Source organism: Gobio gobio (assembly GCF_949357685.1).
Source record: "Gobio gobio genome assembly, chromosome: 9".
NCBI lineage: Eukaryota > Metazoa > Chordata > Actinopteri > Cypriniformes > Gobionidae > Gobio > Gobio gobio.
Genome location: NC_137115.1, coordinates 21103963 through 21248141, shown reverse-complemented (window position 1 = coordinate 21248141; position 144179 = coordinate 21103963). Strand labels below are relative to the sequence as shown.

Here is a 144179-nt window from a genome sequence, read left to right as displayed (position 1 = left end):
ATGTTTTTATGTATGAATGAGAGAGTGATATTGAAAATGTCTAAAATAAAACTGACCGCGGAGGATTTAAGAAAACGTCACTTGTCAGCAAAAATTACGGCACAGGACAGAGCTAAAGAATTTGCGAATGACTTTTATGAGGATGGGGGCGGGGTGATGTTTTGTAAAGCCTGTCAACATTCTGTGGACTACCTGAGGCGACAGACAACACTGGAGCATCTCATATCAGCTCGCCACAAGAACAGAAAGGGGAGTGCTCTTGTTAAGTTTTACAAACTACAAGTTACCTTGTGTTGAAAAATTATTTAAAGTTTTATTATCCAATATACAACCTAAATTCATCATGATAAGAACATGGCTGGGTGGTGTATGATATGTGTTTTTCACATAGCCTAGGCAACCACAATACCGGCGCATAGCTGAAATAATAATAAATAATGTCTTTAGCTAACGTTAAATTAACTAGTGTCTGTGAATATTAAAGACAGCTATTAATGTCTGCATGTCTCTGTGAATGAGTGCCGCAGGTTCGTGTACTACACATACTCAAGTACGCGTGACGCTTGTGTTTCTCCAGCATTTCATCGTCAGATACACTCAGAAACCCGTCAAAATAAAAGTTTGGTTTGACGTAAAGAAATTATTAGAGAAATATACTACTAACGTACATTTTAATGTACTTCTCAAAGTAATAATAATAAATTGTTATTATAGGTTAATCATAATAACAATATATGTATTATACATTTTTAAGGAATATCAAACAACAAACAATTCCACATTATTTTATTTAACCAGTTAACCTCTGTTGTTTTGATTGCAAACCTTTTGATAATAAATTTGTATTCATGCTATGTTTTTATAATCCATGTATTTCTGGCACAAAAATAAGACAATATAAATGCTTTGTCATTGAAAAAAACAAAAAAAACAAAAGCAATATACCATGAAAACAACAGTTACTTAAGAAGTATCGTGATGCAATTTTTTTGTCATCATACCAGCCAGCACTAAAATATTAAAACTGTAGACTCCTCCTAATTTCCAATGGATGAATTGAATAAAATCTGCAGTCATCTGTACTTAAATGAATTTTACAGAGACCTGTATTAATTAGCCTCTTTAAGGACTTTTGGAGAACTGTTATTTAGGGAAAAGTATAATAGAATGTGATTGTATAATAATGGAGACTATGAGCTCAGTTAAAGTTTTGTTTTATTTAATGTGTCTAATGAACCAATTACCCCCCCCCCCCCAGCTTCATTCAGAACACAGACATTGGCCTCCTGTATGACTAAGACTCCATCTACAGCTGAAAGAAAGGAGTTCATTTATGATTTTATAAAGACCTTCATTGAAGCTGACATCCTTCCGGAAAAAACTTCAAAATTTTCCTCATTTTTACGGAAGTACTGCAAACAGGGAGGGTCAATTCCAGCTCCATCTCACCTACACTCTGATTACCTTCCATGTATGTAACGGCTTGTGGCCGTTGTGTCCTTGCTATTCCCTTTCGAAAGGGAACTCTCGCTGCGTCTAGCTGACGCTATGGGGAACGCCCTCGGCGTGACTGGTGTCTGAAGCTACTATCGAATCACGGCAAAGTCTTTGACCGACGTCAGCCCATGACGTCATCAACGTGCGACCCGGAAGTATAAAAGGGCGCCGTGCCAACACATACACATCTTTCTCGTCTTCAGGGACTGTCTGTTTGAACTGCTATACGAGTTAAGGTAAAACAAATTCAATTATTAATACACACGAGTGTGTATTTACTGCCTGGGATCAAGAGCATGCACAGTCAAGTTCATTTGAAGTTGTTTGTGTGTGAGTGTGAGCGGTTTTCAATCTGAGATCGCTCCACTCTAGTCTGGCTTTTTTCCTGAGGGAAGAAAGTTTGGCATCTGGGACTGGATGATGCTGTCCCGCTCAAGCTGAGGCTGAGCGTTGGCATACATCATGGGTTCTCAGATGCAGCTCGCCGATCGTCGCGACGATCTGGCGGTTAACGAGACTAAACAGCAAGTGCTCTTAGGGATGGCTGGTGAGAGTGGTATGAATCCTCTCAGCCACCCTGACCGTGTATGCTGAGCTGATGAATGTTATGGAACGTACTGCAGGCAGGCTGCGGCTGCCATGTTGGCGCGTTAGAGGAGAGATCGCTCGTGGTAGATTGCACGATCGTTTTCTCCTTGGCCATAAACCATCAGCTCAGATGAGCCTTCCATTCCTTCTTGATCTTCTTACAGAGATCGAGAGGGCATGGAAGAATCCATATTCGACCCAATATTCATCAGCATCAGCGTTTAACTTCGCTGATGTCGAGGGGATAGGGGAATATGGATATGTGTTGAGGCTACCGACTGGCGAGGAAAGTTTGTGGACTTTTCTCGCGTTTCGTGGGCATCAACACTGAGAGCTCAAACTGTGCTTTAATGGCAGGGGCATACACGGCAGCGGGTCAGGCTGGTGCTGCTTTTCACACCATGGCGGTGTTTCAGGCGTACCAGGCGGACCTGCTGGAGGATCTCGACCAGGGGGCCGGGCTGTCCCCTGAGGCGGTTGCTGAGCTGCGCCGCACCACAGATCTTGCTCTCCGGGCCACCAAGCAGACTGCTGCTGCCATCGGCCGCTCTATGGCGGCTATGGTGGTCACGGAGAGGCATCTGTGGCTGAGCCTGGCTGATATCGGGGAGAAAGAGAAAGGCTTTCTCCTCGATTCGCCGGTTTCGCCGACTGAACTTTTCGGCACCTCCGTTGAGGCGGGGGTTGGAAAGTTCAGGGAGGCGAAGGCGCGTTCAGCGGCATTTAAGACATGCATACCGCTGAGATCCGCGCCCCCACCCAGGCAGGCGGGACCTGGTCCTTCACGGTCTGAGGACCTTAGGCAGGACCAGAGGGCTAGCGTCTCCTCTCGTGCCCCCCCCTCCGTGGAGGAGCAGGGCACAGAGGAGACGGGATTCCCGGGGGGAAAAAGGATCTGAGGGAGGTGATCCAGGACCAACGCTCTCGGCGTTGGTGATGGATCACTTCCCTTGAGGGCGGTTACATCCTAGCCCTCTCCTTTTTCCTTTTTAATGTCTTTTAATGATTTTTTACCCAGGCACTTCTTACATCAGGCCTGAGGCGCTTTGTAAGATTGTGGTCACTCGAACAAGGTAGTAGGCCCCATCAGGCCTCCCTAATGTGTTCCTGGGACCCAGTCATTTGAAACAGTTAGCACGTATTGCAAACAGGTAGTAGGCCTCTCCAGGCCTCCCTGAAGGCTGCTTATCAGGTAGTAGGCCTTAATAGGCCTCCCTTGAGGGCGAGTTCCTTAATCAGGATGCTCGAAAAGCCTGCGTAGCTTGACTGTCGAGTCCCAGATGGTGGTCACTCGAACGAGGTAGTAGGCCCTATCAGGCCTCCCTGAGGTGTTCCTGGGACCCAGTCATTTAGCACGTATTGCAATCAGGTAGTAGGCCTCTCCAGGCCTCCCTAAAGGCTGGTTATCAGGTAGTAGGCCTTAAATAGGCCTCCCTTGAGGACGGGTTCCTTAAACAGGATGCCCGACTAGCCTGCGTAGCTTGACTGTCAAGTAGTAGGCCTCCATAGGCCTCCTTGAGAAAACAAGGGTAACCTCAGCAGGCGGTATTGCTGTCAGGTAGTAGGCCTCACTAAGGCTTCCCTTAGGACGGAGTCCCGAGCCTGGATGCTTGGGTTTCCAGCATGGCTTGCGGTTAGGTAGTGGGCCTCTATAGGCCTCCCTGGAATACCCGCTATCAAGTAGTAGGCCCACAGGGCCTCCTTGAAGTTGAAGTTCCTGAGCTAGGCACTTTGATTACCAGTTCTCTGTGAGAAATTGTGGTAGTTGGGCCTACAGCTGGAGGTTACTCGCCAGGCAGGCTCAGCTGCTCCCCTCAATGAGGGTCGTCTATGAGTGCTCAGCCGCCTGAGCCTGGTCAGACGGTCGTAGGCCTCTCATGAGGCCTCCCTGTTAGATCAGTCATTAAGGCCCTTTCGGCCTCCCTACTGCTTTGAAACACAAGCACCTGGTAGATCCTTGATTTGAGCAGGCAGACTCCCCTCGATAGCAAGGGTTGAAAAGCACTACGCTGAGTGTTGCTCTCTTGGATAACCCGTCTCTGAGTTCCGGGCTAAGTAAGACTGCCTGTGTTTCAGTCCCTTAGCTTGGACGCCCCTTGGGCACCATCCAGAGGCTCTGTTTGAACAGACAGGGTTGGCTAAACCGAAGTGTCCATAACACTTAGGGCACCAGGTCAGGCCTCCCTGGTGGCACTCGGGAGAACATTTCCCGAGTAGTGACTGGCTGGGGTTCCTTCGTGTCCCCTAGCCACATTCCCTTGAAGGGACCCCTTCTTTGGAAGTAGTGGTCCCGGGCCTTCGAGCTGTCTAGATGGAACTCCACGCAGTGCGTTAGGGTTCCGTTTAGTTGTATAGCTTGGGCTATGACCGTAGGGAGTGCTGTCACTGTCAGCCCAGGACCTGAGGGGGAATCGCTCAGGTTTTTCTATGAATTACTTGAGTTGACAGTTGTCACTGCCAATGGGCAGACACTCCCCTCAGCATGGCGGCGTTGGTATATCGTTCCCCATAGCGTCAGCTAGACGCAGCGAGAGTTCCCTTTCGAAAGGGAACGTCTAAGGTTACGTATGTAACCTCTGTTCCCTGAGAACAGGGAACGAGCGCTGCGTCGCGTTGCCATGCTTCAGGGCCTATCTGCCATACAGTCCCTTCAGACGAGAAGATGTGTATGTGTTGGCACGGCGCCCTTTTATACTTCCGGGTCGCACGTTGATGACGTCATGGGCTGACGTCGGTCAAAGACTTTGCCGTGATTCGATAGTAGCTTCAGACACCAGTCACGCCGAGGGCGTTCCCCATAGCGTCAGCTAGACGCAGCGCTCGTTCCCTGTTCTCAGGGAACAGAGGTTACATACGTAACCTTAGACGTTCTCCTCCAGCCAGTGGGCAAGCCACCTGTTGCAGCAGATCAATTTTTTTTGGATCGGGTTAATTTCAGCACCGTATTGCAGGCTGTCGTCTCCTGTATTAACTCCAACAACATTGATTTCAATGATGTATGGGCTTTTGTCACAGTTTCTGCAAGTTATATGAAAAAAGCATACAACACAATTCTCTATGGTCTCTTCCCCAATGCCAAACATGTCACCTGTCTTGCACATCTGCTGAATTTAGTTTTAGAAGTGTTTCCAGACACATTTGAAGAACTGAACCGGATGTGTGGTTTGGTAAAGCGTGTTTTCTGCCAGTCACCCCAGCGTTGTCTTGAATTGATGGCCTTCATGATGCAGCAGGGTCTTTCTCCTCTCATGCCAGTGTTTGCTGTCCAGACAAGATGGGGTTCCTGGATAAAAGCAGTGCAATATCTGGCAGAAAACATTGATACCTTGCACGGCTTCATCCCAACGCTGCCACTGTCCTCTAAAGCTGTGCGGGTTCTCAGAGCTCTGTTAGAGGAGAATGGAAAACTCCTGAAAATGCAGGCCACTTTCATCGCTGAGCACAGTTTGGATATACTTGCCACCCTCACCAAACTTGAAGAAACCTCCAGACCCGTGGCTGCCACCCTCTTCAGTCAGCTAGAGGACCTCAGCATGCTATTTGAGTATGGGCGCACCGCAGAGGCTGAGGACTGGCGTCCCCACACCAGAGAGCAGCTGAAGGAGTTAGGCGAAGATGAGTGGTACACTTGTTCAGAGTTTTTTAAAGAAGCAATGGCACAATGTTCTACCAAGCTACAGGCTGTGATGGAGAGACATACTTGCACTGAACTATTTAAAGCCCTCCCAATCTTTGATCCAGCTAAGGTATCTGGTTTAAAACCTGATGTAGAATTATGTCCAAGTTGTCCCTGCTTTGAGCAAGGTATCTGCAGAGGAGTGGCATCGCTACGTCTGTATGGACAAGAGTGATACAGGTGAGGTTAGTGCAGTGGAGTGGTGGGCTGCAAGGGAAGATCGAATGCCAACACTCGCCCCACTGGCTGCACTGTACCTGCATCTGCCCACTACTTCAGTGGATGTGGAGAGACTTTTTTCCCACTATTCTGCACTACTAACACAACACAGATGCAGCCTAACAGAGGACAATATTAAAATGATGCTGATTGCCAAATTCAAAATAAGCTCCAAACCTTGGAGCTTATTTTGGAGCACACACAGTCAGTGGATTTTATGATGTCAAATAACTACTAATTGTAAATTACTATTTTATTTTTTAAAAACTTCTTATGTATTTATTGAACTGTTCTGTAATTGATCGTCACACCAGTATTTATTTAAGTAGTTCTTAAAAGTAGTTAATTTAATTATTTACTCATGGTATGTGTTCATTTTGTTCTATTGTTGAATATATGCAGTTGTTTATTTAATGATTGTGTACAGTAAAATTGATAATATTTTCTGTCTTTTAGTGGATTTACTCTAGCTTTGTTTAAAAAAACAGGTTGTTCTATTTTTATTTGTATTGTAAACCTTAAATAAATGTTAAGAAGTTAGCATTTTATATTTTATTTGTAATGTTTTCTGTTCCAACATTCTTAGATCTTTTTAACACATTCCGCATAATTCCGCAGATTTTTACAAAAATTCAGCGCAGAAATTACAAAAAAGGACAGCAGATTCCGTGTGGCCCTGGTCATGACTCACAAATCAAAACGGCACATCACTTCACAGACAATAGTGAATTACTAACTAGTTAGGCTAGAATTTACACCACTAATTTGACGTGATTGTTTCATATGAGCAGTTTGATGTATCGATATGAATATGATGACGCAACAAATAAGGCCTTGATCAGTGACTGAGGAGCATCGCTCAGTCACCATTACAAACACTGTTGTGAGATTTCTTCATCACGCAGGTTCATTCACGCTGTTAATCTGAGATTTCTTTGCCAGGAAAAGACTTAATGATGTTTTATAAACAAAGTTCGGGAGAAGCACGTTCAGATAATTGACACAGGTGGAGAGCACTCAGCCAATCAACAATAGAGGTATATATACACGCAGCAGTCCTACCTCCGTTTGTTGACAGTTCTCAGCAAGGACGGCATTTCCAGCAGCTGGTCCCGGCCGCCCACTCACGCTGTCTGCATGGCTGCACACGCCGCTCGAGGCAATTGTACAGTAAAGAGTCTTTACTTATAAATCTATAAGCTACCTTAAAAACCCCTTTCAGCCGCTTCCATCAGCATTCACAGTAAAATAATTTTTGCTTTTTCCGAGATTTAATTGTCTTTGCCACGATCCACAATCGATTCTGTCTTCTAGTGTTGAAGAATTCTCTTTCCATAAAAATTACTTTGCAAATGATTAAGGATTTCAGAAAAAGGCTTTATTCACACCAACCACACAACAAAGCCTGGGGGTTCTTGCAAGGACCACCCCACTCTTTGGACTTTCTGTTACATATATACCACAGTTGTTTTCCTATTATGGTAACAAGCTTTAAGCACCTGGCTCACATTTCACTGTATTCCAAGTTCTTTTTCTGGAGGACACAAATCCTATGCTTGTCATTTTAAAGGACTTTCTCAAAGTCAATGCACATGCACAGCACACAGTTAAACATAATAGTGTCTTTGAATTAGCCTTAAATTGCTAATTTCTAAATAAATAAAATCTTCTACATTCCCCCCTCTGGGGCTTGTCCAAGTCCCACCTTCACTAACCTTTTCCCAGATGTGTAGTTTCAGAATCTAGCTTTTTCAGTTATGCTACCTAATGACTTAAAATAAGTCACTCAGTTTCACTACCAATGACTAGATTATGCAACCACACTCCGGAGGAATATTAGAACCAAACATCTCCTTCCCGATTTTGCTTTGTTTTCTTTTTATGGAATGGAGTAAAAGATTCTAATTTCCCTAATTCCTATGTCTTATCATAAATACATTGTTATAAGCGTGAGCATGCAATTTGTTCAGCCTTGCCTGTGGTTGTCACAGCTATGTAGAATATTCAAACATCAAACCATACATTATATTATTAAAAGTTCTCTTTATATCATAGTCATCTTCTTCAACCCAGACACTTTGCGCATCGTAGAGGGTCACCCTTTGGGGAGGGGTTAGGCTAGCACATACACCCAGGGTCTGGCTCATCATTCATCTTCTTCGTCCTCATTGGAGGTACTTGAATCAACTTCCAATGCTTGCAATATCCAGTTTGTTTTATCAGGCAAGTCCTTATTATCCATTAAGTTGTCATTGTCCTGATGTTTTAGCACTTCCATATGCTTAACCGTGGTTTGGACAACTAATGATCTTGCTATAGGAATTACACAACAGAATAATATTCCTCCTATTAATAATGCTATTCCTACGAATATTCCTATTTTAGTGAACCATGCTCCCATTGCCCCAAACTTGAAATCTAACCAGTCAAACATTCGGCCTTCACTTCCAGCATTTGCCTTAACTTCTATTCTTAAATTTTTTATTTTCAACATAGCTTCACTAAATTTCCCTCCTGGCGCAGTATTATTTGGTATAAAAGTACAACACTGATCTCCAAACATAATACATACACCTCCTTTGTCTGCTAGCAACCAATCCAGGGCTTGCCTATTTTGCCATGTCATTCTACTTGTTTCTTTTAGTTGTTCTCCTAGTGCGGCTAATGCATCATCAGTGTAATTGATAAATCTTTGCTGATTATAGTAAATAAAATTAATCCATTCTGTGTTTTTGTTTTGTGTAATCCATATAAAAATGGATTCAAATCCTGATTTTACTTCATCTCTTGCTTTGTATTCCTGAGGTATCCCTCTAGGTTGACTAATTGAATCTATGTGTATATTAGGGTCTGGTGCATAAGCTCTTTTGGTTCTATTTGTGTTTTGTATTATATTTTGTTCTGGATCCCACTCTATTAAAGTAATTTCTTGAATTAATCTTACTCTAGCGCATACTCCTGTCCAGTTTAGTGGCAAAGAAGCTAGAAGTGTTTTTCTCCCACAAGCCCAAAAGAAATCTGCTACTACCATTGTCTGATCTTCATATACTTCTATTGACGGTAGTGCTATAGTTTGCGTTTTACAGTCTTTTTCATCTGGATAAATTTTTTCCCCATTTCTTATTCCTAGTGCTTGTGGTTCTGGGGCTCTTACAGGTACTTTTGTGTCCCAACCCTTTTCTCTATCTAAGTCCCAAATAGTAGCACATTTTCCTTTAAACTTTCCCAAATTATGAGCTCCTTTTGGTTTGTTAAAACACTCATATTCTTGATTATAATCTATACTGTACCATTTAGGTACTTCTATTTTTCCTTCTCCAGTTTAATGTTTGCATTTACGTCCCAATATCTACACCAATCTCCCCAATGTGGTCTACTAAATTTATCTTGAAGTTTAGAATTTCCCATAAAACCTAAACATTCTGCTGAGCAGTAAGGTCTAAAAAAGTCATCTGTGTGGCAAAAGTGACTTTTAAATTCAGCACATTTTACGTAATCATGCGTATTTGGAACAACTATTACCTTATTTAAGGGTGATTTAGAACACATTAAGCAATTTCTCAAACCTGTTTCTTTTGCTGTAAATGATGCCCATTTATACCAATAATTATTTTGCGCTGTTTCCCATAGCTCATCTTCTTCGCTATTTTTCTCAATTTCCTCATCCGTCGCATCTCTACGTTGTTTTATTTTTTGTACTTCAATCAATTTTTGTTCGTCAGGTGTCATTGTTGGGCTATTATTAGGACTAACAGGACTAACCGAGGTCTTTAAAGTCAATTGTAAGGAAGTCTGGGTGCTCTTCACAACAGTTTGATCCTGGACGGAGGATTGGGTGCTGATGCTTATGGCTTGAGCTGGTAGTGTCAGATGCAGCAGATATGCAATCATCATCAGACACATCATTGGACTCCGTCTGTTGATTTTCTCTGGTTTCAACATTTTGCACCCTTTCATCCGTTTCTGGACTTGCTTCCTCGCTTTCTTTTTGCTGCCTTTCTCTGGGAACTCTTGTGCAGTGGTTCAAATGATACCAGGTGGTACTTCCTTCCACTTGGAGTGCAGTTGGAGTAGCTGTCACCACCTTATGAGGTCCCCTGCTTTCTTTTTTCCTGCAAATATATAGCTTTATGTATTGCAGTTAGTTTCCTCATATAAGATCTTAATTCCATTTGCAATTGTTCTAACGGGGGTCCCTTGTAGGGACCTCTGCAATATGGTACAGGCATGGGTCGACCCGTAAGCATTTCATGCGGTGTTAAATGCGTGATTCTGTTAGTTTGCATGCGACAACTCATCAGTGCAAGTGGTAGTGCATCAATCCAGTTTAATTTAGTACTTTCACATATTTTGCTAATTTTGGCCTTGAGTATTAAATTAAATCGTTCGACTTGGCCTTGACTTTGAGGCCTATAGATGCAACCAAGTCTTTGTTTTATTCTAAGCTGCTGCAATACTTGTTTTACAGTTTTTTGAATAAACGCTGACCCTTTATCTGAACTTATTTCTGATGGTATTCCAAATCTAGGAATTACCTCTCTTGTTAGAAATTTGATTACTGTTCCTGACCCCTCATCTGCAGATGGTACTGCTTCCACCCATCTACTAAATCGATCAACTATCACAAGCATATATCGTTTTCCTTGTATTCGCTTTATCATGTCCACATAATCCATTACAAGATGCTTGAAAGGTCCTTCCGGCACTGGTATGTGGCCAATTGGTGTCGCTGTTCCCTTTCTAACATTGTATTTGGCACATATTTCACATGTGGACAGAAAATTGTCTACCATCGCATATAAATATGGCGACCAATACCCTTGTTGTTTAATTTTCCTTATCACTTCCCCCCTCGCGCAGTGATCAAATCCATGCGCATCTGAAATTAGAATGTTTAAAAGTGCTGTTGGTGCAACAATCTGTCCTTCATGTGAACGCCAAATATCTTTTTCATCTTTTTGGGCCCCCCTCTGATGCCACATAGAATGTTCATAAGGGCCTGCTTGCTGCTGTATTCGAACAATATCTTCCAGTTGTGGTTGTGGTTCTATCAAAACTACTGGAGTAATTATCGCCACTAAACACCCTGAAGCTTTTTTAGCCTCCAAATCTGCTGCATTGTTACCTTTAATTACAAAGTCATTTCCTTTTTTGTGAGCTTGACATTTGATGACTGCTAACCTTTTTGGGAGCATCATAGCAGTTATTAATTGACATATTTGCTCAGAATGCTGGATGGGAGATCCATCAGACTTTTTGAAGCCTCTCTGTTTCCAAACTGCTCCAAATAAATGACACACCCCATGAGCATATGCTGAATCTGTAAAAATGTTTGCGACTTGTCCCTTTGCAAGTTGACATGCATCTGTAAGGGCTTTTAATTCTGCTAATTGAGCAGAACAAGGTTGTGCACAATGTTGAGATACTACAGGCACAAACTCTTCTATGTTTTTTCGTATTACTGAATATCCTGTATGATTTCCCAAGTGATCTTTAAAACTAGATCCATCTACAAAGTAAATGACTTCTGCTTCAGAGATCGGTGTTGATTCAAGATCTGGTCGTAATCTTGTGAATGCCAGTGAATTGGCCACACACTCATGTGGCTCTCCTTCGTAATCCAAAGGAATCAATTCAGCTGGATTCACTGTATTGCATCGTTTAATAGTAACATCTGGGTACGTAAGCAATGATGAATATGCTAAAATGCGAGCTTGTGTTAAAACAAATTTTCCTTGCTCTATTAGTTCAACAATTTTATGATGTGCATATATAGTTACTGGGTACCCCATAGTTATTGTAGAGGCTTTCTCATATGCATAGTATACTGCTGCAAGGCCCTGCTGATAGCATGGCGGGTAGCCCTGTGCTACACTGTCTAGCCTAGTGCTATAATAAGCTATAGGCTGCTTTTTCCTGCCACTGCAAGTCTCTTGCATCAGCACAGCTGATGCATAGCCGTCAGTTCTATTTGCCACATATAACTCAAATGTTTTAGTGTAGTCAGGATTTCCAATCACAGGTTCTTTTTGCAATTCCTTTTTAATAGATTCAAACGCTACCAAAGCATCTGTATTCCATTCTAATGAATTTCCTAAGTTTTGTAATCCTGCCTCTTTCATGATTTCTCTTAATGGAGCTGTTTTTATTGCATAGTCTTCTATCCAATCAGCATTGAAACCAGTCATTCCTAGAAAAGTCATCATTTGTTTTACTGTTTTTGGCAATGGTACTTTACTTATGCCCTCTAATTGTTCTGGAGCAATGGCCCTTGTACCATATGAAATTATCCTTCCTAAGTATTCAACCTGTGGTTGGCAATATTGTAGTTTACTTTTAGATACCTTATGACCTCCCTGGGCTAATTTTGTTAGGACTTTAATAGAATCTTTGTGACACTGTTCTCGAGTTGTTGAACAAATCATCAAATCATCTACATATTGTATCAAAGTACTGTCTATCATTAGGTCTTCTAAATCAGCCTTGAGAACCTGATTGAATATATGTGGTGAATGTTTAAATCCTTGCGGCATTCGAGTATAAGTATATTGTTTATTTGCATATGTGAATGCAAATAAGTACCTACTTTCTTCTTCTACAGGAATGCTGAAAAAGGCATTACATAAATCTATCACCGTGAAATATTTAGCATCTGGGGGGATATTTGTCAATAATGTGTGCGGGTTTGGAACATCAGCTGGCCAATCTTCTGCTATCTCATTAATTGCTCGTAAATCATGCACAAGGCGCCATTTTGTTTTATTTGCTTTTATTACAGGCAAAATTGGAGTGTTACAGTAACTGTTTGTTTCTATTAATACTCCTACTTTTTCTAATCCTTCAATTGTGGTTTTTATGCCTGCTTCTGCTTCTTTTTTTAATGGGTATTGTGATTTTCTTGGAAGTCTTACACCTGGCTTAAGTTGTATTCTTATTGGGCTGGCTGATTTGACCAATCCTACATCTGTGTCATGTTGCGACCATAAATCAATTGGCACTTGTTGCTCCATTTCCTTAAATAGCTCACTCTCAACAGACTCTGTTGATTTTGATTTTGCTATCATTTGTTTTTGTACTTTTTGATTTATAACTATTTCTTGAGGAATCCCCATTAATTTTGTTTCACACAAAACTTTTATGAAATTTTTGTCAACAGAGTGAAAAATTAATGGATTTATTGTTGAATTCCACTGGCATTGTTCAGCTTTTTTCATCATTGGCCCTAAGTCTTTGGCTTCCCAATTCTTTCCTGTATATAAAGATACATGCGGAACAGAATTTGGTACATTAAACCAACTTTTTGTAAATTCATTTTCAGTTATATTCATTGCTGCTCCCTGTTTACCTATTATGATGTATTTTGAGGTAATCTCAATTTTTTGACTGTCCGTTTCTTTTTGCCATTTCTTTTCTATTTTTTCATCTCTCCCATCGTCATATATCATAGTACAGTGAAATCCTGACTTTGGTAACTGCGCTTCAGAAATCTGCGCTTCAATAAACTTTCCCCATTTATTAATGATTTGTCTTACATCATTTTCTATTTGTCCTATCCAGTATACATTTGCTTTTGGCTCAGAAATCATCATTTGAGTTTTTATTCCTTGTAAGTCTATATACACTCCTTCTGGAGAACACCAAATTTGAAGTCCTAATTTGCATAATGCATCTCTTCCTAACAAATTTACAGGAGTTTGATTTGATACAAGAACTGGTAAGGTCACACTTTTATTTTTAGTCTGTAAGCAAACTGGAGCTGTCATAGGAATTAACTGTTTTTGTCCCGAGAATCCTATTGTCTTTGCAAATTTTCCAGACAAGGGGAGATGTGAGGCATAATTCGAATTAAGACAAGTTAGTACGGCCCCCGTATCAATTAACATGGGCGTGTCTTTACCCTCTATTTTTACTTTTAACATTGGATCTTGATCAGCATTAGTTGTTAAAATTGGAAGCTGAATTTCCCCTATAGGATTCTCTGGGCACCCCTAATATCCCTGATTGGGACCTCCCCATGGATTTACTGGGCCTCTACATGGACTTTGATAGGGCTGTTGCCACCTCCCCCACCTTCCACCCCTGAGTGACTGTTGCCATGAATTGTTTGGGCACCTGGTTTTGTTATGTCCAGGCTGTCCACACCCCCAGCACAGAGAAAGAGTGTCTTTTCCTCTTTGTCCTCCTTCTATTGGATTTCTTTTCCATCCTGCTGGCCCTTGTTGCTGAGCATAGACATTGACCATGGGTGCAGGAACCTGTTGTAAATTTGGAGGAATTGCTGCAGATGGAGGAAGTTGCATAGTCAGTGGGTTATTTACAGAGGTATTCACAGAAGCATTTGCAGGAGTCATGACAGCCATCTGCTCTGACTCTTCTCTTTTTAGTGTAGCTTGAGTTTTTTTCTTATGGCTGTTTATTAAATGTTCAATCTGCAACTGAGTCAACTTTCTTTGAAGCTCTTTTTCTTGATTTTGCAGTTTTTGTTCATTTTTTCTGTATTGTTCTACAGCATGAGTCACATGATCACAGAACTCCTTGTGCGTTTTGGAGTTTAAACCGACCACATCTTCCAGTTTGCTTTTTACTGCTTGTGGCATAGCATCGACCACAGCATTTCTAAACAATGTAGCCATCAATGGGTCTCCTTCTGGATTCCCCTCAGTCTCTTGCTTCCATTTTTTTAATTGTCTCTGCACATATATGATTGGACTTTCAGTGTCCCCCAGCTGTTCCCCTTTTAGCGATTTAGGATCTACCCGAGTAGGATACTCATTTCGCAAAGCCTGCCATATTGCTGGACGATATGCATCAAACACAGTCCCATCCACATAGCAAGAGTTCACAGCTCTGTCTAGGTCAGCAGCTTGAAGAATTTCTTCCATTTTTGATCCACCTAGAATTTTCGCCAGAAGTGCTTTAATGTCCCCCACAGATAACAACTTCCCCATTGTTTCTTCCTCAAACACTCTAATCCACTTTCCAGCCCCCTCATGAATGTCAGGTAGGGACGTGACAAGGCCCATTAAGTCTTGTGACTTCCAAGGTACGTAAGAAACTTGAGCCCCCCGAATTAAAATAGGTAATTGTTTTGTCAGGGTTCTTAACTTCCCTGTCTCTCTCCCCTGTGACCACCTTTCCGCATTTTCCTCTTCTATATTTAAACTATCTAATAGTCTCTTTCTATCACTCGCCCTCCTCTCTGTACGTTTTATCAATTCTTCTGTTTCTTTGATACTTTTATCTAAGTCTTCGATTTGTGTTTCTGTTTCAACTTCTTTTCTTTCTGCCTGTTTATCCGCATACTTAGTTTTTAGCTGCTCTAATGCTTCTCGTGCTTGTTCATAACAATCTAACGGTACATTTTTCTCAAATGTTTTACTTTTCTCCTTTTGTCTCACATCTTGTCTTGTTTGTTTTTCGTTTTCTAACTCCACCTGTCCTTCCATTTGCATTTCACCTATGACCTCGACCAACCCTTTTAGAACTGGGAACTGCCCTTCTGGAGTTACATTTGACAGAGTGTTAGAAAACATGTGTTCTTTATTTTTTGTTTCCTTGTCTACTTCTTTTAAAATCTTCCTTGCCTGTCTTATGTTTCTTAATAATTCTTCTCCTTCTTTTCTGAACAATGCCAGCACTGCTTTTTCCTTTTCTCTTTTAATTTCTCTCTTCTTTTTCTTTAAACTGTTCTTGATTTTGTAATTTTTTATCAAGGTTTCCATTTCTTCGCATAATGTTACATCAAATGTCCCTTCTTTTGGCCATTTGGTTATCATATTCTGAGTTCTTTTTTGCCATTTATTTGACATCTCATCTATTAATTCTTTACACAGTGGGTATTTTGAGCCTAACATTTCCACCGGAGTGGCCATAATTGTCCTTTAATCAATAACTATTTTAATAAACAATTTCTAGACCTGATTCACTTCTTTAACTTACTTTACTTTACTTTCTTTAACTTTAACTTGTTTTCAAATATAATTTTCAAATTAATCACTTATTTATTTCTTTTATTTTATTTACCTTTGCCTTTTTACTTTCATCATATACAATATCTGCTAATCAACAGCTACTTTTTAATTTTCCAATTTTTAATTTTACTATTTAACTTTACTTTACATTAATAAAATTATTCACCAATTGTCATATGGCTTCTTTATTTTATTCTAATTCTGCAACACCACTCTTCCTAACTGAATGTCTCTCGGGCTCATTCAGACATTCTTTTATCTCTTTCTCAAATGAAATGTGTACCTCCAACACAGAATGCTGGAAGACACCCTCACAAGAGGAAAAGCTTATTTTTAACCACTGACACTCAAACTTGCACACACATACACACACACTATTCTTAGCCACAGGCAGTCCAGCAAACACACTCTATTCTATACTTTTAAGAAAATAATTATTGTTTTACTCTTAATTTTTTCCTTATTTATTTAACTTAATCAAATCGATACACTTCCTCAACACGATTTGTATTTCTTATTTTTTAATTTAATCAAATCAATGCACTAATTCTTATTGTCAAGTCTATTGATACACTTCCTCAACTCAATAACTTACAATTAAAACTCTTTTTGTCCAATTTATCAATACACTTCCTCAACATGATAAACCACAATTAAAACCTTATCAATACACTTCCCCAACATGATAAAGCACAATTAAAACCTTTTTATCAAGTTTTATCAATACACTTCCTCAACATGATAAAACACAATTAAAACCTTATCAATACACTTCCCCAACATGATAAAGCTCAATTAAAACCTTTTTTTCAAATTTATCGATACACTTCCTCAACACGATAAAACACAATTAAAACCTTATCGATACACTTCCTCAACACGATAAAGCACAATTAAAACCTTTTTATCAAGTTTTATCAATACACTTCCTCAACATGATAAAACACAATTGAAACTTTATCAATACACTTCCCCAACATGATAAAGCTCAATTAAAACCTTTTTTTCAAATTTATCGATACACTTCCTCAACACGATAAAACACAATTAAAACCTTATCGATACACTTCCTCAACACGATAAAACACAATTAAAACCTTATCGATACACTTCCTCAACACGATAAAGCACAATTAAAACCTTTTTATCAAGTTTTATCAATACACTTCCTCAACATGATAAAACACAATTGAAACTTTATCAATACACTTCCCCAACATGATAAAGCTCAATTAAACCTTTTTTTCAAATTTATCGATACACTTCCTCAACACGATAAAACACAATTAAAACCTTATCGATACACTTCCTCAACACGATAAAGCACAATTAAAACCTTTTTATCAAGTTTTATCAATACACTTCCTCAACATGATAAAACACAATTGAAACTTTATCAATACACTTCCCCAACATGATAAAGCTCAATTAAAACCTTTTTTTCAAATTTATCGATACACTTCCTCAACACGATAAAACACAATTAAAACCTTATCGATACACTTCCTCAACACGATAAAGCACAATTAAAACCTTTTATCAAGTTTTATCAATACACTTCCTCAACATGATAAAACACAATTGAAACTTTATCAATACACTTCCCCAACATGATAAAGCTCAATTAAACCTTTTTTTCAAATTTATCGATACACTTCCTCAACACGATAAAACACAATTAAAACCTTATCGATACACTTCCTCAACACGATAAAGCACAATTAAAACCTTTTATCAAGTTTTATCAATACACTTCCTCAACATGATAAAACACAATTGAAACTTTATCAATACACTTCCTCAACATGATAAAGCTCAATTAAAACCTTTTTAAAACTATCTGGCTTGACAAGAATACACATAACCTAATTTACGCTTCTACATATTTCCTTATCCCCAAGGCCTTTTTGTTAGAAATTCTACAGCATGCATTTATTCTGAAATCAAAAATCCTTTTCAGTTCTTTAAATTTGGAGAAGCTGTCTCACCACAACAGGTACATTTCTGGCGAATGACACAAACTTTAAGCAAAAACTGCTTACCGTGGCCACTTGTTTGTGCTGATTCGTCCAGGAACACCCTGCCGCGGTTCTTTATCAGCTCCTGAGCCAGTCCCATCTGGGGTGCCAAATATGTTGAAGAATTCTCTTTCCATAAAAATTACTTTGCAAATGATTAAGGATTTCAGAAAAAGGCTTTATTCACACCAACCACACAACAAAGCCTGGGGGTTCTTGCAAGGACCACCCCACTCTTTGGACTTTCTGTTACATATATACCACAGTTGTTTTCCTATTATGGTAACAAGCTTTAAGCACCTGGCTCACATTTCACTGTATTCCAAGTTCTTTTTCTGGAGGACACAAATCCTATGCTTGTCATTTTAAAGGACTTTCTCAAAGTCAATGCACATGCACAGCACACAGTTAAACATAATAGTGTCTTTGAATTAGCCTTAAATTGCTAATTTCTAAATAAATAAAATCTTCTACACTAGCAATTCTAATCGATTCACAAACTTCAATAATCGATGTTCTAAAGGATATTAATAACGTGTGTTTCGAAACCATGACGACAGACTCAGTGGCGAGAGCAGTGCTCGGACAGTGTAAAGAGTGCACACCGCACAGACTTGCAAGTTGCAACAGAGAACTACAACAGTTCCTGTCTTAAGATAATATATTGTTACCGGCAGACATCAAGCTTTTCTTGCGATCATGCTGTCTCTATGTGTCTACATAGTCTACTACTACAGACATGTGCACACATGAGAAGTGTTTCATTATGGACGCACGCGGTTGCCGTGATGATAAACGATAAATACACTTGCTGGTAAAGCGAGTGAACGCATTGTGAGAACAAATCACTAAAATGATGGCTGCAACAGCGCATATTACGCCAAACAATCAGCCACTAGTTGAAACCAGCTGATAATCATCTGCCTTTACTTGACGTTCACATAAGCTCGATCACATGGCTCGACACAGTGCGACCATACTTGCTTTTGTGACTATAAATAGATGTGCAAACCGATTTTGGAACACCCGTTTTCTTGAATGTAACATCAATACCTTACAGTATATATATTGTATAACAAGTAGGCTATATCAATGATCATTGTAAGCAACCGTATATTTTGGGGATGAAAAAACATATCATGAGACTGCAAAACTTCAAAGGCTATGATTTCATTAAATAAATGTGAGCTCTAATGCTTCAAAATCTGAATGTGGTGCTGATGTGCATTCTATGGGCTTGCAAACAATGCTTCAAAATGCATCAGCTCAGAGCAGATTCGAAGTCAATGAATAGTGCACATTCATGCCAAGCAAATTCTTATGAACATGACAACGTTTTCTTTACGGTGAATATATCGTTATATGTTGTATACAGTTGTAAGGCTGTATATATGTGATCTCCTCATATGAATTGAATGAGCATCATGAAATAAGTCATAGCAATTTCAAAATAGAGTCCTATTTGGTTGCTCAATGTGTTTCTTTCTTATTTATTTATTTATATATTTTTATTTGTCCGTCTAACCTTTTCTCCACCACAGCAGTGATGTTCCCTCTGGTCCCACATGAGATCAGTTTCTCTGGCTAATTTTCTCCACTGCCACAGCAGTGCTTTTCCTCCTGCTTCCACATGTGCTCAGGTTCCCTGGCTCATTTCTACACTGCCAAAGCAGTGCTTTTCCTCCTGCTTCCACAGGAGCTCAGGTTCCCTGGCTCATTTCTACACTGCCAAAGCAGTGCTTTTCCTTCTGCTTCCACATGAGCTCAGGTTCTCTGGCTCATTTCTACACAGCCAAAGCAGTGCTTTTCCTCCTGCTTCCACATGAGCTCAGGTTCTTTGGCTCATTTCTACACTGCCAAAGCAGTGCTTTTCCTCTTGCTTCCACATGAGCTCAGGTTCTCTGGCTCATTTCTACACTGTCAAAGCAGTTCTTCTCCTCCTGCTTTCACAGGAGCTCAGGTTCTCTGGCTCATTTCTACACTGCCAAAGCAGCGCTTTTCCTTCTGCTTCCACAGGAGCTCAGGTTCTCTGGCTCATTTCTACACTGCCAAAGCAGTGCTTTTCCTCCTGCTTCCACATGAGCTCAGGTTCTCTGGCTCATTTCTACACTGCCAAAGCAGTGCTTCTCCTCCTGCTTTCACAGGAGTTCAGGTTCTCTGGGTCATTTCTACACTGCCAAATCAGTGCTTTTCCTTCTGCTTCCACATGAGCTCAGGTTCTCTGGCTCATTTCTACACTGCCAAAGCAGTGCTTTTCCTCCTGCTTCCACATGAGCTCACGTTCTCTGGCTCTTTTCTACACTGCCAAAGCAGTGTTTTTCCTTCTGCTTCCACAGGAGCTCAGGTTCTCTGGCTCCTTTCTACACTGCCAAAGCAGTGCTTTTCCCTCTGCTCCCACAGGAGCTCAGTTTCTCTGGCTAGTTTTCTCCACTGCAACAGCAGCGCTTTTCCTTCTGCTCCCACAGGAGCTCAGTTTCTCTGGCTTATTTTCTCCACCTCCACAGCAGTGCTGTTCCTTCTGCTCCCACAGGAGCTCAGTTTCTCTGGCTAATTTTCTCCATCTCCACAGCAGTGCTGTTCCTTCTGCTCCCACAGGAGCTCAGTATTTCTGGCTAATTTTCATACACGAAAAAAGTGTCTAAGTGTAAAATACTTTTTAAGGCCTCTCCCAACAGCAGATCCAAGCTCTCGGGAGATGGTCCTCAGAAGCTTTCTCAAAGCTATATCAGGACCAACTGGTACCACATCATCAAGCCCTCCAAACCCTCCGATTACCCCCCCCCCCCCAATCTACCGGGAGGTTTTGTCTCAGTCCAGCGAGCATTTATCTCCCAGTGGACGCAGTAAGAAATCTCACGGTCAAGCACTCATGCTTCTCTTTTCTGTTTTCAGCCTTTTAACAAGACGTGGAAAGTTTCCATGCAGTGAGTCAGCGGGAAGTATCCACGCAGTGAGTCTGCGGAAAGTTTCCACGCAGTGAGTCAGCGGATAGTTTCCACACAGTGAGTCAGCAGGAAGTTTCCACGCAGTGAGTCAGCGGAAAGTTTCCACGCAGAGAGTCAGCGGAAAGTTTCCACGCAGAGAGTCAGCGGAAAGTTTCTACACAGAGAGTCAGCGGAAAGTTTCCACGCAGAGAGTCAGCGGAAAGTTTCTACGCAGAGAGTCAGCGGAAGTTTCCACGCAGCGAGAAAGTGGAAAGTTCCACACAGTGAGAAAGTGGATAGTTTTTTACGCAGTGAGACGTGGATAGTTTTCCACGCAGAGAGAAAGCGGATAGTTTTTCACGCAGTGAGAAGTGGATAGTTTTTCACGCAGTGAGAAAGCGGATAGTTTACCACGCAGTGAGAAGTGGATAGTTTTCCACGCAGTGAGAAAGCGGATCGTTTTTTCACACAGTGAGAAAGCGGATAGTTTTTACGCAGTGAGAAAGTGGAGAGTGTCTATGCAGTGAGAACGCGGTACATTTCCACACAAGAGAAAGCGGTAAGTTTCCACGCAGCGAGGAAGTGGAAAGTTTCCACGCAACGAGGAAGTGAATAGTGTCTATGCAGTGGGAACGCGGTACATTTCCACACAAAGAGAAAGCGGTAAGTTTCCACACAGTAAGGAAGCGGATAAAACCCTCTAGATTGATAGGTTCCACTAGTGGAAAGTTTCCACTTAGTAAGGAAGTGGACCGATTCATTGCAGCAAGAAAGCGGATAGTTCTTCACGCAGTGAGAAGTGAATAGTTTTCCATGCAGTGAGAGAGTGGAGAGTCTTTTCCACTGTCGTGGCAAAATTTCTACTATCGCTGCATTACTGAATAAGAGACAAAACCTTGCCCAATTGTCTTTATAAAGATTTAATTTCTTGCAAGAAATGAGTCACAGTCATACAGCCATCTTCAATGTCTGCAGAGTGCCCCAACTAGACATAACAGCACTCAGCTTTTTATCAGTTTCCCAAACAAAGTCACTCCTCCTGTAAATTTCCACACATGACAAGAAAAGCAGCACTTGCTCAAATCCAAAGTGTGCTGTTGATTTTAACTCTGATCCCCACGTTTAGGCCACCCTGACCCCTGAGTGTAGAACGTGTTCTCTATATTCTGTATATGACCTTTTAACCTGTAAGCTGGTTCTGTATGAATATATGCAAATCAATAAACATTTCATGCGCAATGTTTAATGTATAGCTATGATTAAATTTTTCCATAACACCACGCAGCAAGAAAGTGGAAAGTTTCCATGCAGCAAGGAAGTGGAAAGTTTCCAAGCAGCGAGAAAGCGGTAAATTTCCACGCAACGAGAAAGCGGTAAGTTTCCACGCAGCGAGGAAGTGAATAGTGTCTATGCCGTGGGAACGCAGTACATTTCCACACAAGAGAAAGCGGTAAGTTTACACGCAGCGAGGAAGTGGAAAGTTTCCACGCAACGAGAAAGCGAAAAGTTTCCACGCAGCGAGGAAGTGAATAGTGTCTATGCAGTGGGAACGCGGTACATTTCCACACAAAGACAAAGCGGTAAGTTTCCACGCAGCGAGGAAGTGGAAAGTTTCCATGCAGCGAGGAAGCGGAACGTTCCGAGCAACAAGAAAAGCAGATAGTTCCAAGCAGTAAATCATTGGATAGTCATCCACGCAGTAAGACAGTGGATAGTCGCCCACGCAGTAAGACAGTGGATAGTCGTCCACACCGCAAGATAGTGGATAGTTGCCCACGCAGTAAGATGGCGGATAGTTGCCCACGCAGTAAGATAGTGGATAGTTGTCCAAGCAGTAAGATGGTGGATAGTTGTCCACGCAGTAAGATACTGGATAGTTGTCCACGCAGTAAGATACTGGATAGTAGCACACACAGTAAGATGGTGGATAGTCTCAAGCGAATAAGTTTCGACACAGCGAGAAAGTCGAAGATTCCAGCAAAGAAGTGGATCGTTTTCACACAGCAAGAAATAAAAGTTGTTAAACACAAAGAAAACGGATAGTTGTTCCCACAGCAAGAAAGCGGTTTAAAAAACTTATGCAGCGAGAAGTGGACAGTTTTCCACACAGTAAGGAAGCGGATAAAGCCCTCTAGATTGATAGGTTCCACAAGTGGAAAGTTTCCACTTTGTAAGGAAGTGGACCGATTCATTGCAGCAAGAAAGGGGAAAGTTCATAATTCTCATAATGAAAGTCTCATAATTCTATGAGAAGGATAATTTTTATGGCTACAGAAAAATAATTCTTCCTTAGCATTTACAGTGCTTAGAGCATGTAGCAAAATCAATCATTTAAGTGACAATTTGTTTGCAGCAGGCAGTCAGAATCAGAGATGTATTGTGTGCACAAATTTTATTAACTAAATCACAAAAAAAATGAATCTAACACAAACACACACACACACACACACACGAGTCACACATACCGTGGTCAAATGGAAATAGACAGATTGAAAACAGCAAAATAGAAGTGAAGAATGAGGTTATGAAAAGAGTCCAGTGCTTAGATAAACCATCAGTTTCTTACAGCAAACTCCTTTGTTACTAAAGGAGCTCACAGCTTTACTAACCACACAGCGATTTATATAGTACGTTACTTGCATTGTGCCTTCGCAGGGAATGAAAGCGTCCAGATATACAGTCGCGGGAGAAAGTCCTGATAGTTCGGTCCGATGCTGCTGCGAACGATTTCTTCTGTGTTGTCAGATGAAGATATGAAGAATTTGCACGGTTAGTTTGACTTCGTCATGGTCGAGGAATCTGCACATGGCTTGATGTGCGTGTGGGCCCACTATGCTTAGTGGCCTGCCGGGCGAAAGCCCACAAGCGCCGCATGTCCGTGAGGGAGAAGAGAGAGAGTGAGAGATCTGTGTCTCTCTCTTTTAAAGGTTTGGAGGAGGAAGTTGTCATTGATGGGTCGTTTGACCAATGGGAAAGGTCGAATCTCCAAGCGGGAAGATTCCTCTGTTGGAGACTTTATAGTTCTTTGTTTCAACTATTAAAGATTCTTGTAACACCACTATATATTGCACAGGTATCTACAGTATATATCATATACACAATCATTCAGATTTTTAAATTACAACTTCGTAGGCACCAAACACGGTATAGGTGAGGTTACATTAAATGTTAACATCAAATCCTCATATGAGAATGATTTGTGAAGGATCATGTGACACTGAAGACTGGAGTAATGATGATAAATTCAGCTTTGATCACAGGAATAAATTACACTTTACTATATATACTCACATAGAGAACAGCTGATTTACACTGGAGTAATATTTCACAATATTAGTTTTTACTGTATTTTTTATCAAATAAATGCAGCCTTGGTGAGCATAAGATACTTTTTTTTTTAAAAACAAGAAGTTGATTTCTTTCAAACATTTAACATAGCTTTTATTTTGGTGGAAACATGCAAGTCAAGTCAAGTCAAGTCAAGTCAAGTCAAGTCAAGTCAACTCAACTGGGAGTGAGGATGTGATAAAGTGAGGTATGTAACTTTCAATTTCAAGTTTTTTTTTTCAAGATAACTTTATTCACTGTTTTGTCTCACACATGTCAGATGGAAGGTGACCATTCCATAGTGACTAATGTTTGTTAGTCTTCGTATTTTTGTGCCTGTAAATAAGAAAAGGTGAATGAAAATTAGACAAATAGTGATTTGTTTGTTAAAAGGTAACTTCAGTGATTTAGTATTAGGCTTTGTATCAGTAGAAACCCGGTAGTATATTCAAATTATGGTACTTTCCCCCCTCATATCCCCCTGAGACGAGAGAATTATGCATTTTATTTCTGGAAAAATTCCTCCGATGACGCAAATATCCTCATTTTGCGTCATCTGAGGATTTTTTGGCCAGAGCCTAGAGACTACAGCCCCTAGATGGAGCTGTTCCGCATGTTATCAACCCGCCCATAGGGGAGAGACCTCACGCACAGAATGTTAGACACAGACGGCCGCACGGACAATCATAATAACGGAGCGCGGTGCAGAGTAAAGTCAAGTCAAGTTTATTTATATAGCGCTTTTAACAATGCAGATTGTTTCAAAGCAGCGTTACAGTGTTAAACAGGAAAATAATGCAGCATAATTTTATTCAGCTGTCTAGCCATTCTGGAGAAAACGGTTATGTCATCAGTTAATTTCAATTATCATACAGTGACAGTGTGGGCTTTAGATCAATAATTAGATAAGTTATTTAGTTTATATGGTTAATTTAGTTTAATAATTAGATTTATTTGGATATTTAGTTGAAAAATTTAGTGTCCCCAACTGAGCACGCCAAGCCAGAGGCAACAGTGGCAAGGAAACCAAAGTGAGTGTTTCAACTTTTCAATGAATTCCTGTGATAGTTTAGGTTCCATATGCGATCTGAAAATGTGCCAGACTGGCGCTTACCTCAGCGCTGCTCAGCTCTTCGTGAGGAATGAAATCTGACACTGCTGCGTTTGTCCCGTGACTTTCGTTCGGCTCACTCACACTTTATTGAAAAGACACATTCAGTTTTTATTTGTAGTCTTTATTCTCTAACTTCAGCGTTTTTGCTTTTTCTTGCTGCTTGCCTAGCCGCTGCTAAGACTTCCTTACAACACACTTGTCTGTTGTTTGCTCCTCCCTCCACACTCGTGGAGAATGCGGGCAAGGCAGAGCTTAGAGCTGGGTACCCGCTGATGACGTCATCTCGTCTCGCTCACGGAAATTCTGGGAAAGCCGGACTGTGACAGAGAAACAACGGGGAGACAGCCTCCCAACCACCAAGGGGTAAGTGATGGTTCTTTTATTATCATTTACCCAATGGTTGGTTGAGTCTGTCAACTAAAATCATGCCTTTCTGTCCCTGTTCCGGCGAGGTATACATGATCTGCCCACCACAACCGCATGGGGCCTGGTTGAGGAAGTAGCACTCCCGTGTGGGCGTCAGCCATATGACGGGGATAACGCTTAGCTGAGGGGACATTGTCTGTCATTTGCATCTCCCGTCACACTAGTGGACAATGCGGGAAAGGTGTTGGGCGTTTTCTTGGAAGAGCCACTGTGTGTGTTTTCTTGTGTGAATTAATGTAGTGGTTAAATATTATCTTTCGACAGCAAAACATATCCAAGTTGTCATCTCAGTCTTGTGGTCATTGTGATACAATGACAATTCTTTTAATTCATTCTTTTTATTCTAAAGTGTAGTGTAGCACCGCAGGCGGATTTGGGGAGGGAAATGGGTGTAATGGCAAACATAAGAACTGATTTAGAGAGCTCTCTAATTTAATTCTTACAGTAAGAATGCTATTGCAGAGATAACTCATTTAGTATTTCATTAGCTCACCAAACGCAAAAATTTGATGAAGAAAAACTGTTCCTAGCAAGCGTATAGTGCTGACTTGTTACCCGGATGAACCTGTGTTATCGGTTTTTACCGGTTGTTATCGGGGAATAACATACCACTGGATGTTGAATGGATGGTGAATTGTGTGTAATAAGCATAGTTATTACTACATATAACATAAAGTACAAGAATATTGTAAAATAAAGTGTTGGCAAAAAAAAACCTACAAACCATTTGATATTTAACATTTGATCATTTTATTAAGATAAAATGTGTTTTCCCTTTCTCGCTAATTTGGAGCAGAAACAAGGGCAGCAGGGCCAGGACCAAGACTCTGTCCAGCGACACTGCTTTAGAGTGTCTTAAAGCCGAGTTCTTCCACAGGAATACCAAATGCCCGCAGCTTTGCTTCAGAAGTCTTCAGCAGATCATTATAGGCCTGTGGATAGAAATAGACAACTACACTTAAAACTACATATATTTTTAAACTAACATGCTATTTTTAAACTAGGTAGTTTCTCTATGTCACATAATCAACATCTAGTCAAGTCAAGTCAACTTTATTAATATAGCGCTTTTAACAATGCAGATTGTTTCAAAGCAGCTTTACAGTGTTAAACAGGAAAATAATGCAACAGAATTTTATTTGGCCGTATAGCCATTCCGGAGAAAACGGTTATGTCATCAGTTCATTTCAATTATCATACAGTGACAGTGTTGGCTTTAGATCAGTAATTTAGTTTACATGGTTAATTTAGTTTAATAATTAGATTTATTTGGATATTTAGTTGAAAAATTTAGTGTCCCCAACTGAGCAAGCCAAGCCAGAGGCAACAGTGGCAAGGAAACCAAAACCCCATCAGGTGACCTAATGGAGAAAAATAAACCTTGGGAGAAACCAGGCTCAGTCGGGGTGCCAGTTCTCCTCTGGCCAATTAACAAGCGGCGTATGATTATTAATCTGGCAACTTTACAGGTCAGAGGTCATAATAGTATTGGGACAGGGTCAACATGTTGTTGATTTTGATGATTTAATGAGTTTAGCCAATTCTTCTTCTCCTATAGCAGTGAATGAGTGTAATTTTTCCTCAGTGACACTACAATGCTCTGTCTGATGTGATACTGTAGTAGACGGCTGCATGGTTAAAATTTTCTTCCTAATATTATCAATCTTGCATGTAAAGAAGTTCATAAAGTCATTACTGCTGTGCTGTTTACAAACATCAGAAGTTGAAGCTTTATTTTTGGTTAATTTAGCTACTGTATCGAATAATACCTAGGGTTGTGTTTGTTTTCTTCCAAGAGAGTTCAGAACAAAGAAACTCATACAGGTTTAGAACCACTTGAGGGTGAATAAATGATGACAGAATTTTCATTTTTGGGTGAACTATCCCTTTAAGCGCAGGGGAGCAACTGTCTCTAAAGTACTGGAAAAGAGTCAATAGTTTCTGTTGCAACATTGAGTTCTTCTAAGCTATCTGGGATGCTGAGGAGATGATACTGATGAGGAAGATTATTTAAAAAGCAATCTTTAGTGTTCTTTAGCCAGTTTGTCGGCAGTGATTGTCCTGCCATTTTTTAAGTGAGGGGGCGACTTTGCAACCTTAGCTAAATTAAGTATACATGATACTAGGAAATGATCTGAGATGTCATCGCTCTGCTGCAGAATTTCAACGGTATCAACATTTATTCCATGTGACAATATTAGGTCTAAAGTATGATTATGGCGATGAGTGTGTCCTAACACGTGTTGCCTAACTCCAATAGAGTTTAGAATGTCTTTAAATGCTAATCCCAATGCGTCTTTTTCGTTGTCTACATGGATATTAAAATAACCAACAATTAGTACTTTATCTACGGCCAGAACTAACTCTGATAGAAAATCAGCAAATTCTTTGATAAAGTCTGTATTGTGCCCTGGTGGCCTGTATACGGTAGCTAACACAAATGTTAAACTGATTTTATCATGTACACTACATAACGTTACATAAAGCACCAAAACTTCGAAGGAATTATATTTGAAACTAGACTTCTGAGTAATACTGAAGATATTATTATAAATTACAGCAACCCCTCCCCCTTTACCTTTCAGACGCGGCTCGTGTTTATAACAATAATCTTGGGGGGTGGACTCATTTAAAGTAATGTAGTCGTCAGGTTTTAGCCAGGTTTCTGTCAAACACAGCACATCTAGATTATAATCTTTAATGATATCATTAACAATAAGCGCTTTTGGGGAAAGGGATCGAATATTCAGCAACCCGAGCTTTATCAATCTGTATTATATCTGTTGTTTATTTGTTGGACATCAATTAATTAAATTTGTATTGTTGAATGGTTTTGATGTTTTTTTTTGTATTTACTAATTCGGGGAACAGACACAGTCTCTATATGATAATATCTAGGTGAAAGAGTCTCTATGTGCTGGGATTTATCTGACTCTGGTGACGTGAGACAGCTAACAGACGGTCGGTTTAGCCAGTTTGTCTGCTTCCTGACCTGGGCCCTAGTGAGTCAAGGTTTAGCTCTAAGACTATGTGCCAAATTACTAGAGAGAAGAGCGGAACCACCCCAGGAAGGATGGATGCCATCCTTCTTCAACAGGTCAGGTCTGCCCCAAAAACTTTTCCAATTGTCTATGAACCCTATGTTATTTCGCGGACACCACTTAGACAACCAGCCATTGAATGATGATAGTCTGCTAACTATCTCATCACTCCTTTTTACAGGGAGTGGTCCAGAACAATAAACAGCCTCTGACATCGTACTAGCGAGTTCACACACCTCTTTAATGTTAATTTTGGTGATCTCCGACTGGCGAAGTCGAACATCATTAGTGCCGACGTGAATAATAATCTTAGAGAATTTACGATTAACTTTAGCCAGAACTTTTAAATTTGCTTTGATTACAGTGCTTTGATTAGTCAGATTACAGTGAAGATTAATCTTTAATTTCAACCATGGTTCCCTGAGATGAAGGAATGAGATGTTGCGTCAGAGGTGATGCTGTGGGGAAACACCTTTTCTCCTAGAAATACTGAAGCCTGATTTGAGTAACACCATAGCACTGCAATGGCAAATGGACTTCAAGTACGCAAATTAAGGAACAAAATCACTATAAGCCAATATATAATAAGCTGAAACTGAACAACATTTTCTCAGAATCTTTCGACTAAAAAAGCAACTCATGAAAAACCCTGAGCATAAATAACCTGGCATGATCAGGTTCTCACTATTTTGAACATTAGGTCATTAATGTCACACCCCCCCCCCCCGGTATGATCACTAGATCGCCGTTCATTTTCCGCAACTGAGTTTTGACGGGCTCCGTCATGTGTCCACGGAATGCATCTAAAAAGAGCATATTTCTCTTCTTATGAAGCGCCTGCTCCACACTACTTTGAGCCAGTCCACTACCAGGTCAGTGTCCATCCAGCCCTTTTCCTGGGCACGTACGATAATGCCAGCTGGCATCGTCTCCTTTGGCATAGTCTTACGTTTCAAAATCACATATGGGGGGAGTTTGGACCCGTCAGCGAGACACACCAACATTACAGTGATTCAGTTTTTTTCCATTTACAGTAGATCGCACAATAACTGATTTGTCCCTTTTCTTGGCAACAGTGACAGATGTTGGCACGTCAAAAAACACTGGTGTTTAGTCAGCATTCACTATCTGATTCAGGGGGTATGAGTGAGTTTTCCTCAGTTTAAGCACATATCGCTGAAAAAATAGCAACTTCTCCTCAAAGTCTGAGACACCACCCAGTGCTAGCTTTGAATTCATTTGTCGGTATGTTCAGCTCCTTGGCTATCTCCAGAGCCCTCAGCCGAATGATTTCTCTTGTGATTGGCATCACATCCCAACGTTTTTCTATCACATTTTCATAGATTCTATCATCAAGTTCTGCAAACTTGTCACTTTGAGGTCCATGGAAAGCTTTCCTTTGGCTGTTGGTATTTTTTAGTCTTTCTTTTTGTGCTCGCCACCTCCGAACGTTGCATTCTGTGACTCTGTGACAGCTTTGCAATTATTAGATGATTCTGCCTCATTCACGACCATAAGTTTAAAGTTGGTGTCATAACTGTTTCGAACGTGTTGGTTTATTTGACCAACTTTTGAAGCTCTTTTCTCAAGATGATCTCTTGACTTCTCCATGGCGGCACTTTACTGTTTATTTAATTCATAACACTGTCACTAATTATGAAACCTACCGTGTTGGCGCCCTCTACTGTTACCCCCTGCTTTCTCCCTTTCCCCCCGTGATTTTGTCTATATCACAAATATAAGACGATCAAACATTTTTCAGCCTATTTTTAGGACACAAACCTTGTCTTATATTCGGGTACATACAGTAATTATTATCTAAGAGCAGCATCTTTAAAATGCGCTATATTTTCAAGCATTTGAACGGTCACGTTGTGCATGCAAAATTTGTGCATGCAATTTGTGCATGCAAATTTGTGCATGCAAAATTAACATCAGATTGACGTTGGGTTCTGACGTCAACCCGATTTTCATTTTCAACCAAATTGCAACGTCCGTCCAATGTTGGATGTTGACGTCAATCTGACGTTGGGTTCTGACGTCAACCCAATTTTCATTTTCAACGAAAATGCAACGTCCGTCCAACGTTGGATGTTGACGTCTATCTGACGTTGGGTTCTGACGTCAATCTAACGTTGGGTTCTGACGTCAACCCGATTTTCATTTTCAACTAAAATGCAACGTCCGTCCAACGTTGGATGTTGACGTCTATCTGACGTTGGGTTCTAAAGTCAATCTGACGTTGGGTTCTGACGTCAACCCGATTTTCATTTTCAACCAAAATGCAACGTCCGTCCAACGTTGGATGTTGACGTCTGTCTGACGTTGGGTTCTGATGTCAACCCGATTTTCATTTTCAACCAAAATGCAATGTCCGTCCAACGTTGGATGTTGACGTCAATCTGACGTTGGGCTCAGACGTCAATCTGACGTTGGGTTCTGACGTCAACCCGATTTTCATTTTCAACAAAAATGCAACGTCCGTCCAACGTTGGATGTTGACGTCTATCTGACGTTGGGTTCTGACGTCAATCTAACGTTGGGTTCTGACGTCAACCCGATTTTCATTTTCAACCAAAATGCAACGTCCGTCCAACGTTGGATGTTGACGTCTGTCTGACGTTGGGTTCTGATGTCAACCCGATTTTCATTTTCAACCAAAATGCAATGTCCGTCCAACGTTGGATGTTGACGTCAATCTGACGTTGGGCTCTGACGTCAATCTGACGTTGGGTTCTGACGTCAACCCGATTTTCATTTTCAACCAAAATGCAACGTCCGTCCAACGTTGGATGTTGACGTCTATCTGACGTTGGGTTCTGACGTCAACCCGATTTTCATTTTCAACCAAAATGCAACGTCCGTCCAACGTTGGATGTTGACGTCAATCTGACGTAGGGTTCTGACGTCAACCTGATTTTCATTTTCAACCAAAATGCAACGTCCGTCCAACGTTGGATGTTGACGTCAATCTGACGTTGGATTTTGACGTCAACCCGATTTTCATTTTCAACCAAATTGCAACGTCCGTCCAACGTTGGATGTTGACGTCAATCTGACGTTGGGTTCTGTTGTCAATCTGATGTAGGGTTCTGACGTAAACCTGATTTTCATTTTCAACCAAAATGCAACGTCCGTTCAACGTTGGATGTTGACGTCAATCTGACATTGGGTTCTAAACTCAACACCAGATTGACATCAACCTCCAACGTTGGACAGACGTTGCATTCCATTCATATTGAAACTGGCCATTATCTCATTTGTCATCAGCCTGTGGATATAAAAAGAAAAGGATTTAAATGTCCAAATAATTAATAATACGTAACACATTATGAACCGGTTGTCATAGTTTTTGTCAGGTTCGTCATATCTAATGCAGATGTCACACTGGTTCTACTCTGGTACTAAATGGAAGGTCATGGGCTCACCCAGATTGCCAGGTTTGTATCTTCTGGCAACAAAAGTGATAACATGCAATTCCAAAATCTAAAACCTAAAAATCTCTAAACATTTACTTAGGTCTGTTGTGAATATGTACACAAAAAGGCGAAGAAACAACAAACAACTGACTGAGCAATTATTAGATGGAACCAAAAGCAATGGTCGTTGCTGCTTCTTCTTCTTCTTCGCCTGTTTTAATCAAGAGATGCTGTATTCGTTCAGGAGATGTGTAATAGTGCCCCCTACCGTATAACATGGAAAGTGGAAAATATCGTAGAGATAACAACAAAAGACAGAAAAAAAATCTATTATTAGGGTTAATCTATATTTATATGCAGTGATATATAATTTAATGCAGACTATGCAGTAATATTTTACATTTGATTACTATTTGTTTACCTGAAAATCTAGTTTAGACCTATATTAGCCTACATCATTTGTATGTTTGTTCTGCTGTATTGATTTGTGCTGTTGCTCGTAATTTGATTATTTGTTCTTATTTTATTACTGATTGTCTACAACAATATTTAAAATATATATTAGTTAGGCTAGTAGTTTTTGGAGTCATAACCTTATTTATTAAGGTTACATGGATCAAAAACAACAAAAACAATACTGGGCTTATTTTATTTTATTTATTACTTTTTTTTGTGGTGGGGCCAGTGAAAATTTTGGCAGGGCAAGTAGAAAAAAATCCTTACAAAAAAAATGAGTCCTTATAAAAAATTTCTTTTTTAAAACAACGGACACGTGAGCTCCATGTAGAACGGAAAAGGTAACAATACTAAACAGACAAAATTAGGTTTTTTTTTCTTCTTAAAAACAACAAAATCCAGAGAAACAACTCAAGCAAAGCCTCCTTGGTTGTGTTGTAAATAGTTGTGTGATTAATAAATGCAGTTTTATATTTATTTACCAAATGTGCACTCTTGTCATTTCAGCTCACTGTAGAAATGCACCAATACAAACATCCGCCTACTGCGTGCCGCGTCTGACAACACCACGTATCCGTAACTAGTAGTTTCGGGAGTTCTACTCCACTACAAATGTGTTAAAACCAACAAAATATCAGCGTCTAATGATGTTAGAGTTTCCTGTTTCATGTTAGAGTTTCACAACCTAAAACTAATAAAATGTAAATACGTCAATATGATGTTGGCTTGAGACGTTGGCTCAACGTTAGATTTTGGTTAGTTAATACCACAACCAAAAACCAACAAAGGATCAAAGTCTAATGATGACGTCAATATGATGTTGGCTTGAGACGTTAGCTCAACATTAGATTTTGGTTAATTAATACCACAACCTAAAACCAACAAAGGATCGACGTCTTATGATGTTAGAATCTGACGTCAATATGATGTTGGCTTGAGACGTTGGCTCAACGTTATGGTTAGTTAATACCACAACCTAAAACCAACAAAGGATCAACGTCTAATGATGTTAGAATCTGACGTCAATATGATTTTGGCTTGAGACGTTGGCTCAACGTTAGATTTTGGTTAGTTAATACCACAACCAAAAACTAACAAAGGTTCAACGTCTAATGATGTTAGAATCTGACGTCAATATGATGTTAGCTTGAGACGTTGGCTCAACGTTAGATTTTGGTTAGTTAATACCACAACCTAAAACCAACAAAGGATCGACGTCTAATGATGTTAGAATCTGACGTCAATATAATGTTGGGTTGAGACGTTGGCTCAACGTTAGATTTTGGTTAGTTAATACCACAACCTAAAACCAACAAAGAATCAACGTCTAATGATGTTAGAATCTGACGTCAATATGATGTTGGCTTGAGACGTTGGCTCGATGTTGGATTTTGGTTACTTTACAACACAACCCAAAAACAACTAAATATCAACATCAGCTGACGTTGGTATTGGACGTCAAATTAACGTTGGCATTAGACGTGGAATTTTGGTCACCTGACGTCGCAACCAAATATCAACGTCTTATGATGTTGTGTGCCTGCTGGGCGCGTTTTGTTTGGTCACGCCACAAGGTGGCCTCAAAGCTTCAGCATTGCCACTCTTGAGCTCGATTGCTATGTCTGAGGTAAAACACTCCCCCTCATATGGACAAAGAAATGTATAAATAAATAAATGTGAAAATAAATAAATGTAGAAACAAATTAATATGGAAATAAAATGTAGACATAAATACAAATATACATAAAAGTGGAAATAAATAAATGTATAAATAAATAAATGTGGAAAAAAATACAACTATACATTAATAAGGAAATAAAAGTATAAATGCTCATTTCTTTTTGCTTTTTCACATTTCTTTGTATAGTTATTTATGTACAGTGCCCTCCACAATTATTGGCACCCCTGTTTAAGATGTGGCCGTGGACTTCTAAAAATTCTCCTTTTTTTTAAAACAACATAGAACACAAATGCAGAAAAAAAGAAAAATCCAACCTTTCATTTAAGTACATTACTTTAGAGGTAAAAAAAAAAAAAAATTCACACATTTAGAAAAAAACAAACAAACTTGAAATCATGTGTCCCACAATTATTGGCACCCCTAACAATTCCTCTGAAAAATGTAATGGATTTTTAAAAAATATATATTTTTCTGTAGTTGCTAAAGTTGGTCAGGGTATCTAGGAACTTCTAATTAATAATTCATGACTTCCTGTTTCCCTGGGGTATAAATATGACATGACACAGAGTCCTAATTCTCTTACCCATTTGTCAACATGGCAAAGACAAGAGAACACACCATTCAAGTAAGGCAGATGTGTGTCGACCTTCATAAGTCAGGCAATGGCTACAAGAAAATAGCCACTCGCCTTAACTTGCCCGTATCTACAGTCAGAGGAATCATTAAGAAGTTTAAAACAACTGGAACAGTCACAAACAAGGCTGGAAGAGGTCCCAAGTTTATCTTGCCACAACGCACAGTGAGGAGGATGGTAAGAGAAGAAAAAAAAAATCCTAAGCTCACTGTCACAGAATTGCGCCAAAGAGTGGCATCTTGGGGTCACAAAGTCTCCAAAACAACCATCAGACACACTCTACATGCCAACAAGCTGTTTGGGAGGCTGAGGCATGCAAGGAAAAAGCCTTTTCTCACTAACACTCACAAACGTAAACGTCTGGAGTTTGCTAAGCGGTACTGGGACTTCAACTGGGATCGTGTGCTTTGGTCAGATGAGACTAAGATTGAGCTTTTTGGCAACAAACACTCTAAGTGGGTCTGGCGTAAAACAAAAGATGATTTGGCACCTCATGCCCACCGTGAAGTGTGGTGGAGGATCTGTGATGCTGTGGGCCTGTTTCTCTTCCAAAGGCCCTGGGAACCTTGTTAGGGTGCATGGCATTATGAACGCTTTGAACTACCAGGACATTTTAAATAAAAACCTGATGGCCTCTGCCAGAAAGCTGAAGATGGGTCGTCATTGGGTCTTTCAGCAGGATAATGATCCAAAACATGTGGCAAAATCTACACAAAAATGGTTCAGCAGTCACAAACTCAAGGCCCTCCCATGGCCATCTCAGTCCCCAGACTTCAACCCAATCGAAAACCTGTGGGGCGAGTCCATAAGTGCATAAGAGAGGACCCAGGACACTGGATGATCTAGAAAGATTGTGCAAAGGAGAATGGTCAAAGATCCCTCTCTCTTTGTTCTCCAATCTTGTGAAATGTTATAGGAGGAGATTAAGTGCTGTCTTGTTGGCAAAAGGGGGTTGTACAAAGTATTAACATCAGGGGTGCCAATAATTGTGGGACACATGATTTCAAGGTTTTTTTGTTTCTAAATGTGTGAATTTTTTTTTTTTACCACTAAAGTAATGTACTTAAACGAATGGTTGGATTTTTCTCTTTTTTTTGCATTTGGGTTCTATGTTGTTTAAAAAAAAAGGAGAATTTTTAGAAGTCCACGGTCACATCTTAAACAGGGGTGCCAATAATTGTGGAGGGCACTGTATATATTTGTTTATTATTATGTCAGCTTTGGAATTCCATAGCTTTACAGTGATAACAGGAAAATTATGCATTTCGGCTGTTCAGTGTTGTGACCAAGGAACTCTAAAAAGGTTAAGACATGATTTCTGTCCGCCATTGTATACCCGACAAAGTGACTTATGTTTACACCATGTGGACTTTATATTTATAGCAAGTTTAATAGGTGTATACATGCATTGAGTTTGTACGTGAATATGTTTGTGTTTCATAATTGCTTATGCATTCTCAGACTTTATATGTATGTTTTATGTGTATATGCATGAGCTTAGTTTATGTGTATGTGAATGTTTATAAGTGTATGCATGTTTTATGTAATGTGTTTCTTTTTGTTTGATCATTCGATAGTATACATGTATGTAATTTACATTTGTATATGCAAGTGCTTCATTTATGTGTATAAGTAAAGTTTGATTTAAACTATACAGCGCTTTATACAGGAACAGTTTCTCACCTTGCAAACTCGTGCCACTTCATACTGTAAGTCTGTGATGGTATGGTTTTTGGACTCCAAAACTTCCTAAACAGAAATAAAAGTCACAACTCTAGAGACACATTAACAAACATTTCTGTAACCCTGATTTATTTATTACGACTTCAGTAATATACAACTGGCATTGTGGAAGTCCTTTGCTTTTCCTTAAATATAACTATATACTTGGGCTGCCACCGACTAAAGATTTTTCAAGTCAAGTTAAATGATAAGTCGATCATTTAAGAGAATATTCACCGTCACACGTATATAATAGTAATTTAATTACTTGGAACAGGTGAATCCCCAGACAATGATGTGTTTGACATTTCTTTTGATCAAAGATCCATATTCTGTATTCACAAATTCAAATGAGCTGTCTGATGTTTAGAAGGACATATCTAGCACTTTTGAACCTTGAATCCAACTTTCATTGCTCCATATTTGCAACGTAGACTACAGCACATCTCCCACTTTGAAGGAATGATCCTTTTCTCTGTTTGTTTTATCTGCATTTGTTTGATCTGTTGTATAATTTTTTACTTATATGTCTGATGGATGTTTTTGACTTATGTGCTCTGTTCTTATAACAGGTCCATGCTTGGTAACTTTGCTTGGTACCGCCATTCTTGAGAAATGTGTCAAACGCTGGACTGACAAACTGTCTGCCATGGTCAGTTACAACTTCCACAGTCATTTGGATTCTTGGCCTTGCACTTTTAGTCTCTTTACCTTCTGAGTAGATGAATTCCTCTGAATCATCCGAATCTGACTCGTGTACAGTTCTTACGAGTTTCTCTTTAAATCCTGGCTTGTCTCTCTTTTTATCCATATTCTGATCTGCACCTTTTTTTCTACACGTCCTTGCAAAGTGTCAGATTTTCTTACAATACAGGCATCTTGCTGTCTTTGCTCTGCATTCATTAGAATTCATTGACATTTCTTATCTTTGTCCGCACGCGATTCATCTGTTAACTCTGTTCTTTTGCATGCGTTCACTGTGTGCGAGTGTGCTACTTAGTGAAATGTACTTGACAAGTCTTTCAAATTGCTTGACTTCTACGACAGCATCTTTGACTCTACTTGTGCTGCCTCAAAGATTATTATAAAATAATTATCCAAAATTAATCCTTCCTCTTGCAACAATTTGTCATGCAGTCGTTTGTCTATGCTCTTTTCTACCAGTTGATCTCTCAGCATATCTGACTCCATGCAAACTTGCATGATTTGGCTAACTCTCTCAATGAATTCACAAACATTAACTGTCTCGTCCAATGATTGAGCGCTCTGAGTGAAGTATGCATCCAAGTCATCCACAGCTTGTTCATATGTATTTTTCTCACCGGTGTTAACTGTGCAGAGGCCATGGTGACTTTTTTTCTTTCGTTTTAATCTGTCCTTATTCAGTCTAGCGAGAGTACAGATTTCCCCTTCTGATCCTCGTCGCCATTGTTGTGATGTCATCCAAGAAGAACGTCATTTTAAAGTAGCTTTATTGAACTTAGCTCTGCATGTCAATCACTCATGTTCCCTTTCGTTCAGTCACTCTGAGTAACGTCAGTGACTGACGAATGGGGGTTTCGCTTAGAAGCCAATCATCTTCGAGATCTTAGAAAACGGCCAATGGCAGTGCCAATGCCATGGGCATGCGGAATTTGCATGCGTAACTCCGCCCCACCGCTTGGGTATATAAGGAAGTACGCTGGCAACATTGCATTATGTTTCTGCTTCGGAGCCAAGAAATACTCTTCACTCCTACAGGCCTGATAACTGAGTCTTCGTCTGCCTTCGAGACGAGCAGCTTTCCAGTGGCGTTGGTGTAACGGCGCGTTCCAGTGAACACATACTGCCTGCCTGCTGATCTGCGAAGTGGTCTGCTAGTCAGCTGGTGTGTGCTTCCCTGGGCGCTTCAAGGCTTTCCTCTCACAAAAGAGCTTGCACGTGGCACGTCCTTTTCAGGATGTCTCGTCCGTGCACTTCTGGGTGCGGCCGGTCGTTGTTGCCTTCTGATGGGCACAAACACTGCTTGGTATGCTTGGGCTTTCAGCATGCCCAGGCTGGGTTTGTGGATGTGTCATGTTCCCACTGCGGGAACATGACCATCGCAATGCTGCGATCGAGACTCGAGGATCTTCGTAAAGAAGTGAGAGTCCCCTCTGCCACACCCCAATCTACCGTCTCCACAAGAGGCGGTACTTTGGCTGGTGGCCAGGGTGATCTGAGGGTGACGGTGTGGAACAAAGCCCTGATGCTCGCGTCTCGTGCCACACCCCCCCTTGCGCACCGCAACCCGCGAGTGCTCAGACTGAAATCGCAGGCCCGGCTCCGGCCCCCTGTGTATTTCGTTTGGCGCTCCAGAAGACGACGCAATGGTGGGCTCGAGTCCTCTGAGGATGATGACTCGGCTGTGCTGCTGCCCTCGGGTGTGCCAGCATTGCCCGAGTCAGACCCGGAGCTGACAGCCATGCTGTCTCGGGCAGGCGCGAGCCTTGGGCTAGAGTGGAACCATCCGCCCTGTCCCGAGCGTTCGCGGCTGGAAGATTGGTTTTTGGGAGCGCCGCGGGATTCTCCTCAGGTGAGCTTTCCGGAAGCCCTGAGCTGCCCCAGCACTGTCTATGCTGACACCAGTAGGTCTGCCTTCTAACGAGCCCAGACCCTCGTGTCAGGCCAGGTGCCTCCGTGTGCATGGTTCCCCCCTGGCGACCACCACACGTGTATTTCCACCGTAAGCCTCCTTGAGCAGGTGTCTTCCCCTTGGCAAGCCTTGCCACCCTGGGGTTAAAAATCCACCTTCGGCTGGTACCCCAGAGCTCTCCATATGCAACCCTTAGCGGGTCATATGTGTATTCCTAAGTCCTCCCTACGGGTAGGCATCTTGGTGCATATTTTTCACCTGGAATATGCTTCCCAGTGTACCTTAGTATTCCTGTGATAAGTGGGAGTCCTTCGTCCGTACTAGTCTTACGACAGGGCACTCGCACTTACACAGGGCACTGGAAGACAGCCGAGTGGGGTGATTACATTGGGACCCCCATTCGTCAGTCACTGAAGCTACTCGGAGTGATACGTAGAATGGTTGCACTTGGCAATCAACTGGCGCTACCCGTAGCTATTTTTCTGACAGACTGCTCTGTCTCAATCGAGATGTGTTATGGGCTGCCCTCGTCAGTCTCCACGACAGGGGCTGAATCTGAAATCGCCCCCTAAAACCTCAATCACTATTCCCTAAGTTATCCACTACAGTTCATTTGAGGAGTGAATGAAAACGTGTGAGTGAATTCGGACAGCTGTTGTGTGTACATCAGCTGTACTCTCATTATTGCGGTGCAATGTGGGATTGAATGAGTGCACTCAATAACGTCCACTATGGTCTGGACACCACTACAAATGGCTGTCCCCTCAAACAATGTCCTATTTGAGGGTATGTTTCGGATTCAACCAGGGAGAGTGCTGGCCTGCCGAATCGGAGCCAGGTGACAAACTAGGCAAGTCAACTTCATGTATAACATTACAGCTGATTGAGCGTGTGTGCGCGCACAGTATGTGGATGTGGTTGTGTGTGTGTGAGCGCGCGCCGATATATTGGTGTGTCTGTGTGTGTTTGTGTGAGAGAGAGTTTGTGTGCACGTGTGTTTTAAATGCAACTACAAAGCAATTGATGGGTTTTGTTTAACTCTGAAACATTTTTCGAGGTGTGTTGTGGTAAAAATAGCTACGGGTAGCGCCAGTTGATTGCCGAGTGCAACCATTCTACGTCATCAACCTAGAACGCAAACAAAATGGCGCTGCCCATTGTCCAAATTCATAATGGATTTTTTAAATAACGAAGATCTTTCATGGGTTTTCTACTACATATTTCAGTAAGAGACATCAATTATGTTATATTAAGCCATACAAGTCTTAACACCATGGGATCCCTTTAAAATATAAATTAAGTACTCAAGCATATAACACCGGGAAATGTAATGATTATGAATATGTCGGAAAGAATAAGCAAGGAGAATTAAGGCCAACTCACACTGCACAGACAAAAGCCAACAAACAAGTTGGCTGTTGGATTTAGAATTGTATAAAAAAATAAATGTTATGTTCACACTGCCCCAACAAACACAAACTCGAGCACTCACGGAAAAACACAATATATTCCCCATTCATTTTAACCAATAAAAATAAGATTGCAGCTTTCAGACACAACTTTCTTCTCATATATAGTTTGTTATATAGTTCTTCTCATTTGACGGCGTTTCTATGGCGTTAAATGTCGAGAGCACGTCATGGCAACGGGTTTCCAGGTCAGATTACGTCAGAGTTGGTTGTCGTTTGTTGGAATATTATACCACACTGCTCAGACCCAACTGTTCCACGACCCAACAAACAGCGATTGAACATGTTCAGTCAGGTGAAAACGAACTCCGACCAATGGCAACAGATGCCGAAAGGGGTAACACACTGGATCCAACAAACTCCGACAGACTTATTTGGCGTGTTTGTTGGCGTTTGTCTGTGTGATGTGAATTGGCCTTTACTGAACATTTGAATAATTAATTGGTAAACTAGTGTCTTCTGGGTGTCTTCTGTCTGTCAGGGTCAGCTCCAAAGATGAAGTTGACGATGCTGACTCGCCATCTCCGCAGTATAGTGGACACGCCAATAGAGAAAAATGTACGTTTCAGGCCTGGTTCTCTCTTATCCTTCACCGGTGTCGCTCGTCCATATATGTCTCAGTGCTCCCTCATGAGAGGACTCGAGACCGGTGTGACAACAGCTTCACTATACATGTATTTGCAGCATTTTTTGGAAAACAGTACAGCATAGTGTGCATTGATTATTATGTCAACCATATTTACAGTATAATTTTATTATGGAGAGTGATGGAAATGAAACATTGTTAACATTCATGTTTTTCTTGTATTTAGCCCTCAGGTATTCCTTACTAATCACACATACTCATTGGTGGTCAAATGTGACCACACACCTTAACTATTGTTCAATTAAATAAATGTTCTATGTTTTAGTTTAATAATATTTATTGAATATTTTGATGATATCTTTTGGTACTGATTATAATTATGGTCCATTAATGACCACTTAAAATATATATTTTTTTATTATTTATATTACAATTAGTGTAGTAATTATGGTTAAAATAGAGAATTCCAATGCAAAGAGGCAAATTAGAGTAATTTTGTGGCTGGAAAATTAATTTTCATTTGTAAAGCAATTACCCACTAGATTAGATTAGATTAGATTCAACTTTATTGTCATTACACAAGTACAAGTACAAGGCAACGAAATGCAGTTTAGGTCTAACCAGAAGTGCAATAGCAGCAAGTGCAGGATATACAATGGTTGCATAAGTGCAGGACATAAAAATGTTCTGAATATATATAAATATGTATAAGTAGAGAGATGGTTATTACTATAAGTAGAACTGAATTTACAGATGAATATATACAGTGAATAAATATACAGATGGCTATTACTATAAACAGAATTTACAGGTGAATATGTACTAGAATATAATATACAGATGGCTATTACTATAAACAGAATTTACAGGTGAATATGTACTATGAATATAATATACAGATGGCTATTACTATAAACAGAATTTACAGGTGACTATGTACTATGAATAAATATACAGACGGTTATTACTTGAACAGAATTTTACAGTTAGAGGTATACAATAATATGTTAGGCTAATATGAGGAATATAGCAGTGGATTAAGTTAGTACAATAAATTATGGACAGAGCTATCCGAAAGAAAGTGTAAAAGTGCAGTGGAAAGTGGTTGCATATTCCAGTTAGAAGTACGGTGCAAAATGCAAATGTAAACATTGTTACTGTAAATACAGTCGGCAGTGCAAATGAGCATAATCCAGTTACGGTATGGTGGTGCAGAATGCATAAGTAAACAGTTGTTACTGTAATAAACAGTCGGTAGTGCAAATAACAAAGTGAATGTAGGTGTGAGGTAGGAGAGTTCGCAGTTTATGAGGGAAGTGGATCAACGGGGGTTTGAGTTCAGTAAAGAGACAGCTCTGGGGAAAAAACTGTTCTTTAGTCTGCTGGTCCTGGTCCGGTGGATCCTGAAACGCCTGCCGGAGGGCAGGAGAGAAAACAGTCTGTGGGCTGGGTGAGAGGAGTCCTTGAGGATGCTGCGAGCTCGATGCAGGCAGCGTTTCCTCTGGATGTGTTCGATGGCAGGCAGTGGAGTTCCTGTGATGCGCTGGGCAGTTTTCACCACCCGCTGCAGTGCCTTGCGCTCCGCAACAGAGCAGCTCCCATACCACACTGCCACACAGTTGGTCAGGATGCTTTCTATTGCGCAGCGGTAGAAGTTCACCAGGATAGCCGAGGAGAGCTGATTCTTCCTCAGTGTCCTCAGGAAGAAGAGGCGCTGGTGAGCCTTCTTGACCAGGCTGGAGGTGTTGGTCGTCCACGACATGTCCGCCGAGATGTGGGTCCCCAGGAACTTGAAACTGGAGACACGCTCAACAGCCATTCCATTGATGTGGATGGTGTCGTGTGTGCCTCTTGACTCCTTCCTGAAGTCCACGATGAGCTCCTTCGTTTTGGTGGTGTTGAGGAGCAGGTTATTATCAGCGCACCATGTGGCCAGGTGCTGGATCTCCTCCCTGTAGGCAGTCTCATCGTTGTTGCTGATGAGACCAATCACCGTAGTGTCGTCCGCAAACTTGACGATGGAATTAGTTCCATACACAGGCTTGCAGTCGGAGGTGAAGAGGGAGTAGAGAAACGGACTTAGCACACAGCCCTGTGGTACACCAGTGTTAAGAGTGATGGATGTGGAGCAGGTGGATCCTGATCGAACATTCTGGGGTCTGTCAGTTAGGAAGTCCAAAATCCAGTTGCACATTGAAGTGTTGATGCCCAGGTCTCCAAGTTTGGCAATTAACTTGGATGGGATGACAGTGTTGAATGCTGAGCTGAAGTCAACAAACAGCATGCGTGCATACGTGTTCTTATGGTCCAGATGGGTGAGCACAGAGTGCAGTGCCATGGAAACGGCATCCTCTGTGCTCCTATTGCTGCGGTAGGCAAACTGGTGTGAGTCCAATGTGGATGGTATAGAGTCTTTTAGGTGTTCCAGGACCAGCCGCTCAAAGCACTTCATAATGATGGGTGTGAGTGCTACAGGGCGGTAGTCATTAGGGCACCTTGGGCTGGAGTGTTTCGGCACTGGCACAATGGAAGTGCGTTTAAAGCATGATGGTACAGCTGCTTGGGCGAGAGACAGGTTGAAAATGTCTGTAAAAACCCCAGCGAGCTGCTCCGCACATGCCCTGAGCACACGTCCAGGGATGTTGTCTGGTCCAGCAGCCTTGTGCGCGCTGATCCGGCTCAGTGCCTTGCAGACATCTGTTGAGGAAAGTGTAATTGGTGGGTGGTCAGCTGAGGGTTTGAGCTTGGTGGCAGTTTCTCTGTTGTCTCTTTCAAAACGAGCATAAAAGTAATTTAGCTCATTCAGGAAGTTGACATCAGTGGCTGCGGGGGTGGAGTGGGGGGGTTTGTAGTCACTGATGGCCTGGATGCCCTGCCACATGCGTCGAGGGTCAGAGTTGGAAAAGTGACCCTCAATCTTAAGCTTGTAGCAGTGCTTGGCCTTTTTGATGCCCCTCTTCAGGTTTGCCCTGGATGCGCTGTAGGCTTGTGCATCTCCTGATCTGAAGGCAGTGTTGCGTGACTTCAACAGGAGTCGTACTTCCCTGTTCATCCAAGGCTTCTGATTTGGGTATGTGGTGATCTGTTTCTGGGTTGTAACACTGTCGATGGTGGTATTGATATGATCCAATACTGAGGAGGTGTAGGAGTCAATGTCCGTGTGAGCGCCACTGGTGGCTTGAGAAGCAAACATACTCCAGTCTGTGTTTAGAAACCTTTCCTGGAGTGCCTGGTGCCTGTGCCACTAGGTGCCTGTATGGCTCTTTAATGAATATACATGTAGGCCTATCTAGTCTAGTTGCTCAAAAAAGTATTGCAGATCATAACTGCTTACTTATTTGTAGGTTTTGCATTTGAATACATATTTAGACATGATCAAACACTAGATTTCTTTAAATGTGAAATTTTTAAATGTTAACTTACATCCTAATATTTTTAATGATACTTATACTGTATAAGCACACACAAGTGAATGTTAATGAATGCAAGCAAATATAATTTAACCCAAGCAAAGTTTAAAATAGTGCTAAAAAGGCAAACTTATTTTTCCTGATATGTACAGTAGGCTATATACATATGAATTGATACTGAATCAAGTGCGTGTGCTTGAGTGTGTGTGTGTGTGTGTGTGAGAGAGAGAGAGATAGAGAATGTGTGTGTGTGTGTCTGAGAGAGAGTGAGTGAGTGAATCTATGAGAGAGAAAAGAGAGATTGTTCTCCACATCACACGCTTCTGACACAGAGGGCCCTATCTTGCACCCAGCGCAATTGACTTTGTACACCGACACATGTGTCATTCCTATTTTGCACCCGCGCAAAGCGCGCTTTTCCCTCCACAGAAGCACGTCGCTAAACTAGTGAATGAACTTGCGCTACCTGGGCGGTTCAGCGCAAAAAAGGAGGCGTGTTCCGGCGCAAACAATCCCTGGTGCTATTTTGCTGTTCCATTAAACAATTGCGCCACTGACCAGAAAAAACCTAGTCTAAAGTCAGTGGCGCGTTGCGCGTTGTTCATTATGCTATTTTAAGGGCGCATGCTTGACCATAATGTATAGCGTGCACAACGCGCATACACTTTGCTCATGTAATCTACACAGATGCAACAGTTATTTTTGCAAATCATAAATTGTTACACAAAAAAATATTAACACATGAGATGACGGAAATCATTGTGGTGTGCCACGAAGATGTGGAAAAAATAGGCATAAATCTAGCTTACAAATTATTCAGGCTTGTAGTCTAATAATTAAGGAGACCTGTTTGCCCAATAGTGGCAACTTCTGGCAAGACATATATGTATATAAGGACATCTAACAAATTGGTTTGTCCGTCAAGAACCAGGAAAAAAAAACGGTGAGGGTGGACGCAGCGATGTCCTCTGCTGGCGTCAGGTCCTGAGTAGAGGCAGATCCACCTCCCGTTACACGGCGTGCCGGATTGATGCTGGCAAGCTTGGACTTTCCGCGTCTTCTGATGTCATTGTAGCATTTGCGGCACTGGTGCGACGTCCTGGGGATGCCAGCTGATGAAACAATTGTGGCTATTTCCTCCCACGCCTGTTTAACCGACGCTATTTTGGGTGGGTTTCTCCCATCCCCATACAACACAACTTCTCTGTCTTTCACTGCTCTTACAAGAACATCAGTCTCCTCGGCTGTGAACCGCTCCTGGCGTGCGCCTGGTAAATACGCCATAATAATAGCAATCCATAATGGAACTTGCGCACCTGCTTTTACAGGGAATGTTGGATGACGCTCTGATTGGTTTATTCACGTTACACCCAAACCACACCTATGAATAATGAAGCTACTTCAGACCAACCCATTTTAGATTTGCGCCGGGCGCAAGAGCCATTTATCCCACCGGGAAAATAGCAACAGCGCCGAGACCCGCCCACAAAGTTACTTGCGCTTCCCGCTTTGACACTTGCGTTTCAGATCGTTAAAATAGGGCCCAGAGAGTCCTACTTGTTGATGTCTTCTTTTTGTTAAAGTTATCCTCACCTAGCGCCACTTCACAGTTAGCTGCTGCTGCTTTAGCGACATGTTCAACTTGTTGTTCCTGTCTGTATCCCCAACAACAGTAGCCGTAAAAGTTTGTCATCTTAGGCAGCGTTGCCAAATACTTTTAGCTTTTTTCTTTTATTTGAGCCGCTTGCGTTTTGACTCGTCTTGCTTCGTCTCTGTTTATGTACATCCCAGTCCTCCTGTCACTGTGTGTTTATCTTTCGCGCGGCCCACCGTTAAGGACAAGTCCATTTCATTGTGAAAGTAGGGGGTGTATATGTGTAGGGACAGATAACCATGAACTGGACATTTTAACTACTACTTCAATGTTTCAACGTATTTCTAAAGAATATTAATACAATTTACCCTGCTTTTGAAACATTCATGATGATTAGCCTTTTATTTTTTTTATTTTTTTAGGTTGGTTGGGGGCACCCCCCTACTACGACCGCTGGTAGGGGGCCCCGAGCAGCCGCTAAGTTCAGGTTGGAGTGAGATTTTCGATATCAATTTCGATCTTGATTCAGTATCAATTCATATGTACACTCACCTAAAGGATTATTAGGAACACCTGTTCAATTTCTCATAAATGCAATTATCTAATCAACCAATCACATGGCAGTTGCTTCAATGCATTTAGGGGTGTGGTCCTGGTCAAGACAATCTCCTGAACTCCAAACTGAATGTCAGAATGGAAAAGAAAGGTGATTTAAGCAATTTTGAGTGTGGCATGGTTGTTGGTGCCAGACGGGCCGGTATGAGTATTTCACAATCTGCTCAGTTACTGGGATTTTCACGCACAACCATTTCTAGGGTTTACAAAGAATGGTGTGAAAAGGGAAAAACATCCAGTATGCGGCAGTCCTGTGGGCGAGGTCAGAGGAGAATGGGCCGACTGATTCAAGCTGATAGAAGAGCAACTTTGACGGAAATAAACACTCGTTACAACCGAGGTATGCAGCAAAGCATTTGTGAAGCCCCAACACGCACAACCTTGAGGCGGATGGGCTACAACAGCAGAAGACCCCACCGGGTACCACTCATCTCCACTACAAATAGGAAAAAGAGGCTACAATTTGCACGAGCTCACCAAAATTGGACAGTTGAAGACTGGAAAAATGTTGCCTGGTCTGATGAGTCTCGATTTCTGTTGAGACATTCAGATGGTAGAGTCAGAATTTGGCGTAAACAGAATGAGAACATGGATCCATCATGCCTTGTTACCACTGTGCAGGCTGGTGGTGGTGGTGTAATGGTGTGGGGGATGTTTTCTTAGCACACTTTAGGCCCCTTAGTGCCAATTGGGCATCGTTTAAATGCCACGGCCTACCTGAGCATTGTTTCTGACCATGTCCATCCCTTTCTGACCACCATGTACCCATCCTCTGATGGCTCCTTCCAGCAGGATAATGCACCATGTCACAGAGCTCGAATAATTTCAAATTGGACATGAACATGACAATGAGTTCACTGTACTAAAATGGCCCCCACAGTCACCAGATCTCAACCCAATAGAGCATCTTTGGGATGTGGTGGAACGGGAGCTTCGTGCCCTGGATGTGCATCCCACAAATCTCCATCAACTGCAAGATGCTATCCTATCAATATGGGCCAACATTTCTAAAGAATGCTTTCAGCACCTTGTTGAATCAATGCCACGTAGAATTAAGGCAGTTCTGAAGGCGAAAGGGGGTCAAACACAGTATTAGTATGGTGTTCCTAATAATCCTTTAGGTGAGTGTATATAGCCTACTGTACATATAAGGAAAAATAAGTTTGCCTTAGCACTATTTTAAACGTTTCTTGGGTTAAATTATATGTGCTCGCATTCATTAATATTCACTTGAGTGTGCTTATAAACAGGGGCGTAGCACAAAATCCCGGGCCCTATGCATAGGCAATCCTGATGGGCCCCCATGTTCCATGTTAAAATATATTCCAGACTTTTCAAGGGCCCTCTCTGCCCTTGGGGCCCTGGTAATCAGTACTGGTTTTACCCCCAGTCCGATGCTCCTGATAATTAAAAATATTAGGATGTAAGTTATTAACGTTTTAAAATTTCATATTTGAAGAAAACTAGTGTTTGATCATATCTAAATATTTATTATAATGCAAAACTGCAATACTTTTTTGAGCAACTATTAGATACATGTATATTGATTAAAGAGCCATAAAGGCACCTACTGGGTAATGACATTACAAATGAAAATTATTATTTTTCTAGCCACAAAATGACTCTAATTTGCCTCTTTGAATTGGAATTCTCTATTTTAACCTTAATTACTACACAAATTGTAATATAAATAAGAAAAATATTAGAAGAAAAATATTTTAAGTGGTCATTAATTGACAATAATTATTGCACAAATAGTATTTAGTACCAAAAGATCTCCTCAAAATATTCAATAAATATCATTGAACTAAAATATAGAACATTTACTTAATTGAAAAATAGTTAAGGTGTATGGTCACATTGGACCATCAAGGAGTATAAGTGTGACCAATTAGTAAGGAATACCTGAGGGATAAATGTAAGAAAAATATTAACATTAATGTTAACAATGTTGCATCTCCATCACTCTCATTATAAAATGATCCTGTAAATATGGTTGATGTAATAATCAATACACACTATGCTGTACTGTTTACCAAAACTTGCTGCAAATACCTGTATAGTGAAGCTGTTGTGTATCCGCTTAAGCCATCCAAATGTATTGACACAGCGCTAGAAGTATTGAGCGCTCCATGAACCACGTGACCGCGTGCGCCGCCGGGAGATGAGAGCAATTAGATTAGATTAATATATTTGTAAGGGTACAATGCAATTTCATAAAAACACATGAACAAACATGAGTAAAAAAGCCAGAATTAGCCAAAAGGCTATTTTTCATCTGTAGTCCCCTGGCCAAGATGTTAAAAGAGCTAAAATATGACACTAATATACATAATTAGTAACAACACAAAACAAATCTAAAAAACATTACTGGCAAATGACAAATACACAAAACACACAGCTAAAACAACCATGAAAAAACACAGGACATTCAGCCTATAAAAACAAAAACAAAACAAATTGTTTTTACAAAGACACAACAGGTTCAAGTCTTAGTGTTGACAGCTATATGTGTCAATAAGCCATTTTTTAAACAGTTTAGTAAAAGCCTCATAAGTGCCGCAACTCTGGCTTTAACTGTTATGGCACATTAGCGCCAAAACGCTATTTATTGTTTGAATTTCGCATTAAAACAAAAAAAAAAATGTAAAAGCTTAGACTTTGTTTAATATCAAAAGCAGGTTTGGCAATTTGGCGTGAGATTAAGTTGAGCAGAGTGAGACCGTGAGACAGAGCCTGAAAGCTTGTGTCTCACGCCAAATGCGTGAGTTGGCAACCCTGCTCTATGTTAAGACCGCCACTGCTCAGAACTTGCTGTCTCGAAAGAGAGCCGCATCTGCTCATGTGATCGCAGTGGCCGTCCTGAGGAGAGCTCAAACGTGGGCTGCTAAAAAATGTGTCAATGAGAGCTACGGACGGAGCGCGAGCGCAATCCAGTGAAGGCGGTAAAGGGTATAGCGCGTGTGGCGTGTCTGTGAAGGAGAGCTGTGAGGGTGCAGATGAGCGTCTCCAATAATTCACGCATGTAGTAGCTATAAACTAATGTTTATTTTAAAGCACTGAATCGCGATTAAATCGATTCTTAGCATTTTAAATAGATTATCAACCGAAATCAACAATTCACGATTCAAAAATACATGTTTGAAGAACGATGCATATGCACCGTCAGGATTTGTAATCGATGCATCGAGAAAACAAGTGAATCGTTACACCCCTAATGTTTTAACATTTAGTAAATGACAATACTTACACATTAATTTTATTCCCACGGAAACGCACGAGATACGTCATTGCCGGCACAGCGCATACTGATCGGCCTATGACAACTCGAAAGTGGAATGCTCTGTATGTTCAAGCATCGTTCTCGTGGTACTTTGATAACATACTCCGATCAGTCTGTGCAGCGCTCCAAAAAGTCGCAAAACATCAATTCGTTGTGAAGCGCTGCATAAGCCAACAGATAGAGACTCAAAATCGAGTAAAGAGGTTTGTTTCTCCCGCCGAGGCATTTTTCGTCTTATTTTGTATTAGTATATTAGTTGAGCAGACGTGCATTAATGACCTGTCGGGAGAGATTCTTTCTGTACAACTTAGTTCTAGCTTTATAGTTGTAGTATTGTACATCTGTACCAGTATTATTTAGTGCTTATGTGTGAATATAAAGTTCTAATTGTTTTGACAATTGACATAGGCATGTGGTAGTTCTTGCTGTAATATGTGTTGGTATTACAGTTTTTCTCCATTGGTTTGGCTCATTTCTTGAAACAGAAATTACATTCTCAAAATTGTAAGATCATTTGGCAAAACAGTCTTACAGTTCAGCACAACACTATAGCTCACTTGCAAAAGCTAATATCTCTCCCAAAACTGTTCACTCATGCTTCAGAACTAAATTCCTTTCCCATATAAATAGTCAGTGCCACGAAAATGGCAAAGATCCTTCTCAATTGCTTTGGCTCATTTCTTGAAACAGACCGGACATTCTCAACACTCTTGGTGCTTTTGCCAAAATAACGTGGATGGTTCGGCACAACACCATGGTTCACCTGCAAAAGCTCATACCTCTCCCAAAACGAAATTTCCTTCTCATTTAAACAGTCAGTGCCCCCCAAATGCTTCGTCCCTTTGGCATTGTGTAAGCACTGCAAGTCAAAATGTTTAGATGTTTTGTCACTATGGCAGAGGACCATTGAAATATCCCTCATGTCCACCTTTCAGTCTTAGCCCAGTCCTTCATTTTTGTCTAGCTAACAGAATATAATTGTGTATAAAACTGAAAAAAAGAAATAGGATTTTAGGGTAAGAGTAGCCTCCAAGGTTTGACATCACACATTGCACTCATACTGCCAAGGAAATTGTTACCATTATCATTCACACACATAAAGTAACTTTCATACATCAGAGTAAAAAGAAAATGTATACAGCATAATATACTGTAATATAACACACAAACAAAAAAACAATGAAAATTACCGTCCTCACCCTCCTGGCCATCCACATGCTGCTGTTCTCAATCTTACTGTAAACACTTGTAATATTGTACAATTTCTACTTTTCTAATTATATAATCTGGGTTTGATTTTTTTCAGAGATATTGTTAGAGTAAAGTATATGAATATATTGACCAAACAGTACACACAAGACCAGTACTGCATATTGATGAAAATATTTATTTCTCTCCACATTTGTAAAATCATTCGATTCATTCATGCATTTTCAAAGGTTTGATTTTTATATCTGCTGAGGTTGGGCTGAAGTCTCTGTCCAGCCTCTCTCAATGTCAACCCATGGGTACTCAGTAGAATCGCATCTGATAAATTTGGTCCCCGTCTTCTTTGGCCACATCCTAGTCCAGGTCTACCTCTTCCTACCCCCCTCTTCCCCTTCCCCTCTCTACCCCTCTCATCCCCCCTTCCCCTCTCAACCCCTCTCATCCCCCCTTCCCCTCTCAACCCCTCTCTACCCCCTTCCCACCCCTCTCTTCCCCTCTCTACCCCTCTCTACCGCCTTCCCACCCCTCTCTACCCGTCTTCCTCCACGGGCTTACCCTCTCATCCTCACTCTTCGTCTTCCTCAACCAGGCAGTTGCCCTTGTTCATTTACTTGGCCAGGTGCCTCCATGTTCAGAAATTGTACTGGTCCTGCATGGTCAAGCTCTTTACATATATGTTTGGCAGCATTCACAGTCATGGACAGCACCTGTCAGGTAACTAAACATACTGTTTGATTGGTCATCTGAGATGTGTGAAAGTCCTCTTTCATTAGTCAAGTTCTAGTTTCACCTGACTGTCAATTGCTGTAATAAATTTATCAAATGTTCCAAGGGATTCATATATGGTATTCATGGTATAATGTTCTTGACTAATTTTGACAATTGAACAGACTATTGTGCATGTGATGACTTATACAATGAAATTACGCTGATTCGTTTTGGAGCGAATGACCATTAGACTGAGAATCAAACAATCAATTTAGATCAACAAGATCTATTCACTTGGAAATTTTGCTCAATATAGGCTACCTGTACTTAATCATTTGCAAAGATTTACTGAGACATTTGGACATGTACTTAGACATTTGCAATTTGATTAAATGAATGAGAAATGCTATTCTGTTGTGAACAATTGCCAAGTGGTTTGTAGAATTATCCACGTTGTTTTGAGAATGTAATTTCTGTTTCAAGAAATGAGCCAAACCAATGGAGAAAAACTTTAAGCAGAATCTGTAGTAAAACACAAAGTGACCTTATTATATTGAGTCTGTTAGTTTGCTTTTTACTATGGAGGATAAGCACCCACTGGCAAAAACATAAAGCCTGTGCCCACACTGGAATGTTGTCATGCATTTGGTGACAAATTAAATTCTTATTAGTTTTCTGTTTAAATTGTATATTTGTATTTTAATGTCATTTTTGTTTGTATAAAATGTCATTCAAGTTTGCTTACTTTTTACAGGTTGGGCAGTAAAGGCAAGAATACAATACAGGGACACTAGAAAATATGTAAATCTCAAAGAGCCATGCTTTTTGGAGTTTGTCACTGAAGGCAAGTCTGTAAATTAAGCTATACTGTGACAGTAAATGCACAAAGTATTTTGATTGTATTTATGATTAATACAAAAATTAGGGTAGTAATGAATTTATTGTTTTATAGCAAAAAAAGCATTTGCCATTCCAGAACAGACACCTGTTAAGGTAATGGATGACACCTCTACAGAAGTGGACGTGGATCTATTTCCTGAACTTGTTGCTGAAAGGGGCATGTGCTTTAGTTTACATACTAATGATGTTAATGATGTTTATACTTATTTGGTATTATTTAAATTTTTTGGTATGTTTACATTTTTGCAAGTAATATTTTTATATACTCTATATACAGATTCCACTTCTGCACATGAATTGTCCCCCCTTCTGACTGATGGGAACTCTGTCAGTAAGTCTTCAACCTCTACTGAATGCAATGAAGGCAACAAAACATCTCGGGTTATGACTATAACCCTTGTTCCTCGAGAAGGGAACTCGACACTGCGTCGTCGAGTGACGACACTCTGGGAACGCCCTCAGCGTTTCGCATCTGAAGCATGAATGAAATCAAGCCAATCTGATTGGTGGTGCGTCGTGACATAGTAGATGACGGCATACCCGGAAGATACAAAAAGGAAGCCGATGCAAACACACACTAGCTCTTTTGCGATGAAGCAAGCGCTCTAGCCATGATAGGTGTGGCGACGAGACGCAGTGTCTCGTTCCCTTCTCGGGGAACAAGGGTTATAGTCATAACCCGAGATGTTCCCCTTCGAGGGAACTCGCACTGCGTCGTCGAGTGACGACACTCTGGGAACGTTAATACCCACTAGGCCACACCAATCACCCCACGTCCCAGTGTGAAGCTGGGAACCCAGGCACACTCAGGACGCAAGAACTCGAGCACCAGGCGTCACCGGGAGGTGCAGACTGTAGAATCTTATGAAGGTGTGCGGGGTGGCCCACCCGGCGAGACGCCAGAAAGGAGGGCCACTGAGGAAGCCATGCTCCTGGTGGAATGGGCCCTCACGGCCATGGGTGAAGGCAAATTGCGCACCCTATAGGCCCTATAGGCCGTGGCTATAGCCTGGACGATCCAGTTACTGATCGTCTGAGTTGACGCAGGCAGCCCCTTCTTGGGTGAGCCAAAGCACACCAACAATTGGTCTGACCTTCTCCAATGGGAAGACTTCTCTAAATAGATACTCAAAGCTCTGACCGGGCAGAGCAGATGAAGTCTCCCCTCTTCCGCCGTCAGATGGGGAGGGGGATGGAAAGCCTGAAGAACCAGAGACCGGGCTCCCTGAGATGGAACCTTGGGAATGTAATCTGGTCTAGGGTGAAGGATGGCCCTTACTCTGCCGGGGGCAAACTCCAGGCAGGTTGGCATGACCGCCAAGGCCTGGAGATCTCCCACTCTCCTCAGAGAGGTAATGGCGAGTAGAAAGGCCACCTTCAGGGTCAGGTTCTTAGGCTCAGCCAGCTCCAGTGGCTCGAAGGGGGCCTCAGCCAGCCCTTCCAGAACCACCGCCAGGGCCCAGGTTGGGACTCTGGAGCAAGCCGCAGGCCTCATCCTCCGCGCCCCACGGAGGAACTGTACAACCAGGTGGTGCTTCCCCAAGGGTCCATCACCTAGAGGTGCGTGGAAAGCCCCAAGGGCAGCCACGTACACCTTCAGGGTGGACGGGGTAAGACCAGCGGAGAAGCGATCTTGGAGGAACTCCAGCACTGAAGCCACTGGGCAGTTAACTGGATCCACCTCACGCTCTCTACACCAAGTGGAAAATACATTCCACTTGAGGCTGTACAGTCTCCTGGTAGAAGGAGCCCTGGAGCTGAGTAAGGTCTCGACTACCTCTGCTGACAGGCCCGCCTCTAGGTACTGAGCCCCCTCAGGGGCCAGACCCAGAGGCTCCACAACTCTGGCCGGGGGTGATATATTGTGCCCCCTGCCTGAGAGAGCAGATCCCTCCTCAGAGGAACCTGCCACGGAGAGCCGTCTAGCAGAGCTATGATGTCCGAGAACCATACTCGAGTGGGCCACCGGGGTGCTACTAAGAGCAGGCTGATGCCCTCCCTGCGGACCCGCTCCAGAACTCCCGGGAGCAGAGCGATCGGGGGAAATGCGTACAGACGCAGCCTCGGCCACGTCTGCATTATGGCGTCCAGCCCTAACGGAGCTGGATGCCTGAGAGAGAACCACAGTGGACAGTGGGACGTCTCTCGAGACGCGAAAAGGTCCACTTCCACTGGGCCGAATCTCTCGCACATGGCCTCCACCACCTCTGGGTGGAGTCGCCACTCCCCGGGCCTCAGCCCCTGCCTCGACAGGATGTCTGCTCCCTGATTTTGGTCCCCGAGAATGTATATCGCCCTGAGGGACGATAACTTCCCCTGGGACCATAGGAGGATTTGATGCGCCAGTCTGCATAGAGGGCGCGACCTCAAACCCCCCTGGTGATTTAGATACGCGACAACCGAAGTGTTGTCTGAGCGTATCAGGACATGGTGGCCGCGGAGGTCCGGGTAAAAGCTCCTCAGAGCTTTGTAGACCACCAGCATCTCCAGGCAGTTGATGTGCCATGAAGAATGCCGGGTCTCCCACAGACCTCTCGCAAAACGGCCTTCCATGACCGCGCCCCAACCAGTGAGGGAAGCATCGGTTGAAATGGCTCTCCGGCAACATGATGCTCCCAGCACTGGTCCCTGGGACAGGAACCAAGGTTTCCGCCATATGACGAGGGAACGAAGGCATTTGCGCGTTACCCTGATCATACGAAACGGATTTCCCCGCGGGGAAAACCCCTTGGCCCTCAGCCACCACTGTAGGGATCTCATGTGCAGCAGGCCAAAAGGTATCACGTTGGACGCTGCTACCATGAGCCCCAGCAGTCTCTGGAACTGCTTCACAGTGAGGCTGCGGCCTGGCTTCACTCTGGAGACCGACGCCAGAATGGATTCCACGCGCGCGGGAGACAAATGTGCCCGCATCGACGTGGAATCCCATACGACTCCCAGGAACGTGGTCCTCTGGGAGGGCGTCAACATGCTCTTCTTCGTGTTGAGTCTCAGCCCCAAGCACCTTATGTGGGCCAGAACGACATCTCGATGCCGAACCGCCACCTCGCGCGACCTGGCCAGGATGAGCCAGTCGTCGATGTAATTTAGTATACGGATGCCCTGGAGTCTCAGTGGAGCCAGTGCTGCATCCATACACTTGGTGAAGGTGCGAGGGGAGAGTGCCAGGCCGAAGGGAAGAACCCGATATTGGTACGCTTCGCCCCCGAAAGCGAACCTCAGGAACTTCCTGTGGGTTGGAAGGATGGAAATGTGGAAGTATGCGTCCTTTAGATCTATCGTGACGAACCAGTCCTCGGACTGAATCTGACTCACGATGACTGGAATTGTGAGCATCCTGAACCTGAATCTCCTCAGAGACCGATTCAGGAGCCTGAGATCTATTATCGGACGCAACCCACCATCCTTCTTGGGAACTATGAAGTACCGGCTGTAGAACCCGGAGTCCCTGTCCGCCAAAGGAACCCGCTCTATGGCTTCCTTGGCTAACAGGGCTTGTACTTCTTGTTCCATAACCCGAACCTGCTCTGGGCCGACCACAGTCCGGACCACCCCGTTGAAATTCGGGGGAGGAGAACCGAACTGCAGCCTGTAGCCCAGCTCTACAGTCTGCAGGACCCATGTAGATACACTCGGAAGGCAAGTCCATGCGCCAAGATAATCTACTAAGGGAACCAGCCTCTTGAGGCTGGCCTCGGGTGTCAACCGAGCCTCGAGAAGTCGGGAACGATTTTCGGTGGGTGCACACGTTTGCTGTCCAGCCGCAAGTCCTGTTGGAGGCGGCGAAGACAGCACGCGCGTGCGGGAGATCAGTGAGGCTCAAAGCGTCAGTGACGGCGGGAACACAGCACTGATCTCCCGAGAGCTCCAGGGGGAGAACGACCTCGGTCGTTCCGCCCCTGGGGGGGCAGCTCTCAGCGATCCAGCCGCAGCTAGGACCGCTTGGTGGCAGCCTTCTTCGCCTGAAGGACGGTCCTCAGATCGGCCTTAGGCTCGGAAGGCTTGCCACGAGAGCGGCGCCTCTTTTGCCAAGCTCCCTCAGGAGGGGCGCGAGAAGCAACGCTCTCCTTCTGCACCTGCCGGTGCGAGGAGCTAGTAGACGGCCGAGGCTGTCCCTTTGAGACAGCCTTCCCCGAGGAGTTGGACCGACGAGGGAGGTATTGTTGGAAGGCCGCCGCCTGTTTTCTCACCTCCTGGAACCTCTCGACGACGGTGTTAACCGCGCCGCCGAAAAGTCCAGAAGGTGAGACCGGGGAGTCTAGGAGAAAGTGTTTCTCTCTCTCCTTCATCCCAGACAGGTTTAACCACAGATGTCTCTCCACACAAACCATGCCCACCATGGAGCGGCCGATGGAACGGGCCGTCTCCTTGGCAATGCGGAGAGACAAATCGGTGGCCTTCCTTAACTCCGAGGACATCGTCCGGAGACGGGCCCTCGCCCTCATCGAGCTCCTTGAGGAGGTCGGCCTGGTAAGCCTGCAGCACCGCCATAGTGTGCAGGCAGCTACCAGCCCGCCCAGCCGCCATATATGCCCTACCCACCAGCGCAGATGTTTCGCGAGAGGTAGCTCGCGAGAGACTCCTCTACCCTCGGCAGCGTCCCATAACCCTGTTCGGCCGCCCCCAGTACGTTACCGTAGTCAAGTACTGGAGGGCTGGTAAGTCTGGCCGAATAGGGTTTGTCCCAAGACCTACACAACTCATTGTGTAGGTCCAGGAAAAAAGGCAGACCCCGGCGTGGAGGTTGAGGCCTGCGCCTGAAGAACCGTTCATCCAGCTTACTGGGCGGCTGGATTTCGGGCTCTTCGTGTGGCCAATCAATGTTTAGCTTGGCCACGGCGCGGGACAAAACCTCCACTAGCTCCTCTGGAGCGGGTGTGTGAAGTGATGGCTCAGACTCCACTGCACCCGCCTCGATGCTCAGCACATCCGACTCCTCGGAGCCGGATAGCTGCAGCATCGGGTTCTCCGCCCCGCGGGAAGAAGCCGCATTGCGGGCTTCCACACGGGGCGGGAGAACATCCGACTCCTCGGACGAGGATAGGGAAAGTGCCTCAGCAGTCCCGTATCCTGTCACGAGGTCCCGCTGCGAGCCCCATGATCTACGGCGCCGCTGTGCCTCAGCAACAGCGGGCCCAGAACCCTGGGGCTCGCGGGCTTGGCCGGCCTCATTGAACACGGCCAGCCGTGAGCGCAACACTTTGAGCGGCAGCTTTTCACATTCGCCACAGGCGGCTCCCTCGAGAGCCAACCTAGCGTGCTGCACGCCCAGGCATTGCACACACAAAAGGTGTGTGTCCGTGCCCGAAAGGAATCGCGGACACGGATGCACACACCTCGTGAACTGTTGCCCACTAGCCATACTTTCTGGTAATATATTTGTGACAAACAACACCAAATAGACAGACAAAATGACATATATTTAAGGAATATTCCTTTGTTTGATGCACAGATGTCCTATGGTGCTGACTTATTTTACCATATAGTTGCAAAAAATGATCTTGTTTGATTATTTATTTATAAAGGAATAGTATGTTTTATCAGAATGAATGTATTTGCAAACCAGAAAGTGTTTTAACATAAAGGTTGATTTTAAAGGATGGAATGTTGAATTGTTGTATTTTCAATTTAAAGATTACTTAAAGGTTTAGTTCACCCAAAAATGAAAATTCTGTCATTAATTACTCACCCTCATGTCGTTCGACACCCGTAAGACCTCCGTTCATATTCGGAACACAAATGAAGATATTTTTGTTGAAAGCTGATGGCTGAGAAAGGCTTCAGATAGGCCTCCATTGGCATTCAGTACATTCACACTTCCAAGATCCATAAAAGGCACTTAAAACGTTGTTACAAAGTCCATCTCACCACAGTGACTCTACAATAATTTTACGATGCGACGACAATAGTTTTTGTGCGCAAGAAAAAATCAAAATAACACCTTTATCCAACTTGTTCTTGTCTTCCGTGTGTGCCTCCAGGACGCATGCGCGAGAATATGACGTAGCGCCGGGGTTCGGGAATCCATGAAATGCACACTCTAACCCCATTGTGAGAACTACGCCGAGACCTAAAGCACGATCAATGTAGAATCCAACAGCTTAGACATGCGCATCTTCCTCTGCTTGTAAACAAATCGCTTCTGGGTCATGTGTCCGAACGCCGGATCTGCGTCATATTCTCATATTCTCGCGCATGCGTCGTGGAGGCACACACGGAAGACAAGAACAAGTTGGATAAAGGTGTTATTTTTTTTTTTTTTTTCGTAAAATTATTGTAGAGTCACTGTGGTGAGATGGACTTTGTAACGACATTTTAAGTGCCTTTTATGGATCTTGGAAGTGTGAATGTACTGAATGCCAATGGAGGCCTATCTGAAGCCTTTCTCAGCCATCAGCTTTCAACAAAAATATCTTCATTTGTGTTCCGAATATGAACGGAGGTCTTACGGGTGTCGAACGACATGAGGGTGAGTAATTAATGACAGAATTTTAATTTTTGGGTGAACTAACCCTTTAAGGAATGTTTCTTTGTTTGATGTACAGATGTCCTATGGTACTGAGTAATTTTTTCTATACATAGTTACAAAAAATTTACTTGAAACTCAGCAGAGTTTTATATTTATAAAGAAAAATTGCTCATAATGAATGTGTATTTTCATATTAAACAGGTGTTAAGATGTTATCGCATTGGAGACTAACAGCGGTTTTATTCAATTGTATGTTTGATATATTAAAATTTCAATAAAGTTCAAATAAATTCATAGTCACTTGGTTTAAAAAAATATCTATAGGTTTGTTTTAAATTTCATCTGCATTACCATTTTAAAATAAGTATTTACAATATTTACATTAAATCAACATTAAATAAATACACTGAGTGTGTAGGATTAATCACCATAAAGTGTTAAATGTGTATACAACGAGTAATACATTTCTCAACACCTTGAGTGATTAAAATGAAACACTAACACTGTTTGAATAATAAACTCTTTCGTCAGTGTTGTTTTAACACTAGCAAAGATGGACCTGTATGTTCACCCAGAAAGTGATAACTTTAACACCCATGGTGACAAATCTCCCAACATATTTTTGATGTGTACATATTGCACCTTTAAAATAATAAAAAAATATATATTGGTTTTTGAATTTGAATTGGTTAATTTAAAAGTAGACATTTCAAGCTTTATATAGACAAATAGAATATGTCTGTGAGGCAAGTATATGCTTGTATGAGGCTACGTTTACAATAGAGCGTTTTTGTTTTAAAACGCATAAACTTTTGCTGCGTTTACACCTGGCATCCGGACTACTTTTCGACCCTCGAAAACGAAGACTTTTGGAAATGCTGCAGACCCTGTTTTAGTTTGAAAACTCCAGGGTTGCGTTTCAGTGTAGATGGACCAAAACTGAGACTTTTGAAAATGAAAGCGTGGCTGCCCACATTCGCTTATACAGTAAAGCCACCTCACAAACAGCTTGCGAGTAAATGGTTAAATGGTCAAATACACACAAATGTATGTACAAAATTGCCATCTTGGTGAGTATGCACGTAAACACAGTTGGTTTTGTCTTAAGTAAACATACAGTGCCTATAGAAAGTCATCATACCCTGTTAAAATCTTCACCTTTTGTCACATTACACCCTGGAAAATAAAATAAATTAAGTGTAACTTTTTTTGCATCCTAACCCTCATCATCAAAGTGAAAATAACATTTTGAAACAATCTGGAGGATTATTAAAAGTTGTTTTTTGCATCTTTTCTGAAATGCAGTCCAGTATGGAAGAGGATTAGTTTAATTTTAAAACGGCATGTTTAAACAAAAACGCACTAGCCTGTATGAGTACTCGCCTGTCTTGAGTTTTGGTTCATTTTTATGACACATTTCAGAAAGAAGTTCACACGGAGACAACTGACCAAAAAAATCATACAAACTAATAAAATTTTGCCATTTTGAATGAAAAAAGGACATTAACGAAGCCGATTTCATCATGGAAATGAGGAGAGAGTGATAGAAATGAGAGAGTGATGAAATGAGGAGAGAGCAGGTATTACAGATAATCTACTGCCCACTAACATGGTTTTAAAAACTATTTAGTATTAATTTTTTTTTAGCCTTCAAACATTAAAACGCCCATATGAAGTTATTGCTGTTACTGGAAACATGTTTGCTTTGACCTCATATCTGGAGTTAATGCATTTGTGCTGTTAATGTGTTGAAGCCTTAATATTAAAATTGAATATACAGACAGTATATACTCATTGTATCTCTGTGCTTTGAAGATTTTGTTTAAAAAAAAAAACCTAATTATTTATGTGGTAGAAAACGTTGTGGCACCAAGATGGGCTACTATGGGGCCCTTGGGTTTGTTATAGCCTCATGGCCCTACATGTTCTTAATCCGGGCCTGGTTGCAGTGGAGTTAAAAGGACGAATCAAGTCACAGTACCAGACAATATGGGAGCTATTTTGACTGGATGTAAGAATAGCCACAATATTTGGACTATCATACATTGTTGTTTTGTTGTTATTGTTTCTTATGTTTTATGATACAGCAAAACATTTGATTCTGCATTTTGACTTTGACTCTGCAATAGGTCTATCTAGGTTATTTCTCTTATAGTTGTCTTCAGCCATTTTGGTGTGTTAAATTTGAGTCCGTTTTGGACTTCCCATTTTATGTTTGAATTTACATTGTGAAAAACAAGGTGCCCCATATTGTGGTGCTCAGCTATTTTAACATGGTATCGTCGTCATATCAGTGTAGATGTAGATGGACCAAAATAAAACCATTAAAATATCAAGTAAATAAGTACTGTGATACTTGGTGCCACAGTGACACTCTTATACCAAAAAGTATTGCTATACCACGATACTCAATATGTTGTCCCATGGTGAGTTATTTTTCCCTGTTGCACCTACACAAAATTTGAGGGTTCCCCCACCTGCCAAATCCCACTTTGAACACTGGTGCTAAAATCAGTCTGTCACAGACTGTGTGACTTCACCACTTCCTGTGTAGTTTTTTTTTCTGCGACTTTTTTAACCGACTAATTAAAATTTGGTCAGCTAAGCTTCTTCTTGTCGAAGAAGGCAGCCCTACTATATAAGCTCATAAATGTACCTCCAGTTTATGGGTGACCACACTGAGGGTGGTAGGGTCCAGGTTGGAAACAGACAGCACCTCACTGAGCTGGGCCTCCTTCTTCTCCAGTGTGTCATTGAGTGCGCTCAGTTTGCACTCCAGCAGCAGGTTTTTGAAGCCACTCTTCTGCTGAACCTCCAGGATGGCTTTAGTGAACTTCGTGTACAATTCATCTCGCTCCAACTGAACCTGCACAACAATTAAACAATCTTTAGCTCTTACACATGAAGCAGTCCTAATGAATCACTATGAACAGATAAAAACTTTAAGAGATAACTGTTATCCAGTCAAGTAATGTTGCAGAAAATACAATAAAAACAAAAATACATTAATGATTATCTGTCTGGTATGTATTACAGTGTGTACACCAAACAGAATTTTTTGTTATGGCATGGTAGACATGTTATCAAGATGAGGAGGAAACTTTTTTTCCCCCTTGTAAGTTGTCATAACACCATTAAGGCTGATCGTTCAGTATGTTTTTCAAGGTCTGATGCTGTTCCTCCAATCACCTTAGTAAATCTCTGCTCCAAGACTTCATGCTCCCACTTAAGCTCCTTCAAATCTCTGTCAGATATTTTGAGACGAGCTCTTGTTCTCTGGCAGTAGAACACAAAGTAAAAGATTTACATACATTACTAAAATGAATGTAATTTTTTGTTATAATTAACATTTAACATTATGCCACAGTTCAGTGTCAGTACAATCCATTAGCAATCCTAAATACTACTGAGACTCTGAACATACAGTCAGAGCACTCTTGTCCTTCTCATAGTTGGCAAGCTGTTTCTCAAGCTCTGCGACTTCCTCTTTGGCCTTTTGTGGAGACTCTCTAAGCTCCTTATTCTGCTCAAGCACTTCCGCCATCTCTTTATTTCTTTTCTCCTCCTTCCTTTTCATGTCCTTTAACTCTTCCTGCACATATTCCACCAGAAGAGAAAATGAGTTAGAACTGAAATAAATACTTCCTGTACCTCAGCTGGTAGCATGACACCAAGGAACAAACATACTTACAGTACGTACATTATACTTACACTCACCTAAAGGATTATTAGGAACACCATACTAATACTGTGTTTGACCCCCTTTCGCCTTCAGAACTGCCTTAATTCTATGTGGCATTGATTCAACAAGGTTCTGAAAGCATTCTTTAGAAATGTTGGCCCATATTGATAGGATAGCATATTGCAGTTGATGGAGATTTGTGGGATGCACATCCAGGGCACGAAGCTCCCGTTCCACCACATCCCAAAGATGCTCTATTGGGTTGAGATCTGCGGACTATGGGGGCCATTTTAGTACAGTGAACTCATTGTCATGTTCAAGAAACCAATTTGAAATGATTCGAGCTCTGTGACATGGTGCATTATCCTGCTGGAAGGAGCCATCAGAGGATGGGTACATGGTGGTCATAAAGGGATGGACATGGTCAGAAACAATGCTCAGGTAGGCCGTGGCATTTAAACGATGCCCAATTGGCACTAAGGGGCCTAAAGTGTGCTAAGAAAACATCCCCCACACCATTACACCACCACCACCAGCCTGCATAGTGGTAACAAGGCATGATGGATCCATGTTCTCATTCTGTTTACGCCAAATTCTGACTCTACCATCTGAATGTCTCAACAGAAATCGAGACTCATCAGACCAGGCAACATTTTTCCAGTCTTCAACTGTCCAATTTTGGTGAGCTCGTGCAAATTGTAGCCTCTTTTTCCTATTTTTAGTGGAGATGAGTGGTACACCGGTGGGGTCTTCTGCTGTTGTAGCCCATCCACCTCAAGGTTGTGCGTGTTGTGGCTTCACAAATGCTTTGCTGCATACCTCGGTTGCAATGAGTGGTTATTTCAGTCAAAGTTGCTCTTCTATCAGCTTGAATCAGTCGGCCCATTCTCCTCTGACCTCGCCCACAGGACTGCCGCATACTAGATGTTTTTCCCTTTTCACACCATTCTTTGTAAACCCTAGAAATGGTTGTGCGTGAAAATCCCAGTAACTGAGCAGATTGTGAAATACTCAGACAGGCCCGTCTAGCACCAACAACCATACCACGCTCAAAATTGCTTAAATCACCTTTCTTTCCCATTCTGACATTCAGTTTGGAGTTCAGGAGATTGTCTCGACCAGGACCACACCCCTAAATGCATTGAAGCAACTGCCATGTGATTGGTTGATTAGATAATTGCATTAATGAGAAATTGAACAGATGTTCCTAATAATCCTTTAGGTGAGTATATATATAGCTTAATTGCTACATATATAAACATAGATTTAATAACTGTGAAGATGCAATGATGACTATGAATAAAGTTAGTAAAAACAGATTAGACACTAGGTAATATATAATTTATAATTAATACAGAGAAAACAAATGTGTGTTTTCACCTTGAGCGAAGTGATAAAGTCCAGATTTTTGTAGACTATGTCATTGAAGTAGTTTCTGATGTCTCTGAAAGCTTTCTCATGGTTCTTCATCAGCATGTTGATGTGGCTGTTTTTTCGCTCCTCAATCTCATGAATCTCTGTCTTACGCCTCAGTTCTTCTTCCTGACGTAGCTTTTGCATCCTTTTCTGATATTTGGATCCAATTTCTGTGACAATATTTTCATTCCTTCGTTAAATCATTTAGGCAAGCCTTCACTGCCTATAAAACTTTTCACATCCCATTCCCTTTTATTTTATGCCACATTATACTGTGCTATAGAAGCAGTATGTATTTAACTGAGAATATCTGCTACTCATCAACAAAGTACTTCATAATGTCAAAGTGAAAAAAATCCAGAAATTTTATTAAATGAATAACAAAAAACAAAATATATGCAATGATATGTATTTCCTGGTAACTTTTTACATCAAGCAACCCTGTTCAATCAACCATTAAGACCAAAGAACATTTCAATTAGATATGAGAAAGTTCTTCAAACAAATGAGCCAATTATGAAAATAACTTGCAGGGCACTGGATATTATCTACAGTAGAGAAAACCCTCCTGAAATTGAATTTACCTATGTGAAGCTACAAGCCAATTATCCTCAAAAATAGAGTGTTCAGGAACAAAAGTATTTGGTATTTACAACAAAAAAAAAGTCACTGTATAGACCTTATGCGCCAGAGAAACAAGCGTGCAGCATGCAGGAATTCTTTAGAATTTTGTGTTTGAACATCCAAAGAGTAATTAGCTGGTAAAGTAGATATACTTATTGCAGAGTTAAAGGGTTAGTTCATCCAAAAATTAAAATTAAACCATGATTTACTCAAGTCAAACTGAGCGCACTCAATGACACACTGGAGAAGAAGGAAGCCCAGCTCAGTGAGGTGCATATGACATAGGTGTATATGACATTCTTCTTTGAAATCGGAGTTATATTAAAAATGTCCTAGCTCTTCCAGGCATTATAATGGCAGTGAATTGTTGGGTCATTTTTGAAGTCCATAAAAGTGCATCTGTCCATCATATAACTGCTCCACATGGCTCCGGGGGGTTAATAAAGGCCTTTTGAAGTGAAGCGATGCGTTTGTGTAAGAAAAATATAAATATTTATATAAAATTTCTAGCTTCCTGGCGGACAATCTTCTGTATTCAACTTACAGAAAAATGCTTAAAAATGCTTACGCTACGTCTGACGATCGTAACTGGTGTGTAATGTCGTCAGACGTAGCGTAAGTATTTTGAACTGCGAGAGGCACTAAACTTTTTCCGTAAATTGAATACAGAAGATGGTACGCCGGAAGCTAGAAATTTTACTTTATAAAGTTGTAAATATTGATATTATTCTTACACAAACGCATCGCTTCGCTTCAGAATATACCCCATTCACACAAATCTGTGAAAATTAGTAAAAAGGCTGTATTATGCATGCCAGGCCACTAGTTGGAGATGCCGCTTTATCAAGAAACACCCCGCAAACATGTAATATGCATGCATGAACATGTAATACGCATGCACATAACGTCACCATTTTCACAGAATCACAGTTTTTGTGTTTACATGGAGACGGTAAAGGTAAAGTTTTCAAAAGCTTGTGTTTTCAGGCCCCTCAAGTGAAGGAATTTGAACATGAGTGTGCCAGAAGGGCTGTTATTTTGTCTGTGGGCCTGTCCCAATACCCACACTTACGGTCTTGGCCACTTAACAGGGAGTAAGTGTGTAAGAGGTCTAATAAATTCCAAAGAGGTGGGGCCTCCATGGATCAGATTTGTTGGTCCAGCACATCCCATACACCTCGTATTAAGAAGCATTTGCGTCAATCAGAGCTGAAGTGGATGACGCTAAATACAGATGTAAACAGGGTCTAAAACATTTTGAGCTTGTTCACTTTTGTCCACTTCAAGAGGTAATCGAAAATGTATTCGACCAGATTGTTTTTGTAGTGTAGTAGTGTGTGGGTTAATGCGTTCAAACAGCCACAAAAGACCGCCTACTGACCTAATGCGTTTATGGGAAGCCCGCTAGCCAGATGGGATTTAAACTTTGTCAGCTAAGATCCCATGCCCTTGATCAATTGTGTTAGATTTTGCTGTATTTGGCTGAGCAGTTGTTTGGGTGGCTAGCCAATGTATTAGATTTCTCTACATAAAATAAGTAAGCTTGAACAGTGTTCTTGTGGGGAGAAGAATTTATTGAAGGTAGTAGTATAGCAGTTTCTCAGCAGCAATGTTAGCACGTCAGTCTTCAAAAAATGTAAAGCCTTCTAAGAATCTTAACTTCTCCCAAAGTTTTGTCTGTGGGACAGGACTTTATAACCTGAAGACAAAAGGGCTACAAACAATAAATACGGTTAGGACATCCTATTGGAGATCCTGCAATCTACAAGAATATTTTGACTGAATAATAAGCTTTCTTTCTCGCAAAGCCTTATAGTATGCCTCCTGAACACTTTCCATATATGGCGCGCGTCTCACTGTATCATTACATGACACTTTATCCTTTTTGAAAGTTTTAGCCCGGTCGCCATTCACTGCCATTATATGGAGGAGCGCGTGCAGGACGTTTTTCAGAAGGACATAGATTATTGGAACAACAACAAGGTGAGTAAAGGATGACTTTATTTTCATATCAGGGTGAACTATCCCTTTAAGACCCTTTCACACAGTATGCGGCAAGCGGTGGAATTTCCACCTGGCTGCCACTTTAAGGGCTTTCGCACAAGAGGAACCTTTTCATAGTTCCTAGAACTATTGGCATAAGTACCCGGATATAGGTGTGTTCGCACCACAGGAACTAATAATGATTTTAGTTCAAGGAACTCCTTTTGCGAGAACTCATTTAGCTCCTACTTCAGCATAGTGTCTAAACCAGCACTATAGGAATTACCAGTGATGTAAGTGTATGCTAATTGGCCGAATGCACGCGACCAGCAACCGTCATTTTTAAAAAGCAATGTAAACACACAACAGTTTACACATTCACACAACAGTTTACAGTATAAGATGGAAATCAGTGATAGATGGACTGACACCGAAGTACAAGCGCTTCTAAACATTTATGCTACGGAGTAGGGGAGAGCGGGGCACAACCTAACGCTTTTTGACTTTCTCAGTTTGTGTAAATCCACTTGGGGTTCAGAGTATTTATTTTTTCCCACATTAATTGCACACATGTCTAGTACAATTATGTGGTTTGGTTTCATTAATACAGTGTATACTTTTTTCTTGCTTTACCACGAAAGAATGGAAGTGAAATGTGACAACATGCCCCATAGGTGGGGTACATTGTAACATGTGGTGGTGCACAATGTAACAAGACCACAAACACATAGCTAAATACAGCTATACAGCATAGTTCAAAACATAATAATAATTAATAATTTGTGAACATTAACTCCAGACATTATTCACCCTTTTCTCATGGTTTCTCAAAAGAATTCATAAATATAATTGCATATTTCTAATAGGGGCTCATTGTAATGCAGTGTTACAACGCACCCCATCTGCGCAACTGGGATTTAAATCGTGGCTTGTGTCTTCTGCTGGTAAGATCAGCATAAAAGAACCATCTCAACTGTTAAATAACAGATATAAGATTAAAATAATATCGGATTTGTCTTATTTTAAATAAACACAAAAAACAGAGATGAAAACTAAACTTAAGTAAGAAATTTACTTTTGCTATGGTTAAAAACATGTTCAGTAATATCTTCCAGAATTTTTTAAATTTTGGCGCTATTTTTCCTCTAAATAATGTTGATATGGCAACTAGTACATACACTAAGTTTCGTCATTCTGGCATGTGTGGAAAGGGTTAAAACATGCGTGTTACAACTAACCCGCGTTAGGTTGTGCCCCGCGCTCCCCTACTTTATAATAACATTTTTGAAAAAAGTTTGTGGTTTACTTGAGTTATTTGTGCAGATACTCATATCTACAACATTACAGTATACAGTATCTTGACACAGAACATAATGGTGAAACAGCTGCTGTCTGCACTCTTTTATCTAAACAATAGGTTTGTAATTGTGGGATTACAAATTTAAGAATCTGTTTAAAACTAAGGGAAGTACATTGTATTCAGCATTTAAGGTAAAGATGATGACATCAGATTAATTATTCTGTTATGCAAAGTTTCCAGCAAGATATTATACCAGTTCCTGTTATCTTTGTTGTAAGTCAAATGAGCCAGATTACTGAGATTCTCACCTTTTGTCTTTCATGGCTCTTGGAGCCCCTGTCCCATTTTTGAATCATTATGCTGATTGGATTAGGATTGGAGTCTGGGGCAGGTCTCTTTACCTGGATAATTAATTTGCATGCTTTGTTTAAGGTCGTCACCCATTTGCTGTGTAATCCCTGCCCATGTGAAATGTAGATAAATTACAGTATGTATACTGTTTGAATCAGACTTGTTGAATGACTACAGCAACCAAACAGTGTGCGTCTCAATAAAGAGTTAAGTCTGCTTGAACGATATACCAACGTCTCCTGGTCTCTGCTTCAACGAGGAAAAGAGTTTCCAACAGTTTTGTTCTCACATTTAATAGTCTTCAAAACGGTTATCATGACAATGTAAAAACAACTGCAGCAACCATAAAAAATGTATTCACCCATCATATAATCCCCCAAAAGATTATGACAAAACATCTAATTAAATCTGTTAATGGGGGCAATTGAGTGACATTTTGTTCAGAGGAACAAATTATAACAACAAAAGGTTATCAGACCTATTTGTTCATTGCCCTAAAGTCATGAAAGAACAACAGAATGGCTGAAATTATTTGAAAAGCTTTTATTGTTATCATCATCATGAAAATACTAATTTTTAAACAATCATAAATCGTTGTTCTTGCGTAACAAAGCAAAATCAAATAACTTTTAATGTTATATTTGTTATGCTTTGTCTTGTTGTGGTATTTTAGTTGGCACCCACATGGTTGAGATGCTGCATTAAGGCAGTACAAAAAACTCTAACTCCTTCAGTCTCTGCAACAGGTGTCTGTTGTGGCACATCTGGCTGGGGGTAGGGGACAGGAACACCCCACTCCTCTCTAAACTCCTCGCCATGGCTCTCACAGAGGTTGTGAAGTACACAGCAGGTTAGCACCATGGACTTCACCCTTTCGAGACTGCAGTCATTGCGTTTCATCAGACATCTCCATCTTCATTTCAGTCGGTCAAATGCATTTTCAACCCCAATGCCTTGCTGGTTTTATGGTTGAATACCTCTTGCTGCTGTGCAAGGAGACCATTGTCAGGAAAAGGCTTCATACACCTGCTTGCCAGTGGATATACTGCATCTCCAATTATGTAATGGCCAACTTCTTGAACACTAACATTCCTGTATTATTGCTGTGAAAGCAACTTTCCTCTTTCAGCCAGCTCCGATAAGGCAGACAGAAGTAGAACCCTGGCATTAAGCAAACTTCCAGGTAGCCCGGCCAAAACATTCCAGAATAAACCTTTTCCATCAACAACTGCCTGCAAGACAATGGATTACCACCCCTTACGATTTAAATATTCTGTGTGGTATTCCTGGGGAGCTAGAATAGGGATGTGGGAGCCATCAATAGCCCCAACACATTGCAGTAACCCCAATCTTTGCTCGAAGTAAAGGGACAGTTCTTTCAGCTTTTCTGTATTTGGCATCTGAATGACTTCAGGCAACGTGATGATTTCAACAGAAGAGCAAAAGTCTTTCACGCAGCCACAGGCTGTTGAAATGCCAACTCCAAACAGGTGTGCAACACTTCTGTACTCGGCGTTGGTTGCGAGTTTCCATAACGTGACAGCAACTATTTTTTGGAGAGACACAGACAGACAATAGTTTGTGTCCATTTTCTCTAACGCTGGTTTCAGATGGTGACGGATGTACTGAAAAGTCTCTCTGGACATTCTGAAATTTTGGATCCACTGCTCGTTTGTAAAACCAGGAACGACAGTTGTCCGGACACCAGTCATCAATTCTGTTCTGTACCCAAACTGATGATGAAGAGTAGGGATGCACCGATACCACTTTTTTTCAAACCAAGTACAAGTACTTACATTTGAGTACTTGCCGATACCGAGTACTGATACGAGTACTTAATAATACCATTACAGTTCTTCTAACAATGTTTTATTTTCATCAGATGTTTTTCACTTTCTGACTGCAACAAAGTAAATACACAAATTGATGCTGTTGCTGACATTTTAATATTCAACTTGGTGTTTTCCTAAACACACATGGCACTGCTGCCCATTTCACATAAATGTAACCTGTGACATTCAGTGGACTCCAGTACCACACAACATAGTAGCAGAACAACTGAATTAAATTATTATATTTATGTTATCATAGCCATACAGCCCTTTTCGGAAAAGTGAGAGGCTGGTTCTTTTTGATGAAAAGAAAATTCTCTCCAGTATCAGCTATGAGCCTGTTTCTGTTTTCATCTACAATGTGTGACACTGAGCTATGGATATGCGAGACTAGTCGATTAAACGTTAGTGTTGCTGCTAGACGACTTGGAAAATACTAGTCGTTTACATTTTTATTTAAGGTTTTGTTTTAAATATATATATATATTTTTACAAAGGCTATGTTTAAATGACTATCGTGTTAATGTTATATCTTGAAATTAATATATTATTTTGAAAAGTGTATATCTGCAGCAAAACAAAATATTATTTTATTTTATTAATTAATATATGAATTTAATTAAGTGAAGGAGGGATTTTGAAAGCTTACACAAAACTTTTCCATTTTCTTCCATGTCATGTCAAACTAATATAACAATTAAGCTTGCTTAGGCTTGTTATACTACCGGGGTTAGGCTAGTCATTGCGCACATCCCTACTAAACAGCCTTTCACTTTCAGCCTCACTACCGAGAGGTATCTGCCTCACGAGCGGTTAAGCTTGGTTTATGCTCGCCGCGTCCGCACTAGCGCTCGGGTGCGCGCGACAAAAATGAAGCCATACTATGGCAGTTGTGCGCTTTGAGAGTGGAGACCCCTTTGCACTTGGCGCCGCGGTGTGCACGCTGAATTATGTAACTTTCTGCGTGGCTCCGCATCCGAAGATGCGTTGCCATAAAGTGGTATCGGTGCAGTTGTATCGGGGTAGTTTTACGAGTACGAGTACTTGACAACAGTATCGGACTGACACCCGAGTACTGGTATCGGTATCGGTGCATCCCTAATGAAGAGCATTGTGAGATGATCCGTAGCAATGTCTGAAACACATTAAATAATAATAATAATAATAATAATAATAATAATAAATATAGCTGCGAGCAGCCATTAACGGGGCCAAGCGCAAAGAACAAGACAAGACATGCCACCATGGCTGGGAGGGTTAGACCAACTGAAACAATGAGCAATTAAAGGCATTTTAAGATGATTTTAGGCAAAAATGGCTGAAAAATCATATATACAGTCACTAATAATATGATTTAATGGTTTGTCACTTTTGACCAATAGGTAGCGCAGTAACGAAATTGATGTGGTGCGGTCAGAGTGAGATGACAATGACAAAGGCAAAGTTTGGTGTCAGTATGTCGAAGCATTGCAGAGATACAGCCTCAAGAGTCATTTTGGCATCATGGCTCAACTTTGTCGCTGCAGTATATGAAAACGGTTTTGTTTGTTGACACGAAATTAATAACTTTTTGCTGTCATGGTCTGAAGATGTTACGATTCAATTTTGTTGAAAATCAGGCAAATAGTCTAGGAGGAGTTCGAAAAAGTAGGTTTCTGATGGAAATCAAAATGGCGAACAGAATGTTTGGCCAAATATGGCAAAATTGGGATCTATGTTTTTGGCATGACCCAAGGAATATATTGAAACCATTTTTATGACAATAGTCAAATTTAATCAAAAGTTATTAGCATTATTGGAAAATTCACTATAACTTTTGTCCACAAGGTGGCGCTGCCTTGAAACTTTTTGTGTACTTTCAGGGCTTGGTGACAAAGACACACACCGAGTTTCGTAACGATACGCCAATGCGTTTGTAAAACATAGCACTTTCTGACAAAATTAAAAATGGCCGACGCCCAAAATGGTTGATATGGGAAAATTGGGTATGGTTTGACTCGGCGTGATGCCCCGACTCTAAAGAGACCAGTTTTGTGATATTTGGCTAAAGCGTTCTTAAGTTATAATCAAAAATATCCAATTTCTGTATCTCTGGACCACTAGGTGGCACTGCGCCGAAACGCTGCAGGCAGCCTCAGGTCATGGTTGGCATAACACACACCAAGTTTGGTAAGAATATGCTAAAGTGTTTCGGAGATAAAGCCTGACTTTCATTTTTGCATGCACTTTGTCAATTTAATTCGAGCGTTGTTCAATAACAGTTTGACTAATCATCTCGAGTCTAATACGCTTTTGTCAGCAGAGTCTGAAGATGATCTGGTTCAATTTTCGTGCAAATTGGATCAACGGCCTAGGAGGAGTTCGCAAAAGTAGTTTTTTCGGTTAATTAAAAATGGCGGGAAAATTATTATGACGGAAAGTGACGTCATAGGGTGCAATCGAATCGGCTTGAGCCAAGGAATCAGAGGGAAAAAGAATTTTGTTTCTAGCCCTTATGGTTCAAAAGTTATTAGCAAAAACATGAGTCAAACTTTGGACAGGTGGTGGCGCTAGAGGGATTGTTTTAGAGATTCCAAAATTGGTGTGGTTAATGCTGGGACTGTCCTCTATCTGTGTGCCAAATTTCACAACTTTCCCGCAAGCGGTTCTATGGGATGCCATAGACTTTCGGCGGAATAATAATAATAATAAATATAGCTGCGAGCAGCCATTAACGGGGCCAAGCGCAAAGAACAAGACAAGACATGCCACCATGGCTGGGAGGGTTAGACCAACTGAAACAATGAGCAATTAAAGGCATTTTAAGATGATTTTAGGCAAAAATGGCTGAAAAATCATATATACAGTCACTAATAATATGATTTAATGGTTTGTCACTTTTGACCAATAGGTAGCGCAGTAACGAAATTGATGTGGTGTGGTCAGAGTGAGATGACAATGACAAAGGCAAAGTTTGGTGTCAGTATGTCAAAGCATTGCAGAGATACAGCCTCAAGAGTCATTTTGGCATCATGGCTCAACTTTGTCGCTGCAGTATATGAAAACGGTTTTGTTTGTTGACACGAAATTAATAACTTTTTGCTGTCATGGTCTGAAGATGTTACGATTCAATTTTGGTGAAAATCAGGCAAATAGTCTAGGAGGAGTTCGAAAAAGTAGGTTTCTGAAGGAAATCAAAATGGCGAACAGAATGTTTGGCCAAATATGGCAAAATTGGGATCTATGTTCTTGGCATGACCCAAGGAATATATTGAAACCATTTTTATGACAATAGTCAAATTTAAATCAAAAGTTATTAGCATTATTGGAAAATTCACTATAACTTTTGTCCACAAGGTGGCGCTGCCTTGAAACTTTTTGTGTACTTTCAGGGCTTGGTGACAAAGACACACACCGAGTTTCGTAACGATACGCCAATGCGTTTGTAAAACATAGCACTTTCTGACAAAATTAAAAATGGCCGACGCCCAAAATGGTTGATATGGGAAAATTGGGTATGGTTTGACTCGGCGTGATGCCCCGACTCTAAAGAGACCAGTTTTGTGATATTTGGCTAAAGCGTTCTTAAGTTATAATCCAAAATATCCAATTTCTGTATCTCTGGACCACTAGGTGGCACTGCGCCGAAACGCTGCAGGCAGCCTCAGGTCATGGTTGGCATAACACACACCAAGTTTGGTAAGAATATGCTAAAGTGTTTCGGAGATAAAGCCTGACTTTCATTTTTGCATGCACTTTGTCGATTTAATTCGAGCGTTGTTCAATAACAGTTTGACTAATCATCTCGAGTCTAATACGCTTTTGTCAGCAGAGTCTGAAGATGATCTGGTTTAATTTTCGTGCAAGTTGGAGCAACGGCCCAGGAGGAGTTCGCAAAAGTAGTTTTTTCGGTTAATTAAAAATGGCGGGAAAATTATTATGACGGAAAGTGACGTCATAGGGTGCAATCGAATCGGCTTGAGCCAAGGAATCAGAGGAAAAAAGAATTTTGTTTCTAGCCCTTATGGTTCAAAAGTTATTAGCAAAAACATGAGTCAAACTTTGGACAGGTGGTGGCGCTAGAGGGATTGTTTTAGAGATTCCAAAATTGGTGTGGTTAATGCTGGGACTGTCCTCTATCTGTGTGCCAAATTTCACAACTTTCCCGCAAGCGGTTCTATGGGCTGCCATAGACTTCGTGGCGGAATAATAATAATAAGAAATCTAACGATTACAATAGGTGCCTGCACCTTCGGTGCTTGGCCCCTAAATATAGCTGCGAGCAGCCATTAACGGGGCCAAGCGCAAAGAACAAGACAAGACATGCCACCATGGCTGGGAGGGTTAGACCAACTGAAACAATGAGCAATTAAAGGCATTTTAAGATGATTTTAGGCAAAAATGGCTGAAAAATCATATATACAGTCACTAATAATATGATTTAATGGTTTGTCACTTTTGACCAATAGGTAGCGCAGTAACGAAATTGATGTGGTGCGGTCAGAGTGAGATGACAATGACAAAGGCAAAGTTTGGTGTCAGTATGTCGAAGCATTGCAGAGATACAGCCTCAAGAGTCATTTTGGCATCATGGCTCAACTTTGTCGCTGCAGTATATGAAAACGGTTTTGTTTGTTGACACGAAATTAATAACTTTTTGCTGTCATGGTCTGAAGATGTTACGATTCAATTTTGGTGAAAATCAGGCAAATAGTCTAGGAGGAGTTCGAAAAAGTAGGTTTCTGAAGGAAATCAAAATGGCGAACAGAATGTTTGGCCAAATATGGCAAAATTGGGATCTATGTTCTTGGCATGACCCAAGGAATATATTGAAACCATTTTTATGACAATAGTCAAATTTAATCAAAAGTTATTAGCATTATTGAAAAATTAACTATAACTTTTGTCCACAAGGTGGCGCTGCCTTGAAACTTTTTGTGTACTTTCAGGGCTTGGTGACAAAGACACACACCGAGTTTCGTAACGATACGCCAATGCGTTTGTAAAACATAGCACTTTCTGACAAAATTAAAAATGGCCGACGCCCAAAATGGTTGATATGGGAAAATTGGGTATGGTTTGACTCGGCGTGATGCCCCGACTCTAAAGAGACCAGTTTTGTGATATTTGGCTAAAGCGTTCTTAAGTTATAATCCAAAATATCCAATTTCTGTATCTCTGGACCACTAGGTGGCACTGCGCCGAAACGCTGCAGGCAGCCTCAGGTCATGGTTGGCATAACACACACCAAGTTTGGTAAGAATATGCTAAAGTGTTTCGGAGATAAAGCCTGACTTTCATTTTTGCATGCACTTTGTCGATTTAATTCAGCGTTGTTCAATAACAGTTTGACTAATCATCTCGAGTCTAATACGCTTTTGTCAGCAGAGTCTGAAGATGATCTGGTTCAATTTTCGTGCAAATTGGAGCAACGGCCTAGGAGGAGTTTGCAAAAGTAGTTTTTTCGGTTAATTAAAAATGGCGGGGAAATTATTATGACGGAAAGTGACGTCATAGGGTGCAATCGAATCGGCTTGAGCCAAGGAATCAGAGGAAAAACGAATTTTGTTTCTAGCCCTTATGGTTCAAAAGTTATTAGCAAAAACATGAGTCAAACTTTGGACAGGTGGTGGCGCTAGAGGGATTGTTTTAGAGATTCCAAAATTGGTGTGGTTAATGCTGGGACTGTCCTCTATCTGTGTGCCAAATTTCACAACTTTCCCGCAAGCGGTTCTATGGGCTGCCATAAACTTTCGGCGGAATAATAATAATAATAATAATAATAAATATAGCTGCGAGCAGCCATTAACGGGGCCAAGCGCAAATAAGCCAATATAACATGCCAACACGGCTGGGAGGGTGAGACCAACTGCAACAATGAGCAATTAAAGGCATTTTAAGATGATTTTAGGCCTTAATGGCTGAAAAATCATATATACAGTCACTAATAATATGATTTAATGGTTTGTCACTTTTGACCAATAGGTGGCGCAGTAACGAAATTGATGTGGTGTGGTCAGAGTGAGATGACAATGACAAAGGCAAAGTTTGGTGTCATTATGTCAAAGCAGTGCAGAGATACAGCCTCAAGAGTCATTTTGGCATCATGGCTCAACTTTGTCGCTGCAGTATATGAAAACGGTTTTGTCTGTTGACACGAAATTAATAACTTTTTGCTGTAATAGTCTGAAGATGTTACGATTCGATTTTGGTGAAAATCAGGCAAATAGACTAGGAGGAGTTCGAAAAAGTAGGTTTCTGAAGGAAATCAAAATGGCGAACAGAATGTTTGGCCAAATATGGCAAAATTGGGATCTATGTTCTTGGCATGACCCAAGGAATATATTGAAACCATTTTTATGACAATAGTCAAATTTAATCAAAAGTTATTAGCATTATTGGAAAATTCACTATAACTTTTGTCCACAAGGTGGCGCTGCCTTGAAACTTTTTGTGTACTTTCAGGGCTTGGTGACAAAGACACACACCGAGTTTCGTAACGATACGCCAATGCGTTTGTAAAACATAGCACTTTCTGACAAAATTAAAAATGGCCGACGCCCAAAATGGTTGATATGGGAAAATTGGGTATGGTTTGACTCGGCGTGATGCCCCGACTCTAAAGAGACCAGTTGTGAGATATTTGGCTAAAGCGTTCTTAAGTTATAATCCAAAATATCCAATTTCTGTATCTCTGGACCACTAGGTGGCACTGTGCCGAAACGCTGCAGGCAGCCTCAGGTCATGGTTGGCATAACACACACCAAGTTTGGTAAGAATATGCTAAAGTGTTTCGGAGATAAAGCCTGACTTTCATTTTTGCATGCACTTTGTCGATTTAATTCGGGCGTTGTTCAATAACAGTTTGACTAATCATCTCGAGTCTAATACGCTTTTGTCAGCAGAGTCTGAAGATGATCTGGTTCAATTTTCGTGCAAATCGGAGCAACGGCCTAGGAGGAGTTCGCAAAAGTAGTTTTTTCGGTTAATTAAAAATGGCGGGAAAATTATTATGACGGAAAGTGACGTCATAGGGTGCAATCGAATCGGCTTGAGCCAAGGAATCAGAGGAAAAAATAATTTTGTTTCTAGCCCTTATGGTTCAAAAGTTATTAGCAAAAACATGAGTCAAACTTTGGACAGGTGGTGGCGCTAGAGGGATTGTTTTAGAGATTCCAAAATTGGTGTGGTTAATGCTGGGACTGTCCTCTATCTGTGTGCCAAATTTCACAACTTTCCCGCAAGCGGTTCTATGGGCTGCCATAGACTTTCGGCGGAATAATAATAATAATAATAAGAAATCGAAGGATTTCAATAGGTGCCCGCACCTTCGGTGCTTGGCCCCTAATAAATATAGCTGCGAGCAGCCATTAACGGGGCCAAGCGCAAAGAACAAGACAAGACATGCCAACATGGCTGGGAGGGTTAGACCAACTGCAACAATGAGCAAATAAAGGCATTTTAAGATGATTTTAGACAAAAATGGCTGAAATCACATATACACTCACTAATAATATGATTTAACGGTTTGTCACTTTTGACCAATAGGTGGCGCAGTAACAAAATTGATGTGGTGTGGTCAGAGTGAGATGACAAAGGCAAAGTTTGGTGTCAGTATGTCAAGGCATAGCAGAGATACAGCCTCAAGAGTCATTTTGGCATCATGGCTCAACTTTGTCGCTGCAGTATATGAAAACGGTTTTGTCTGTTGACATGAAATTAATAACTTTTTGCTGTCATGGTCTGAAGATGTTACGATTCGAGTTTGGTGAAAATCAGGCAAATAGTGTAGGAGGAGTTCGAAAAAGTAGGTTTCTGAAGGAAATCAAAATGGCGAACAGAATGTTTGGCCAAATATGGCAAAAATGGGATCTATGTTCTTGGCATGACCCAAGGAATATATTGAAACAATTTTTATAACAATAGTCAAATTTAATCAAAAGTTATTAGCATTATTGGAAAATTCACTATAACTTTTGTCCACAAGGTGGCGCTGCCTTGAACCTTTTTGAGTACTTTCAGGGCTTGGTGATGAAGACACACACAGAGTTTCGTAGCGATACGCCAATGCGTTTGTAAAACATAGCACTTTGTGACAAAATTCAAAATGGCCGACGCCCAAAATGGTTGATATGGGAAAATTGGGTATGGCATGGCTCGGCGTGATGCCCCGACTCTAAAGAGACCAGTTTTGTGATATTTGGCTAAAGTGTTCTTAAGTTATAATCAAAAGTATCAAATTTTTGTATCTCTGGACCACTAGGTGGCACTGCGCCGAAAGGCTGCAGGCAGCCTCAGGTCATGGTTGGCATAACACACACCACGTTTGGTTAGAATATGCTAAAGCGTTGCGGAGATAAAGCCTGACTTTCATTTTTGTGGGCACTTTGTCGATTTCATTTGAGCGTTATTCAATAATAGTTTGACTAATCATCTTGAGTCTAATACGGTTTTGTCAGCTGAGTCTGAAGATGATCTGGTTCAATTTTCGTGCAAATTGGAGCAACGGCCTAGGAGGAGTTCGCAAAAGTAGGTTTTTCGGTTAATTAAAAATGGCGGGAAAATTATTATGACGGAAAATGACGTCATAGGGTGCAATCGAATTGGTTTGAGCCAAGGAATCAGAGGAAAATATAATTTTGTTTCTAGCCCTTATGGTTCAAAAGTTATTAGCACAAATATGAGTAAAACTTTGGACAGGTGGTGGCGCTAGAGGGATTGATTTAGAGATTCCAAAATTGGTGTGTTTAAGGCTGGGCCTGTCCTCTATCAATGTGCCAAATTTCACAACTTTCCCGCAAGCGGTTCTATGGGCTGCCATAGACTTCAATGGCGGAATAATAATAATAAGAAATCTAACGATTTCAATAGGTGCCCGCACCTTCGGTGCTTGGCCCCTAAATATAGCTGCGAGCAGCCATTAACGGGGCCAAGCGCAAAGAACAAGACAAGACATGCCACCATGGCTGGGAGGGTTAGACCAACTGAAACAATGAGCAATTAAAAGGCATTTTAAGATGATTTTAGGCCTTAATGGCTGAAAAATCATATATACAGTCATTAATAATAAGATTTAATGGTTTGTCACTTTTGACCAATAGGTAGCGCAGTAACGAAATTGATGTGGTGCGGTCAGAGTGAGATGACAATGACAAAGGCAAAGTTTGGTGTCAGTATGTCGAAGCATTGCAGAGATACAGCCTCAAGAGTCATTTTGGCATCATGGCTCAACTTTGTCGCTGCAGTATATGAAAACGGTTTTGTCTGTTGACACGAAATTAATAACTTTTTGCTGTCATGGTCTGAAGATGTTACGATTAAATTTTGGTGAAAATCAGGCAAATAGTCTAGGAGGAGTTCGAAAAAGTAGGTTTCTGAAGGAAATCAAAATGGCGAACAGAATGTTTGGCCAAATATGGCAAAAGTGGGATCTATGTTCTTGGCATGACCCAAGGAATATATTGAAACCATTTTTATGACAATAGTCAAATTTAATCAAAAGTTATTAGCATTATTGGAAAATTCACTATAACTTTTGTCCACAAGGTGGCGCTGCCTTGAAACTTTTTGTGTTCTTTCAGGGCTTGGTGACAAAGATGCACACCGAGTTTCGTAACGATACGCCAATGCGTTTGTAAAACATAGCACTTTCTGACAAAATTAAAAATGGCCGACGCCCAAAATGGTTGATATGGGAAAATTGGGTATGGTTTGACTCGGCGTGATGCCCCGACTCTAATGAGACCAGTTTTGTGATATTTGGCTAAAGCGTTCTTAAGTTATAATCCAAAATATCCAATTTCTGTATCTCTGGACCACTAGGTGGCACTGCGCCGAAACGCTGCAGGCAGCCTCAGGTTATGGTTGGCATAACACACACCAAGTTTGGTAAGAATATGCTAAAGTGTTTCGGAGATAAAGCCTGACTTTTATTTTTGCATGCACTTTGTCGATTTAATTCGAGGGTTGTTCAATAACAGTTTGACTAATCATCTCGAGTCTAATACGCTTTTGTCAGCAGAGTCTGAAGATGATCTGGTTCAATTTTCGTGCAAATTGGAGCAACGGCCTAGGAGGAGTTCGCAAAAGTAGTTTTTTCGGTTAATTAAAAATGGCGGGAAAATTATTATGACGGAAAGTGACGTCATAGGGTGCAATCGAATCGGCTTGAGCCAAGGAATCAGAGGAAAAATAATTTTGTTTCTAGCCCTTATGGTTCAAAAGTTATTAGCAAAAACATGAGTCAAACTTTGGACAGGTGGTGGCGCTAGAGGGATTGTTTTAGAGATTCCAAAATTGGTGTGGTTAATGCTGGGACTGTCCTCTATCTGTGTGCCAAATTTCACAACTTTCCCGCAAGCGGTTCTATGGGCTGCCATAGACTTTCGGCGGAATAATAATAATAATAAGAAATCTAACGATTTCAATAGGTGCCCGCACCTTCGGTGCTTGGCCCCTAAATATAGCTGCGAGCAGCCATTAACGGGGCCAAGCGCAAAGAACAAGACAAGACATGCCACCATGGCTGGGAGGGTTAGACCAACTGAAACAATGAGCAATTAAAGGCATTTTAAGATGATTTTAGGCAAAAATGGCTGAAAAATCATATATACAGTCACTAATAATATGATTTAATGGTTTGTCACTTTTGACCAATAGGTAGCGCAGTAACGAAATTGATGTGGTGCGGTCAGAGTGAGATGACAATGACAAAGGCAAAGTTTGGTGTCAGTATGTCGAAGCATTGCAGAGATACAGCCTCAAGAGTCATTTTGGCATCATGGCTCAACTTTGTCGCTGCAGTATATGAAAACGGTTTTGTCTGTTGACACGAAATTAATAACTTTTTGCTGTCATGGTCTGAAGATGTTACGATTAAATTTTGGTGAAAATCAGGCAAATAGTCTAGGAGGAGTTCGAAAAAGTAGGTTTCTGAAGGAAATCAAAATGGCGAACAGAATGTTTGGCCAAATATGGCAAAATTGGGATCTATGTTCTTGGCATGACCCAAGGAATATATTGAAACCATTTTTATGACAATAGTCAAATTTAATCAAAAGTTATTAGCATTATTGGAAAATTCACTATAACTTTTGTCCACAAGGTGGCGCTGCCTTGAAACTTTTTGTGTACTTTCAGGGCTTGGTGACAAAGACACACACCGAGTTTCGTAACGATACGCCAATGCGTTTGTAAAACATAGCACTTTCTGACAAAATTAAAAATGGCCGACGCCCAAAATGGTTGATATGGGAAAATTGGGTATGGTTTGACTCGGCGTGATGCACCGACTCTAAAGAGACCAGTTTTGTGATATTTGGCTAAAGCGTTCTTAAGTTATAATCCAAAATATCCAATTTCTGTATCTCTGGACCACTAGGTGGCACTGCGCCGAAACGCTGCAGGCAGCCTCAGGTCATGGTTGGCATAACACACACCAAGTTTGGTAAGAATATGCTAAAGTGTTTCGGAGATAAAGCCTGACTTTCATTTTTGCATGCACTTTGTCGATTTAGATCGAGCGTTGTTCAATAACAGTTTGACTAATCATCTCGAGTCTAATACGCTTTTGTCAGCAGAGTCTGAAGATGATCTGGTTCAATTTTCGTGCAAATTGGAGCAACGGCCTAGGAGGAGTTTGCAAAAGTAGTTTTTTCGGTTAATTAAAAATGGCGGGAAAATTATTATGACGGAAAGTGACGTCATAGGGTGCAATCGAATCGGCTTGAGCCAAGGAATCAGAGGAAAAAATAATTTTGTTTCTAGCCCTTATGGTTCAAAAGTTATTAGCAAAAACATGAGTCAAACTTTGGACAGGTGGTGGCGCTAGAGGGATTGTTTTAGAGATTCCAAAATTGGTGTGGTTAATGCTGGGACTGTCCTCTATCTGTGTGCCAAATTTCACAACTTTCCCGCAAGCGGTTCTATGGGCTGCCATAGACTTTCGGCGGAATAATAATAATAATAAGAAATCTAACGATTTCAATAGGTGCCCGCACCTTCGGTGCTTGGCCCCTAAATATAGCTGCGAGCAGCCATTAACGGGGCCAAGCGCAAATAAGCCAATATAACATGCCAACACGGCTGGGAGGGTGAGACCAACTGCAACAATGAGCAATTAAAGGCATTTTAAGATGATTTTAGGCCTTAATGGCTGAAAAATCATATATACAGTCACTAATAATATGATTTAATGGTTTGTCACTTTTGACCAATAGGTAGCGCAGTAACGAAATTGATGTGGTGTGGTCAGAGTGAGATGACAATGACAAAGGCAAAGTTTGGTGTCAGTATGTCAAAGCATTGCAGAGATACAGCCTCAAGAGTCATTTTGGCATCATGGCTCAACTTTGTCGCTGCCGTATATGAAAACGGTTTTGTTTGTTGACACGAAATTAATAACTTTTTGCTGTCATGGTCTGAAGATGTTACGATTCAATTTTGGTGAAAATCAGGCAAATAGTCTAGGAGGAGTTCGAAAAAGTAGGTTTCTGAAGGAAATCAAAATGGCGAACAGAATGTTTGGCCAAATATGGCAAAATTGGGATCTATGTTCTTGGCATGACCCAAGGAATATATTGAAACCATTTTTATGACAATAGTCAAATTTAATCAAAAGTTATTAGCATTATTGGAAAATTCACTATAACTTTTGTCCACAAGGTGGCGCTGCCTTGAAACTTTTTGTGTACTTTCAGGGCTTGGTGACAAAGACACACACCGAGTTTCGTAACGATACGCCAATGCGTTTGTAAAACATAGCACTTTCTGACAAAATTAAAAATGGCCGACGCCCAAAATGGTTGATATGGGAAAATTGGGTATGGTTTGACTCGGCGTGATGCCCCGACTCTAAAGAGACCAGTTTTGTGATATTTGGCTAAAGCGTTCTTAAGTTATAATCCAAAATATCCAATTTCTGTATCTCTGGACCACTAGGTGGCACTGCGCCGAAACGCTGCAGGCAGCCTCAGGTCATGGTTGGCATAACACACACCAAGTTTGGTAAGAATATGCTAAAGTGTTTCGGAGATAAAGCCTGACTTTCATTCTTGCATGCACTTTGTCGATTTAATTCGAGCGTTGTTCAATAACAGTTTGACTAATCATCTCGAGTCTAATACGCTTTTGTCAGCAGAGTCTGAAGATGATCTGGTTCAATTTTCGTGCAAATTGGAGCAACGGCCTAGGAGGAGTTCGCAAAAGTAGTTTTTTCGGTTAATTAAAAATGGCGGGAAAATTATTATGACGGAAAGTGACGTCATAGGGTGCAATCGAATCGGCTTGAGCCAAGGAATCAGAGGAAAAAAGAATTTTGTTTCTAGCCCTTATGGTTCAAAAGTTATTAGCAAAAACATGAGTCAAACTTTGGACAGGTGGTGGCGCTAGAGGGATTGTTTTAGAGATTCCAAAATTGGTGTGATTAATGCTGGGACTGTCCTCTATCTGTGTGCCAAATTTCACAACTTTCCCGCAAGCGGTTCTATGGGCTGCCATAGACTTTCGGCGGAATAATAATAATAATAAATATAGCTGCGAGCAGCCATTAACGGGGCCAAGCGCAAAGAACAAGACAAGACATGCCACCATGGCTGGGAGGGTTAGACCAACTGAAACAATGAGCAATTAAAGGCATTTTAAGATGATTTTAGGCAAAAATGGCTGAAAAATCATATATACAGTCACTAATAATATGATTTAATGGTTTGTCACTTTTGACCAATAGGTAGCGCAGTAACGAAATTGATGTGGTGTGGTCAGAGTGAGATGACAATGACAAAGGCAAAGTTTGGTGTCAGTATGTCAAAGCATTGCAGAGATACAGCCTCAAGAGTCATTTTGGCATCATGGCTCAACTTTGTCGCTGCAGTATATGAAAACGGTTTTGTTTGTTGACACGAAATTAATAACTTTTTGCTGTCATGGTCTGAAGATGTTACGATTCAATTTTGGTGAAAATCAGGCAAATAGTCTAGGAGGAGTTCGAAAAAGTAGGTTTCTGAAGGAAATCAAAATGGCGAACAGAATGTTTGGCCAAATATGGCAAAATTTGGATCTATGTTCTTGGCATGACCCAAGGAATATATTGAAACCATTTTTATGACAATAGTCAAATTTAATCAAAAGTTATTAGCATTATTGGAAAATTCACTATAACTTTTGTCCACAAGGTGGCGCTGCCTTGAATCTTTTTGTGTACTTTCAGGGCTTGGTGACAAAGACACACACCGAGTTTCGTAACGATACGCCAATGCGTTTGTAAAACATAGCACTTTCTGACAAAATTAAAAATGGCCGACGCCCAAAATGGTTGATATGGGAAAATTGGGTATGGTTTGACTCGGCGTGATGCCCCGACTCTAAAGAGACCAGTTTTGTGATATTTGGCTAAAGCGTTCTTAAGTTATAATCCAAAATATCCAATTTCTGTATCTCTGGACCACTAGGTGGCACTGCGCCGAAACGCTGCAGGCAGCCTCAGGTCATGGTTGGCATAACACACACCAAGTTTGGTAAGAATATGCTAAAGTGTTTCGGAGATAAAGCCTGACTTTCATTTTTGCATGCACTTTGTCGATTTAATTCGAGCGTTGTTCAATAACAGTTTGACTAATCATCTCGAGTCTAATACGCTTTTGTCAGCAGAGTCTGAAGATGATCTGGTTCAATTTTCGTGCAAATTGGAGCAACGGCCTAGGAGGAGTTCGCAAAAGTAGTTTTTTCGGTTAATTAAAAATGGCGGGAAAATTATTATGACGGAAAGTGACGTCATAGGGTGCAATCGAATCGGCTTGAGCCAAGGAATCAGAGGAAAAAAGAAATTTGTTTCTAGCCCTTATGGTTCCAAAGTTATTAGCAAAAACATGAGTCAAACTTTGGACAGGTGGTGGCGCTAGAGGGATTGTTTTAGAGATTCCAAAATTGGTGTGGTTAATGCTGGGACTGTCCTCTATCTGTGTGCCAAATTTCACAACTTTCCCGCAAGCGGTTCTATGGGCTGCCATAGACTTTCGGCGGAATAATAATAATAAATATAGCTGCGAGCAGCCATTAACGGGGCCAAGCGCAAATAAGCCAATATAACATGCCAACACGGCTGGGAGGGTGAGACCAACTGCAACAATGAGCAATTAAAGGCATTTTAAGATGATTTTAGGCCTTAATGGCTGAAAAATCATATATACAGTCACTAATAATATGATTTAATGGTTTGTCACTTTTGACCAATAGGTGGCGCAGTAACGAAATTGATGTGGTGTGGTCAGAGTGAGATGACAATGACAAAGGCAAAGTTTGGTGTCATTATGTCAAAGCAGTGCAGAGATACAGCCTCAAGAGTCATTTTGGCATCATGGCTCAACTTTGTCGCTGCAGTATATGAAAACGGTTTTGTCTGTTGACACGAAATTAATAACTTTTTGCTGTAATAGTCTGAAGATGTTACGATTCGATTTTGGTGAAAATCAGGCAAATAGACTAGGAGGAGTTCGAAAAAGTAGGTTTCTGAAGGAAATCAAAATGGCGAACAGAATGTTTGGCCAAATATGGCAAAATTGGGATCTATGTTCTTGGCATGACCCAAGGAATATATTGAAACCATTTTTATGACAATAGTCAAATTTAATCAAAAGTTATTAGCATTATTGGAAAATTCACTATAACTTTTGTCCACAAGGTGGCGCTGCCTTGAAACTTTTTGTGTACTTTCAGGGCTTGGTGACAAAGACACACACCGAGTTTCGTAACGATACGCCAATGCGTTTGTAAAACATAGCACTTTCTGACAAAATTAAAAATGGCCGACGCCCAAAATGGTTGATATGGGAAAATTGGGTATGGTTTGACTCGGCGTGATGCCCCGACTCTAAAGAGACCAGTTTTGTGATATTTGGCTAAAGCGTTCTTAAGTTATAATCCAAAATATCCAATTTCTGTATCTCTGGACCACTAGGTGGCACTGCGCCGAAACGCTGCAGGCAGCCTCAGGTCATGGTTGGCATAACACACACCAAGTTTGGTAAGAATATGCTAAAGTGTTTCGGAGATAAAGCCTGACTTTCATTTTTGCATGCACTTTGTCGATTTAATTCGAGCGTTGTTCAATAACAGTTTGACTAATCATCTCGAGTCTAATACGCTTTTGTCAACAGAGTCTGAAGATGATCTGGTTCAATTTTCGTGCAAATTGGAGCAACGGCCTAGGAGGAGTTCGCAAAAGTAGTTTTTTCGGTTAATTAAAAATGGCGGGAAAATTATTATGACGGAAAGTGACGTCATATGGTGCAATCAAATCGGCTTGAGCCAAGGAATCAGAGGAAAAAAGAATCTTGTTTCTAGCCCTTATGGTTCAAAAGTTATTAGCAAAAACATGAGTCAAACTTTGGACAGGTGGTGGCGCTAGAGGGATTGTTTTAGAGATTCCAAAATTGGTGTGGTTAATGCTGGGACTGTCCTCTATCTGTGTGCCAAATTTCACAACTTTCCCGCAAGCGGTTCTATGGGCTGCCATAGACTTTCGGCGGAATAATAATAATAATAATAATAAGAAATCGAACGATTTCAATAGGTGCCCGCACCTTCGGTGCTTGGCCCCTAATAATAATAAGAAATCGAACGATTTGAATAGGTGCCCGCACCTTCGGTGCTTGGCCCCTAAATATAGCTGCGAGCAGCCATTAACGGGGCCAAGCGCAAAGAACAAGACAAGACATGCCACCATGGCTGGGAGGGTTAGACCAACTGAAACAATGAGCAATTAAAGGCATTTTAAGATGATTTTAGGCAAAAATGGCTGAAAAATCATACATACAGTCACTAATAATATGATTTAATGGTTTGTCACTTTTGACCAATAGGTAGCGCAGTAACGAAATTGATGTGGTGTGGTCAGAGTGAGATGACAATGACAAAGGCAAAGTTTGGTGTCAGTATGTCAAAGCATTGCAGAGATACAGCCTCAAGAGTCATTTTGGCATCATGGCTCAACTTTGTCGCTGCCGTATATGAAAACGGTTTTGTTTGTTGACACGAAATTAATAACTTTTTGCTGTCATGGTCTGAAGATGTTACGATTCAATTTTGGTGAAAATCAGGCAAATAGTCTAGGAGGAGTTCGAAAAAGTAGGTTTCTGAAGGAAATCAAAATGGCGAACAGAATGTTTGGCCAAATATGGCAAAATTGGGATCTATGTTCTTGGCATGACCCAAGGAATATATTGAAACCATTTTTATGACAATAGTCAAATTTAATCAAAAGTTATTAGCATTATTGGAAAATTCACTATAACTTTTGTCCACAAGGTGGTGCTGCCTTGAAACTTTTTGTGTACTTTCAGGGCTTGGTGACAAAGACACACACCGAGTTTCGTAACGATACGCCAATGCGTTTGTAAAACATAGCACTTTCTGACAAAATTAAAAATGGCCGACGCCCAAAATGGTTGATATGGGAAAATTGGGTATGGTTTGACTCGGCGTGATGCCCCGACTCTAAAGAGACCAGTTTTGTGATATTTGGCTAAAGCGTTCTTAAGTTATAATCCAAAATATCCAATTTCTGTATCTCTGGACCACTAGGTGGCACTGCGCCGAAACGCTGCAGGCAGCCTCAGGTCATGGTTGGCATAACACACACCAAGTTTGGTAAGAATATGCTAAAGTGTTTCGGAGATAAAGCCTGACTTTCATTTTTGCATGCACTTTGTCGATTTAATTCGAGCGTTGTTCAATAACAGTTTGACTAATCATCTCGAGTCTAATACGCTTTTGTCAGCAGAGTCTGAAGATGATCTGGTTAAATTTTCGTGCAAATTGGAGCAACGGCCTAGGAGGAGTTCGCAAAAGTAGTTTTTTCGGTTAATTAAAAATGGCGGGAAAATTATTATGACGGAAAGTGACGTCATAGGGTGCAATCGAATCGGCTTGAGCCAAGGAATCAGAGGAAAAAATAATTTTGTTTCTAGCCCTTATGGTTCAAAAGTTATTAGCAAAAACATGAGTCAAACTTTGGACAGGTGGTGGCGCTAGAGGGATTGTTTTAGAGATTCCAAAATTGGTGTGGTTAATGCTGGGACTGTCCTCTATCTGTGTGCCAAATTTCACAACTTTCCCGCAAGCGGTTCTATGGGCTGCCATAGACTTTCGGCGGAATAATAATAATAAATATAGCTGCGAGCAGCCATTAACGGGGCCAAGCGCAAAGAACAAGACAAGACATGCCACCATGGCTGGGAGGGTTAGACCAACTGAAACAATGAGCAATTAAAGGCATTTTAAGATGATTTTAGGCAAAAATGGCTGAAAAATCATATATACAGTCACTAATAATATGATTTAATGGTTTGTCACTTTTGACCAATAGGTAGCGCAGTAACGAAATTGATGTGGTGCGGTCAGAGTGAGATGACAATGACAAAGGCAAAGTTTGGTGTCATTATGTCAAAGCAGTGCAGAGATACAGCCTCAAGAGTCATTTTGGCATCATGGCTCAACTTTGTCGCTGCAGTATATGAAAACGGTTTTGTTTGTTGACACGAAATTAATAACTTTTTGCTGTCATGGTCTGAAGATGTTACAATTCAATTTTGGTGAAAATCAGGCAAATAGTCTAGGAGGAGTTCGAAAAAGTAGGTTTCTGAAGGAAATCAAAATGGCGAACAGAATGTTTGGCCAAATATGGCAAAATTGGGATCTATGTTCTTGGCATGACCCAAGGAATATATTGAAACCATTTTTATGACAATACTCAAATTTAATCAAAAGTTATTAGCATTATTGGAAAATTCACTATAACTTTTGTCCACAAGGTGGCGCTGCCTTGAAACTTTTTGTGTACTTTCAGGGCTTGGTGACAAAGACACACACCGAGTTTCGTAACGATACGCCAATGCGTTTGTAAAACATAGCACTTTCTGACAAAATTAAAAATGGCCGACGCCCAAAATGGTTGATATGGGAAAATTGGGTATGGTTTGACTCGGCGTGATGCCCCGACTCTAAAGAGACCAGTTTTGTGATATTTGGCTAAAGCGTTCTTAAGTCATAATCCAAAATATCCAATTTCTGTATCTCTGGACCACTAGGTGGCACTGCGCCGAAACACTGCAGGCAGCCTCAGTTCATGGTTGGCATAACACACACCAAGTTTGGTAAGAATATGCTAAAGTGTTTCAGAGATAAAGCCTGACTTTCATTTTTGCGTGCACTTTGTCAAATTAATTTGAGCGTTGTTCAATAACAGTTTGACTAATCATCTCGAGTCTAATACGCTTTTGTCAGCAGAGTCTGAAGATGATCTGGCTCAATTTTCGTGCAAATTGGAGCAACGGCCCAGGAGGAGTTCGCAAAAGTAGTTTTTTCGGTTAATTAAAAATGGCGGGAAAATTATTATGACGGAAAGTGACGTCATGGGGTGCAATCGAATCGGCTTGAGCCAAGGAATCAGAGGAAAAAAGAATTTTGTTTCTAGCCCTTATGGTTCAAAAGTTATTAGCAAAAACATGCGTCAAACTTTGGACAGGTGGTGGCGCTAGAGGGATTGTTTTAGAGATTCCAAAATTGGTGTGGTTAATGCTGGGACTGTCCTCTATCTGTGTGCCAAATTTCACAACTTTCCCGCAAGCGGTTCTATGGGCTGCCATAGACTTCGTGGCGGAATAATAATAATAAGAAATCTAACGATTACAATAGGTGCCTGCACCTTCGGTGCTTGGCCCCTAAATATAGCTGCGAGCAGCCATTAACGGGGCCAAGCGCAAATAAGCCAATATAACATGCCAACACGGCTGGGAGGGTGAGACCAACTGCAACAATGAGCAATTAAAGGCATTTGAAGATGATTTTAGGCATTAATGGCTGAAAAATCATATATACAGTCACTAATAATATGATTTAATGGTTTGTCACTTTTGAACAATAGGTGGCGCAGTAACGAAATTGATGTGGTGTGGTCAGAGTGAGATGACGATGACAACGGCAAAGTTTGGTGTCATTATATCAAAGCATTGCAGAGATACAGCCTCAAGAGTCATTTTGGCATCATGGCTCAACTTTGTCGCTGCAGTATACGAAAACGGTTTTGTCTGTTGACACGAAATTAATAACTTTTTGCTGTAATAGTCTGAAGATGTTACGAATCGATTTTGGTGAAAATCAGGCAAATAGTCTAGGAGGAGTTCGAAAAAGTAGGTTTCTGAAGGAAATCAAAATGGCGAACAGAATGTTTGGCCAAATATGGCAAAATTGGAATCTATGTTTTTGGCATGACCCAAGGAATATAGGAAAACCATTTTTATGACAATAGTCAAATTTAATCAAAAGTTAATAGCATTATTGGAAAATTCACTATAACTTTTGTCCACAAGGTGGCGCTGCCTTGAAACTTTTTGTGTACTTTCAGGGCTTGCTGACAAAGACACACACCGAGTTTCGTAACGATACGCCAATGCGTTTGTAAAACATAGCACTTTGTGACAAAATTCAAAATGGCCGACACCCAAAATGGTTGATATGGGAAAATTGGGTATGGCATGGCTCGGCGTGATGCCCCGACTCTAAAAAGACCAGTTTTGTGATATTTGGCTAAAGCGTTCTTAAGTTATAATCAAAAATATCAAATTTTTGTATCTCTGGACCACTAGGTGGCACTGCGCCGAAACGCTGCAGGCAGCCTCAGGTCATGGCTGGCATAACACACACCAAGTTTGGTTAGAATATGCTAAAGCGTTGCGGAGATAGGGCCTGACTTTCATTTTTGTGGGCACTTTGTCGATTTCGTTCGAGCGTTATTCAATAAGAATTTGACTAATCATCTCGAGTCTAATACGGTTTGGTCAGCATAGTCTGAAGATGATTTGGTTCAATTTTCGTGCAAATTGGAGCAACGGCCTAGGAGGAGTTCGCAAAAGTAGGTTATTCGGTTAAATAAAAATGGCTGGAAAATTATTATGACGGAAAATGACGTCATAGGGTGCAATCGAATTGGCTTGAGCCAAGGAATCAGAGGAAAAAATAATTTTGTTTCTAGCCCTTATGGTTCAAAAGTTATTAGCACAAATATGAGTCAAATTTTGGACAGGTGGTGGCGCTAGAGGGATTGTTTTAGAGATTCCAAAATTGGTGTGGTTAATGCTGGGACTGTCCTCTATCTGTGTGCCAAATTTCACAACTTTTCCGCAAGCGGTTCTATGGGCTGCCATAGACTTCATGGCGGAATAATAATAATAAGAAATCTAACGATTACAATAGGTGCCTGCACCTTCGGTGCTTGGCCCCTAAATATAGCTGCGAGCAGCCATTAACGGGGCCAAGCGCAAAGAACAAGACAAGACATGCCACCATGGCTGGGAGGGTTAGACCAACTGAAACAATGAGCAATTAAAGGCATTTTAAGATGATTTTAGGCAAAAATGGCTGAAAAATCATATATACAGTCACTAATAATATGATTTAATGGTTTGTCACTTTTGACCAATAGGTAGCGCAGTAACGAAATTGATGTGGTGTGGTCAGAGTGAGATGACAATGACAAAGGCAAAGTTTGGTGTCAGTATGTCAAAGCATTGCAGAGATACAGCCTCAAGAGTCATTTTGGCATCATGGCTCAACTTTGTCGCTGCAGTATATGAAAACGGTTTTGTTTGTTGACACGAAATTAATAACTTTTTGCTGTCATGGTCTGAAGATGTTACGATTCAATTTTGGTGAAAATCAGGCAAATAGTCTAGGAGGAGTTCGAAAAAGTAGGTTTCTGAAGGAAATCAAAATGGCGAACAGAATGTTTGGCCAAATATGGCAAAATTTGGATCTATGTTCTTGGCATGACCCAAGGAATATATTGAAACCATTTTTATGACAATAGTCAAATTTAATCAAAAGTTATTAGCATTATTGGAAAATTCACTATAACTTTTGTCCACAAGGTGGCGCTGCCTTGAATCTTTTTGTGTACTTTCAGGGCTTGGTGACAAAGACACACACCGAGTTTCGTAACGATACGCCAATGCGTTTGTAAAACATAGCACTTTCTGACAAAATTAAAAATGGCCGACGCCCAAAATGGTTGATATGGGAAAATTGGGTATGGTTTGACTCGGCGTGATGCCCCGACTCTAAAGAGACCAGTTTTGTGATATTTGGCTAAAGCGTTCTTAAGTTATAATCCAAAATATCCAATTTCTGTATCTCTGGACCACTAGGTGGCACTGCGCCGAAACGCTGCAGGCAGCCTCAGGTCATGGTTGGCATAACACACACCAAGTTTGGTAAGAATATGCTAAAGTGTTTCGGAGATAAAGCCTGACTTTCATTTTTGCATGCACTTTGTCGATTTAATTCGAGCGTTGTTCAATAACAGTTTGACTAATCATCTCGAGTCTAATACGCTTTTGTCAGCAGAGTCTGAAGATGATCTGGTTCAATTTTCGTGCAAATTGGAGCAACGGCCTAGGAGGAGTTCGCAAAAGTAGTTTTTTCGGTTAATTAAAAATGGCGGGAAAATTATTATGACGGAAAGTGACGTCATAGGGTGCAATCGAATCGGCTTGAGCCAAGGAATCAGAGGAAAAAAGAATTTTGTTTCTAGCCCTTATGGTTCCAAAGTTATTAGCAAAAACATGAGTCAAACTTTGGACAGGTGGTGGCGCTAGAGGGATTGTTTTAGAGATTCCAAAATTGGTGTGGTTAATGCTGGGACTGTCCTCTATCTGTGTGCCAAATTTCACAACTTTCCCGCAAGCGGTTCTATGGGCTGCCATAGACTTTCGGCGGAATAATAATAATAAATATAGCTGCGAGCAGCCATTAACGGGGCCAAGCGCAAATAAGCCAATATAACATGCCAACACGGCTGGGAGGGTGAGACCAACTGCAACAATGAGCAATTAAAGGCATTTTAAGATGATTTTAGGCATTAATGGCTGAAAAATCATATATACAGTCACTAATAATATGATTTAATGGTTTGTCACTTTTGACCAATAGGTGGCGCAGTAACGAAATTGATGTGGTGTGGTCAGAGTGAGATGACGATGACAACGGCAAAGTTTGGTGTCATTATATCAAAGCATTGCAGAGATACAGCCTCAAGAGTCATTTTGGCATCATGGCTCAACTTTGTCGCTGCAGTATATGAAAACGGTTTTGTCTGTTGACACGAAATTAATAACTTTTTGCTGTAATAGTCTGAAGATGTTACGATTCGATTTTGGTGAAAATCAGGCAAATAGTCTAGGAGGAGTTCGAAAAAGTAGGTTTCTGAAGGAAATCAAAATGGCGAACAGAATGTTTGGCCAAATATGGCAAAATTGGAATCTATGTTTTTGGCATGACCCAAGGAATCTAGTAAAACCATTTTTATGACAATAGTCAAATTTAATCAAAAGTTAATAGCATTATTGGAAAATTCACTATAACTTTTGTCCACAAGGTGGCGCTGCCTTGAAACTTTTTGTGTACTTTCAAGGCTTGGTGACGAAGACACACACCAAGTTTCGTAATGATACGCCAATGCGTTTGTAAAACATAGCACTTTCTGACAAAATTCAAAATGGCCGACGCCCAAAATGGTTGATATGGGAAAATTGGGTATGGTTTGACTCGGCGTGATGCCCCGACTGTAAAGAGACCAGTTTTGTGATATTTGGCTAAAGCGTTCTTAAGTTATAATCAAAAATATCAAATTTCTGTATCTCTGGACCACTAGGTGGCACTGCGCCGAAACGCTGCAGGCAGCCTCGGGTCATGGTTGGCATAACACACACCAAGTTTGGTTAGAATATGCTAAAGTGTTTCGGAGATAAAGCCTGACTTTCATTTTTGCGTGCACTATGTCGATTTAATTCGAGCGTTGTTCAATAACAGTTTGACTAATCATCTTGAGTCTAATACGCTTTTGTCAGCAGAGTCTGAAGATGACCTGGTTCAATTTTCGTGCAAATCGGAGCAACGGCCTAGGAGGAGTTCGCAAAAGTAGGTTTTTCGGTTAATTAAACATGGCGGGAAAATTATTATGACGGAAAATGACGTCATATGGTGCAATCGAATTGGCTTGAGCCAAGGAATCAGAGGAAAAAAGAATTTTGTTTCTAGCCCTTATGGTTCAAAAGTTATTAGCAAAAACATTAGTCAAATTTTGGACAGGTGGTGGCGCTAGAGGGATTGTTTTAGAGATTCCAAAATTGGTGTGGTTAATGCTGGGACTGTCCTCTATCTGTGTGCCAAATTTCACAACTTTCCCGCAAGCGGTTCTATGGGCTGCCATAGACTTTGTGGCGGAATAATAATAATAATAATAAGAAATCTAACGATTACAATAGGTGCCTGCACCTTCGGTGCTTGGCCCCTAAATATAGCTGCGAGCAGCCATTAACGGGGCCAAGCGCAAAGAACAAGACAAGACATGCCACCATGGCTGGGAGGGTTAGACCAACTGAAACAATGAGCAATTAAAGGCATTTTAAGATGATTTTAGGCAAAAATGGCTGAAAAATCATATATACAGTCACTAATAATATGATTTAATGGTTTGTCACTTTTGACCAATAGGTAGCGCAGTAACGAAATTGATGTGGTGTGGTCAGAGTGAGATGACAATGACAAAGGCAAAGTTTGGTGTCAGTATGTCGAAGCATTGCAGAGATACAGCCTCAAGAGTCATTTTGGCATCATGGATCAACTTTGTCGCTGCAGTATATGAAAACGGTTTTGTTTGTTGACACGAAATTAATAACTTTTTGCTGTCATGGTCTGAAGATGTTACGATTCGATTTTGGTGAAAATCAGGCAAATAGTCTAGGAGGAGTTCGAAAAAGTAGGTTTCTGAAGGAAATCAAAATGGCGAACAGAATGTTTGGCCAAATATGGCAAAATTGGGATCTATGTTTTTGGCATGACCCAAGGAATATATTGAAACCATTTTTATGACAATAGTCAAATTTAATCAAAAGTTATTAGCATTATTGGCAAATTCACTATAACTTTTGTCCACAAGTTGGCGCTGCCTTGAAACTTTTTGTGTACTTTCAGGGCTTGGTGACAAAGACACACACCGAGTTTCGTAACGATACGCCAATGCGTTTGTAAAACATAGCACTTTCTGACAAAATTAAAAATGGCCGACGCCCAAAATGGTTGATATGGGAAAATTGGGTATGGTTTGACTCGGCGTGATGCCCCGACTCTAAAGAGACCAGTTTTGTGATATTTGGCTAAAGCGTTCTTAAGTTATAATCAAAAATATCAAATTTCTGTATCTCTGGACCACTAGGTGGCACTGCGCCGAAATGCTGCAAGCAGCCTCAAGTCATGGTTGGCATAACACACACCAAGTTTGGTAAGAATATGCTAAAGTGTTTCAGAGATAAAGCCTGACTTTCATTTTTGCATGCACTTTGTCAAATTAATTTGAGCGTTGTTCAATAACAGTTTGACTAATCATCTCGAGTCTAATACGCTTTTGTCAGCAGAGTCTGAAGATGATCTGGCTCAATTTTCGTGCAAATTGGAGCAATGGCCTAGGAGGAGTTTGCAAAAGTAGGTTATTCGGTTAAATAAAAATGGCGGGAAAATTATTATGACGGAAAATGACGTCATAGGGTGCAATCGAATTGGCTTGAGCCAAGGAATTAGAGGAAAAAAGAATTTTGTTTCTAGCCCTTATGGTTCAAAAGTTATTAGCACAAATATGAGTCAAACTTTGGACAGGTGGTGGCGCTAGAGGGATTGTTTTAGAGATTCCAAAATTGGTGTGGTTAATGCTGGGCCTGTCTTCTATATGTGTGCCAAATTTCATAACTTTCCCACAAGCGGTTCTATGGGCTGCCATAGACTTCGTGGCGGAATAATAATAATAATAAGAAATCTAACGATTACAATAGGTGCCTGCACCTTCGGTGCTTGGCCCCTAATAATAAGAAATCGAACGATTTCAATAGGTGCCCGCACCTTCGGTGCTTGGCCCCTAATAATAATAAGAAATCGAACGATTTCAATAGGTGCCCGCACCTTCGGTGCTTGGCCCCTAATTAGTTACATTTATATAGCGGTTTTCTGGGTACTCAAAGCGCTTTACATATAGAAGGGGAGAATCTCCTCAACCACCACCAATGTGCAGCATCCACCTGGATGATGCGACGGCAGCCATATTGCGCCAGAACGCCCACCACACACCAGCTTATTGGTGGAGAGGAGACAGAGTGATGAAGCCAAACAGTATTTGGGGATGATTAGGAGGCCATGATGTACAGAAGCCAATGGGCAAATTGGCCAGGACTCCGGGGTTACACCCCTACTCTTTTAACGAAGGACATCCTGGAATTTTTTATGACCACAGAAAGTCAGGACCTCGGTTTTAACGTCTCATCCGAAGGACGGCATTTGTTGTAAGCTATATCATCCTCTTTAGAATTTCCAGTAACACTTTGATAATGGTACTCAAGTACATATAATTCAGTACATAATTAATATCTAGTAACTATTGCCAATCAAGAAATTCTGATTAACTACTAAGGAGTACTATATAGAGGTGCATAATTAATGTAAAACATAAATGTAGAACTCCCTTATGAATATTGACCGTAGTTTTACTACAAACATTTTTTTTGTTAAACCATGGTAAGCACACATTAATGTATGGTTAAACATATAGTAATCAATATGCTAAAAAAAACTTGGTTCCCTTTCAGTCGGTCACGTTCGACGTACGTCGGATGTCACTGACAAATTGGGATCACTTCAGGGAGCCCCTATCAGCTTCGAGATATAGAAAACAGGCCAATTTTGCATCTCGCGCTCCGCCCCGCGGGTATAAACAGGAAGCGAGAGCAGCACACTATTGTTATTCACTTCGGAGCCGAATGGCGTTGATGAAGCAAGACTGCTTTTCTAAAAGATAGCCTATCTACAAGAGATATACTCCAGAGAACGAGAGGGACGCTTTGTGTTGGTGAAAAGGCACAATCAGCGCAACCGCGTGCTCACCGCTGCATCTGCATAACAAACTGCTGTTCTCACAGCAACTGTCGGTTCGGTGAGGGCATTTGTCTCAGTGCTTTTCTCCTGTGTGCTGCCGCGGTCTTCCCCTGGGTGCTTCAGCACTGTTGAAAGAGCGTTTCCTCACAAAAGAGCAATGCGGGTGTGACACTGCGTCTTTTTCAAGACGTCATTCCACCCGTGCGTTTCTGGATGTGGTTGTTTCCTGTCCTGACGGGCACAATCCCTCTCGCATAAACATGTTGAGACTGCGTTCGTGGGTGATCTATGTTCTCTCAGGGGAACGGGAGCACGTTGACATGCTGTTCGTCTCATCTTCCTCGTGAGGGTTTGAGTGTTCAGCGCGCCGTGTGCCATCTAGCTGCCTGGTGACAGTGCGGGTTGTCACGGCAACCCAGCGTGCGTTGCTCGGCGCTTCAGATGCGCGGTCGAGACTATGAAACCTCAAACGGGGTTGAGTCCCTTCGCTTATACCTTGATCTAGTTTCTTTTCTGGTGCACCAGAAAAGGGGCTACTTTGGCTGATAAGCCTGGGTGACCTGAGGATTACAGTGAGGCTTCCCAGCCGAGTACATCTCCGTGGGCCCCCCACTCCTCTATCGCATCGCAAGCATGTTGAGACTGTGTTTGTGGGTGGATTATGTTCTCTCATGAGAGCATAACCACGTCAGCGCGTTGTTCATCTTGCCTTTTTCACTCAAGGGCTTGAGTGTTCAGTGCGCCGTGTGCCGTCTCACGGCCATGCTCACTATCGCACATGCCTGCTGGTAGCTTACAGATGGGATTGCTGGTCCTTAAAAAAAAAAAAAAAAGGGGACCTAGCGTGTGACGCTACAAAGCCTCGCCGCTCTCATTACCCTCCCCACAAGAGGGCAAGAATGGCAGTGTGTGTGACGCTACAAAGCCTCGCCACTCTCATTTCCCTCTTCTCAGCGGTGCGCCGCTCTTGTTCCCCACTGATTAAGGAGGTGAGGCAGGCCGTGTGTGACGCCACAAAGCCTTGCCACGCTCAGCCCCTCCTTCAATCGGAGAGTGCGCTTGCCAGTGTGTACGACGCTCCCATGGCTTGTCACCCTCTGGTGCCTCTCCAAATCGCCAGCAGGGGGGGCCAGCTGTGGGGACGCACACAAGCGGCCTTCCCACACTCGCACACCACCTCAGCAGAAGCAGGTATACCACTCTTAGAAAAAAGGGTTCATTGGGGTTCTATATAGAACCATAGGGTTCTTTATTCAACTCCAAAGAACCTTTTTTATGCTAAAAAGGTTCTATAATGACAAGAAAGAACCCTTTTGGCACAACGGTTCTTTGGGCTATTATTCATTCATATATCAGGCTACATTATTCTGCAACATTTTGTAGTTGTAATTAAATTATTGTTTATTAAACTGTTGTGGTAACTTAATATCACATTTTAATCATGCTGAATTTTGGAGGAGAAAAACTGAAATGGCACTCTTCGTGTGATATTGATTAACTACATAAAATTAGATAAATATATACATTTTCTAACCCCCATATCTTGAATTTTGTGATCATTAAAATGCATTCATAAATGCATTTGAATACAATGAATAATGCAGTGAAAGAACGCACTCAAAATGCACACGCGCACTAGTATAACACTAGACTTCATCATTTAACTTTACATTAGCCTAGATGCGTGCACTCTGTAGGCACGATTTGTTTAGTTTTTGAAATATACTTGATAATGTTAAAGCGCACATCGTTAAAACAAAAAATACAATATTATCCCAGACGATTTAGCTATATCGCACACCCCTATATTGACCTTATCGTCGTCATCATCATCATCATCATTATTATCATAACAAGAAATTACTCAGTACAAAAACAAACAGGGCTCATTCTAAGCCATTTATAGCTGAATAGGCTTTCGTCTTGTCTTACTTAGCCTTGTTTGCTGCTCTTTCATTTCATTCTTCATTTATGTGAAATTATTGTACCGCAACTAACAATTTTGCATTATGGATTTAAATTTTTTATCTGTTGAACAAAAAGAAGTAATAAACTCATTATTTTCATTAATTTCACAAAGTAAACAATTTGTTTGCATTTGCGCGAGCATATTCATGCAGCACTGTCTCGCGAGTGCAGTGCACTTTTTTGAATTCCAACGGTCGAGAGGAGATTGATCCCCATCTGCTGATTTAAATTGATGGTCTGACGGAAATATTGTTGTGGTAAGTCAGAGAAATACATCGATTTTTTAAAGTAATTTACTTGTTATAAGCTTTAAACCCATTAGTAATGAAGTTGTCAATGTTTCTACAGCGGATTTACACTAAAACACGAAAGAGCCTGAACCGCGACAGTGTCACAAGTTGCCTTACTAACGTTACATCGGTAAGTTTTGTTGTGCTTGTTTTCTGATCCTAAGCTTAATTTTTAACTGCAGATAGTGCCGTCTGACGAGAGCAGGGGTGCCGTGTAAAAGTCCTTCAAATAATTTATTTTGTTCAAATTTTTCAAATAATTCTCTCTTTGTAAACTTTGTTCAATGCATGCAAGTTCTGCCGTATGTTCGAATATGACCAGTGCAAAGCGCGCACACGTCTCACAGCACGCAAATATTGAGTTCTCTTTCAAGTCTTGCTCTTGAACGGACAAACTCACACAAAAAGTATGTCAACATGTCCATCTAGATGAGTTTTCTAGCAGACATAGTCTGTATATGCCTTAAGTAAACTTTATACAGTCGAGAAAGACGACGCATATCCATGCATTAGGTCTTAAAGGGGCAGTAACCTTTACTGCTGTCTGTTTAATGTCAAACAACAAAGGATATCACTCACTGCTCTTGATTGAATAGCTTTTGTAAGTTTAATAGGATTAATCTTTAATTTATAATCTTTAAGTTATTTTACATTTGATCAATTTCTGTACCTGAAAACTAATGTTAGACGTACCTGAAAAGCATCGTTTATTTTATTAGTATCTTTACTCGATAGTATTTATTTGTGCTGCTGCTTGTATTTAAATTATTTGTTCTTATTATTTTCTTTATTTTTATTTGACAGTAGTATTCCCTGAACATAGCAAATACTGAACCGTACCGAAACCATGAACCTAAAACCGTGATACAAACCGAACTGTGAGCAATCTGTACAGTTATACCCCTAGCGTAACGTATGCGAGGGGGTGCCACAAAATGAAGAACATTTTCAAAGGGTGCCATGACTGAAAAAAGGTTGGGAAACACTGGACTAAATGATAATTTTTGATGGAATTTTAACTTTTGGGACTACTGTATTCTAAGTTATTTCACAAATAATTTATATGTTTTTCCAACTTGCAGGAATCAGTAAAGCCAACTCCGACTATAGTTTTTCATGAAGCTTCAAACCCCCTCCATGCAAAAAGAGCCAGCATCAATATGGAGGGTGTCAACATTGTGAGTGCAGAAATGGATGTGATGGAGGTAATGGAGTGCCTCTTTGCTACTTATTTCGTATTCAGTGTGGAATTCCCCAAGCACATCACTCACACGATAAATTTTGTTGAGCACTACATGTTTAAACTCTCCAGCAGCCAAAAAAAACTGTCTGTCCCAGTGCTCAAAATATATCATCAATTATCATAATACTTTGATATGTCATGAATAGTGCTAATGTAAATTTGTAAATATGAGGCGATTGATGTTATTCTGAAATGCTGATCTGAATTTGAATCTGTAATTACAATTCTTTATGAGTGATATTAATGTAAATGTGTAGATTTGAAGTACTTGATGTTCTGAAATGCTGATCTGAATTTTAATCTATGTATTCACATTCTTTATGAGTGGTATTAATATGAATTTGTAGATTTGAAGTACTTCTATATCAGTATATTTCCATTGTGAGTTGTTATATTAATATGGATTTGTAGTTTTGAGGGACTTGATGTTTTTCTAACACTGATGTGAATTTAGATGAATCTGTATATTTGCATTATTTATTAGTGATAGATTAATGTAATTTTGTAAATTTTATGGACTTATTTTGTATTATGTAGATGTAGGTTAAACTCTATTTTCATTATTTATGAGATATTTTTTAAATGTTTGATGTTTTAATGTTGATTTGTACATTTAAAGCCTTGAATACTTGAAATTACAGTAGCATTCTTTCAGGAATAGTAATTATTTTTGTTAATATAAATAAATTACTAGTTCTATGCACTTTGGGTGTGCTTTTTTCAGTATTCATGGGTGACTTTTTTATGTGAATTACATTTTAGGGTCTTGATGTTTGTCAATATATTAAATATTTAATCCGGAAAGGACAAAACAAATGATAATGAATGAACCCCTAAAAGGTTCCTAAATCTTTTGATTGAACCCTTAAAAAGGGTTCTATATAGAACCTTTTAGGGGTTCCAAATACGTAGCGCCTGATAGAACCTTTTCTTCTAAGAGTGTATAGTGTTGAACAGCACACTCAGACCCCAATTCGGGCCGCTACTATGCCATCCGAGTCGGGTCCGTGCACGCCGCTACGTTGCCCCGCTGCGGGTACGGCTGTGGTGCCGCTGGTCCAGCTTACGCGGTCTCTGGGAGCCTGGCTAGTGCTTCCCAGCCCGTCTCGCCGGCTCATCTGTACCATCAGACTCGGCTATGCGATTCAGTTCGTATGGCGCTCCCCCAAGTTCAGGGGCGTTTACTTCACCTCCGTGTCAAAGGAGGACGCCCCTGTGCTACGGGCAGAGATCGCAGTCCTACTGGCGAAGGACGCGATAGAGCCGGTCCCTCCAGCCGATATGAAGTCTGGGTTCAACAGCCCGTACTTCATTGTATCCAAGGAAGGCGGCGGGTTATGGCCGATCTTGGATCTGCGATTCTTGAATCGGTCCCTTCACTGGCTGCCGTTCAGAATGCTAATGCAGAAACGCATCTTCAGGTGCATCCGTCCCCAAGATTGGTTAGCAGCGATCGACTTGAAGGTTGCGTACTTTCATGTCTCGATTTTCCCTCGACGCAAACCGTTCCTTCGCGTTGCGTTCGAGGGATCAGTACAGAGTCTTACCCTTCGAGCTGTCCCTGTCGCCCCGTGTCTTTCTTGCTCCCATGAGAGAGCATGGGGCACCTCAGCCGGTTGGGGTTTCAGGTCAATGGAGAAAAGAGCAAACTCTGCGCCACGCAGAGGATATCTTTTCTCTGTACGGAGCTGGACTCGGTCGGTCTGACAGCATGCCGCACCAAAGAGCGCATCCAGTCTGTGTTGAACTGCTTGAATTCGTTCAAACGCAGGACAGCGGCACCACTGAAATATTTTCAGAGGTTCCTGGGGCATATGGCATCCGTAGCCGCAGTAACACCGCTCGGATTGCTTCATAAAGGAACGCTTCAATGCTGAGTCTGACCGAGTCTGAGATGGGCGTGGCAGCGCGGCTCACTCCTTGTCTCAGTAACACAGAGGTGCCGCCAAACCTTCAGCCCGTGGTCGGACCCTTCGTTTCTTCGGGCAGGAGTTCCCCGAGAACAAGTGTCCAGGCAGATGCCTCATCCACCGGCTGGGGGGCAACGTACAACGGGCTTGCAGTTTTGGGTCTGTGGACGGGGCCTCAACTGCAATGGCATATCATTGCCTGAGTTGTTAGCAGTTTGTCTTGCGCGGGGCTGCTTCAAAACGCCGCTCGGATGCCCTGGCACTCAGCTGGCTCCGGGGCCCATGCAAATATGCGTTTCCCCCAGTGAGCCTTCTTGCACAGACACTGTGCAACGTCAGGGAGGACGAGGAGCAAGTCCTGTTGGTCGCTCTGTATTGGCCCAACCGGACTTGGTTCCCGGAACTAGTGCTCCTCGCGACAGCACCTCCTTGGCCCATTCCTCTGAGGAAGGACCTCCTGACTCAGAGACGGGGCACCCTATGGCACCTGTGTCCGGACCTCTGGGAACTCCATGTCTGGTTCTTGACGGGACACGGAGGTTCTATGTGGCCTACCGCAGGCTGTGGTAGACACAATCACTTCCGCTAGAGCTCCCTCTACAAGGCGCCTCTATGCGTCGAAGTGGAACCTGTTTGTCGATTGGTGCTCTTCTCGCAGAGAAGTTCTGTGCTTTCCTTCCTACAAGACGGGTTGGAGTGAAGGCTGTCTCCCTCCACCCTCAAAGTTTATGTTGCCGCTATCGCCGCTAATCATGACATGGTAGATGGAAAGTCCTTAGGTAAGCACGATCTGATCGTCAGGTTCCTGAGGGGGGCGAGGAGACTAAATCTGCCTCGCTCTCCTTCTATACCCTCTTGTGACTTAACTCTGGTGCTAACTGCATTACAGAGAGCACCCTTTGAGCCTTTGCAGTCAGCAGAGTTAAAAATTCTGTCTCTGAAGGCAGTACTCCTGACTGCATTGGCCTCTATCAAGAGGGTAGGGGACCTGCAGGCATTTTCGGTCGACGAATCGTGCCTGGAATTCGGGCCTGGTACCTCTCATGTAACCGGCCTGGATATGTGCCCAAGGTTTCCTCCACTCCCTTCCGGGACCAGGTGGTGAGCCTGCAAGCGCTGCCTTCAGAGGAGGCAGACCCAGCCCTAGCTTTTCTCTGCCCCGTCCGCGCCCTGCGGACTTACGTGGACAGAACGCAAAGCTTCAGGACCTCAGAGCAGCTCTTCGTCTGTTACGGAGGACTGCAGAAGGGAAAGGCTGTCTCCAAGCAGAGGATGGCCCACTGGATAGTGGTTGCCATCGTCTTGGCATGTGAAACCCAAGACGTGCCCTGCCCGCTCGGGTTAAGAGCCCACTCCACCAGGGGTGTAGCTTCTTCCTGGGCGCTGGCTCGTGGCACCTTGCTGACAGATATTTGTAGAGCTGCGGGCTGGGTGACACCTAACACGTTTGCTAGATTTTATAGCCTCCGTGTAGAGCCGGTATCTTCCTGTGTGCTCACTTCCCATAGTCAGTAACACCGAAGTGCCCGTTCTAAGTGTCGGCTTGCTGCGCCATGCCCTTTCTCTTGGAACGGATACGTGCGCTTATTTGCTTCAGTCGAGTTCCCCAGAACGGCGAACCCTGTCGAGTCCTCCGCAACCCGCGGAGGTCCATTGGTGGAACTTGTGTTAGGCTGAGTTTCATATGTTGTGACCCCCACGGTGGTCCCATATGTGTATTCTTCCACGGTAAGGCTCCCTACGGAGAGCCCGTGTCTTTCCCTCGGCAGAGCTCCTCTGCCGTCTCAGTGCTGTGTTGTTCCCCCGCCTACAAATGCCGGGGCCACCCCTGGGACTTCCGTATGTTGTACTGCCCAAGGCCAGTCCATACGTGTATTCTCCACATGGTAACTCCCTCTGGGCATGATGTGGCTTCCACAGCAGCCCCTCTGGGCACGCTTTCCCAGTGCAATAGTCTGCTGAGTGGGTCTTGCGGAACAGCAGCAGTGACTCTCCCTGCGTGAGTTTTCCCGCCCGGAACAGACGGGTTTGAGGGGCTCTTCGCTGGGCGCTGGAAGTGGTAGTGACTGTGGTGTTTTCCAAAGGGATCCCAATTCGTCAGTGATGTCCGACGTACGTCGAACGTGACCGACTGAAAGGGAACGTCTCGGTTACGTATGGTAACCCTTGTTCCCTGAAGGAGGGAACGGAGACGTACGTCCCGTCGCCACAGTTGCTGTACCATCACTACATGGCCGAGTCACTAGTTTGGCTCCTCAGTGAAAAACAATAGTGCGTTACTCTTGCTTCCTGTTTGTACCCGCGGTGCAGGGCGAAGTGCGAGATGCAAATCGTGCCCGCCAATGGCCCATTGGCCTGTTCTCTATATCTTGAAGCTGATAGGGGCTCCCTGAAGTGATCCCAATTCGTCTGTGACGTCCGACGTACGTCTCCGTTCCCTCCTTCAGGGAACGAGGGTTACCATACGTAACCGAGACATTTTATTATAGTAAAACCATGTTTTTGCCATATTGATTACCATTTGTATAAATACACAAATACCATAGGTAAACACAGGTTAAAAAAAAAAGTTTTTTGTACCGAAACAATTTTCGTAAGGGTTAATTCTAAAGTGAAGATCTTGATAACGTTCAAGTAATCACAATTAATATTGCATTACTCATTTGTTCCTGTGTAGTTATTAATTAAACACGAAACAGTGTTACAAAACATAAACAAAGAAATTAATGTTAACAGCATTTACCTGTCGCCTTTGTCTGCGGCGTTGTGCTCTTTTCTCAGACTCGATCATATGTAGAAATGCAAGTTGTGGTAAGAGATTTCGTCTCTTAGCTCTCCGATATGCTTTTTCCATTGCCTTACTTATGCGTGTACATTCTATTATCACGAAACCCTGTATACACATCAAAAACACAGCTCCGATCACAGTGTCCTCCATTCTCCTGTTGTTTACGTTGTGGAATACTGCACTGAAATGACATTACTGTTGGCCGGCTTGCGTCACTTTAGAGTTTCTGTTGGCGGTCCGAAAGCAACCAGGAAAATTGCCCTGGGGGAACCTTAAGTTCTCGGGGAACCACCCTGGTGTATAGTTCCTAGAACTATGCGGCACGAAAGCCCCTTTTTCTCTGAACAATCAACAACAGCAAAACAAAATATTAATGGAAATCTCTGCGTTTGTTGTCATTGTGCCATCCATTATTCAACTATTAACTATTGTCATCCATTATTTATCAATACTGCAGCTCACAATTTTTTTTCCCAATTTTTTATCTTTGGCGGCACCTGGCGCACAGAGCACTGCTTGTGAAAGCAGCAGGATTTTGGGTGCACGAGCCAGAGTCCTGCACGGGTCAGATTTTGTAAACCCGCACCCGCAGTGATTAAAACCGCATCCGACCCGTTTTCCGACAACAGCACTAAATAAAATCCGCACCCGACCCGCATAAAATAGAACCGACACCGACCCGCAATAAAACCAGTTTAGCATATCACATTATAGACCAGGGGTGGGCAATTCCAGACCTCGAGGGCCACTGCCCTGCAGAGTTTAGCTCCAACCATGATAAAACTCACCTGCCTGTAGCCTTCTAGTAATCCTGAAGACATTGATTAGCTGGTTCAGGTGTGTTTGATTAGGGTTGGAGCTAAACTCTGCAGGGCAGTGGCCCTCGAGGACTGGAATTGCCCACCCCTGTTATAGACGCACTTACAAAAATGTTTATTGCCAGCGTACAGAAGTTATTACACGACCATTAACACAAGGACAACTTCAGCCGGGACATTTTAAAACGCTTAACGTGGCTTAATGTAGGTAAGACACTGTTATTAAGAGACCAAACTCAGTAAACATAATACTAATAGCGTATACTATGTACAAAAAATCAGATGAGCCCAGAATATAAACGCAACGCGTTTAATTACACGTTAAGCGTTTTCCTCCCATAGAAAACCATTGTAAGAAAACGCTTAACGTGGCTTAATGTACTAAGACAGTGTTATTAAGAGACCAAACTCAGGAAACATAACAAAAAGACTGTTCGATAGAACTGCTTGTGCTTGGTTTTGTTACCACCGTTATCATTTGCGGCTATCTTTTCTTCAACTCCTCATGATCCATCTTGACGACTGCAGTGCAGGCAGATCGCGCGTGCGCGCCACAAATAAACTGATATGGATTTGAAATTATTAAATCAACTTGAAATACAGGCAAGGCATATTTTTGTATATGCATATTTTTAGGAACACATTTACAATATACATGCATATATTTTTATATATAGGCCTATATTCGTTTGCACGTGACTGTTTAAAACCCGCATTTAGACCCGTGTTTTCCCTTGTCCGACCCGACCCGCACCCGTCACAGTAGGACGTTTTCCACCCGTTTCAGCAATATTCGCGGGTACCCGAACCCATGCAGGACTTTGGCACGAGCACCGCTTGTGCACCACCTCCGTGCCGCCAGTGAAACCACCCGTGTTTTGCTGCTTTCCACACATCTCCTATTAAAAATATATTAGAAACTCACGACTGTCCTGTGTGAAAGGGCCTTTACACAAAATAGCTTCAAGCTGCTAAATTCTATTTGTATATAAAGTATAAAAGTGGCAAATAAAATATAAATGTAAAATGTATGATAAATATATTAATATAAATGATAAATATAAAATTGCATATAGCATCTTGAAGCCTGAGACTGAAAACGCAAGTATTCATGTGTTTACATGTGTTATAAACTACTCAAATGTAGTTCTATACAACAAAAAAACAGTCAAAAAAATTATAAAGACAGTGACTTCACCTCGTACTTGTCTGGCAAAGTCATTTCGCAGATCAGTAATTTCCTCATCGTGTTTCTGTTGAAAGACAATTTTATTTATTGCCATGTGAGATCTAAATCAAAAGTGCAACTGTCATTGTCACTGTAATCATTATAAACAGGGTACGAATTGTGTGTGTGTGTGTGTGTGTGTGTGTGTTGGGGGGTGGGGGGGGGAATGATGGGGTGCCACCCCTGCCATGGGTCAGTTATTCCATTTCCTGAGCAGTTGATTTAAATAAGCTTAGAAAACATTGTTCATTAAGGGACATGCAGTATAAAATTAACGTGTTAACGCATGCAATTAATTTTTTCAGTTTAAAGCGTTAAAAATATTTAACGCAACTGACGCAGCATCCGTTTTTCCCGACATTTGGCTTATATCATCCCACTCTTATTCAAGCAAATGCTTTAAAACCATTCAAGCACCACAAGACAAATGAGAACACGCTGTCTGTGAATGATGTGTCTGTGTGACACACACAAGAATCGTGTGCATAGAAAGATGGGTGCCAATATCGAGTTCTTTCACGCTTGAACAAACAATAACACAGAATTTTGCCAAAATGCCCGTTTTGTCGAGTATCCTCATAAGAGCAGTCTTAAATGAGTTAAATAACTTCTTAAATTAACTTAAAGAGTTATTGTGATAAAAATGAGATGCGCATCATGTTCAGCAGTGGCAGGTCTTAAAATGACAGCAGCCTAATAAAACAATTGCTGTGATGTTTGTTCTTAATGTTAATCAAATTTATGCAGTGAAGAGTGTAAAGTAACTTTATACAATTTCTGTATATTTCCTACCTGTCTGGCCACAGATATTAGTATAGAGTGATACTGGCCTTCATTCATAAAAAGATGCCATTAAACAAATATTTAAAATATAAAATGTTTTTAATTGTTACTTAATAATTAATTACAGAAAAAATGTGTGATTAATTGGTTATTTTTTATTAATTGTTTGACAGAACTAATATATATTGAGCAAAAACAGAAAATATAAACTATAAAATATGAAGTCTCTAAAATGTAACACAATATTAACTTGTTTATTGAACTGTTGTATAAGATCAATTTCACATTTGCAATCGATTTTCAGGAAAAAAACAGTAGTGTCATTCCATGTCAACCAGAGCATGCGAGCGTGTGAACCGGTAAATCGCTGTTTGCTCAAATCCTGCTCCGACATTAAATTTCTCTGTGCGTCTTTTTGTGATGTTTGTGATTAATTTCTTAAAATAAATGTCTCAATTACAGTAGGACTATAGGTAACAGATGTGGTATTTGTGGCTTTAAAGCAATATTTTATAAAGTAGTAGGCTATAAATAAACGTGATGTGACTGGATAGAGGCAAATTGCAGAGCTTGTGCAAACATATCCATATGATCAGAGGATTTCTTAACTGCGGGGGGGGGGGGGGGGGGGGGGGCACGACAATCCAACGCTTTGTATTGCGTGAGGCTGCCTCCTTGTCATTTATGACTTATAGATGACTTATACAGGGGACGGGAGCACTGGGGTCTGACTGGCTGGGGGGCCTCCAGGGTGGAGCCGTGGGCGGCCATGGCGGGTCAGGAGCCTTGGGAGGCCATGGTGGGTCAGGAGCCTTGGGAGGCCATGGCGTGTCAGGAGCCTTGGGCGGAGCAGGAGACCTGGGCGGGTCTGGAGCCTTGGGCGGAGCAGGAGACGCTCTCCATTGACTTTGTATTGCGTGAGGCTGCCTCCTTGTCATTTATGACTTATAGATGACTTATACAGGGGGCGGGAGCACTGGGGTCTGACTGGCTGGGGGGCCTCCAGGGTGGAGCCGTGGGCTGCCATGGCGGGTCAGGAGCCTTGGGAGGCCATGGTGGGTCAGGAGCCTTGGGAGGCCATGGCGTGTCAGGAGCCTTGGGCGGAGCAGGAGACCTGGGCGGGTCTGGAGCCTTGGGCGGAGCAGGAGACCTGGGCGGGTCTGGAGCCTTGGGCGGAGCAGGAGACCAGGGCAGGTCCGGAGCCTTGGGCGGAGCAGGAGTCTTTGGGCGCCTAGGCCGAACCAGAGTCCCACCCACATGTGTACCACCCACATGTTTCCCACCCACAGGTACATGCCCTGAGTCTCCCCTTTTGAGAGACATAACAGATAGACCTTAACATCTGGTTAATCCAGAGTGACAACAAAAGATCAGAGGATCTGAGTCTACATCTTGTGAGGCAGCAACAGATATGACCATGTTCTGAGCCTTCAGCCTGTGAGGAAAGAGACATTAACAAACACTATGTTCAAAGTTTTAGTCCAGCGAGACAGTGACGATTATAGCACACCCCGAGTCTCCACGCCAGAGAGACCAAAGCAGATTGACCAAGTTCTGAGTGTCTGGCCCACAGAGGCAGAAGACAGAGAAATTTGCAACAAGGTTAAGCTCAGGAAAGCAAACCTTCACTTCAAGGTTCCTTTGTCTGCGTGCTCCAGATTAAGGACCTTCTGCACCTACTTCAGGGCCTCATCTGCGTGTTTCAGATTTTAGGACCCTTTGGTGCTCCAGGAGATCAGCATCCCACAGATCTTCGTGTTCAAGGCTGTTGAAACGGATTCCAGCCCTTTCCCCACTGCATTGTCACCCAGCACAACCAGTGGAAGAAATCATCGCCATTGGCCTGCTTACTCAACCACGTGGAACGTAAATATCACTTAACCAAACCTCTTTCCAGAGAACATGGCATTGTTGTATATTATCAGTATATGGTTTTCTAATTTACATTAGAGGTATATAACTGATGCTAGTTAATCACAAATAATCTTTAGTTTATTTGTTTGCTGCATAATAAGGTTCTTCACCTTAGTTTCAGAGAAACAACAGTTTATCTTTCCATAAGATAACGCAACTCTTCCATAGCCACACTCAACTTAATCACATGTAGTTTTTATGCATCTTATGCACTTTATTCCTTTATCATTCATTATATTCATTTAGTAGTGGTGTTAGTTATTCTTGTTTATCTTTTGTAAATAAAATGTATTTTATTATAATGTGTCTTCCTTGTGCTGATAATACAGAAGGCTCTACAAGTTAGAAATCTCACAAATTTTTCAGATAAATCAGCTAACCAACTCTCCCCACTTTATATTCATTCTAAATGATTGGACAGCCTCCTGTTTGGAGTTTTTTCTCATACAGCCAAGGTAAAAGATCTTGACTAGTGTCCCAAACTAAGAGAGGGGGAAGGTGGTCATCTGATGTAATCATAACCGCACCTTAAGTGATGTGTGATCCAAAAATCACAACGTCAGTAGTGACGTGAGTACCAATCAGTACCTTACTTAGCATCCTTGGATGGACGAAAGTAAAATCACTACAGACGAAAAGCTAAAGTAAGTTTTTGATTTATTAATTTCTGTTGTAAGAACTGATTTCAAAATGTAAAAACGCATGTAAAAAAAAGATATTGCACAAAATGAAAACAATAATGTAAATATTATTATTATTATTATAAGTGTGAATCAAAAAAATTAAACGCATTAAAAAAATGCATTTATTAGATCGGAATATTCGAAAGATCTGAGTCATCACGCCGGAGACGGGTTTATTGAGGATGTCGTGTCGATGAGGCATTCATTAGATCAGAATATTTGAAGAATCGGACTCATCACGCTGGAGACGGGTTTAAAGGGGTGGTAAAACACATTCTTTTGAAGGCTTGTATTGTGTTTGTGGGGTGCACTGTAACATGTGTTCATGCTTTGTTTTTAAAAAAAATTGCATTATTTTTCATATATTTGACCTTTATTCTACACTGCTCTGTCCCTCCTTGTAAAACGGTCTGATGCTTTCCGGGTTGTATGAAGCTGGTCCCTCAAAAATACGCAATGGGCTCAGTTTGGTTAGATGGCCCAGTGTGTTGTGATTCGCTAACCGCAGTGCACGTTTGTCGGAAACGCCACGCCCCTTACCTGGAGGCTGTGCTTTGGTCAGTATTAGAAACAATGGCGTCAATAAAACCATATGAGCCCGAATCAGACCCAGAACATTTTAGTGAAGATGATCGAGCAGAACCTGTTCAGTCCTCAAGAGTAAAGACTGCGGATCTATAGTGATCGCTACTGAATGGCACTTTGTATTTTTAGAACGATTATAGCCAAATATCTGTCGCAAGAACTATTAACCCAAAACGAACACTAAACATTGGCTTTACTAGTAGCCAAATCACAAACAGAACCATGTTTAGCATGCCTGTAGATAAATAATACATAAAAGCTCTAATCAAAGAATCATTTACACTAATGCCAAGTTCGCTGTTGAGATTTTAAGATTTTAACGCACGTCGTGCATCCACACACTGGCCGTGTTTGTCTCGCACAGCTGACGTTGTGCAAATCCTGCATTGAACTCGCAAAGATTGTGGATGTTTTCCTCCGTGAAATGTGCAGCGGGAGGCGCGCCCGTCGTGCATGATTCACACTGGCAGTGTTTGTCTCGCTGAACCGCTGCTCATGAATTGCAATGGATGAATATTGTCCATTATGTCACATTTTTCAGTCTTCTCCTCCGACCCTGTCTGTCTCGTGCTTTATGATGGGCCCCTCTGTCTAATACACACATGCATATCGCACCCCCGTCCCTAGGAAGGCTGAACAAAGCAAGTACCCCAGACCTGCAATCCGGATGAAAATAACAGCGTTTCGTCGGCATTGCAGCAACACCACTCCAGCCTAACTATACCACAACAACAGCGATACAAAATGGCCTCACCCCCCCCTTATTTAATATTCTCGGATGAGGGGTTTATGTAAATATTGAGGCTGGTGATGTCACCAACCCTGGAGGAATGTCTGTAGTCGCCTAGCGGCCGTTTGCTGTAGTCCTTAGAAACTGATTTCTTTAAAAACAAATATCTCCCTTTGCTTTAAACTTTGAACGTTGTAACTTTGCAGATGTTGTTTATGCTCAAGCAGCAACATTACATGCTAGCTAAAGTTAGAATAGTGAAATCGTGGTTTACCACCCCTTTAAGTAGTTCTGCACAAAAGAGTGTTTTTAACCCCTAGGAGTCTGAACCCCGACTGGCGCTTACCTCAGCTCTGCTCAGCTCTTCGTGAGGAATGAAATCTGACACTGCTGCGTTTGTCCCGTGACTTTCGTTCGGCTCACTCACACTTTATTCAAAAGACACGTTCAGTTTTTAATTGTAGTGTTTATTCTCTAACTGAACGAAATGGAAGATCAAAACGACGGTGTACGGAGTGGCCTCGTAGAGCAGCGAAGCAAGTGCATTCTGGGAGTTGTTGTCTTTCATCCACATGAGACAATAATAAATGTTCTGTTTTTTCTCAGTCTAGAAGGCACCAAACTAATAATTTCACATTTCTACTGCATAAATTACCCAGTTTAAATACAAAGCTTAATGCTAAATCACTGAAGTTACCCTTTAATGGCAAAAGTGTAATTACACTTTATTCAGCACAAACTGGGCTACCATAATATCTAAGCAACATGTATGTACATGCTTGTATTTTTGAGAGAATAATGTTTATGCGTGGTTTAATTTTTTATTTTTTTTAATTAAGGCACAAAACACACAATAGATATGTGTCCACAAGACTTTTGATTAATGGGTGTTGTTGCCTAGAGTTTATGCTTCAAACTGATGTGAAAATCATTGAGCCTACTCATTCACATAAAACAATACACTGATTTAAAATGTGTAAGACACTTTTTCTTTACAAAGCCAGTATGCGAAGAGGTGTGAACGAACCATGAATAAGGCTGGGTATCACACCTGAGATAACAAAAGAACGCATAATGACCTGCATTATGAATGAGCTTCAGGTATGTGACTGAGAGAGCAACAGAACAAAGGAAATATATGTTTTTGTAGTTCATTTAGAATGTAGTCAACAAAGGCCTATTATATTTTAACCCTCTGGAGTCTGAGCTGTTGTGGGGCCCTTTAGAAGTTTTGACATGCTCTTTCATTTGTGTTTTGTCCAGTTGCTTATAAACATATTAATGGCAAAAGTGTAATTACACTGTATTCAGCACAAACTGGGCTACCATAATATCTAAGCAACATGTATGTACATGCTTGTATTTTTGAGAGAAAAATGTTTATGCATGATTTTTGAAAAAACGAAAAAAATTGTTTTTAAATTAAGGCCTCAAAACACACAATAGATATGTTTTCACAAGACTTTTGACTCCATGGTGTATTTTCATTGGGTTTTTGCTTCAAACTGATGTGAGAATCATTGAGCCTACTCATTCACATAAAACAATACACTGATTTAAAATTTGTAAGACTGTTTTTTTTCACAAAGCGAGGAGGCGTGATATCTAATGAATAATGATGAGTATCACCTGAGAGCACAAAAGAAGATAATAGCCCACATTAATGAGCGGCATAATGAGATCCATAATGAATAAGCTTCAGGTGTGTGACTGAGAGAGCAAAAAAATGCTCTTCTTATTTAATTGAAAACTGTACTTATCTAGTAAATGCATCTTGATTTAAGAATGTTTAAATATTTAGACTAGAAACAAGACAAAAATGACTAAGAAGAGCATTTTTTCCCCTACATTTTTTGTATTATTTTTTTGTTTTTGAAAGTAGTCTCATGCTAAAAAAAATAAATAATAAATAATTAAAATTAAGATAAAATTTCTACAAAACAGAATTCACTTTAAAGAAAGCAATTCTCTTTCTACAAAACAAAAAAATCACTTTCTACAAAACCAAACTCCAGAATCATTTATTTAGAATGTAGTCAACAAAGGCCTATTATATTTTAAATTATCAAAAGATTTGACTACACTTTAAAAAAAGTGCTCTTCTTATTTAGTTGAAAATTGTACTTATCTAGTAAATGCGTCTTGATTTAAGAATGTTTAAATATTTAGACTAGAAACAAGACAAAAATGACTAAGAAGAGATTTTTTTTCTAAATTTTTTGTACTATTTTTTTTATGTTTTTAAAAGTAGTCTCATGCTAAAAAAATTAAATAATAAATAATGAAAATTAGGATACAATTTATACAAAACAAAAATGTATACAAAACAAAATTCACTTTAAAGAAAGCAATTCTCTTTCTACAAAACAAAAAAAATAACTTTCTACAAAACAAAACTCTACTTTGATATTAAATTTAAAAAATACCATTAGGCTATAATATTTAAACATCAATATGAAGCAAAATACGTTTGACTGGTACTATATTTATAGCATATGAGCAGACATTTGCGAATAAAAGCTTTATTGATGTGACACTAGGCTCTTTTACAATAAACAAATTATAATCTGTCCAAAACAAGCCAAATCAATCTTGTCTAAACAGTCTTGCGTGTATGACATTTAATGTTGCAACAGGATTAATATTTAAACGGTCTTTTTGCGTTTAATATTCACAGATGCTAACAGAATGAACTGACCTTACAATCAGCGGCGGAGTCCTTTGCTTTAAGAAATGGACAGCTTTGCATGAGGAGAATAAATCCAGGATTACTGCTCAAACGCGTCTCAAAACGATGTATCTGAAGTAACGTTACAGCGGTTCACCAGATGTGTTTGTATGAGTTGATGTGGGCGTTGATGCGGGGATCGTCAGTATTTGAATCTCAATAGAGCGTGCGATCCGTGGGCGTGGTCGCATTAGCACTAATGAAGTGGATCGCGGGTGACAGACATGTATCGCTTTTCAACCAGATTACATAAACACAGAATATTTGTTTTCAATTTGGTTTACATTGTTTAAAACCTGACATTTCATCGTTTCTTTAGACATATGTCTCATGTTTGTGAGACAAGTATTCACTAAGCTAGAGTTCCTTTTCTGAAGACTATCTGAATGAACGTCTTTGACAGAGAGGCTGCAGATCGCACATTGTGTGTTTTCTTTATTTTGCAAAAAGCAAAACATTTTGTTTTTATTGTGACTGTACACAAACAAATAGAAACTTAACAGATTGAAATTATGTATAACACTTGCCTGAATGATAAAAAACGACAGAGTTATTTGAGTCTCTTTGGCACTGATAAGAAAAAAAGAGAGCCCGACTCGAGAAGGTTAATATCTTGGCCTTAACTGAGACTTGGATCCGTCCAGAAGACTCAGCAACCCCTGCTGCTCTTTCTAACAACTTCTCTTTCTCTCACACCCCTTGCCACACTGGAAGGGGTGGAGGCACAGGTCTTCTCATTTCTAACAATTGGAAATACTCAACACACACCTCTCTATGCAACAACAACTAATTTGAATACCATGCTATTACAGTTACATCTCCCATTACAACCCATATTATAGTCATTTACCGCCCTCCTGGCCAATTAAGCACCTTTGTTGAGGAGTTGGATGTGCTGCTGTCCTCATCCTGCTAGAGGATAGCAGCCCACTTATAGTCCTCGGTGACTTCAACATTCACACCAACAAACCTTATGCTGCAGACTTCCACTCACTCCTAGCCTCTTTTGATCTCACCCACCTCAACACCACACATACCCACAAATCTGGTAACCAACTTGACCTCATCTACACACGCAACTGCACTACAGATAACATTTTGGTCAAACCTCTTCACATCTCAGATCATTACTTCATCACATTTAATCTACAACTTACTACTCAGGCGCCACCAGCCCCTCTACCAGTTACTTTCAGGCGAAACCTGCACTCACTTTCTCCTTCTCCTCTCTCCTCTGCTGTGTCATCTTCTCTTCTCTCATCCACACAATTCTCCACTATGGATGTTAACACCGCTACAGACACTTTATGTTCCACTTTAACTTCTTGTCTAGATAGTATCTGTCCTCTGTCTTCTAGGCCAGCATGTACTACTCCCTCCAACCCTTGGCTATCTGATGTTCTTTGTGAACACCGGACCAAACTCAGGGCAGCAGAGAGGAAATTGCTTAAATCAACCGACCCGAGTAAGTATCAGTCTCTGCTCTCATCTTTTTCAGGTGAAGTCCATGCAGCTAAATCTTCATATTTCCACAACAAAATCAACAACACCTCAAACTCACGCACACTCTTCAGAACATTCAACTCTCTGCTCTGTTCTTCTCCACCTCCTCCCACCACCTCTCTATCTGCCGATGATTTTGCCCATTTCTTCACAAACAAAACAACAACCATCAGTGGTCAGTTCTCACCACTCCCCACACACAGGATTCTACATCAGCCAAATCCACAGCCGAACATCATCTCTCCTCATTCGCTACACTCACTGAGGCAGAAGTATCTAAACTTGTCCTCTCCAGCCATCCTACCACCTGTCCTCTAGATCACATTCCCTCACATCTCCTTCAAACCATCTCTCCTACACTCCTACCAGCACTCACACACATCATCAACACATCTCTCAGCACCGGCATCTTCCCTACCACATTCAAGCAGGCTCAGATAACTCCACTGCTTAAGAAACCCACATTAAACTCTTCACTCGTAGATAACTACAGACCTGTCTCTCTTCTACCATTCATTTCAAAAACACTTGAAGGAGATGTTTTCAAAAAGGTTTCATCTTTCCTCTCAGAGAATAATCAGCTGGACACCAACCAATCAGGTTTCAAAAGGGGGCACTCCACAGAGACTGTATTACTGTCGGTCACTGACGCCCTGCGGATTGCTAAAGTTGAGTCCAAATCATCAGTCCTTGTCCTCCTCGATCTATCTGCTGCCTTTGACACGGTCAATCATCAGATTCTTCTGTCCACCCTTTCATCACTGGGCATCACAGGGATTCCACTCCACTGGTTTGAGTCCTATATCACAGGTAGGTCTTTCAAGGTTGCCTGGAGACCACATTTCAAAGACAGCTCGCTCATGCAGGTTTGCGCTCCACAACATCAGGAAGATCCGACCTTTTCTAACAGAACATGCAACCCAGCTTCTTGTCCGGGCCCTGGTCATTTCTAAGCTTGACGATTGCAATGCACTTCTGGCTGGACTTCCATCATGTGCGATCAAAACGCTCCGAATGATCCAGAATGCAGCAGCACGTCTTATCTTCAACGAACCCAAAAGGGCCCACGTCACACCACTCTTCATCTCTCTGCACTGGTTACCACTCGCTGCTCGCATCAAGTTCAAGGCACTTATGCTCGCTAACAGATCCACCACGAGCTCAGCTCCCGCATACTTTGACTCACTCTATACCCCCTATACCCCCACCAGAAGCCTTCGCTCAGCTAAGGAGCAACGGCTTGTGGTACCATCACAGAGAGGCAGAAAATCCCTCTCCAGAACATTCACATTCACCATTCCCTGCTGGTGGAACGATCTTCCCAACTCCATCCGAATTGCAGAATCACTGACAGCATTCAAACGACAGCTGAAAACTCACCTCTTCCTTAACCTCTGCACTTAACCTTATCTTAAAAAAAAAAAACTTTCCTTTTCCTTATTTTCCTTTACTTCTTCCCTGCCCTAGTGTGTGATGCTCTGTGCGATGTCCAAAACTTAGTACTTCAGGCACTTTCTGTGTTTCGCTGCCTCCTCACGACGGATCGCTTCCTGTACTCCTCAGTTTTAAGTCGCTTTGGATAAAAGTGTCTGCTAAATGCAGAAATGTAAATGTAAATGGATTAAATATAAACGGATACATAATAAAGCTACAAAGGTTATTCAAAAAGTGATTCTCTTGTTCTTTTGTTGTTTGACAGACAGCGGCAGGTTTACTGTATTAGCAGGCTGTCACTTTAAGACATAATGCACAGATTCTATTGACACGCATTCAGTTTCTTTCCCCAACTGATATTGTTCTTTTAAAGCATAACCGAATGTATTTACATGAATACTCGTCAAGACAGCCATTTTGACATGATATTGTGTGTATTTGACAGATCGAGTGTGTAACAAGGCACGAAACAGAACTGAAAGGGATCACATGCTTTCAGAGTGTGTTTCGTGTGTGTGTCAGACAGCGCGAGACTGCAAGGAGTTGTTTTTTGCAAGTTATTGCGTTTAATAACTCTTTAACGTCAAGCAAGTCACATAAGTTACTGTCGTGAGCCCAGTCTATTCTGTGCTATATCGACCTATAACGTACACTTTTCACAATGTTGAAGTAGCCAATTAAAATCATTCAGATATTGCGTGCCGTTGCAATATGCATATCGTGATATGAACATTTGCAATATTTCGATAATTTCGATATATTGCGCAGCCCTAGTTGGCAAGTATATGAAACGGTGTGAATCACCAGTTGAAACATTGTGAAAACGATATGACAGTTTTTAAATAGAGATAGTCAGTCAGACCTTCGCCGTTTCAATTTTGTTCTGACACAAGTAAATCAAATGATCTTTTTTGGCATCTGCTCCAAACACACGATCGTCAAACGTCTTTTAGTCAATCTCTGTTCTGGACTAGCACACAAACTGAATTGCAATCATTTCCCAAAATGTAATTTGTGTGGAAATATGACAAAGTCTATAAACAGGACATTAACACAGATACAAGCTGGATACAGACGCAAAGAGGAGGACACAGATGCGCAAGCAGAGAAAATACTGTACCAGGAACAGCAGCTCACTGTTTGTGATGCTTGAAAAACATAATTATTGAATTGGGGGTTGGGGTTTATATTAATGTATCTCTGAGGGGAACTGACTGTCTTCAGAGTAGTTTTAAAGCATAGTAAAGTAGTGTTTAAGTGCAGGGCTGCTTTCTGTACAGCGGTAACCAAGGAAACGCTATTTCGTTGCTCCATAAGCGGAACCTACTGTCAGAGAGTGGATTTACATTTTCATTCAGTCCGTCAGTTGTGTTCTATGCAGGTGTCTTATGTAGCATCATTTTACAAAGCTAAATCATACCATTCTGTTTTTACTTTAAATCTTGAAATTATACAATATAATTTAAATAAAAACAACTGCTCTTTGTTTGGATCATGATTAAAATGCAGTGGTTGCCTCTAATTTCAAATGGCAATAGATATTGTTTGTTCAAGGCCAGTTTGGCCTGTTATAGAGCAAATAAACAACAACAAAACATTTGCTTAAACAAATCGGCAACTGGTATCCAGTTATTAAATCAATAAATCTGTTTGTAGTTGTTTTATATTTTAATAAATAAACATTAAGTAAAGTAAGTAAAGTTAAGTTAGGACAATTTAAAATCATAGTAGTTAGTTGCAGTAGTAGTTTCATGGCCGGTAAAATTTTTTATGGCTGGTAAATTTTCTCAATTAACAGGTGTGTTCTCATTGGCAGGTGTGGCAAAAAGTAAGTTCCCTTTCGTTCAGTCACTCCGTGTAATGTTAGTGACTGACGAATGGGGGTTTCGCTTAGAAGCCAATCATCTTCGAGATCTTAGAAAACACCCAATGGCAGTGCCAATGCCATGGGCATGCGGAATTTGTATGCGTAACTCCGCACCACTGCGTGGGTATATAAGGAAGTATGCTGGCAACATCACATTATGTTTCTGCTAAGGAGCCAAGAACTACTCTTCACTCCTACAAGCCTGATTCTGAGTCTTTGTCAGCCTTCGAGACGAACAACCTTCCAGTGGCGTTGGTGTAACGCCGCGTTTTGGCTGGTGGCCAGGGTGATCTAAGGGGTGACGTGTGGAACAAAGCCCTGACGCTTGTGCCTCGGGCCACACCCCCCTCTGGCGCACCACAATCGTACCTGGATTTTGTCCAGGCTGAAATCGCGGGCCCGGCTCCGGCCCCGGCCCCGGCTTTAACCACACTGGGGAGCACCTTAATGTGGTTAAAGAAAGAACTAACACTCCCATCCCTGAGCCCCCAGAGACCGGTGACCGGTGACCGGTGTCCCCGGGCCACACCACTGTCGTCCCTCTCTGTAGCCAGCCTCCTCTCAGAGCAGACCCCAGTGGAACGCGTGTCCTTCCCTGGTCTCCTCTGTCAGGACGCAGCTGCTGACTTTGCCCCCACACTGGGACGCTTTGCCTCCCACGTCCGGGCCAGTCACGCTGCCTCGCTGCCCCACCCGGGGTACGTCTGTGGTCCGAATGACCCCGTTGGTGCATTTCCTGGGAGCCTGGCTACAGCTTCCGGGACTGTCTCGCTGGGTCGCTCTCGGGGAGTCCGCTATACCATGGTGGGGCCCAATGCCCCTGTCATGCGTGCGGAGGTTGCCACCCAACTGGCGAAGGGTGCGATCGAGCCTGTCCCTCCAGCCGAAATGAGGTCCGGCTTCTAACGCCCCTACTTCATTGTACCCAAGAAAACCGGTGGGTTCCGACCAATCCTGGATCTGTGCATCCTCATACCGATCCCTTCACAGGCTTCCGTTCAGGATGTTGACAGCAAAACACCTTTTCGAATGCGTTCGTCCAGCCGACTGGTTTGCAGCAATCGACCTGAAGGACGCCTTTTTCAATGTCTCCATCCTACCTCGACACAGACCATTCCTACGGTTTGCTTTCGAGGGGCGGGCATATCAGTACGCGGTCCTCCCATTCGGGCTAGCTCTGTCCCCTTGCGTCTTTACGAAGATTGTCGAGGCAGCCCTTGCGCTACTCAGGCAGCACGGGGTTCACATCCTGAACTACCTCGACGACTGGCTCATACTGAGTTACTCTCGAGAGCAGGTGTGCGAACAAAGAGACCTAGTGCTCAAGCACTTAGCTCATCTGAGCCTTCGGGTCAACTTGGAGAAGAGCAAACTCTGCCCCGTGCAGAGGATCTCTTTTCTCGGTATGGATATCGACTCGGTCGCCATGTGCACACAGCTTACCAGCAAGCACGCGCAGTCACTGCTGACTTGCCTCCGTCCAATCGAGAGCAAGAGTGCGGTTCCACTGAAGTTATTTCAGAGGCTCCTGGGGCATATGGCATCTGCAGCCGCGGTAACGCCACTCGGATTGCTTCATAAGAGACCCCTTCAGCACTTGCTTCGCAATCGAGTCCCGAGATGGGCATGGCAGTCGGGGACGCTACAGGTCCCAGTGACTCAGGCCTGCCTTCAGACTCTCACCCCGTGGTCGAACCTCAGCTTTCTACAGGCAGGTGTGCCCTTAGAACGAGTTTCCAGGCATGTTGTTGATGCCTCCACCACGGGCTGGGGTGCCATGTGCAATGGACATGCTGCCGTGGGCCCCTGGACAGGACCCCAGCACGTCCTGCATGTCAATTGCCTCAAGATGCTGGCAGTACGGTTCACCCTGCACCGCTTCCGAGCGTTGCTGAAGGGTCAACATGTACTAGTCCGGTCAGACAACACGGCCACAGTAGCGTACATCAACCACCAGGGTGGTCTACGCTCCCGCCGTATGTCTCAACTCGCCCGCCATCTCGTCTTATGGAGTCAGAAGCATCTGAGGTCCCTTCGTGCTGTCCATATCCCGGGAGAACTGAACCGTGCAGCCGACGAGCTCTCACGGTCTCGGCCACTCCCTGGAGAATGGAGACTCCATCCCCAGACGGTCCAGCTGATCTGGGAACAGTTCGGCAATGCACAGATAGATCTGTTTGCCTCCCACAACTCTTCCCATTGCAGCCTGTTTTATTCCCTGACGGAGGGCACACTCGGTACGGATGCACTGGCGCACAGCTGGCCGCGGGGCCTACGCAAGTATGCGTTTCCCCCAGTGAGCCTTCTCGCACAGGTTCTGTGCAAGATCAGGGAGGACAAGGAGCAGGTCATTTTGGTCGCCCCGTACTGGCACAGCCAGACCTGGTTCTCAGAACTCCTACTCCTTGTGACAGCCCCTCCCTGGCCGATTCCTCTGAGGAAGGACCTTCTCTCTCAGAGACGGGGCACCCTTTGGCACCCGCGTCCCGATCTTTGGAACCGGCAGGTTTGAGTACTCTACCACCTCCGGTGGTGGCTACAATCACTTCCGCTAGGGCAGAGTCTACACGACACGCCTATGCGTTGAAGTGGAACCTCTTCGTCACCTGGTGTTCTTCTCGCCAAGAAGACCCCTGGAAATGCCCAATCGAGTCTGTGCTCTCGTTCCTCCAGGAAGGGTTGGATGGTTTACGTGGCCGCTATATCAGCCTACCACGACCTCTTGGAGAACAAACAGGTAAGTCAGCACGACCTGATCATCAGGTACCTGAGGGGAGCCAGGAGACTAAATCCTCCTCGCCCTCCCTTCGTGCCCTCTTGGGACCTTGCAGTAGTTTTAGATGCTCTGCAGAGGGCTCCCTTTGAGCCTTTGCGGTCAGTAGATCTTAAGTTCCTGTCTATGAAGAGCTCCTGACCGCTTTGGCCTCCATCAAGAGGGTAGGGGACCTGCAGGCATTTTCGGTTGACGAAGCGTCCCTGGAGTTTGGCCTGGATATGTGCCCAAAGTTCCCACCACTCTGTTCAGAGACCAGGTGGTGAACCTGCAAGCGCTGCCTTTGGAGGAGGCAGACCCAGCAAATTCCGCACTGCCATTAGGCGTTTTCTAAGATCTCGAAGATGATTGGCTTCTAAGTGAAACCCCCACGTAACCCCCTTACGTTACGTCTCCGTTCCCTCCTCATGGGAACGAGGGTAACATACGTAACCGAGACGTTTTAGGCCCTGTTTACAGGCATGAAAAAAATTGTCGAATAAATTGTCAGTCGAATAAAAGTTGAATATTTTTTCCAGTCATTTTTGTCATTGAATATTTCTTAAATATAGTGTTTCTTAGTTAAAAATATTGTCTCGTTCTCATGAACCCAATATTGTGTATCGTCATGTGAGCTAAGTGTATGTATGTATACATATATATACAGTGCACAACATAATTGAGTTCACCCCCTCTGAACAAAAACAAAATATGTATTTTCTTAATGATCACCAATACAATTCATGGAAAGATGGCAAAATTTAAATGTATTAAACATTTACTTAATAAAAACAGTAGGGCTGTAACCTCCCAGTCGATTAGTCGATTATAAAGGTCCTTTCACACTGGACGCGATTTCGTATAATTCGCACAATGGTTTTAATTTTTGATCAGCTGTTTGTGTAATGAGAGCTTCCACACCAAACGCGAATGTGCTGCGGCGAAAAAACAACGTTTATTTTTTTTTGTTTCAATGACGATTTTTTTTAACACTCGCAGCGATAGAAAAGGCTTAAACCAATCACATACAAGGAAACAAAGGTGATGAAATGGCCAGTTGATGTCACTTCCCATTCAATCCACATTCAATCCACATGCTACCACTGGGAGATATCATTAGGAAGCATGGCGTTCGTTTTCATTGTTATGCTGACGATACTCAGCTCTATATTTCTTCACGCCCTGAAGAAACTTACCAATTCACAAGATTTACGGAATGCATAGCTGATATAAAACATTGGATGACCGGTAATTTCCTGCAACTCAATTCAGAAAAAAATTAATTTTTAATTATTGGACAAAAAAGCTCCACAAGTAGTAACCTAGAATACTGTCTAACACTTGATGGCTGCTCTGTCAAGTCCTCGTCGTCAGTGAGGAACCTGGGTGTGCTCTTTGATACCAATCTTTCGTTTGAAAGCCACGTTTCTAGCATCTGTAAAACTGCATTCTACCATCTTAAAAAATATATCTAAATTACGGCACATGCTCTCAATGCAAAATGTTGAACAGTTAGTTCATGCCTTCATGACCTCAAGGCTAGATTATTGTAATGCTCTACTGGGTGGTTGCCCTGCTTGCTTAATAAATAAACTCCAGCTGGTCCAAAACGCAGCAGCTCGAGTTCTTACTAGAACCAGGAAGTATGACCATATTAGCCCAGTTCTGTCAACACTGCACTGGCTGCCTATTAAACATCGCATACATTTTAAAATCTTGCTTATTACTTACAAAGCACTAAATGGTTTAGCTCCCCAATACTTGAGCGAGCTCTTAACATATTATACTCCATCACGTCTACTGCGGTCTCAAAATTCTGGCCAGTTGATAATACCGAGAATATCCAAATCAACTGCAGGCGGTCGATCCTTTTCCTATTTAGCTCCGAAACTCTGGAACAGTCTTCCTAACATTGTTCGGGAAGTAGACACACTCTGTCAGTTTAAATCTAGACTAAAAACACATCTCTTTACTGTGGCATACACATAAAACCCTTTTTCAATGAAATGATTGTTAGGCTGCATTAACTAGGTCAGCCGGAACCGGGAACACTTCCCATAACACCTGATGTACTCGTTACATCATCAGAAGAATGGCATCTACGCTAATGATAGTCTCTCTGTTTTATCCCGAGGTTTACTGCAGTCAGCTGGATCCGGGCCGTATTTGGATGGTGGACCTGAGCCCAGAGAAGACCAACACAGGACCCTGAAGTGTCTGCAGAGACCGTGATTAGACTCCCCCTGCAACTGCCTCATCGACACGGCATCTAAATAAACCCGTCTCCGGCGTGTTGACTCCGTTTGTTTGAATATTACAATTAAATAATACTTAAATCGATATGTCATCCACAATAAACCCGTCTCCAGCGTGTTGCCTCCGATCATTCGAATATTGCACTTTAATAATTATTTAATCAACATCATCCTCAATAAACGTCTCGGTTACGTATGGTAACCCATGTTCCCTGAAGGAGGGAATGGAGACGTACGTCGGACGTACCGACGAATTGGGATCACTTCAGGGAGCCCCTATCAGCTTCGAGATATAGAGAACAGGCCAATGGGCCATTGGCGTGTGAGATTTGCATCTCGCGCTCCGCCCCGCGCCGCGGGTATAAACAGGAAGCGAGAGCGAATGCACGCTGTTTTTCACTGAGGAGCCGAACTTAGTGGCTCAACCTGCAGTGATGGTACAGCAACTGTGGCGACGGGACGTACGTCTCCGTTCCCTCCTTCAGGGAACGTGGGTTACCATACGTAACCGAGACGTTCCCATTCAGTCGGTCACGTTCGACGTAAGTCGGACATACCGACGAATTGGGATCCCTTATGGAAAACGCCATAGTTACTACCACTTCCAGCGCCCAGCGATGAGCCCCTCAGACCCCGATCTGATGCGGGCGGGGAATTCACGCAGGGAGAGTCCAAGCTGCTGTTCCGCAAAAGCCCATTCAGCTGACTGTATTGGATAACGCTGGGAAAGCGTGCCTGTGAAGGCCGCTGCGGAAGCCACGTCATGCCCAGAGGGAGTTACCATGTGGAGAATAAACGTATGGGCTGGCCGTGGGCAGCACAACATACGGAAGTCCCAGGGGTGGCCCCGGCCAATTAGTGGAGGGGGACAACACGTACCTGGGACGGCAGAGGAGACTCTGCCGAGGGAAAGACACGGGCTCGCCGTAGGGAGCCGTACCGTGGAAGAATACACATATGGGACCGCCGTGGGGGTCACTACATATGGAACCCAGCCTAACACAAGTTCGACCAATGCATACGAGTGTTAGACCTGGCGTCGAACGCTCCGCCACGTCCGACTGCCGTGGGTTGCGGAGGACTCAACAGGGTTCGCCGTTCCGGGGAACTCGACTGGAGCAGAATAAGCGCACGCATCCATCTACCATAGGGGAGGGAATGGCGCAGCAAGCCGACACTAGAACAGGCATTTCGGTGTTACTGACTATGGGAAGTGAGCACACAGGAAGATACCGGCTCTACACGGAGGCTATAGAATCTAGCGAACGTGTTAGGTGTCGCCCAGCCCGCAGCTCTACAAATATCTGTCAGCGAGGCGCCACGAGCCAGCGCCCAGGAAGAGCCAACACCCTTAGTGGAGTGGGCTCTTAACCCGAGCGGGCAGGGCACGTCTTGGGACTCATAAGCCAAGACGATGGCATCCACTATCCAGTGGGCCATCCTCTGCTTGGAGACAACCTTTCCCTTCCGCTGTCCTCCGTAACAGACGAAGAGCTGCTCTGAGGTCCTGAAGCTTTGTGTTCTGTCCACGTAAGTCCGGAGAGCACGGACGGGACAGAGAAAAGCTAGGGCTGGGTCTGCCTCCTCCGAAGGCAGCGCTTGCAGGCTCACCACTTGGTCCCGGAAGGGAGTAGTGGGAACCTTGGGCACATATCCAGGCCGGGGTCTCATGATCACATGAGAGTTACCGGGCCCGAATTCCAGGCACGATTCGTCAACCGAAAAAGCCTGCAGGTCCCCTACCCTCTTGATGGAGGCCAACGCAGTCAGGAGTATTGTCTTTAACGACAGAATTTTCAACTCAGCTGACTGCAGAGGCTCAAAGGGTTCTCTCTGTAGTGCAGTTAGCACCAGAGTTAAGTCCCAAGAGGGTATGGAGGGAGGGCGAGGCGGATTTAACCTCCTCGCCCCCCTAAGGAACCTGTCGACCAGATCGTGCTTACCTAGAGATTTTCCATCTACTAGCTCATGATTAGTGGCGATAGCGGCAACATAGACTTTGAGGGTGGAGGGAGACAGCCTTCGCTCCAACCCATCTTCTAGAAAGGCAAGCACAGATCCGATCGAACATCTTCGGGGGTCTTCTCGGCGAGAAGAGCACCAATCGACGAACAGGTTCCACTTCAACGCATAGAGGCGCCTCGTAGAGGGGGCTCTAGCGGAAGTGATGGTGTCAACTACCGCTTGCGGTAGGTCACCTAGAACCTCCGCGTCCCGTCCAGGGACCAGACATGGAGTTTCCAGAGGTCTGGACGCGGGTGCCATAGGGTGCCCCGTCTCTGAGTCAGGAGGTCCTTCCTCAGAGGAATGGGCCAGGGAGGTGCTGTCGCAAGGAGCATTAGTTCCGGGAACCAAGTCCGGTTGGGCCAATATAGAGCGACCAACAGGACTTGCTCCTCGTCCTCCCTGACTTTGCACAGTGTCTGCGCAAGAAGGCTCACTGGGGGAAACGCATACTTGCGTTCTTCCCGGGGCCAGCTGTGGGCCAGGGCATCCGACCCGAGGGTTCCCTCGGTCAAGGAATAAAACCACTGACAGTGGGTCGTCTCTGGGGAGGCAAACAGGTCTACCTGTGCGGCCCCGAAACGTCTCCAGATTAGCTGGACCGCCTGGGGATGGAGTCGCCATTCTCCCGGAAGCACCGGCTGACGTGACAGCTCGTCGGCTGCACGATTGAGCAGGCCCAGAATGTGAATGGCACGAAGCAACCTCAGATGCTTCTGACTCCATAAAGGGAGATGGCGGGCGAGTTGTGACATGCGACGAGAGCGTAGACCACCCTGTTTTTTGACGTACGCAACGGTCGCAGTGTTGTCCGTACGGACCAGAACGTGCTTGCCTCTGAGCGGAACTTTGAAGCGGCTGAGTGCAAGACGAACTGCTAACAACTCGAGGCAATTGATATGCCATTGCAGTTGAGGCCCCGTCCACAGACCCGAAACTGCAAGCCCGTTGTACGTGGCACCCCAACCTGTGGATGAGGCATCCGTGGAGACAACGGAGTGCCTGGACACTTGTTCTAGGGGAACTCCTGCCCGTAGAAACAAAGGGTCCGACCATGGGCCGAAGGTTTGGCGGCATCTCGGAGTCACTTGGACACGGAGGGAACCGTTGTGCCACGCCCATCTCGGGACTCGATCGTGTAGCCAGCGTTGAAGCGGTCTCATATGAAGCAATCCGAGCGGCGTTACTGCGGCTGCGGATGCCATATGCCCCAGGAGCCTCTGAAAATGTTTCAGTGGTACCGCTGTCCTGCCTTTGAACGAATTCAAGCAGTTCAACACTGACTGGACGCGCTCCTCGGTGAGGCGCGCTGTCATGGCGACCGAGTCTATCTCCATACCGAGAAAAGAGATCCTCTGTGTGGGACAGAGTTTGCTCTTCTCCCAGTTGACCCGAAGTCCCAACTGGCTGAGGTGACTGAGCACCTTGTCCCTGTGTTCGCACAACTGCTCTCACGACTGGGCAAGGATCAGCCAGTCGTCGAGGTAGTTGAGAATGCGAACACCATGCTCTCTCATGGGGGCAATGGCCACCTCCGCAACCTTCGTAAAGACGCGGGCGACAGGGACAGGCCGAAGGGCAAGACGCGGTACTGACATGCCCGTCCCTCGAGCGCGAAGCGCAGAAAGGGCCGGTCGAGGGGAATCGAGAATGAAAGTACGCGTCCTTCAGGTCGATCGCTGCAAACCAATCTTGGGGACGGACGCACCTGAAGATGCGCTTCTGCGTTAGCATTCTGAACGGCAGCCTGTGAAGGGACCGGTTCAAGAATCGCAGGTCCAAGACCGGCCATAACCCGCCGCCTTTCTTGGGTACAATGAAGTACGGGCTGTAGAACCCGGACCTCATATCGGCTAGAGGGACCGGCTCCATCACGTCCTTCGCCAGTAGGACTGCGATCTCCGCCCGGAGCACGGGGGCGTTCTCCTTCGCTACTGGGAAGTGAACGCCCCCAAACTTAGGGGGACGCCTGGCGAACTGAATCGCATAGCCGAGTCTGATGGTACGGCCCCGAGACGGGCTGGGAAGCTCTAGCCAGTCTTCCAGACACAGAGCAAGGGGATTAACCACAGACGTACCCGCAGCGGGGCAGCGACGCGGAATGCAGGGATCCGACTCGGACGGCATGGAGCGGCCCGAAGTGGGATCTGAGTGTGCTGTGCAACACTTACCTGCGTCCGCGGAGGGGGCGTGCGAGTGTGGGGAGGCCGCTTGAGTGCGTTCCCACAGCCGGCGCCCCCTGCTGGCGAAGGGAGAGGCGTCTGAGGGTGGCGAGGCATGGGAGCGTCGACCACCGCCAAGCGCGCTCCCAAATGAAGGAGGGGCTGAGCGTGGCAAGGCTTTGTGGCGTTGCGCACGGTCTGCCTCACCTCCTTCCTCAGCGGGGAACAAGAGTGGCGAGGCATAGCGTCGCGCACTGTTGTCCACGCACCCCTGAGAAGAGGGGAATGAGAGTGGCGAGGCTTTGTAGCGTCACACGCTGCCATTCCTGAACTCCCGAGACCCAGAGGTATTGGAACTGCTCTTTTTAAAAAAAAAAAATTATTTGGGTACCACTGGCTGTTTTTAACATCAGTGGCGGAACAGAATTACTAATGGTTTTCCACCCGGCCCTCCTCCGGGGAAGAACAGTTCCAGACCAAATCCGGGTCAATTGTGTTTCTGGACCAGGGTGGACATCGTCTAGCCAAGGGCCAGCGCTGTGCGCAGCTCAACCTCGGCTCAGAACTACCCTCGTGCACTAAGCAGGGCGGAGGTGGCCTGCCAGTGGCACTGCCACCCCACCGATGAGGGTAGTGAGAGAGAGGAAAACTTTATACAGATTATGGCCCTATTGGTGTTCCATATTTTGGCACCAATAGTTCCACAATGCCAAAGCCTTCCAATGCACATCCGAAAAAAGGCAAGGGGCAGGCAAGGCGATTTACGCGTTGCACTATGTCTCAGCCATCCGGGAAAGCATGGCTGTCAAGTATGAATCTGATTCAGCACGAGCGCCCACTATTATGGTGGGAATCTCAGCATCATCTTCATTTTCAACACATAACAGCCCTCTCTCCGATGCAGCGATTGACATCTGTCCTCTGCTAGAGACCCAAATGAAACGCTAGGTCCCCTTTCAAGGACCAGCAATCCCATCTGTAAGCTACCAGCAGACACGTGAGACAGTGGGCGTGGCCATGAGATGGCACACGGCGCGCTGAACACTCAAGCCCTTATGAAAAAGGCAAGACGAACAGCGCGCCGACGTGGCTATGCTCTCATGAGAGAGCATAGACCACCCACGAACACAGTCTCAACATGCTTGCGATGCGATAGAGGAGTGAGGGGCCCACAGAGATGTACGCGGCGGGGAAGCCTCACTGTAATCCTCAGGTCACCCAGGCTTATCAGCCAAAATAGTCCCCCCTCTGCTGCACCAGAAAAGAGACTAGATCGGGGTATAAGCGAAGGGACTCAACCCCGTTTGAGGCATCATAGTCTCGACCGCGCATCGGAGGCGCCGAGTGACGCGCGCAGAGTTGCCGTGGCAACCCGCGCTGTCACCCGGCAGCCAGACGGCACACGGCGCGCTGAACACTCAACCCTCACGCGGAAGGTGAGATGACCAGCGCGTCGACGTGATCCCGTTCCCCTGAGAGAACATGGATCACCCACGAACACAGTCTCAACATGTTTATGCGAGAGGGATCGTGGCCGTCAGGACAGGAAACAACCGCATCCAGAAGCACGAGTGGAATGACGTCTTGAGAAAGACGCAGTGTCACACCCGTGTTGCTCTTTTGTGAGGAAACGCTCTTTAAACAGTGCTGAAGCACCCAGGGGAAGACCGCGGCAACACACAGGTGGTAAGTGCAGTCCTGTGTTTGCGCTCACTGAAACAAATGCCCTCACCAGACCGACAGTTGCTGTGAGAACAGCAGTTTGTTATGCTGATGCAGCGGTGAACATGCGGTCGCGCTGATTGTGCCTTTTCGCCAACACAGAGCGTCCTTTTCGTTCTCTGGAGCATCTCTCTTGCAGATAGGCTCTCTTTCAGGAAAGCAGTCTTGCTTCATCAACGCCGTTCGGCTCCGAAGTGAATGACAGCGTGCATTCGCTCTCGCTTCCTGTTTATACCCGCGGCGCGGGGCGGAGCGCGAGATGCAAATCTCGCACACCAATGGCCCATTGGCCTGTTCTCTATATCTCGAAGCTGATAGGGGCTCCCTGAAGTGATCCCAATTCGTCGGTACGTCCGACGTACATTGAATGTGACCGACTGAATGGGAACCCGTCTCCAGCATGATGCCCCTGGTCCCTCAAATATTCCGATCTATTATGACCTCTGAGCTGTAAAGCTGCCAGAATAATAATAATAATACGCTGTTTGTTAATTGGCCAGAGGAGAACTGGCACCCCGACTGAGCCTGGTTTCTGGATTTTTCTCCATTAGGTCACCTAATGGGGTTTTGGTTTCCTTGCCACTGTTGCCTCTGGCTTGGCGTGCTCAGTTGGGGACACTAAATTTTTCAACTAAACATCGAAATAAATCTAATTAATAAACTAATTTAACCATTTAAACTAAATTACTGATCTAATTATTGATCTAAAGCCCACACTGTCACTGTATGATAATTGAAATGAACTGATGACATCAGCGTTTTTTCCAGAATGGCTATACAGCTGAATAAAATTATGCTGCATTATTTTCCTGTTTAACACTGTAAAGCTGCTTTGAAACAATCTACATTGTTAAAAGCGCTATATAAATAAAGTTGACTTGACTTGACTTAACCTTTGCCAGGTATCGCATTTCTCAAGAGATTACAGCTGTAGTTGTGTTTACAGCTGTACAGATGCAGCTGTGTTTGCCCACTGTAGGGTACAGATTACGATATTATAATCAATACGTTGATTTTTTTTCTAACCTAATTGTGTCCGCGAAGTGAATGTGTTTCCGTCAGTACGACTGTGGCACTTAAATGTTTACATTGTGACTCAACTGGAAACACAGCTGGAAACACACCTGCTCCGGATCGATTGGTTCCTGAAGTGTGTGTTTGTCTCGTCAGATGTGGTGCTACCGTCTCTGGAGGAGCTCCTCAAATTGTCCCACGGACATTTGAAAGTAAGTGCGGAACTGGCCATGATAAAGTTTTAGCTCCTGTACAAGATTAGCATACTCCCCTTCAGACTCTCTGTTCTTTAAGACTGGGTGCACCCAAAACCTTCTTTTCGGTCTTTTAAAGAAAATGAAAAGCTCGTCTCCACTGAATGAGGAAGTGTCCGTGTTTTCTCAGCTGTCGCCGCAAATGTTTTGGAATGTTGGAGCTCTGAAACGTTGCAAACTCGCGTCGCGGCTGATGTGAATGGTTTTGACGCGAACTATTCACACACGAAATATTCGCTTTTTCTGCTTCGCTTTTTTGTTACGCGTCCGGTGTGAAAGGGCCTTTAGTCGATACGATCTGGCTCGACCAAAATTCGGATTGGTCGATTTTTTGCCGCGTTCATTTAATCAGTTTTGCCACGCTGCATTAATTTCATCAAGGTGTGGATCCACTTGTCCGTGCAACACTTCTGTCGCGCTGCACTCCACTTTATTTCTATGGGTGGTAGAGTACTGCACGGGTGCGGGTACCCGACGGGTGACCCACGAATATTGCTGAAACGGGTGAAAAACATCCTAGTGTGTCGGATACGGGTGCGGGTCGGACAAGGGAGAAACACGGGTCTAAACACGGGTTTTAAACAGTCACGTGCAAACGAATATAGGCCTATATATAAACAATATATGCATGTATATTGTAGATGTGTTCCTAAAAATATGCATATACAAAAATATGCCTTGCCTGTATTCCAAGTTGATAAAAATTTCAAATCCATATCAGTTTATCTGTGGCCGCGCGGCGCGCGCGTGCCCTAACAGAAGAATCACAACCGCGCGCGCTCTGCCTGCACTCGTCGAGATGGATCATGAGGAGTTTAAGAAAAGATAGACACAAATGTGGAACTTCATCGCTGAGGAAGCACGCAGATAACTGTGGTAACAAACCAAGCACAAGCAGTTCTATCGAACAGTATTTGTGTAATGTTTCCAGAGTTTGGTCTCTTAATAACACTGTCTTAGTACATTAAGCCACGTTAAGTGTTTTTTTTTTATTATGTTTTTCTATGGTAGGAAAACGTTTAACGTGTAATTATACGCGTTGCGTTCATATTCTGGGCTCATCTGATTTTTTTGTACATAGTATACGTTATTAGTATTATATTTATTTTGGTCTCTTAATAACAGTAGGCTACATTAAGCCACGTTAAGCTCCCGGCAGAAGTTGTCCTTGTGTTAATGGTCGTGTAATAACTTCTGTATGCTGGCAATAAACATTTTTGTAAGTGTGTCTATAATGTGATATGCTAAACTGATTTTATTTCGGGTGCGGGTCGGGTGTCGGTTCTATTTTAAGCGGGTCGGGTGCGGATTTTATTTAGTGCTGCTGTCGGAAAACGGGTCGGATGCGGGTTTAAGCACTGCGGGTACGGGCGGGTGCGGGTTTTTAAAATCGGACCCGTGCAGGACTCTGATGGGTGGCGTCAAAAAAGCTGGCCGAAGCCCATCTTCATGCAAATGAATCCGTTGAACGTGACGCGACTATCCAATAGAAGTAGAGCACATGGTGACTGAGGGAAGTCTCTAACTGGTCCTTTGTTTTTCATTCCCCACTGGCTCAAACGCACGTCCATAGCGGTAAACTTGAGGAACGCCCATCAACAGACACATGAGGGGAAGCGTCACAACACCACGCTTCAGTTGTGCCGCAAAAGTGGATCTGCACTGTCAGTTTTGCCGCGTTCATTTCATCAGGTGGAAAGCACTAATTGCTAATGGGGGCGTTTTCAGAGCATCCCTGTTTCACCGGTAACAGTCTGTCTTCAGAACACCCCCCTTGTTTTCACTTCTTTTGGATTAGCCCAACCCACTGGAGAAGAGAGACAGATTGAAGTAACGTTAGGCTATACTTTGCTGTATATTATTTATTTAATTGTGAGAGAGTTTTTTCTGCTCTTGATCTGGCTTGTTTAATAAATATTCCTTTTTTATTACAGTGGACGTGCCTTTTGTGTTTAAGAGTAAAAGCTTTAAGTCAATAGTCTATTCGTGTCTCAGTCGTGAAAGCTGAGCTAAGCTCCTCTGTTCACAGAGCGGCTGAAATTATAGTGTCTGTCAGTTATTATAATACATATGACAAAAACAATTGTCTAAATTATGTTGCATATTCCTCAAAAGTTCTTGTGATGATATCACTAGTTGACAACATAGTACTATATTTTCGGAAATCATAGGCTATGATATTGCGCAGGTGCACGTGATGCAACGCTGTAAGAGCCGACAGACTCGTGTGTCAGACTAATTTCAGTGCAAAATAATCAGGTCAAAAACGATTTAATATACTGCAAATAGCCTACTAGTTTTTTTATGTTTATTTATAATTAATTTAGGCAGACAACAAGGCTACCAAGTACTGCGCACAGTGTGCTGCTAATTAATTAAAAGTTTTTTTTCCTAACGTCATTTTTAGTTGATTTTTAGTCGAAAATTTCAGGACTTCAGTCGACCAAGATTTTCTTTGGTTGATTACAGCCCTAAAAACCAGAGAAATATATGTCATTAATATCCGTAAAATAAGTAAATTTGGCAATTTTGTTTGAATGAAGTATTGCAGAAATTAGCACACCCTAGATTTCATTCAACAAATGTATAATATTCTAGTACTTAGTATGTCCTCCATAATTTTAAGTATCTGCTCTGATTGCTTCTTGGCATGGAGAGTACAAGTTCATGATAAATTGTCACATCTGTCCTGTTTAACTCTTGGATGCTGACCTCCTTAAATGCCCTGATCTTTAATGGGGAGTGTTGCTCAACTTGTCTCTACAGAATCCCCACAGGTGCTTAAGAGTGTTAAGACTGGGTTAAATACATATCCACAGAAGGGTTTTCACCTTGGGAGAATGCATATGTCATGTTGAAAAAATGCCCAACAACGCAGTGAATAGCATCAATAGGAGGGGGTAGCATCTTCTGCTTCAAGTTTTTTGTATTACATTACACAGTGGTGTGTGAATTCATGACAGCATTGATAAAACAAAACTCTCTCACACCTTCAGCACACATAGATCCCTATATAAGAGCTTTACTATCACTGAACTTCACTGTGGGAACCAGGCACTTTTCACTGTATTCCTCCTTTAGCAAAACCAGAACATTTTAGATGCTGTTAGATAAAAAAATATTGACTTGGTCTCATGAGACCAGAGTATGGATTCCCAGAAGTCTATATTTTGTAAATATGGCTAATAAGGCTAATTGACTTTATTGTGCTTTGGCTACAGTGGGTAGTTCCAGTGTGGACAACAACCATGCATGTCACTTCTGCAGGCTGCATCTTACTCTGTGAGATAAACATTCACTCTTTTCATAGCTTTTGCTGGCTCTTTGACACTCACTTGGAATTTCTCTTACTCTTTGCCTAGCAAAACAAATCACTCATCATTAAATGAAAGCTTACAATGAAGGCCATTGTTTTTTAATTTCTGTAACTTTTGCTATATTTTTACAACTAAAACAATGATTTGGTAATCCTCTTGTACCACTGTCTTCTTTTGTGCTAAGAAATAAGTCTCCTGAGTTCTCTCCCAAGTGGTACAATTGTTGTCAGCATTAAGTCTGAGAATGATTCAGTGGGCTATATAACACTTTTAATGGTCAAGAAATTACTTCTCTTTAAATGTTTTGGTTCAACATACTTACCAGTTGATCAAAAATTGCTTTAAACTTACACCAGAAATTTTTTTTTTAGTTTTATTTAGTAACTTTCAGGAGGGTGTACTCATTTTTGCAACACAGCATTTTATCATTTTGATATGAAAATCATATTTTCCTGAATAATATGAACATGCTTCTTTGGTAATTGGTCAAGCAGACTTCCTGGAACATTATATCTCTAAAGAACTCTAACATGTCTTCTAAGTAAAGAGTAATTGCTGAATTTGTTATATTATTCTGAGGGGGTGTACTCATTTATGCTGTGTACTGTATATCAGTCACCTCATCACCACTGTGTAATTCACACCCTAATTATATATTATAATCATGCACATACCAGATGAATGCTCTTGAGCACATTCTCACTGGACAGCTCTTGCTCTTTTAGGTAAACTTTCAGGTTGTGCATGTCCTTCTGCAGATGACTCTCGAGAAAAGTGTGCTCCTTTTGCAGCTGTTTGGTGCTGACGACACTTTCAGCCTTCAGCTCAGACAGCATGTTCTGCTGTTCATACAGCAAGTGCTTCACCTTCTGCTTATAAACCTAAACAACAACAGATTCATGTCACACAAAGTATTCATTATGAGCCCACATGCAATTAATTGAGGAGAAAATGACTTGGACATCACCACAGGACTCTTCTTAATACCTTAATTTCCACTTGGTGGCGCTCCTCAGCCTCCTCCAGTTCACGCTCTCTGTTTCTCAGCTCACACTTATTCTCTTCCAGATGTCTTCTGGTGATTTCCCAAAATGTGTGGATTTTGTCCCTCTCTAGCTGGAAATAGTTGCGTTCCTCTCGTTCTCTGTCCAGCTCTTCTCGCAGACGCACAATGTGCTCCTCCAACTACAAAACATTCATGAGTTTTGTTGATTAGAGTTTCAGGTTGATTGGTAAAAATTAAATAAAAAATAATGGCTGCCATCAACAAATTGTGCTTGCATTGTTTCCCCAACCCGCCCTCCCAAAACGCCCCAGCCCCCCCTCTCAGGTGTCTCTCAGTTTGCTACTCGCAAAGCGCAGCAACAACACACTTAAGCATGGCCACGCATCTCACAGCACACGAATATTCACACAAAATTATATCAAAATGCCTTGTCTTGTTGAGTATCATTGTAAACATAGTCGGTTAGGTCTTTTAAATGAACGTAAACATGAAATTTGCTAGTCACCGCCAGCATTTATAGTCATTTTCACAAGTTTCATGGCCCACAGAATATCTTGTATGAATATCTAAACATGCAATATATCAAAAGAAAGAACAGACCCACTGTTTTATTCTAGCTTCATACATAATTTTTTCAATCAACACTTGAATGTTGCAAGTTTCATGAAAAAGCAACATTTGAGCATAAAACTGAGAAAATCACGTTTTTGTAAAAGACTAACGTTACGTCCGAACGATGAACAAAACACAGATGTTGTAGATCGAGTTCATCAACAGCCCAAAGCTTCGCAGTCCTATAACTCATCCTGGGTTGACATTTCATTCAATAACATTAGGCAGTTGTGATTTATATGCTGTTTAATGTTGATGATCGCGTTATTTTACAAATGCATCTGCTTACACATGATATCGCACGTTGCTGCTTCTTCGTCTGTGTTTTGATCAGGAGATTCTGTACTTGTCCAGGAAATGCGCAATAGCGCCCCCTACTGTATAACAGTGAAAACATGGAAAGCCGGAAAATATCGTCATTGGCTATATAAATATTGAAATAACAAAAGACAAAAAAAAAATCACTCACTGCTCTTAACTGAATAACTTGCAGTGACATATAATTTTATGCAGACTATGCAGTGATATTTTACATTTGATTACTATTTTTGGACCTGACAATCTAGTTTAGACCTACATGAAAATAACTGTTTATTTAATTTGTATATGTTTGTTCTGCTGTATTTATTTGCGCTTTTGCTCATTATTTTATTATTAGTTCTTATTTTATTACTGACTGTCTTTAACAATAAAAAAAATTGGTAACACTTTACTTGAAGAGGTGTGCATAAGACTGACATGACTCCTTCATAATCATGACATGACACATGTCATGAATATGAAGGAGTTTTTATGCATGTTTACTGTCATTAAGTGTCATTTGCTCAATTATGTCATTTTTAATGCAAAGATGACATTATTTGAGATGTCTTAGTTATGACAACTTGACATAAACCAATACATCATAACCAGTCAGTGTCTTTGTCATGACAACTTGACATTACCTAGACAACATAACCGGTCATAATCATGATATAGCAGATTAATTATCAAACTTAAGAAACGACTTAGCTTTATGGGTTAACATTACATTAAACTGTTATGTGGTTGGTTTTGACATTGGCTCTCATGAGGCCATTATAATGTCATACATTTTTTATGACCTCTTTTGTCAGTGGTACAAATTGAATTTGTCATTAAGTGTCAATACTCTGTCAAATTGTTTTATAACTGTCATGAATATGTTTCTTGACCTAAACTACAGTGGTATAAGTTGAATTTGTCATTAAATTGTCCTTATTTTATAACAGTGTCATGAATATGTTTCTTGACCTAAACTACAGTGGTACAAGTTGAATTTGTCATTAAAATGTCATAAAGTGTTAATACTCTGTCAAATAATTTTATAACAGTGTCATAAATATTCTTCTTGACCTAAACTATGGCGTCATAGAGGAAATCGAGTCATTGAAAACTCACCTCAAAATGATAGAGTGGCACCACTGGTTAGGTGTACGACATTATGATGGTGTCTTAGCTAGACTTATCCATGATGTAAAAATGATAGAGTGGCACCACTGGTTAGGTGTACGCCATTATGATGGTGTCTTAGCTAGACTTATCCATGATGTAAAAAAGCATTTCAAGAAAATATAAATGTGTGGGATGCTGTAATTAACTGTTTTTGCAGTGATATGGCCCAAACGCTGCATGACTTAACCCACCATTGTACTGTTTTCATTTAATTTTGGGTGAATCAGTCTTCAAATGCAATAAAATATAATTTTATCCATTTTAATTATTATTATTATTATTGGATGATTGATTTTATCAAAATCCATGACATTATAATGGCCTCAGTCAACATCAAAACCAACCACATTAAACCCATAAAGCTAAGTAGTTTCTAAAATTTGATAATTAATCTGCTATGTCATGTTTATGACAGATTTATGACCCGTTATGTTGTCTAGGTAATGTCAAGTTGTCATGACAAAGACACTGACAGGTTATGATGTATTGGTTTATGTCAAGTTGTCATAACAAAGACATCTCAAATAATGTCATCTTTGCATTAAAAATGACATAATTGAGCGAATGACACTTAATGACAGTTGTCATAAACATGCATACAAACTCCTTCATATTCAACATGTGTCATGTCATGATTATGAAGGTGTCATGTCAGTCGTATGCACACCCCTTCAAGTAAAGTGTTACCAAAAATTATTTGAGTTAGGATAATAGTTTTTAGAGTCATAACCTTATTTATTAAGGTTACATGGCTCAAAAACAACAAAAACAATACTAGGCCTATTTTATTTTATTTATCAGTTTTTTTGTGGTGGGGCCAGTGAAAATTTTGGCAGGGCAAGTAAAAATGTGAACCCCTGAAAAAATCCTTAGCATTGAGCCCTGAAATATATTTAAAACACACACACACACACACACACACACACACAAAAGCTCCATGTAGTAACTTTAGTGGTAAAAATGTCGAAGAGGAATGGAGGTGACGAACCTAAACAGGCAACAATTAGGTTTTTTTTCTTTTTCTTAAAAGCAACAAAATCCGGAGAAATAACTCAAGCAAAGCCAACCTATTTTGTGTTGTAAATAGTTGTGTTATTTATAAATAAATGTTGTTTATATTTATTTTCCAAATGTATTTATTTATTGTCTATGGCAACACCATGTATCCGTTACACTAGTAGTTTCGGGTGGCTTTTATTGTTGTTATTATTTTCATTAAGGTGAACGGACCGACTAGGACATTATTATTTCCGTTATTATGATTATTATATTTTTTTGCAGACAATATCAACTCTAAATTCAAGAAAATCACACCTGCTCTTTGGACATCTCCTCTGTGGATAAGCCATCCACTACTGTTGGAGTTTTGCCCTTTTGGGACTTGTTGGACGATTTTCTCTTTGGCGGCTGGAATATGAACAGACAAACAGGAACATTTCAACAAAGGTGAGGTCTCTTGTATTGGATATTGTACATTTCTATCGTGCGCAGCACAATACATTTCCACGTTTTTTAAACATATTAAAAAATGGATTGACGTCTCAAAATCAAAATATTGCTGGCTATACATTTCAATTGGCCATTTGCACTAAACACATTTGATCGAACTTTGGCTTCTGTATTAGCCGATGAGCTAGTGTTTCACCCTTTACCAAAAAAAAACAGCAATGGGCTTTATTTATTTATTTCCGTTAAATTTCTTCTGACAATAAATTAACGATTTCATAAATCCAATTTCATTATTATTCAATACTTGCTTACCATTATTTGTGAACGCGTTATCACACCTCATATGAAAACAAAGTGACTTGTTGCTTTACATGCTGCTACTGATCAACAACTGTTTCCTAGCAACATGAGAGCTCGGCTTCGCAAATGTCTTCTTCTTTTGGGGCTGGTTTGGCGTTTTCCGCAGCATAGGCACATACCGCCACCTGCTGTTTCTTCTTCTTCAGTGGTTTTTATTGGCAGTTTGCAAACGAGGTGCATTACCGCCATCTTCTGGACTGAGGTCTGAACTCATTGGGATGTAATTTTATAAGCTGTATGAAAAAAACCCAATCTATTTCGTATTTGCAAGCTGAGTTTCTTTCAGAAATATCATAACATCCTTAATTATAGATTGTGATCCAGGCATACTCAATAGATTTTTTTAATTCAATTCATTTTCCATTGCCCTCTCTTTCTTTCCTTTTTTCAGAATACTTTCTACATGTCAAGAGTACATGTGTTACATTTTCCACTTCTCCACAATGAATGCATAATCCAGTCTGATGTTTTCCTATTAAATTTAAGCAGCTATTTAATCTTGTGTGCCCTTTTCTCAACCTTATCATAGTTTCCTCCTGCCGTCCCAGACTTCTGTACTTTTTAACTATCACTTCTTTCTGAATGTTGTATAAATGGTAAATGGACTGCATTTATATAGCACTTTCAACAGACCCATGGCCATCCAAAGCGTTTTACATATTGCCTCACATTCACCCATTCATACACCGACGGCGGTGTCAGCCATGCAAGGCACCATCCAGCTCGTCGGGAGCAGCCGGGTTAGGTGTCTTGCTCATGGACACCTCGACACTTGACACTTGAACCACCAACCTTCCGGTTTGTAGACAACCTACATGAACCACTGAGCCACTGCCACCCCTAAATGTCTTCCTTTCTCCTCACGATCCCGTATATCCTGCCACATTTTATTAATATAATCTTTAATGATAACTTTAATCTCCGATTTGCTAAGTGGAACTTGTATGTTTATATGCTCTGCCTTCAGGGCTTCTTTTGCCAATGTATCAACCTTCTCATTTCCCTCAATACCCACATGTGCCGGAACCCAAATAAATTGTATATAATTTTTTTGTTTATTTAATATAAAAATCATTTGATTTATTTCATTCAAAAGATCTTGACTACATATAGATTTTCCACTCTGAATACTTGATAAAGAAGACATGGAATCTGAACAGATGACTGCCTTATGTGGTTTAACTTCTACCCAATGCAGTGCTAAAATATGGGCCATTATTTCAACTGAAAAAACTGAGAGGTGATCTGATGTTCTTTTTTGGATGTTAACATTATATTTTGGGATGAATACAGCTGCACCTGTTTTTCCAGTGATTGGATCTTTGGATGCATCTGTATATATTTGTATTGAGTCGTCACACCAAATTTCTAGATACTGTTGTATGCTTTTATATATGCCTCTATGTTTCATAATTTCTTTTGTTTACATATTTACCAATGGAAAACAGGATAACCATGGTGGGATAGTAGTCTTACTTATCCGGTTGTTAAGTCTGACATCACACGTGACGTTTTGCCGCTTCCGGGTCCAAGCACTCTGCGTGTCCAGTTCAAATAATGGTGGAACCTGTCAATTTATTTACAATCACCTCTTATTTTAGTGAGACACCCTTGGCGGTCAAAAAGGGTTTAAATTCTTTTAATTCCAACAGAGTGGTTAGTGTAGCTCATCATTCAGGTGGCATAATTAAGGGTAGAGTCCAGGCATCAATGAAAAAGAAGGTTTACAAGGTTGAGGTGAGTTAGGTGTAAGCTTGCTTGCTAGTTAACAAAAGTTGATATTCCATGTTCTAGATGAGTTATTTCAAAAGAAAAAATGTACAGGACTACTATAACTGTGGATGTTAACGAAGATGAAAAGGTAAATATGTGACAGACAGTTTTTAGAGGGTTAGTGAACTTAGGCTAGTCAATTTAGTAGTATGATCTGACAGTCCTGGGCTAGCTACATAAGTATTATGATAAACACAGCGCTGGCAGCAATGATTTTTATTTGTCACATGCACAGTTATATACAGAATATACAACCAGCAGTGAAATGTAATATGTAGAAGCGTTAGGGTGAAGGTTCAATTGTTTTCAATTCAGGTACATGTTGAGGGTCAGACAGTCAGGTACAGCACATGCGAGTGCCCAGTCGGCAGAAACAAGTGCCATCATATGGCAGCTTTAATGATTTGGGGTAGAGAAAAATGTGTCCTGCACCGACATTGAATGTGTGTGGAAGAAGGCCAAATCCAAGCATCCAAGTGAAATCCAATGGCGTGAAATTGCATCCAAGAGAGTGTCTGAGATGACACCATCCACAACACGAGGTTTGTAATACGTTTTCGTTGATGTTTCGTGGTTTGAATTATTTTCTTAAATACGTAATATGGTTTAATGCTATTGCTAATAAGATTAATTGTATTAATGAAACTCTTCTAACATACACTCACGGTGTGTTGTAGTGCAACTGAAAAATAATGACCGTGAGCTTTATCACCATATTGAAATATTGTTGTAAGACAGTGAGGCTGAGATGTACACTGCGATTTTAGCATAGCTTGTGTGCAATAAATGAATGATCATAATAAAAGGCTATTAAATTGAGAAATATTTATCACTTGAAATGATCTTATATACTATTACTCGTTTTTATAACCAGTCTTATACCATTATTTGAGCTGGCATCAAAAGACCTGTCACCCAGGAGGACAAAGAATGGGCTCAGGCATCCTTATTGAAACTTGGCCGTTTTACTGGGATGGGGTGGATTTTGAGCCCAGAGACGCCTCAGGTATTTTTTTTTTTTTTTTTTTCAAATGTATTTTGTATACACTATGTGGTTAAGAATGTGGACACCTCACTGACTTGTGCCTGACTTTAAATCTAGACTCTACCAATCAAGACATATGATGGGCTGGTGACCAGCCCAGGCTGAGGACAAGGCTCTATATGTGCTGTCAATGCTTGCTGTCAATGATCAGGAGAAGCAGCAGATTGAGCAAGCAACAGTTGGCCAGGCTAAGAACGCATCATGGTAATAATAATAATAATCTTTATTTTATATAGCGCCTTTAAAAAGAGAATCTCAAAGCGCTTTACAAGCATAGACAGATAAAAAGCACAAGATACATATAACACACAAAAAACAAAAACAAAACAAAAATTTCAAGAATAAAAATCATATAAAAGCCATTCTGAAAAAATGTGTCTTAAGAGCAGATTTAAAAACAGTAAGAGAATCCGCCTGTCTGATCATCATCGGAAGAGAATTACAGAGTTTAGGTGCACAAGTGGAGAAGGCCCGGTCACCCATAGAGCGTAGACGGGTAGAAGGAACAACTAAAAGGCCCGCATCAGAGGAGCGGAGATTACGTCTAGGCGTGTAAACAGTTAAAAGTTTGGATAAGTATTGAGGCGCCAAGCCGTGAAGGAACTTGTAAGTCAGCATAAGAATTTTAAAATCAATCCGAAACCTGACAGGAAGCCAGTGCAGTGACTCTAAAACTGGAGTGATGTGTTCGCTAGTCCTGGTGCGTGTGAGAATTCTAGCGGCCGAATTTTGCACTGACTGTAATTTATTAAAGGTCCCATGGCATGGCATTTTTCTATTATTTTATAATGTTTCCTGAGGTGTA

General features: G+C 42.0%; 1 protein-coding gene across 2 annotated transcripts; it reads right to left on the bottom strand.

Annotated features, from left to right (window-relative positions):
* Positions 1–26488: 26488 nt before the first annotated feature.
* drc4 (dynein regulatory complex subunit 4) lies at positions 26489–140700 on the bottom strand. Of its 2 annotated transcripts, XM_079825215.1 has the most exons (11): positions 140509–140700; positions 140062–140154; positions 136644–136841; positions 136331–136537; positions 107920–107974; positions 64633–64838; positions 62995–63162; positions 62760–62846; positions 62227–62436; positions 36675–36740; positions 26489–26692 (listed from the first exon to the last, which is right to left on the bottom strand). In XM_079825215.1, exons 1-11 carry the CDS (start codon positions 140509–140511, stop codon positions 26606–26608), a joined length of 1380 nt encoding a protein of 459 aa, XP_079681341.1. In that variant the 5' UTR covers positions 140512–140700; the 3' UTR covers positions 26489–26605. The 2 variants fall into 2 exon arrangements, with proteins under 2 accessions (XP_079681341.1, XP_079681342.1); XM_079825216.1 differs by lacking the exon at positions 36675–36740 and having other exon boundaries at positions 26490–26692.
* Positions 140701–144179: the final 3479 nt, after the last annotated feature.

What these genes read in the sequence shown, in the direction of transcription:
- drc4 (XM_079825215.1), bottom strand. An exon ending in AGGACAAGAGTGCTCTGACT is followed by an intron (nt 62,847 to 62,994) that starts GTATGTTCAGAG and finishes TTCTACTGCCAG; the next exon opens with AGAACAAGAGCTCGTCTCAA. An exon ending in TGGAGCAGAGATTTACTAAG is followed by an intron (nt 62,437 to 62,759) that starts GTGATTGGAGGA and finishes ATTGTTGTGCAG; the next exon opens with GTTCAGTTGGAGCGAGATGA.